The sequence below is a fragment of the Pagrus major genome, chromosome 1 (assembly GCF_040436345.1).
Source record: "Pagrus major chromosome 1, Pma_NU_1.0".
Classification (NCBI taxonomy): Eukaryota; Metazoa; Chordata; class Actinopteri; order Spariformes; family Sparidae; genus Pagrus; species Pagrus major.
Genome location: NC_133215.1, coordinates 24365479 through 24507373, shown reverse-complemented (window position 1 = coordinate 24507373; position 141895 = coordinate 24365479). Strand labels below are relative to the sequence as shown.

The 141895-nt window shown below is 40.5% G+C and overlaps 10 protein-coding genes, 2 long non-coding RNA genes, 19 other non-coding genes and 5 pseudogenes across 31 annotated transcripts in view; 16 read left to right on the top strand and 20 right to left on the bottom strand.

Moving 5' to 3' along the window:
- caly (calcyon neuron-specific vesicular protein) overlaps positions 1-4007 on the bottom strand; it is a 5079-nt gene extending 1072 nt beyond the window's left edge. The window contains exons 1-3 of the mRNA XM_073481094.1: positions 3879-4007; positions 3200-3319; positions 1402-1515 (exon numbers count right to left, since the gene is read on the bottom strand). Coding sequence (XP_073337195.1) covers positions 1402-1515; positions 3200-3319; positions 3879-4007 — 363 coding nt within the window. The remainder of the gene's footprint in view (positions 1-1401; positions 1516-3199; positions 3320-3878) is intronic.
- A 12141-nt stretch (positions 4008-16148) lies between these two features.
- Positions 16149-19264, top strand: LOC140998569 (uncharacterized; annotated as a pseudogene).
- Positions 19265-20920: 1656 nt separating this feature from the next.
- LOC141004216 (trace amine-associated receptor 13c-like) lies at positions 20921-21913 on the top strand. Its single transcript, XM_073475686.1, has one exon. The coding sequence runs from the start codon at positions 20921-20923 to the stop codon at positions 21911-21913; it is 993 nt and encodes a 330-aa protein (XP_073331787.1).
- Positions 21914-27537: 5624 nt separating this feature from the next.
- On the top strand, positions 27538-31403 carry LOC140998475 (uncharacterized; annotated as a pseudogene).
- Positions 31404-33509: 2106 nt separating this feature from the next.
- On the top strand, positions 33510-34499 carry LOC141005156 (trace amine-associated receptor 13c-like). The gene has a single exon (XM_073476934.1). It carries the CDS (start codon positions 33510-33512, stop codon positions 34497-34499), a length of 990 nt encoding a protein of 329 aa, XP_073333035.1.
- Positions 34500-35720: 1221 nt separating this feature from the next.
- On the bottom strand, positions 35721-36355 carry LOC140994169 (uncharacterized). The gene is made up of 2 exons (XR_012178736.1): positions 36240-36355; positions 35721-35895 (listed from the first exon to the last, which is right to left on the bottom strand). It is a non-coding gene; the product is annotated as an uncharacterized lncRNA (long non-coding RNA).
- Positions 36356-39710: 3355 nt separating this feature from the next.
- On the top strand, positions 39711-40703 carry LOC141005011 (trace amine-associated receptor 13c-like). The gene has a single exon (XM_073476743.1). The coding sequence runs from the start codon at positions 39711-39713 to the stop codon at positions 40701-40703; it is 993 nt and encodes a 330-aa protein (XP_073332844.1).
- A 4614-nt stretch (positions 40704-45317) lies between these two features.
- LOC140998302 (uncharacterized) lies at positions 45318-48440 on the top strand (annotated as a pseudogene).
- Positions 48441-50713: 2273 nt separating this feature from the next.
- LOC141005859 (trace amine-associated receptor 13c-like) lies at positions 50714-51706 on the top strand. The gene has a single exon (XM_073477911.1). It carries the CDS (start codon positions 50714-50716, stop codon positions 51704-51706), a length of 993 nt encoding a protein of 330 aa, XP_073334012.1.
- Positions 51707-53333: 1627 nt separating this feature from the next.
- Positions 53334-54758, bottom strand: LOC141002071 (uncharacterized). Its single transcript, XR_012179628.1, has 3 exons — positions 54585-54758; positions 53794-53920; positions 53334-53448 (listed from the first exon to the last, which is right to left on the bottom strand). It is a non-coding gene; the product is annotated as an uncharacterized lncRNA (long non-coding RNA).
- A 1698-nt stretch (positions 54759-56456) lies between these two features.
- Positions 56457-60638, top strand: LOC140998221 (uncharacterized; annotated as a pseudogene).
- A 1657-nt stretch (positions 60639-62295) lies between these two features.
- LOC141004665 (trace amine-associated receptor 13c-like) lies at positions 62296-63288 on the top strand. Its single transcript, XM_073476320.1, has one exon. The coding sequence runs from the start codon at positions 62296-62298 to the stop codon at positions 63286-63288; it is 993 nt and encodes a 330-aa protein (XP_073332421.1).
- A 1566-nt stretch (positions 63289-64854) lies between these two features.
- Positions 64855-71253, bottom strand: nsmce1 (NSE1 homolog, SMC5-SMC6 complex component). The gene is made up of 8 exons (XM_073465736.1): positions 71201-71253; positions 70325-70456; positions 69742-69863; positions 68756-68833; positions 67341-67487; positions 66167-66283; positions 65375-65501; positions 64855-65029 (listed from the first exon to the last, which is right to left on the bottom strand). The coding sequence occupies exons 2-8, from the start codon at positions 70440-70442 to the stop codon at positions 64995-64997; spliced, it is 744 nt and encodes a 247-aa protein (XP_073321837.1). The 5' UTR covers positions 70443-70456; positions 71201-71253; the 3' UTR covers positions 64855-64994.
- Positions 71254-72683: 1430 nt separating this feature from the next.
- Positions 72684-79382, bottom strand: vps37a (VPS37A subunit of ESCRT-I). Its single transcript, XM_073470979.1, has 12 exons — positions 78934-79382; positions 77536-77610; positions 77313-77430; positions 76334-76437; positions 75770-75986; positions 75505-75575; positions 75228-75355; positions 75057-75115; positions 74868-74936; positions 74465-74608; positions 74239-74327; positions 72684-74045 (listed from the first exon to the last, which is right to left on the bottom strand). The coding sequence occupies exons 1-11, from the start codon at positions 79041-79043 to the stop codon at positions 74247-74249; spliced, it is 1176 nt and encodes a 391-aa protein (XP_073327080.1). The 5' UTR covers positions 79044-79382; the 3' UTR covers positions 72684-74045; positions 74239-74246.
- A 1003-nt stretch (positions 79383-80385) lies between these two features.
- LOC141006865 (small nucleolar RNA U3) lies at positions 80386-80601 on the bottom strand. Its single transcript, XR_012179964.1, has one exon. It is a non-coding gene; the product is annotated as a small nucleolar RNA U3 (small nucleolar RNA).
- Positions 80602-81401: 800 nt separating this feature from the next.
- On the top strand, positions 81402-81528 carry LOC141006963 (small nucleolar RNA U3; annotated as a pseudogene).
- A 270-nt stretch (positions 81529-81798) lies between these two features.
- Positions 81799-82016, top strand: LOC141006956 (small nucleolar RNA U3). Its single transcript, XR_012179983.1, has one exon. It is a non-coding gene; the product is annotated as a small nucleolar RNA U3 (small nucleolar RNA).
- Positions 82017-82591: 575 nt separating this feature from the next.
- Positions 82592-82807, top strand: LOC141006859 (small nucleolar RNA U3). The gene has a single exon (XR_012179962.1). It is a non-coding gene; the product is annotated as a small nucleolar RNA U3 (small nucleolar RNA).
- Positions 82808-83469: 662 nt separating this feature from the next.
- LOC141006923 (small nucleolar RNA U3) lies at positions 83470-83683 on the bottom strand. Its single transcript, XR_012179977.1, has one exon. It is a non-coding gene; the product is annotated as a small nucleolar RNA U3 (small nucleolar RNA).
- Positions 83684-84068: 385 nt separating this feature from the next.
- On the bottom strand, positions 84069-84282 carry LOC141006950 (small nucleolar RNA U3). Its single transcript, XR_012179982.1, has one exon. It is a non-coding gene; the product is annotated as a small nucleolar RNA U3 (small nucleolar RNA).
- An 816-nt stretch (positions 84283-85098) lies between these two features.
- LOC141006883 (small nucleolar RNA U3) lies at positions 85099-85314 on the bottom strand. The gene has a single exon (XR_012179969.1). It is a non-coding gene; the product is annotated as a small nucleolar RNA U3 (small nucleolar RNA).
- Positions 85315-85699: 385 nt separating this feature from the next.
- On the bottom strand, positions 85700-85913 carry LOC141006944 (small nucleolar RNA U3). Its single transcript, XR_012179981.1, has one exon. It is a non-coding gene; the product is annotated as a small nucleolar RNA U3 (small nucleolar RNA).
- Positions 85914-86729: 816 nt separating this feature from the next.
- LOC141006893 (small nucleolar RNA U3) lies at positions 86730-86945 on the bottom strand. The gene has a single exon (XR_012179971.1). It is a non-coding gene; the product is annotated as a small nucleolar RNA U3 (small nucleolar RNA).
- Positions 86946-87518: 573 nt separating this feature from the next.
- Positions 87519-87734, bottom strand: LOC141006876 (small nucleolar RNA U3). Its single transcript, XR_012179968.1, has one exon. It is a non-coding gene; the product is annotated as a small nucleolar RNA U3 (small nucleolar RNA).
- Positions 87735-88119: 385 nt separating this feature from the next.
- LOC141006939 (small nucleolar RNA U3) lies at positions 88120-88333 on the bottom strand. Its single transcript, XR_012179980.1, has one exon. It is a non-coding gene; the product is annotated as a small nucleolar RNA U3 (small nucleolar RNA).
- An 816-nt stretch (positions 88334-89149) lies between these two features.
- On the bottom strand, positions 89150-89365 carry LOC141006887 (small nucleolar RNA U3). Its single transcript, XR_012179970.1, has one exon. It is a non-coding gene; the product is annotated as a small nucleolar RNA U3 (small nucleolar RNA).
- A 572-nt stretch (positions 89366-89937) lies between these two features.
- Positions 89938-90153, bottom strand: LOC141006870 (small nucleolar RNA U3). Its single transcript, XR_012179967.1, has one exon. It is a non-coding gene; the product is annotated as a small nucleolar RNA U3 (small nucleolar RNA).
- A 385-nt stretch (positions 90154-90538) lies between these two features.
- Positions 90539-90752, bottom strand: LOC141006934 (small nucleolar RNA U3). The gene has a single exon (XR_012179979.1). It is a non-coding gene; the product is annotated as a small nucleolar RNA U3 (small nucleolar RNA).
- An 818-nt stretch (positions 90753-91570) lies between these two features.
- On the bottom strand, positions 91571-91786 carry LOC141006864 (small nucleolar RNA U3). Its single transcript, XR_012179963.1, has one exon. It is a non-coding gene; the product is annotated as a small nucleolar RNA U3 (small nucleolar RNA).
- A 575-nt stretch (positions 91787-92361) lies between these two features.
- Positions 92362-92577, bottom strand: LOC141006900 (small nucleolar RNA U3). The gene has a single exon (XR_012179972.1). It is a non-coding gene; the product is annotated as a small nucleolar RNA U3 (small nucleolar RNA).
- Positions 92578-99996: 7419 nt separating this feature from the next.
- Positions 99997-100212, top strand: LOC141006911 (small nucleolar RNA U3). Its single transcript, XR_012179975.1, has one exon. It is a non-coding gene; the product is annotated as a small nucleolar RNA U3 (small nucleolar RNA).
- A 393-nt stretch (positions 100213-100605) lies between these two features.
- On the top strand, positions 100606-100821 carry LOC141006916 (small nucleolar RNA U3). The gene has a single exon (XR_012179976.1). It is a non-coding gene; the product is annotated as a small nucleolar RNA U3 (small nucleolar RNA).
- A 393-nt stretch (positions 100822-101214) lies between these two features.
- LOC141006928 (small nucleolar RNA U3) lies at positions 101215-101424 on the top strand. The gene has a single exon (XR_012179978.1). It is a non-coding gene; the product is annotated as a small nucleolar RNA U3 (small nucleolar RNA).
- Positions 101425-102462: 1038 nt separating this feature from the next.
- On the bottom strand, positions 102463-102678 carry LOC141006827 (small nucleolar RNA U3). Its single transcript, XR_012179956.1, has one exon. It is a non-coding gene; the product is annotated as a small nucleolar RNA U3 (small nucleolar RNA).
- A 2648-nt stretch (positions 102679-105326) lies between these two features.
- micu3a (mitochondrial calcium uptake family, member 3a) lies at positions 105327-134645 on the bottom strand. The gene is made up of 16 exons (XM_073470399.1): positions 134382-134645; positions 129890-130037; positions 128233-128264; positions 127171-127249; positions 123720-123767; positions 122497-122579; positions 121107-121178; positions 119199-119240; positions 116245-116340; positions 111899-111913; positions 110255-110349; positions 109957-110128; positions 108203-108311; positions 107922-108079; positions 106111-106175; positions 105327-105392 (listed from the first exon to the last, which is right to left on the bottom strand). The coding sequence occupies exons 1-16, from the start codon at positions 134643-134645 to the stop codon at positions 105386-105388; spliced, it is 1485 nt and encodes a 494-aa protein (XP_073326500.1). The 3' UTR covers positions 105327-105385.
- A 5626-nt stretch (positions 134646-140271) lies between these two features.
- The window catches only part of LOC141004029 (fibroblast growth factor 20-like), a 1978-nt gene continuing 354 nt past the window's right edge, over positions 140272-141895 (top strand). The window contains exons 1-2 of the mRNA XM_073475529.1: positions 140272-140605; positions 141696-141799. Coding sequence (XP_073331630.1) covers positions 140272-140605; positions 141696-141799 — 438 coding nt within the window. The remainder of the gene's footprint in view (positions 140606-141695; positions 141800-141895) is intronic.

Below are 141895 nucleotides of genomic sequence, written 5' to 3'. Positions count from 1 at the left end.
CAGTGGCACATGAAGCCAAAAAATCTTCCAAGGGGATAAAATTACCCAGATCTTCCATGTTGTGGGGCCCATAAAGACCATAGAGACACTAGAGACTTCCGCCAACTGAGCCGGCTAACTTCTGGTTCAGTGCTTGGCTAACTTGAATAGTGATACAATGATTTAATCCAAATTTTATTGGACCGAATGGCTCAAATTATGATAGTCAAATGAGTCATTTCTTGGGGGTTGTGACACTAAAAAAGATGAATTCACCGTTTTACAGCCACTTCTTTTACAATGTAAGCTTGCGTGAAAAAGAATTTTTGGGCCCCAGTGCATCATGTGATGTTGTTATTACACTATTTTGCCACTACCAAAGTTGGCTTCAAAGCCTGGCGCTCTTCCTGGGGGCTTGGTTAGCTCTGTTAGCTGATTCTGATCTGAGCACCACCGGGGAGTGTTGGTCATTCATCTGTGACAGCGGTGTAAGAAACAGTGTGGGTGAATTAAATCCAACCAACTGAACGTCCAGCCTGTTAATGTTATGTTTTAGAAAAGGCCCACTGAGTTGTGTTGATGACTTTCGAGTGTTTCCCTACGGAGGATCCACTACCTGACCCTCCCTCACAGTGAGGAGTCGAACCTCTCAAAAGCCCAGCAGTGACTACGTCTCCCTCCATCCTCCATCCTCCATCCTCTTTTTATGTCTCCAACAACGCATTAGCAGGAAAAAATGCTGAAAGCAACTGTAACCGGCAGAAACTTCAAAAGCCTTGCCGGAAGGTCCCCCCCTCCCCCTTCCCTTCCTCGCTTCCCCCCTCACTGTTAAGCCTTTAATCACAGTTTAGTCACGCTCAGCCCTAATTAAAGACCCCTCCGATTCACAGGCGGGCGTCCCAATCTCTGCCTGACCAGAAAGTGGGCTCGGTCGCTCCCTCCTTCTACCACTCTCTCCGTCTCTCTCACACTCCCTTATTTTCCTACGCGAGACAGACTCTTTAACTAACATGCGTGGCAGTGCCGGCTCGCTACACGATGCCTCCAAGGTGTCGTTGGGAGATAATGAGTTTGCGTTTCCAGCTCCAGTTTTCAGAGAATCCTACTCAAGTGACTGATGAGCGGGTGTGCCGAGAAACAAAGCACCAGCTGCATTGTAGACTGAGTAAGTTCCCTTTAAGTGGGTGTCGCACAGACTAATACAGCCTGAGTAATACAATAAGAAGTCTGTGATATCCAAGGACGAGACTCTGATATGAGCTGCTTCTGCTGGGCTTTGCTATACCGCAGGAAGATGATGGCCAAGATATTTAGCTGTTCTTTCTCTCTCTAAATGATGAAAATCCACTTTTGTGTGTGTGTGTGTGTGTGTGTGTGTGTGTGTGTGTGTGTGTGTGTGTGTGTGTGTGTGTGTGTGCCTACCTTAAGGATGAAGCCCTCTGGGCAGGTAAGTTGGTCATACCACATGGCTTTGTACATGAGCAGGAGGAGCAGGCTGGTCAGGAAGGCCAAAGTGATGAAGATCAGACCTGTGATCTGAGCAACAGACACACACACACACACACACACACACACACACACACACACAAACAAAAAATACATATTTGGTAGCACTTCAGCGACAAGCGTCATCAGCAGTTAAAGAAAAAGCCTGCTGATATATCTTTGTTATTGTCGACAAATTCCACGAAAAGACCAAAACCAGGATCCAGTGTTAGTCTGTCTCTCAATACTAACTTTCCTACCCAGCCACAGGTTCCTACTGAAGGAAACTTTAATGTTTAAAAAAGGCTAAATAATTTCCAAAAACAGCTGGGCACTGTAATTTTAAGCAAAAGTTACACAAACAGGAGAACACGGAGCGTTTGTTTTTTTTCAGGGGATTAATACACATTTGGTATTTGCAGTTTTTCCCAGTTGTTGGAACATATTTCCTGAAACTACAGCTCAATTTCTTAGAATTTCTCTAAACACAACACTGAGATCACTGTTTTGTCCAAACACCACATATCTCTTGCAAAAAGAAAACAAATGAATACATCTAAAACACGACCATTAAAATACTTCCAGCTTCATGACGCCATGACACTTATTCAACTGTATAAAACTGTGTAGAAATTGTTTCCTTTTTTACCCTTTTTATTGTAACATAATATTTATTTTCATTTTATATTTTTTCCCCACAATAGATTGTAGTTTGATGATACATACGGTATATGGTAGACTGCCATATTGTAAAGTACAGTACAGTACAGTACAGTACATAAGTGAGTATTTATGGCTGCGGGATGATTTGTGTGACAGAATGAAAAAAAAAGACCACGTTTGCACTCATGATAATGGAGGAATGTATCAGCCAGTGTAATGGTTTGGCTCGTTATGTTTTTAAAGTCCACTTGATCCAAATTCAATTACATTTTTTTGTGTGTGTATGCTACAGATCACAAATGACTGGTCCTGTGTTCACCTTTGAGAAAAAAAAAAATCATAAACCAAATGGGAGAAATGTACATTTTATATAATTGGTTTCATGATGGCATCCCAGAGTTTTGCATCGATTGCATGGAACACTGTTTGGTATCCGTGTTCGTATCTGTATCAAATCTTGAATAAAACAGTGACGTCGGCGTTCAGTCATCTGGTCACACTGAGCCAGACAGCAGCCTGCTACACAACACCACAGCCACAGACTTTGAACAATGACCAGCATTAGTTTTCCTGCTAAAGTCTCCTCATTATCTAACTTACAAACAAGGACCCACATCTTGTCCTGAGCTTACCACTAACAGCACACTGTCTGCCCATGACATGTAACTACAGCACATGTGTGTCTACTCTGTCTCTTGTTCTCTGTGGTGGTTTGCTGTCTCGCAAAATGCCAGCTGCTGTTGGTCCAGCACAGACATGGTCCTCCAGCCCGTTAAGACTTCTTTTTTAATTATACAAAACACTTAAGACTACATTTAAGAAATACATTGACATTATTCTAAGCTGCAATGAGGGATGAATAAATGTGATTTCACTTGGACTTTAATTGTTTTTGGACAACAAAGGAGCTCTACTGCACAGAGGAATACAGCTTTGGACACACAGTCAATACTTATAAATGTGATCAATCCATTGTTGTCTTTTCACAGGATTTGTTGACAACAAGAAAAATACAGAATATCGCCACACTTATCTGTTAATGAGAACTCGAGCAGAGTTGCTGTTGCTGTACCTTGGCTTTATCTGAAACATCACTGTAGAAGTTGATATTCAGCTTCTTGATGCTGGGCACATACAGCTTGTTCTTCTTCTGCTGCTGCAGCTGATATTGTGTCGACGTCTTCACAATGACCTGAAACACCAGAAACAACGCTCTGTCACTGTGACTCGCATCATGGTTGATGAATGATGTTGTCCTCTGTGTTCAGCTTAGGTTCAGCGATCCTGTCTCCACTGAAAAGTACTGTCCTTCATGTCTAAAAATACACGAGAGTCATTTGAAAAAGCAGCCAGTTTTAATTGATGCCTTTAAAAGACATCTGGGAGCTGCAAAGTGTTTTTTATGTTAATGTTTCAGCAACATCTAATCAGCCTGTGGAACATCCTGTGCTGAGTGCATCATCCGACCAGAATACGATTGTGTGTGGAGTATTATGCATTCAAAGAGGTACGTGCATTGTGTGGGCAGCAGGTAAGAGAAGGTACAACAGTCTCCTGAGCTCCTGTACCAACATTAATAATGTTTGTCCAGACGTGTAATCTGTTGGCTATTTCTGTAATACTGTAATGCACGGTATGTTGTGGTCGGCTGGCAACTTAGAAACGCAGTTTTTCAGAGAAAAACAAACAAACAAAAGAGGGCGGACATGTAAACAGACTCGCAAACACAGATCCTAATAGGCCGTACTTACCTTTTCTGCGAATGGCTGCTGGAGCTGGTTGACCTCCAGGGGTGTGATGAGGGGGATGTTATCAAAGCCGTCGTCCGCAGACGGCTGCTTCTCCAGCTTATCAGACAGATTACTTCCCAGCTTCACCATGGCTGCTCTGGTGCCTGAAAATGCCTGGACGGATCTGGAGAGCAGGGAGAGACAGCTCAGGTCAGACTGACTCAGACTGTTTGCTTTGTAACCAAATGTGACAGCACTGCTCGTAGCTCCTGCCAGGACCTGAAGGAACGTGGAGAAGATGAAAGTGTGATGAGGAAAAACACAACAGAACAAGTGTAATGTAGAAAAAAATTACCTGCGCTAAAAAAATGAGGCCATGGGGTTATGTTTTTTTTTTTTTTAACTGAAATTCTCTGGACATAACCCTGAGGATCTGTATGTGTTAACGCAAATGTCCAAATCAGTTAAACCGGACGTTAACCAGACTATAAACTGCCAGTTCACTTATACAAAGTCTTTGTAATGACCGATGGACCCCATGTGTGAATAGAGCAGGTCATCGTCAAGAGGATTCACAGTGAGCGTATTGATGACGTCGCACAAAGAGAAGCTGTTTCGTACTCTTTTTGCCTGCCTGTGTACTGCTTTCCATTCCTTTTTTGATATTGTGGATACATCCAAATACATTCAGCACATGCAGTCATGCGTCCGACAAGGACAATCTCCTGTTGTGTTCTGCATGTTTTCAAGAGCAACTCCGGACAATGTCCAGACCTGATCCTCCAGACATTATGTATATTGATTGCTTTGGTGTGAGTTGCTAAGTTTTTAAGATGTCTGCCTTCTCTTGAATATAATCGAACTATATGGCATTCGGCTTGTGGCGCTCAAAGTGCCAAAAAAAATACATTTGAAAAACTCAGCCGCTGTGTTTCTTTATAGATCACGACCCATGCACTCAACCTACAGACCAACACACAGAAGTAAGTGTGCATTAACTCATGGACGAGAAGCTAACTAAGCTAACCATGCTAGCTAATGTTACAGCTCAGCCGACGCCATTAATGTTTACATCCCACTCTGTCACGAGCACAAGCCTCTCGTCCATGAGTAGATGCACGCTTTCTTTCTGCTCGTGACACAGTAGAAAGAAAATATTTCCTCCATGAAACTGCTGACAACAAGGTCTGTGGACTATCTTCAGTGACTGGGTTATGATTTCTGGGAAGAGACATTTCTTTTGAGTTTCTCACATGTATTATTTTGGCACCCCAAACTAAGTACCCTCTAGTTCCATTATAACTGAGAGAAGGCAGACATCTCTGCAGCTGATATCTTAGCTTAGTTTTTATGAAAACGTCAAACTATTCCTTTAATAACTGACTAATTCAATGAGGTTAAAGTGGAATTATAACTATGTGGCTTTAATGGGGGATTATCTTAATGACTTCAGTCTTTTGTATTTGCAACCGTCCTCACAGGGAAGCTTTCCTGCGGCTTATCCAACCCAAGTAAACATGTTTCATAATTGTATGATTAATCTCATGTATCTCAGCACCATCTCTCCCTCCAAACTCTTATCTGTGGTGTTTGTAATCGAGATATAATTCTAACGCGCCATCAACACGGTGCTGAACACCTCTCGGCTCCGATAATGATTCTATTTTCTCTCCTCGATCAAATGATCATCTAAATGTGGAGGGAAGAGGTGAGGACCCACTTATCTCATTCACACGGTGCAACACAACACCTTCCCTCAGCCAAGGACCCCACGGGCCCCGCTGACGCCAGTGACTCACAATGATGATACACGCAGCAGGAGGCTAAGAGCTCCAGTATTTATGCTGCAGGAGAAATCCCTGATGCACAGGAAATGTGTTCCTGATAAAGGAAACACAGGATCATGAGGCCACCGGACACATCAGCTGTAAATAGACTGTCTGCTGAAGAAGAAAGTGGAAACATTGTGTGATATACTGATGAACTATATGTTTTCATTTCTGGCTTTTTATTAAACATTTTCAACAGCGTTGCAGGACTACTGGTGCAAAATAATCGCCTCTGAATTGAGTAAAAGAGCAGCAATCTGTTCATATTGTAACAGTTAAAGAGCAGCTTTTGTCATGGGGATCTTGAACGTTACTCAAGTCGTTGGTGTCCTTGGTGTGTGGGCGGCTAAAGTGGTCATCTGCGCTTCTGACCACCATGTTTCCTCCCCACAGTTGGAGCGAAGTGGGTACGATGAATCATCCTGAATCTGTGATTAACAAATGAGCCGGGTGTTGCTGTCAAACGCTCCCACACTGTGGCAGGAAACACATCCAGCAGCTCCACCATAGCTGCGAATGGCATCTCTTAAATACACACTCTAAATCCACTGTAAAGCCTTTTTGCACCAGAATTACGGCACGATCTGATATTACATTTATCCACTGTCAGGACAGGGAGGAGGCAGCTTTCTAGAGGTTAAGACATGCTGTGTTTTGCGAAAAAAAAAGGTATGAGTGGGCTGTTTATGCGTGTGCCTCTCAAGTTCTTCAGGGTTCACTGGTCATGCATATCCCAACTTGCTGCATTGAAGACAGCTGCGACAAGATGTACAGTACAGGGCAGTGTAACCAGAGAGACGTGAGATAGATAGATAGATAGATAGATAGATAGATAGATAGATAGATAGATAGATAGATAGATAGATAGATAGATAGATAGACGATAACCATTTCCAATCTAACTATAGATCTTAAAATAAGAATTAATACTTTTTTTTTGCATACTTGGATGATCTTAAATCTCACACTGCCCATTTTCTACATGGTGAGGCTTGTTTCTAATGACTTGCAGACTTCATTAAGGTAACCTAAAGCTACAAGGACAATCAGTAAATGCGTATTTTAGTGTAGCCTTTTATGTAATGTGGAGGTAGGGCACATTACCTACATAGCCTGCCACACGGACACACAGTCCCACATAGCATGCAAATACAGATGTGACGCCTGGCCATTCATTCCTTAAAGCGCATTAATGAATTACCTGCGCAAAATCACTTCATCGTGCGATAGAAACAGCTCGTGGATGGATGTACAGCCCATGTATTGACCGAAAACCCGCAGCGGTACAGGCTCTCCTTACCCGCAAACACATAACAGACAAATACACGGATATACTGGAGGTAGAAAAGAGGAGAAAAACTTACAGTGTTTTTCGGTGCTGTCCTGTCTCCTGTGTGTGTGTATGTGTGTGTATGTGTGTGTGTGTGTGTGGATGGGATCGGACCACACTGATGCTGACGGGGACTCGGTGTGAACGCCGGTTGCCGTGGTGATGTGTGATTCACGGCAGGACTGCGCATGTAATTCAGCCCGGAGCGGCTCCGTCCCTCAGTCCGTCCGTCCCTCGGTCCTCCGGAGGAAACTGGCAGCTCAGCAGCCTGAATGAATGCGCATCTGAACTGATCAGGAAATTCTGCTTGGGAAGAAAAAAAAAAAGAAAGTCAGAGTCATATCTCGGTTTATCTGAGTGTTTGTCATCAGTGCGGTGAGACAGCAGGGCCTCGAGGAGTCTTGGTCTGGAGTGGAAACACGCAGTGTGAATTATAAACCGCACAGTTATTCAATAGCTGCAAACGATTTGATTTGCATTTGAAACACATGACTAATCGATCGATGAAAGACAAGCAATTATAGAAGCAAACATCCATAAATAGCAGCAGCAGCAGCAAGCCATATATTATCATCAACTAAACTTGAAACACTTATTCTGCATTCATTCAATTATTTTGGGCTCTTAATGATGTTGCATTGTTTGTGAAAAGTTAACGCTTCATAATAACCAGAATTAATAAACGGTCAATTTAGTGATAATTCAAATTTAGTTTTGAGTTATTTCACTGCTAACAAACAGTAACAATGCTTCATTAACCATTTATTAAGGAGTTGTTTATAATAAAGTTGCAACTGATGATTATAATACTTTGTAAATGTTTAATAAACACTGTGTAGTTCATCTGTAAACATCATCTGAACGGCCATTTTGAAGTTGCAACTGATGTTTACAAATCTTTACAATTGCTTACTAAAGGTTTTCATTGTTTGTAAACAGTGAGATAACTATTACCTGAAGTTGAATTGACTATAATTTACCTTTTTATAAATGATGGTTGTTAAAACGTGTGACCTTGTTCTCTCAAAGTTAGACGAAACATTTTTCCACACTACAGGATAGCATCACGTGTGTGTGTGTTAAGTGTCTGCTGACCTCAGAGGTGGAAAGAAACTACAGTACATTTATCCCAGGGTAGTTTTGGTGTATTTTTACTAGACTGGAGTATTTCTGTTTACTCTTACTTTTACTCCACTACATTTGGTTTGTGCTTTTTACTGGACTACATTTATTCGACAGCTGTAACTGGCTCCGGAAACTCTGTAAATGTTGGGTCACTGTGAATTAATGAATTAATGAGTAGGTCTAAACCTGCTCCAACTGAAAAGTGATATGAGATAACTTTTGTTGTGAACTGACACTATGTAAACAAAATTGACTGGACTTGACTTCTCATGTATCAATGTATATATTATATATATAAACAATTATAACTTGAATTTATATTATTACAACTAATTAATCGTTGATTTGTTTGTTTATATAACAGCTGGTGCCCAGAAGAGGAGTTAGTTGTAGACAAACACATTAATAAACATATATATCTGCTTACAACATTAAAGTGTGTTTTAAACCATTCATGACATGTTAATACTGCTTATAAATCCTACATATGGCATCTTAATGTCAAGTGTTGCCCTGGCTACTTTGCAGATTAACATTTTACAAACACAACTTGTGATTGACTTGGTGCTGGACCCAAAAAAAAAATCCAGTGAGACAATTCCAAAAAAAGATGATGGGGCAGCACATTTCAAATTTCCCAGTCAAGGAGGACAAAATACTCACATTTCACTTGTTTATTCGGCTCACATCACATTAGATTATAAGATAAAAGAATGGATTATCTATTGTGATGTGAGCTAAATAAACAAGTGAAACATGAGTATTTTGTCCTCATTTTGTTTCCTTGACTTGGAAATGTTTCTGCTAAGAATCCCATTGTTGAAGCACAACCTTCTTTTTCAATTCAATATGATTAACTTATACAACAAAATGACACGACAGTTTATATAAAGTACTGTAGTTTAAATTCTGCTCACATATTCATCTGTCAGTAATACAGCTTTCATAAAAGTAACCATGCTACATGATAAGAACGTGTTGTTACTAGAACCTCTGTGCTTTTAAAGCAGAATTATGAACCGAGTACTTTAACTGGTGATGGAGTATTTTTACATTACAGTATAACTGTAATTAAAATATCTCAAAAGTTATTCCACCACTGGCTGAAGTGACGCTCCAGTTGTGTGAAATATTTAAACCAAAGCTGCTGTTAATTTGTAACTGTGTATGTATTTTATACATAAAGGTTTTGATCTCTACCAAATTTAAAAATGAAGTTCTCCAGCTCCCAAGGTTTGTAATGATGGACAGAGGGTCAGGCAGCAGCAGACATGGTGCAGCTCAGATACAGATATGTTGTGACCTGGATGACCTGAGGAATCTTCAAAGACATATAGAGCCATTTGTGTATCTCTGGCTTATTGACTCTTGAATCAAAGACGTCCTACTGTGAGGAGGAGTTAGGTGGAGCAGCTTCCTGAGGGGTGTTTTGATCCATGGTGATGTGGTTCACTTCTCTCAGCGAAGGTGAGGAGGAGGTGATATGCAGAGGTGTGTGTCAGAGAGAAAGACAGAGATACTTTTGAGTATTTATTCCTCTGTGAATGAGTGTGAGTGTGAAACAAGTGTATGTTTGAGAGCGAGCAGAGAGTGACGTGTTGGAGAATGAGTGGGAAGAAGGAGCCAGGCTTGTCTGCAGATTTAGATCAACCTTTTCATGGAAGAAGGACCCATGCTGTTTTCCTCTTTGGCCGTGGCTGACTGTATGAATTCATTATGCCTTTAGTGGAGCACTCGTCCAAAAATCAGCAGTGAAACCCCCCGCGCCCCCCTGCAGACCCATCAATTGGGCCTACATTTATTATTTTGACCTTTCCTTTGCGGGGGAGTGACATCAAAGTGGATCCTCCACTCGTTGCTCTGGAAGGAGACGGAGGTGTCATCCTCACAGTGTGAGAGGCAGACTGCCGGCCTGCGCTGGTTTTGTTGTGAGTGAAGCAGAGAGACAGAGTCTGGGTCAGCGTAATTAAAATGAGAATCAATTAGGCTGCAGTGAATGGAAGAAAAAGTGGGTGAAACCAGGCGTGATGAATGTTTGTTTGTGTTTGTACAAATGTGTTTACAAACCTTTGTGACAATCTGATGATTTGATCCTTTCACTTATACAAATTTGGTATTTTAAACATACATTACTCCTACTTTAGCTTGACACAAACATGATCAGTACTCTTTATATTTAAAAAATGTAAGTACAGGTTGGCATAACACTTGTAAATCATGTGGTAAATTTTTTATTTTTTTAGTTTTGTTTGTCTGTTTTACATCAAAATATGTTTTGTGTGATAATAATAATAATCATTTTTATTGTTTATATCTTGTGCTGAAAAAATCTACTAAACACAAGCTATTTGTCATATTTGTTTTCAAACAAAGCAAAAAAAATTAAAAAAAAAAAAAAAAATCAAACTACAATAGAAAAGCAGTTTCATTGTGGGCGAATCAGTTTTCTGTTGTTAATGGTCATTTTCTGGACAGAGAAATCTGCTATGGTTACCAGAGAGCACCAGAAACTATTTTTTGTATTAAATTGGTTCCATTTGGCAAAGTGAGTCTTGACATTTAAAGGTTGAGGGAGAGACCAAAATATAAAAACAAAAAGAGCAGCGTTTTCCTCAAAACCAAAAATAAAAGCAATAAAAACTATTTCAACTTTGCTATCTGGTGAAATTATAATTATTTAAATGGGTTTCTTTACCATGAGATCAGGTCATATAATATAACCAAACAGAAAACAGGTTCTTTCTAAAAGTTGTTGGATTTTCAGTCCTAAACATGGTGAATCCATAGACTCACACTGCACGTCCTTCTGGCTCAGAAAACTCTTCCACTGACTGTGGATTTGAAGCTTTGGTGTTTTCTTTATTTGAGGCAAAGCGATGACGATGTGGTTAAAGGAAAAAGAAGAAACAGACATTGGTGCTCGCCATAAAAAACAACAGAAGCACAGTGCTTCCTTCAGTCTCCAATGTTTTCACACAGCCACTAACTTTAACTACAAATTTGTATATTTCTTCAAGTTCAAACTGATGTTGTTTAGAATAAGTTTCTTTTGGTTAGACATTGTGGTAAAGGTTTGATCGTTATTTAGTTTGAATAAAACATTGTATTTATTTTTTTCACACAAGTAATTACAGATTTTCAGTGAGATCACAAAATGCTTGTGGTCCTTGAAGATACTCTGCAACACTTAATTTCACAGGAAAATAAAAAACCTCATCCTCAACCACATCTGTAGAGGCAGTGACTGACCTACGGTACAAGGTCTCCAACATTTATATAGGGATAAATAAGACTCACAGAGACCTGCAGAAGTATCTATGTAGTCCTTTACACAGTAGCTCCTGTTCTAACCGCTTTTGCTATCCACCTCCTCTCTGGCTCAGGGGGCCCCTGACTGTTTTCACTGCTCAACTGAGAACCCATCTTCTAAACAACATCGCCCTCTTCCAACTTTTAGAATTGAACCTATCCACACTCTCTAAAAAATACCCCATCTGTCTGTCTCCCAATTAAATTCTGTTTTCGTCCTCAGCATTCATTATACAGTATTGTTGCACCACTATTACACAGACAAGTCCATGGTGGTTGTCCCTTGTCAATGATTTCTGTACAATTGAGGCAGATTTTGTTGGTCTTAAAATTGTAAATACCTGTAAACACATAAGTGAAAGGCCTGAAATAAAGTAAATAAAAAAGGTAGGATGTATGGTAATAAAAAACAACACATATATGTATATGTAAACTGTGAAATAATGGGGATTATAGTTTAGTACTGCAGCAATTTTCTGCATATCTCATTATAATATAATTTGTTGTTGGCTTTTATTGTCTTAATAGAAACAAAAAGAGCACTTATGCAATAACAGAGAATCCTCTCTTTTTTGGAATTTATCTAATCTTCTTTTTTTGAAACTAATGTAACTATTTCAACATGACAAAACTCCATTTAATGTCTGCTGTCCATTTTGTAATTCACTTAACAATGTGAGTAGTGCTTATGGATTTTATTCTTTCGACTATGTTCGGGACAGGCTACTTAGTACAGTCAGCTGTTATAGTCTGGTTGACTTGGGTAGGGAGGTTAAAATCAAAATATTGCTAAACAAACAAACAAAAAAGTGACACAAAGTATTCAAAACATAAAACTGACGTTCATATGGCAGAAATGTCTTTTCAAGCAAGAATAAGATAAACTTGAGTAAGAGTGCAGTAAGTTGTCAAAGCCAACTGCTTTATCAACAGGGCCATCTAGTGTCTGATGAGCCGCATGACCTCTCCAGTACAGGCTGATTGTGTTGTTGCAGTTTTAGTTATCAGACAGGTGAACTCACAGCTCAACCACTGAACACGGTCACAGCGACACACCTCTGCATGAGGTGTTATTCATCAACAGATGGCAGCAGCACATCAGCGACAAGAGTTATCCAACATGGGACTGAATTTTCTTTTGATGATGAAAAAAAAGCCTATTGATGTGAAAATTAAACCTGACATTAACAAATGTTTTTGCATGCTGTGAAGGATTTTTAATGTAAACAAATTGATGAGAAGATGTTACCTCTGAGTGAATGTTTTGGTTGAAGATCATATCAGGTGTAATTGAGGGAAACATTTCAATCAAATATAATATAATAAATGTAATAAACTGTGTCTTATTTCAACATCCCTGCATCTAAAATAGATTAAAGATAAGACAAGATGCAAGTAATGAAATTATTATTAGTGATGCAAGCCAGCAATTTGATATAAATGTACCGCCTACACCAAGAATAAATTTGACAAACCAGATAGGGGCGGCTGTGACTCAGGAGGTCGAGTGGGTTGCCCAGAAATCAGAAGGTCGCTGGTACTGAACCTCAAATTGCACCTGATGAGCAGGTCGGCACCTTGCATGGCAGTCTCTGCCATCAGTGTGTGAATGTGTGTGTGAATGTGTGAATCTGATAAATATTGTAAAGGACATTGAGCGGTCAGTAGTCAAAGTCCTACTTAATATAACAAACTGCTCATTATTTTGTGTTCTTAATGCTTATAAACACTTTTAATTATTAAGTCTTACCAAATAATCACATAGAAACAGACCATGCTATTTTACCAGATTGTTTTAATTTCATTTCAAGTGATTTCAGCAAATGTAAATTAGTTTGTCCTGCAGGTGTGGGAAGTCTGAAAGGGATGCATGATGCATGAAACTGCTCGTTTGCCAATGTTTTCTAACTCATTTTGGCCGATCGCTGATACCAATATATGCACATATTTCTTTCCATCTAACTGCAGAGAACATCAAGTCTCTGTTGAAATACATGTAACGTATATTTATGCCTACTCTTACAATAATAGCCCATTGGTAGATGCAGACATATAGTGTTGTTCAAATGAACACAGTCATTGAGCAAGATAAAAAAACTACTTAGTCTTGGTGTTGTGTGCACAGTGAAAGAGACATCTGTCATATCTGCAGAAACGTTCATTTTCGGCAAGTGCCAATATTTCTTTTAAAGGTTTCTATCAGCCGATACTGAAGACGTGCCAATATTATTGTGCATCCCTCATATTAACAGTGCCAATTAAACAAGGAATCATTGTTAAAGGATAATTTCACTGATTTTCAACCCAGATCTTATTCAAAGGTTTAAAATAGTTGAACAAAGCATCTTACAGTAGACTTAAGAATCCTCCCAATGCAAAAAGTCAAATGAGGCAGGTTATTAGTCTTTACCAAACCAGGATAAATATTTTCCCTGAAAGCCTGAAATTCAAAATTTAAGTTGTGATAAAAATTCCCTCTTCCAGCAACACAGTAATAAAAACACAACCCACTACCACTAAGGGCCCTGCGTTCAAATTGTGCTCCAGCAGATTATTAGTAAATACACTGCTGAGCAGTTTAAAGAACAAATGTGTAAAATATTTCCTTTCTCGACATTTTGTGAGTTTATTTTTTTTTTACTTATTAGGCTATTAACAATGAACTCGCAGCTTTTACATCTCCCTGCTGAAACTACGGGGGCCGTCGGATTATCACCTCCTGCTGGTACAGAGAGTATTAGGAGACAGGGCAGGCCAGGGATAGTCCACTGGCACGCTAACTTCAGTAGACATCTCTACAACATCAATGTCTTTGACATCAACACTTTTGTTTCTTCACATTCAGTTCATAATTTTCATTCATTCTTTGAGTGTTTTAAACTGAAACATTTGGCTATATCACACAAATTGCCCCTTTAAGTTTTGTTTAGATATTATTTCAGACTGACACACACAGGAACTCATCAAACATGTCAGTACCTCAGAGGATACATTAGTTTCAACATAAAAAAACAGACCCTATTGCTGATACCTGTATTGTGCACCAGAGGGACACTTGTAATAATGTTTGACACATTAACCCACAACTGAATTCCACTCAAAGGTGTTAATAAGCACACTTTAACATCAACACATGATGCAACCATATCCCCTTGTCCCACATGTAGCTGGGGCAGAAAACATGGATGTAGTTGTTTGTGAAAAGTAAGTTACCACAGGCGAGCGAGAAGAAAAACTTACAACGATACAGCAGATAGAGAAGAGGGAAGTAAATCCAACTGTGCGTGGAACTGTTTTAGAGAGGATGCATATCAGAAAGAGCCATTCTGTATATCATTCAGCATTACAGTGAAGATATAAACAGATGTATTTAAACCATTGTGGACCTTACAGAAGTTCTTAAGTATTTTGGTATTTTGGTAGTTTTGCTAAATCAGCTTAATCAGCCCTTTTCACAGCAGACATTTTGGCTTGTCACAGTAGGGAATGCACATACAGGTATGTTACTAACAACATTAACGATGGTACTAATGTACTTAAGTGTCCCAGTAAGAGTGATCCGGCATGAACAATACCAGGCCTGAAACTGAAGCAGCTACACAGAAATCAGAAATCATTAATCTGATCATTCCTATTTGTGCTTTCATACTGTGACAACATGTACTCTGTGAAAAAGGCCTACACATACAGCTGCAGAGGCAAACACACAGGGATGATGGGATGGTACTCTGAACTCCACATCCTAACCGAAGCAGCAGTCTCAGGCACTTCAGGACTGATGGAAAGTTAGGTGGGATTGTTATAAACCTTGGGGACTGAAGAGAAATTTGGACAGTGACCATATCTGCTTTTAGCACTTTGTCAAACCCAATTTAAAACGAGCAAGCAGAGCTGGTCCAAGAGGTCCTGGATGAGTAAAAGCTCATCCCAGCTCTGGCTTGGGAGGTAGAATGTGTCATCTATTAATCGCAGGGTGGACAGTTCGGTCCTGTCCACAAAACAGCGAACAGTGAATCGCAACTGATGCTTCGATCAGTGTCTTGTGTAGCTGATCTGTTACCATCTGTGTGTCAGCATGTGTGAATAAGAGGCAAATCCAGGGCTTCAATTAACAATTATTTTCATTGTCAGTTGTCTTTTCGGTTCTATCGATTCATTTTATTTGTCTTTAAAATTTGATAATAAGGGATCAACCGTGTGATACTGATTATTAATAATCAAGGAGACCAATAACATATTTTACATATTTGGAACTGATAGCCATTTGCAGTAAAAGTAAAAATGTTAGTGTCAAAATTTAGAATAATCAAAGTTACATTTTGTCTAAGGGAAAGAAGCTGTGAAACTGCTGCTGGTAAGTCAGAAAGTAATTGTAGATCCAGTGTTTAAGCATTCTGTGAGGAGGGTTAGTTGTCATATTTAATCTTGTTAGATACCTTTTGTGTGAATTCTTGTGAAACTGCTGATGCTGAGTGGTTATTAGCCAGTTTTGGCCAACTCAGCTGTGATAAATAGGCTTGATTGCAGGGCGGAGCTAACCCTGCATGAGGTAAATCTAGCACAAATGCGCTAGTCACTACAGCGTCAGATGCAGCGTCAGGACAGCCAAACGAAGACTGTCAAACAAAGACTTAAGGAGTCTCGCTGCGGAAGTCCATCAAGGGAGTCCAAGTTACTCACTGTCCACCCATCGCAGCCATGATTCCTACCCAATCCCAGTCAGGACATCAAACGGGAGAAGATTTCACCGGAGACCCATTGCTAGAGGCTGTAACCCAGCCAATCTCTGTTACCCAACATTCAACACTGGTACTGATTGAACTTGAAGTACTAGGGGGGCTATGGAACTGCCAGTCTGCAGTCAAGAAGGCGAACACCATTTCAGCCTATGCCTCCCTGCAGACTCTCCACTTCCTGGCCCTTATGGAGGCCTGGATCACCCCAGAAAACACTGCCACTCCAGCTGCCCTCTCAACTGCCTACTCATTCTCACACTCCCCCAGACTAACAGGTCGCAAAGGGGGAACTGGACTCCTCATCACACCCATGTCGTCCTACCAGGTCCTTCCCTGGACCAACTACCCAGATCTGCACTTGAATTCCAAGCTGTCTCTGTCACCCTTCTTTCAAGCTCAACATTGTGGTGATCTACTGCACTCCCGGTCCTCTCCGTGACTTCTTTGATGAGATGGACATCCTCCTAAGCTGCTCCCCTGACGATGGCACACCACACGTTGTCCTGGGTGACTTCAACATCCACCCTGAGAAGCTGCACTCATCTGAATTCATTGACTTCTTCTTCACATTTGACCACACACTCTCCCCCTCTCCACCCACCCACCGGGCCGGGAACCAACTTGACCTTGCCTTCACAAGGTCCTGTAGTACCTCGGCACTCTCTGTTACCCCTCTCACTGTGTCCAACCACCACTTTGTATCTTTCTCTCTCCCCTTGAAGTCCACCACCTCCCTCGCCCTACACCTCACATGGTCACCACCCGCTGCAACCTGAAATCCCTCTCTCCCTCCACTTGCTCCTCAACTGTTCTTTCCTCACTACCATCCACAGAACAATTCTCTCTAATGTCCACCAAGAAAGCCTCTCCACTTTGTTATCCTCCTCCCCCTCCTCTTTAGAGGCTCTCTGTCCCCTCACCTCCCGACCAGCACGATCATCTCCCCCCAGCTGTCTGAATCTCTGCAAACCAATAGATCGACGCTACGAGCCGAAGAGAGAAAATGGAAAACATCACGTCATCCTGATGACCTTGCTCACTACCACAACCTCCTCTCTGACTTCACCTCAACTGTGTCAGCAGCCAAATCTGCCTTCTACCTGTCAAAGATAAACTCCGCTGCCTCCAACCCCAGGAAACTATTATCCATGTTCTATTCCCTCCTCACCCCTCCTACCCTTCCCCCTCCTTCCTCCCTCACTGTTGATGACTTTGCAAGAAAGTAAAAGACATCAGATCCTCATTTACTCCTATGCCCATCCAGAAAGCACCTCCCCAAACCCTCACCTCTGATGGCTTTACCTGCTTCAGCCCTCTCTCCTCTGAAGATGTTCACACACTAGTTACATCTACGTCTCTGCCACCACCTGTTCCCTTGACCCGATTCCCTCCTCCCTTCTCCAAGACATCTCTCACGACATCTTGCCATTCCTCACTACCCTGATCAACTCCTCCCTCACTTCAGGCCTTATTCCAGCTCCTTTAAAGACTGCTACAGTAAAGCCACTCCTAAAGAAACCCACCCTAGACTCAGCTGAGATCCGAAACTACAGATCTGTATCTCTTCTTTCATTCCTCTCTAAAACCCTAGAACGCGCGTCTACAACCAACTGTCCTCCTACCTTTCACAAAACAACTTCCTTGACCCCAATCAGTCAGGCTTCAGGACTGCCCATTCCACTGAGATGGCCCTCCTCACATCGACTGAGTCCCTCTGTGCCGCCAGAGCCTCGTCCCACTCATCCGTCCTTATTCTCCTCGACGTATCGTCTGCGTTTGACACAGTCAACCACCAAATCTTCCTCTCCACTATGGCTGAACTTGGCATTGCTGACTCTGCTCTAACTTGGTTCACATCATACCTGACAAATCACACCTTTCAGGTCATATGGAATGACTCCTTGTCCAAACCCTGCTTTCTGGAAACTGGTGTCCCTCAAGGCTCAGTACTAGGACTACTTCTATTTGCTCTGCACCCCCAACATCACTGCTGTGGCACAATCCTGCAGATTTGCCCTCTACAACATCCACAGGATCCAGTCTTTCCTCACAAAGGACGCAACACTACTCCTGTACCAAGCGCTGGTCATCTCCTGCCTGGACTACTGCAACTCGCTCTTGGCTGGACTCCCAGCCTCTGCGACTAACCCCTCGATTCCACCAGATACATGTCCGCTGCGTCACGGCTCCGCCACGGCAGCAGAGCTGATCAGTTTCACTCTAGTCTATGTGTTACCGCTGCGTGTCTGCTGCATCCCAGCTCCGGCAGTCCGCAGTCCTCCGGAGCAGATATGCAGGACTTCTATATGTGGCAGATGCCGGAGCACGACGCAGCAATTCAGCCGAATTCAGCACAGAGCAGACAGGAAGTCAGACACGAAACAACAACATGACATCCGGTTAATTTTCAAAATAAAACCTCAAAAAAGAGACAAATACAAGCTCTTCTTCTTATCCTTCACGCTTTGTGTTGTTGTGTTCATGACACATACCTATAACTGCGGCCACGGGTGATTATGTAATTATCACGGGAACTTCTTGGTCTTGTAACTCCAGCTGTTCGGCGGAGCTGTGCCGTGGTGGACTCAAAACGCAACTGGTGGGGGTTGCCGGACGACGGAGAAAGAGTGTACCAGAGCCGTAACGCAGCGGACATGCATCCACTGGAATCTTAGCATAAACCGTTGCAGCGTATCCAGAACGCTGCAATGCGCCTTGTTTTCAATTTACCCAAATTCTCCCATGTGACCTCCCTCCTCCGTGACCTCCACTGGCTTCCTGTTGCAGCCCCGATCAGAGAAGATGGTACTGCACCCATCTACCTCCAAACACTAGTCAGACCACACGCCCCAGCACAAGCACTTCCTTCAACTACATCAGCTGGCCGGCTGGTACTGCCATCCCTGAGAGCAAACAAAGGTCGCTCAGCAAAGTCACGACTCTTCACTGTTCTGGCGCCTCAGTAGTGGAACAAACTCCCGACCAATGACAGGACAGCAGAGTCACTCGCCATATTCCGCAAGACTCAAGACTCACTTGTTCAGACTTCAATTCGACCCTGCATTGCATGACTCGTGACTTCATTCTTACTTTATCGACAGTGATATGCTGTGGTTTCTTTCTTGTGACAAATATACTTATTGTAAGTCGCTTTGGACAAAAGCGTCTGCTAAAGGCCCTAAATGTAAATGTAAATGTATCAGTGATGGAATATAACGTCTTACAATTACCTACAACTACCAAAAGTAAAATTTTGAGGTATTTCACTTCTGTTTTTCTGCTTTCTGCTCCTTTATGCTACCTCTCCACTATTGACAAATTAAGTTAACAGTTACTTTTCAGATTCAGATTATTCAGTGCTGATAGGATATCACTTGTGATGTGTAACCAGATATGTTGTCGGGGCCACATTAAGTGATTTGAATTTACAGTTTCCCAGAACCAAAACTGACATCTTCTTTTTGTCAGTTTTGTCTGACGAGTAGTCGAGAAACCAAAGCTACATTCAAAATACAAGTGAGAAAAGCAGCAAATCCTGTTCAACAATCAATGACTAAAGCAATAAACCTAACAATCACAAAGTCGGCAGAGTTCGGAGCCCAAACCCAGGTATACTTTAATCACCCACAATTTATAATAGAAATAGATACTAGACCCAAAGATGGCACCTATTCAGTCCAATAAGAATTACTCATCTGGTGCACAAAACAAAAACCTTTTCCAGCTTCCAGGTTTACTTCCTGGTTATGAGACCCACTAAATATGTGCAGTAGTGTTTCTCCCACTGGCCCTGCCCATGAGTTCCCATTATGCCAGCAGACTTTGGTGATGATGTCACAGATTTTTAAATCCATTTTTCTCAGTTTTACAAATATAAAACCTCCATGAGTCAAAAACTCATAACATGTTTGACATTGTTTGCAGTTGGAGGTCTCCTGTCAACAGTTTTACAGACGTCTCTTTTATAATGGTGTTCTATGGGGAAAGGGAATTTTTTCACTGCAATGCTGCAAGTGGCCACTGGGCAAAATTGGAAGCAAGGCTGAGCGTCGCCGCCGTATCCAGGTCTAAAGGTCAGAAGAGACTTCAGTTCCACTGCTGCGGTTTTCTTCTTGTACTTGTGAAATATATGACAGCTGTTGTTTCAAGGTGCTGCTTGAGTTTAGTTATGCCCTTAGTCAGTCAACCATTGCAGTAATGTTGCCTTAGCTCGTGTCTGTTGATTACTGACATGCCCAGATAACAGACACTTATCCCCTCAAGGCTTCAAAGGTCCTGTGTGAAGGATTTAGTGGCATCTAGCAGTGAGGTTGCAGATCGCAACCAACTGAACACTGCTCCCCTAACTCTCCCAGTCAAAGCGTGTAGGTGAACCTACGGTGGCGGTAAAACATGGCGAATTCCCCAAAATCCTACAGCATGGACCTTTAAGGTAAGTTGCTATAACTCAAACAAAACTTACAGAAAAGTTATCCATCTGCTGCATGAAACAAATATGTTGCATCAAGTATCAGTGGGATTGAAAGGGAAGGGGGGAGGGTGGAATAAGTGAGGGAGGGGTGAGGGAGATGAAGAGAAATTAAAGAAACAAAGAACAGGCTGAGAGAAGACAGTGATGAAGAGGATGACTGGGGAGTTGTGGAGGAGATTACAGAGCTGCACCATGTCTGGTACGATCAGAGAGCTGCTGGAGCTCAGCAGGTTCAGGCCATCACCTCCCCTCAGTGGCAGACGATGGAGGGCCTGGAGCGAGCCGAGCTCTGCTACCCTGAGCTCCTGAACTCGTCCTGCAGGAGTTTAAAGCGTCCTCGCTCTGAGGCCGTCTTCCTCTACACTCTGTTGTCCTGTATCACCGTGCTCACTGTAGCTCTCAACCTGCTGGTTATCATCTCCATCTCCCACTTCGTACAGCTCCACACGCCCACCAACCTGCTCCTGCTCTCCCTGGCCATCTCCGACCTGCTGGTGGGGCTGCTGGTGATGCCGTGTGATATGTTGCGCTTCATAGAAACCTGCTGGCTGCTGGGCGATCTCATGTGCACTCTGTCTTACATTATCGGCTTCACCCTCAACTCAGCCTCTGTGGGGAACATGGTGCTCATATCCATTGACCGCTATGTAGCTATTTGTCATCCTCTGCAGTACCCCAACAAAATCACTCGCAGCAGAGTGGAGGTGTGTGTGTGTGTGTGCTGGGCCTGCTCACTCCTCTACAACGGGCTGATTGTAAAGGACCATCTCAGGTGGCCGGACAGACACAACTCCTGCCACGAGGAGTGTTTGGTAGTGATGAACTACGTCTCAGGAACCATCGACCTCGTGTTCATGTTCATCGGTCCGTGTTCAGTCATCATTGTTCTGTACATGAGGGTGTTTATTGTGGCAGTGTCTCAGGCTCGAGCCATGCAGTCTCATGTTACAGTCATTGCAGGCGGTACGGTTACAGTCACTGCAAAGAAATCAGAGAAAAAAGCAGCCAGGACTCTGGGTATTGTCATACTGGTGTTTCTGATGACCTTCTGTCCATTTTACTACCCCTCTCTGGCAGGACAGGACATTTCAAACAGTACTTCATACTGGGTCATCGTGTCCTGGCTGTTGTTTTTTAACTCTTGTTTGAACCCTCTCATATACGCATTTTTCTACCCGTGGTTTAGGAAAGCTATTAAGTTCATTGTCACCCTGAGGATACTAGAGCAGGATTCCTCTCAGGCAAATATACTTTAAAGTCACTTTCTCCAGTAACAATAATGAAACTGCTGTCTGTCATTTAAAAACCTATATGCAGCATGTGACATACGGTTGGGTGTTGATTTCACATTTTACATTTACCTCTTGAAACAGCATGCTAGTCTGTTGGACTGTTAGTACTCAGCAAAGATGTAAATCAGAGCTGAAAAATCAAAAAATATGAAGCAATAACACTTGGTAGTTTAAGCCTCATAAAAGTTAAAATTTTCTGCTTTCTTTTATGTTACATTATGGCATACTGAATATCTAAGACAGCTAATATCACAAATAATGGAAATTGAATGTCATTTTAGGTTTGAGGAAATTGTAATAAGCTCTTTTCCCGCTATTTTCTGTTAAACTATTAGTCAAACTATTAGTTGATTTAACCAAAGTAATCTTTTGAATATTCAAAACTGCACAAGTTTACAGCCATTTCCTTCAGCCTTTACGTAGATTATAACTTTATACCTTTAAAGGGGCACTATGTAGTTTTGGAGAAGTAATTCAAACTCAGAATTGAAATATTTACAATATTAATGAGGTAATAATACAAACTCAGAAATATATATCTTTTCCATAAGTGAATAAACAAGCTGTTCTCAGGAAAATAAGGTCCCCAGAACACTGTTTGAAGCTAGAAAGGTGGCAGGGTCAGCCAAATATAAACAAAGTAAAACAGTATGAAGTTGTCTTGTACTTTAAGGTCCGTTTGTTTATTCAGTTTATTCAGTCATGAAAACGAGGAGAGTTTGTTTAGGCATAAAAAAATCAATGATCTTTCTCTTCTGATTAAAATTTCTTTCCCCAAAACTACATAGTGCACCTTTAATTCTTAACCTGTGTGGACCACAACAGGCTGAACATGCTGAGCTCCTGAGAGGTCAAGTGACAAACACCGTCTTTAGATTATAAACAACACACATTAGAATTTAATGACAAAGACTCTACAAAAGTTATTTTTCTCTATATAGTTGAAGAAATAAACGCTGCCTAACTGCATTACCTCATGTCAAGTGTTTAGGGGGCAGAAAATGTGAAGCATTTCTGAAGTTGGATGTTTGATGATGTTCATTATTGTTGTCAGTGATTCCATGTACAAAGAAAACTGATCAAGGTGATGTGTAAATCATACACGAGGGTTCAGCAGAATTACAAAACTAATGTGGAAACCATATTCACTCTTGAGTGGAAATGAGAGCAAACTTCATGTCTCCCCTGGTTTGTAAAACTATTAATGCTCTTGTAATAATAAGACCTGCTTTCTGTCAGATCAAGAATCTAGAGAATAGAAGAGAGAATTCAGACAGATGAAACAAGCTGCGTCTTATGCAGAGATAAAACAAATGTCATCATGTATATTTTACTATTACATTTTGAGCTTCATGATGTTCTTGACAATTGAGCTCAAAGCAGCATACAGAAGGGAACAATCTAGAGGACAATTACTCTGCGTCTAAGTGTTTGTTTCTTTTCAGATAATGTTTAAAACACCACGATAAGAATCTGCATTGGCTTTGTTTGTTGAAGATTATTGCATGTGAATAAACATAATAAAAACATTTGAGTGGAACACATTCTCATTTATTTTTGTAAAAATAACAACAAAGACATTCATATTAACAATTTGGTTTATTACAAAGGTATGTTAAAATTAATAAACAGTTTTAAGAAAACAAAAACACATTTGGTGCTGAAGTCCTCATCTTCTGGACTGAGAGCGGGTTTGTCTGACTTCTGTAATGAACACAATAAATAATATGTAACACTAGCAGATTAATTCATTTTCATTATATTCATTCATTCAAACACCTAAAGCAAGCCTGATTTACTGTGTAGTTTTGAAAAGTAAAACAAAACAAAAAGACAACTGAACCCTTTCAGTTGTCTTTTTTTGTTTTTTGTCAACATATTTGTAATGGTGGAATGATCTTTTTCAAGCATTCATCTTAAACATAAAATACAAGCAGTATTTAAGTATGATGTATAAGAATAGTATCCTGGGAACAGATGCAGATGGTGAGTTTTGTAGCAACTATGCACTAAAAAGCAGGACTTCATCAGTAAATAAACAATAAATACCAGGAATTTCATGCGGCCAGAAGTCATCACAATCTGGACACCGCGGCTCTGATCTTCCTTTAAAGTATCTGGACACACATGGGTTGTGTATTTTTATCCCACATGAAGGATTCTCACAAATTTGGCACTGAAAATTAAAATAGATGTTTATCAAACTGATCAGATCAATACTGTGAGCAAACTCATTTAGAATAAATACGGTTTGACACATATTAGCTGCAACAACTCAACATGACACAGGAAGTAGAAACTAAACAGAACTGAAGCTGATAGAAAAAAATACCAACAAACATCCTGATTACATATGAAATGTATCTGTTTGTACTGCAGAAACACATCTAATCAGATAGGAAACAGGAATTCTTGCTCATTTATGTTAACGTAGTTGCTCAAGAGCAAGTCTGTGACGTCCAAAGTGATTTGATTCTTCTCACTAAAATTACTTTTGACCGTCTGATGCTAATCTCCAGACAGCTTCTAATAGTTTAGTTATTTAATTTAGTTTATTTTTTACATTAATAATCTGATTTCAGGCTTTTTACTCCCCTTTCTTTAAACCTCAAAATTGATGGTAAGGATAATTTTCTCGGTAACAATAATGAATGTACTCATGTAACCTTGTAGTTCAAACAAAACATAGTTCTCCACAGTAATAACACACAGCATTTTCTATTTTAAAGTGATTACATGAAACAAGCACCTAGAGGCTTCTATATGACAGAAGTGGTTGTAATGTATTTCATTCAGGTATTTATCACAGGGGATAAGGCTGAAAAGGCTCATGCAAATTTACCTGAAAAGCCATGTTGCGACAAATGTGACACATTTTCACCTGGTCCTGATACATTGCACAGATGTATGGCCCCATTTCGATAATACATCTGGTGGACAAAGTGTATTCACCCCGTTTCTAAATCAATGAGAAGAAGTCAATTATACAAAGTGGGAGCAAGACGGACAGAGATATTTCTTTCCATCTAACTGCAGAGAACATCAAGTCTCTGTTGAAATACATTTAACATATATTTATGCCTACTCTTACAATAATAGCCCATTGGTAGATGCAGACATATAGTGTTGTTCAAATGAACACAGTCATTGAGCAAGATAACAAACTACTTAGTCTTGGTGTTGTGTGCACAGTGAAAGAGACATCTGTCATATCTGCAGAAACGTTCATTTTCGGCAAGTGCCAATATTTCTTTTAAAGGTTTCTATCAGCCAATGCTGAAGACGTGCCAATATTATTGTGCATCCCTCGTATTAACAGTGCTAATTAAACAAGGAATCATTGTTAAAGGATAATTTCACTGATTTTCAACCCAGATCTTATTCAAAGGTTTAAAATAGTTGAACAAAGCATCTTACAGTAGACTTAAGAATCCTCTCGATGCAAAAAGTCAAATGAGGCAGGTTATTAGTCTTTAACAAACCAGGATAAATATTTTCCCTGAAAGCCTGAAATTCAAAATTTAAGTTGTGATAAAAATTCCCTCTTCCAGCAACACAGTAATAAAAACACAACCCACTACCACTAAGGGCCCTGCGTTCAAATTGTGCTCCAGCAGATTATTAGTAAATACACTGCTGAGCAGTTTAAAGAACAAATGTGTAAAATATTTCCTTTCTCGACATTTTGTGAGTTTATTTTTTTTTTTACTTTTTAGGCTATTAGCAACGAACTCGCAGCTTTTACATCTCCCTGCTGAAACTACGGGGGCCGTCGGACTATCACCTCCTGCTGGTACAGAGAGTATTAGGAGACAGGGCAGGCCGGGGATAGTCCACTGGCACGCTAACTTCAGTAGACATCTCTACAACATCAATGTCTTTGACATCAACACTTTTGTTTCTTCACATTCAGTTCATAATTTTCATTAATTCTTTAAGTGTTTTAAACTGAAACATTTGGCTATATCACACAAATTGCCCCTTTAAGTTTTGTTTAGATATTATTTCAGACTGACACACACAGGAACTCATCAAACATGTCAGTACCTCAGAGGATACATTAGTTTCAACATAAAAAAACAGACCCTATTGCTGATACCTGTGTTGTGCACCAGAGGGACACTTGTAATAATGTTTGACACATTAACCCACAACTGAATTCCACTCAAAGGTGTTAATAAGCACACTTTAACATCAACACATGATGCAACCATATCCCCTTGTCCCACATGTAGCTGGGGCAGAAAACATGGATGTACTCTTTGGGAAAAGTAAGTTACCACAGGCGAGCGAGAAGAAAAACTTACAACGATACAGCAGATAGAGAAGAGGGAAGTAAATCCAACTGTGCGTGGAACTGTTTTAGAGAGGATGCATATCAGAAAGAGCCGTTCTGTATATCATTCAGCATTACAGTGAAGATATAAACAGATGTATTTAAACCATTGTGGACCTTACAGAAGTTCTTAAGTATTTTGGTATTTTGGTAGGTTTGCTAAATCAGCTTAATCAGCCCTGTTCACAGCAGACATTTTGGCTTGTCACAGTAGGGAATGCACATACAGGTATGTTACTAACAACATTAACGATGGTACTAATGTACTTAAGTGTCCCAGTAAGAGTGATCCGGCATGAACAATACCAGGCCTGAAACTGAAGCAGCTACACAGAAATCAGAAATCATTAATCTGATCGTTCCTATTTGTGCTGTTCCTACTGTGACAACATGTACTCTGTGAAAAAGGCCTACACATACAGCTGCAGAGGCAAACACACAGGGATGATGGGATGGTACTCTGAACTCCACATCCTAACCGAAGCAGCAGTCTCAGGCACTTCAGGACTGATGGAAAGTTAGGTGGGATTGTTATAAACCTTGGGGATTGAAGAGAAATTTGGACTGTGACCATATCTGCTTTTAGCACTTTGTCAAACCCAATTTAAAACGAGCAAGCAGAGCTGGTCCAAGAGGTCCTGGATGAGTAAAAGCTCATCCCAGCTCTGGCTTGGGAGGCAGAATGTGTCATCCATTAATCGCAGGGTGGACAGTTCGGTCCTGTCCACAAAACGGCGAACAGTGAATCGCAACTGATGCTTCGACCAGTGTCTTGTGTAGCTGATCTGTTACCATCTGTGTGTGAGCATGTGTGAATAAGAGGCAAATCCAGGGCTTCAATTAACAATTATTTTCATTGTCAGTTGTCTTTTTGGTTCTATCGATTCTTTTTTTTGTCTTTAAAATGTCATAATGAGGGATCAACCAATGTGATACTGATTATTAAAAATCAAGGAGACCAATAACATATTTAACATATTTGGAACTGATAGCCATTTGCAGTAAAAGTAAAAATGTTAGTGTCAAAATTTAGAATTAGCAAAGTTACACTTTGTCTAAAGGTGCGTTCACACCGGACCTTTTATTTTTGTCGCTGTCGCTCGTGTCGCTCCAAAAAAATCGCTCTGTCGCTCAGCTGCAGTCGCTCGTCGGCACAATTCAACAGATCGCTCTGATAACGTCATTCAAGCGATTCCAGTGAATTTCACGTCGCTCGGAGGTGCTCATTTCTTCCTGTTTGTATTGGTCCAGCATGGCTGACATTGTACCTGTTGCCGCCGTTTACCTGTTGTGGAAGTCCCACAAGCGCTGTACAACCAAGCGTTGTCGGTTTTGGGTCCACAACATACTCAAGATGTGCACTGATCTCTGTGAATACCACCGGCTATTCCAGGAGCTGCGTCTGGACGCCAACCGTTTTCAACGGTATACGCTGCTGACAACGGCCCAGTTTGACGAGCTGTTGGTGAGAATCGGAGGCAGGATTGCCTGGTTGGACACCAACTACAGGCGCTCCATCCCAGCTGAGGAGCGCCTGGCCATTTGTCTCCGGTGAGTGGCTGTGTGTGCGTTTTTTTGTAATCATTGATTGTGTGGTCCCACAGGATTCTGTGGGAAGACACAAGGACAATAAGCCTGTCCACGTCCACTGTCATATCTCTGTATCCAGAAAATAGTCTTTATCCAGAAGTCAAAGTAAAGCCGGCTTTGCTCTTCCGGACCAGTGTAGTTACATTACGTTTCCATGGTTTCAGTAGTTGTCATAGTTACACATAGATTACGGCAGCCAATCAACGCTGAGCGACAAGCGACTGACGGCCAGAGACTTGGGATTTCTCATCTCGAGCGACAGAGCGATTGAGCGATTTTTCGCTCCGTCGCTCTGTCGCTGTCGCTCAGAGCCCCAGCGATTTTTCACCTGAGCGATTAATCGCTCAGTCGCTCGTTTGCGTTGACTTAATATGTAAACTTGTCGCCAGCGACAAAAATAAAAGTTCCACTGTGAACGCACCTTAAGGGAAAGAAACTGTGAAACTGCTGCTGGTAAGTCAGAAAGTAATTGTAGATCCAGTGTTTAGGCATTCTGTGAGGAGGGTTAGTTGTCATATTTAATCTTGTCTAGATACCTTTTGTGTGAATTCTTGTGAAACTGCTGATGCTGAGTGGTTCTTAGCCAGTTTTCGGCCAACTTAGTTGTGATGAATAGGCTTGATTGCAGGGCAGAGTTAACCCTGCATGAGGTAAATTTAGCACATATGGGCTAGTCACTCCAGCTTCAGATGCAGCGTCAGGCGAGCCGTACGAAGACTGTCGAACAAAGACTTAGGGAGTCTCTCAGCCTATGCCTCCCTGCAGACTCTCCACTTCCTGGCCCTTACGGAGACCTGGATCACCCCAGAAAACACTGCCACTCCAGCTGCCCTCTCAACTGCCTACTCATTCTCACACTCCTCCAGACTAACAGGTCGCAAAAGGGGAACTGGACTCCTCATCACACCCATGTGGTCCTACGGGGTCCTTCCCTGGACCAGCTACCCAGATCTGCACTTGAATTCCACGCTGTCTCTGTCACCCTTCTTTCAAGCTCAACATTGTGGTGATCTACTGCCCTCCCGGTCCTCTCCGTGACTTCTTTGATGAGATGGACGTCCTCCTAAGCTGCTCCCCTGACGATGGCACACCACGCGTTGTCCTGGGTGACTTCAACATCCACCCTGAGAAGCTACACTCATCTGAATTCATTGACTTCTTCTTCGCATTTGACCACACACTCTCCCCCTCTCCCCACCGGGCCGGGAACCAACTTGACCTTGTCTTCACAAGGTCCTGTAGTACCTCGGCACTCTCTGTTACCCCTCTCACTGTGTCCAACCACCACTTTGTATCTTTCTCTGTCCCCTTGAAGTCAACCACCTCCCTCGCCCCTACACCTCACACGGTCACCAACCACCGCAACCTGAAATCCCTCTCTCCCTCCACTCTCTCCTCAACTGTTCTTTCCTCACTACTATCAACAGAACACTTCTCTCTAATGTCCACCAAGAAAGCCTCTCCACTTTGTTATCCTCCTTCCCTTCCTCTTTAGACGCTCTCTGTCCCCTCACCTCCCGACCAGCACGATCACCCCCCCCCCCAGCTGTCTGAATCTCTGCGAACCAATAGATCGACGCTACGAGCCGAAGAGAGAAAATGAAAAAATCACGTCATCCTGATGACCTTGCTCACTACCACAACCTCCTCTCTGACTTCACCTCAACTGTGTCAGCAGCTAAATCTGCCCTCTACCTGTCAAAGATCAACTCCTCTGCCTTCAACCCCAGGAAACTATCATCCATGTTCTCTTCCCTTCTCACCCCTCCTACCCATCCCCCTCCTTCCTCCCTCACTGTTGATGACTTTGCAAGAAAGTAAAAGACATCAGATCCTCATTTACTCCTATGCCCATCCAGAAAGCACCTCCCCAAACCCTCACCTCTGATGGCTTTACCTGCTTCAGCCCTCTCTCCTCTGAAGATGTTCACACACTAGTTACATCTACGTCTCTGCCACCACCTGTGCCCTTGACCCGATTCCCTCCTCCCTTCTCCAAGACATCTCTCATGACATCTTGCCATTCCTCACTACCCTGATCAACTCCTCCCTCGCTTCAGGCCTTATTCCAGCTCCTTTCAAGACTGCTTCAGTAAAGCCACTCCTAAAGAAACCCACCCTAGACTCAGCTGACATCCGAAACTACAGATCTGTATCTCTTCTTTCATTCCTCTCTAAAACCCTAGAACGTGCGTCTACAACCAACTGTCCTCCTACCTTTCACAAAACAACTTCCTTGACCCCAATCAGTCAGGCTTCAGGACTGCCCATTCCACTGAGACGGCCCTCCTCACATCGACTGAGTCCCTCTGTGCCGCCAGAGCCTCGTCCCACTCATCCGTCCTCATTCTCCTCGACCTATCTTCTGCGTTTGACACAGTCAGCCACCAAATCCTCCTCTCCACTCTGGCTGAACTTGGCATTGCTGACTCTGCTCTAACTTGGTTCACATCATACCTGACAAATCGCACCCTTCAGGTCATATGGAATGACTCCTTGTCCAAACCCTGCTTTCTGGAAACTGGTGTCCCTCAAGGCTCAGTACTAGGACCACTTCTATTTGCTCTGCAATCACATCACATGTATTCTCTTACCACTGTTATACAGGCGACACCCAATTGTTCCTCTCTTTCCCTCCATCCTCACCAACGTTGCAACATGCATCTCGGAATGTCTGGCAGACATCTCCACTTGGACAACTGCGCACCACCTCAAGCTCAATCTTAATAAAACTGAACTCCTCTTCATCCCGGGGAAAAACTGCCCTCGCATGGACCTGTCAGTCACTGTCGAGGACGTCACAGTATCGCCTTTATCGACTGCGAGGAACCTGGGCGTAATCCTCAGTGACAGACTGTCCTGCACCCCAAACATCACTGCTGTGGCACAATCCTGCAGATTTGCCCTCTACAACATCCACAGGATCCAGTCTTTCCTCACAAAGGACGCAACACTACTCCTGTACCAAGCGCTGGTCATCTCCCGCCTGGACTACTGCAACTTGCTCTTGGCTGGACTCCCAGCCTCTGCGACTAACCCCTCGATTCCACCAGATACGTGTCCGCTGCGTCACGGCTCTGCCACGGCAGCAGAGCTGATCAGTTTCACTCTAGTCTATGTGTTACCGCTGCGTGTCTGCTGCATCCCAGCTCCGGCAGTCCGCAGTCCTCTGGAGCAGATATGCAGGACTTCTATATGTGGCAGATGCCGGAGCACGACGCAGCAATTCAGCCGAATTCAGCACAGAGCAGACAGGAAGTCAGACACGAAACAACAACATGACATCCGGTTAATTTTCAAAATAAAACCTCAAAAAAGAGACAAATACAAGCTCTTCTTCTTATCCTTCGGTCGGGAACACTTTGTGTTGTTGTGTTTATAACACATACCTATAACTGCAGCCACGGGTGATTATTATCGCGGGAACTCCTCGGTCTTGTAACTCCAGCTGTTCGGCGGTTGCCGGACGACGGAGCAAGACCGTACTGGAGCCGTAACGCAGCGGACATGCATCCAGTGGAATCTTAGCGTAAACCGTTGCAGAGTACCTTCTTTTCAATTTACCCAAATTCTCCCATGTGTCCCACCTCCTCCGTGACCTCCACTGGCTTCCTGTTGCAGCCCGGATCAGAGAAGATGGTACTGCACCCATCTACCTCCAAACACTAGTCAGACCACAAGCCCCAGCATAAGCACTTCCCTCAACTACATCAGCTGGCCGGCTGGTACATCAACGGAACTGCACCCATCTACCTCCAAACACTAGTCAGACCACACGCCCCAGCATAAGCACTTCCCTCAACTACATCAGCTGGCCGGCTGGTACTGCCATCACTGAGAGCAAACAAAGGTCGCTCAGCAAAGTCACGACTCTTCTCTGTTCTGGCGCCTCAGTAGTGGAACAAACTCCCGACCAATAACAGGACAGCAGAGTCACTCGCCATATTCCGCAAGACTCAAGACTCACTTGTTCAGACTTCAACTCGACCCTGCATCGCATGACTCGTGACTTCATTCTTACTTTATCGACAGTGATATGCTGTGGTTTCTTTCTTGTGACAAATATACTTATTGTAAGTCGCTTTGGACAAAAGCGTCTGCTAAAGGCCCTAAATGTAAATGTAAATGTATCAGTGATGGAATATAACGTCTTACAATTACCTACAACTACAAAAAGTAAAATTTTGAGGTACTTCACTTCTGTTTTTCCGTTTTCTGCTCCTTTATGCTAACTCTCCACTATTTACAAATTAAGTTAACAGTTACTTTGCAGATTCAGATTATTCAGTGCTGATAGGATATCACTTGTGACGTGTAACCAAATATGTTGTCGGGGCCACATTGAGTGATTTAATTCTACAATTTCCCAGAACCAAAACTCACATCTTCTTTTTGTCAGTTTTGTCTGACGAGTAGTCGAGAAACCAAAGCTACATTCAAAATACAAGTGAGAAAAGCAGCAAATCTTGCAATAAAGCAATAAACCTAACAATTACAAAGTCGGCAGAGTTCGGAGCCCAAATCCAGGTATACTTTAATCACCTATGATTTATAATAGAGCTAGATACTAGACCTAAAGATGGCGCCTATTCATTCCAATAAGAATTGCTCGTCTGGTGCACTTTTACTTCCTGGTTATGAGGCCCACTGAATATGTGCAGTAGTGTTTCTCCCACTGGCCCTGCCCATGAGTTCCCATTATGCCAGCAGACTTTGGTGATGATGTCACAGATTTTTAAATCCGTTTTTCTCAGTTTTAAAAATATAAAACCTCCATGAGTCAAAAACTCATAACAGAAAGAGTCATGATTGACCTTGTTTGCAGTTGGAGGTCTCCTGTCAACAGTTTTACAGACGCCTCTTTTATAATGGTGTTCTATGGGGAAAGGGAATTTTTTCACTGCAATACTGCAAGTGGCCACTGGGCAAAATTGGAAGCAAGGCTGAGTGTCGCCGCCGTATCCAGGTCTAAAGGTCAGAAAAGACTTCAGTTCCACTGCTGCGGTTTTGTTCTTGTACTTGTCAAATCTATAACAACTGTTGTTTCGAGGTGCTGCTTGAGTTTAGTTATGCCCTTAGTCAGTCAACCATTGCAGTAATGTTGCCTTAGCTCGTGTCTGTTGATTACTGACATGCCCAGATAACAGACACTGATCCCCTCAAGGCTTCAAAGGTCCTGTGTGAAGGATTAAGTGGCATCTAGCAGTGAGGTTGCAGATCGCAACCAACTGAACACTGCTCCCCTAACTCTCCCAGTCAAAGCGTGTAGATGAACCTACGGTGGCGGTAAAACATGGTGAATCCCCCAAAATCCTACAGCATGGACCTTTAAAGTAAGTTGCTATGACTCAATAAAACTTACAGAAAAGTTATCCATCTGTTGCATGAGACAAATGTGTTGCATCAAGTATCAGTGGGATTGAAAGGGAAGGAGGGAGGGTGGAATAAGTGAGGGAGGGGTGAGGGAGATGAGGAGAAATTAAAGAAACAAAGAACGGGCTGACAGAAGACAGTGATGAAGAGGATGACTGGGCAGTCGTGGAGGAGATAACAGAGCTGCACCATGTCTGGTACGATCAGAGAGCTGCTGGAGCTCAGCAAGTTCAGGTCATCACCTCCCCTCAGTAGCAGACGATGGAGGGCATGGAGCGAGCCGAGCTCTGCTTCCCTGAGCTCCTGAACTCGTCCTGCAGGGGTTTAAAGCGTCCTCGCTCTGAGACCGTCTTCCTCTACACTCTGTTCTCCTGCATCACAGTGCTCACTGTGGCTCTCAACCTGCTCGTTATCATCTCCATCTCCCACTTCAGACAGCTCCACACGCCCACCAACCTGCTCCTGCTCTCCCTGGCCATCTCCGACCTGCTGGTGGGGCTGCTGGTGATGCCGGTGGAGATGATGTGCTTCATAGAATCCTGCTGGCTGCTGGGCGATCTCATGTGTGCTCTATATTACATTATCAGCTTCATCCTCACCTCAGCCTCTGTGGGGAACATGGTGCTCATATCCATTGACCGCTATGTAGCTATTTGTCATCCTCTGCAGTACCCCAACGAAATCACTCGCAGCAGAGTGGAGGTGTGTGTGTGTGTGTGCTGGGCCTGCTCACTCCTCTACAACGGGCTGATTCTAAAGGACCAGCTCAGGCGGCCGGACAGACACAACTCCTGTCACGGGGAGTGTTTGGTAGTGATCAACTACGTCTCAGGAACTATCGACCTCGTGTTCACGTTCATCGGTCCGTGTTCAGTCATCATTGTTCTGTACATGAGGGTGTTTATTGTGGCAGTGTCTCAGGCTCGAGCCATGCAGTCTCATGTTACAGTCATTGCAGGCGGTACGGTTACAGTCACTGCAAAGAAATCAGAGAAAAAAGCAGCCAGGACTCTGGGTATTGTCATACTGGTGTTTCTGATGACCTTCTGTCCATATTACTACCCCTCTCTGGCAGGACAGGACATCTCAAACAGTACTTCATACTGGGTCATCGTGTCCTGGCTGTTGTTTAACTCTTGTTTGAACCCTCTCATATATGCATTTTTCTACCCGTGGTTTAGGAAAGCTATTAAGTTCATTGTCACCCTGAGGATACTAGAGCAGTATTCCTCTCAGGCAAATATACTTTAAAGTCACTTTCTCCAGTAACAATAATGAAACTGCTGTCTGTCATTTAAAAACCTATATGCAGCATGTGACATACGGTTGGGTGTTTGATTTCACATTTTACATTTCCCTCTTTAAACAGCCTGCTAGTCTGTTGGACTGTTAGTACTCAGCACAGATGTAAATCAGAGCTGAAAAATCAAAAAATATGAAGCAATAACACTTGGTAGTTTAAGCCTCATAAAAGTTAAAATTTTCTGCTTTCTTTTATGTTACATTATGGCATACTGAATATCTAAGACAGCTAATATCACAAATAATGGAAATTGAATGTCATTTTAGGTTTGAAGAAATTGTAAAAAGCTTTTTTCTCCCGCTATTTTCTGTTAAACTATTAGTCAAACTATTAGTTGACTTAACCAAAGTAATCTTTTGAATATTCAAAACTGTACAAGTTTACAGCCATTTCCTTCAGCTTTTACGTAGACTATAACTTTATACCTTTAAAGGGGCACTATGTAGCTTTGGAGAAGTAATTCAAACTCAGAATTAAATATTTACAATATTAATGAGGTAATAATACATCTATGTCTTTAGATTATAAACAACACACATTTAGGGACAAAGACTCTACAAAAGTTATTTTTCTCTATATAGTTGAAGAAATAAAAGCTGCCTAACTGCATTACCTCATGTCATCCAAGTGTTTAGGGGGCAGGAAATGTGAAGCATTTCTTAAGTTGGATGTTTGATGATGTTCATTATTGTTGTCAGTGATTCCATGTACAAAGAAAACTGATCAAGGTGATGTGTAAATCATACACGAGGGTTCAGCAGAATTACAAAACTAATGTGGAAACCATATTCACTCTTGAGAGGAAATGAGAGCAAACTTCATGTCTCCCCTGGTTTGTAAAACTATTAATGCTCTTGTGATAATAAGACCTGCTTTCTGTCAGATCAAGAATCTAGTTAAAGAGAGAATTCAGACAGATGAAACAAGCTGCGTCTTATGCAGAGATAAAACAAATGTCATCATGTATATTTTACTATTACATTTTGAGCTTCATGATGTTCTTGACAATTGAGCTCAAAGCAGTACACAGAAGGGAACAATCTAGAGGACAATTACTCTGCGTCTAAGTGTTTGTTTCTTTTCAGATAATGTTTAAAACACCACGATAAGAATCTGCATTGGCTTTGTTTGTTGAAGATTATTGCATGTGAATAAACATGATAAAGACATTTGAGTGGAACACATTCTCATTTATTTTTGTAAAAATAACAACAAAGACATTTATAATAACAATTTGGTTTATGACAAAGGTATGTTAAAATTAATAAACAGTTTTAAGAAAACAAAAACACATTTGGTGCTGAAGTCCTCATCTTCTGGACTGAGAGCGCGTTTGTCTGACTTCTGTAATGAACACAATAAATAATATGTAACACAAGCAGATTAATTCATTTTCATTATATTCATTCATTCAAACACCTAAAGCAAGCCTGATTTACTGTGTAGTTTTGAAAAGTAAAACAAAACAAAAAGACGACTGAACCCTTTCAGTTGTCTTTTTTGTTTTTTGTCAACATATTTGTAATGGTGGAATGATCTTTTTCAAGCATTCATCTTAAACATAAAATACAAGCAGTATTTAAGTATGATGTATAAGAATAGTATCCTGGGAACAGATGCAGATGGTGAGTTTTGTAGCAACTATGCACTAAAAAGCAGGACTTCATCAGTAAATAAACAATAAATACCAGGAATTTCATGCGGCCAGAAGTCATCACAATCTGGACACCGCGGCTCTGATCTTCCTTTAAAGTATCTGGACACACATGGGTTGTGTATTTTTATCCCACATGAAGGATTCTCACAAATTTGGCACTGAAAATTAAAATAGATGTTTATCAAACCGATCAGATCAATACTGTGAGCAAACTCATTTAGAATAAATACGGTTTGACACATATTAGCTGCAACAACTCAACATGACACAGGAAGTAGAAACTAAACAGAACTGAAGCTGATAGAAAAAAATACCAACAAACATCCTGATTACATATGAAACGTATCTGTTTGTACTGCAGAAACACATCTAATCAGATAGGAAACAGGAATTCTTGCTCATTTATGTTAACGTAGTTGCTCAAGAGCAAGTCTGTGACGTCCAAAGTGATTTGATTCTTCTCACTAAAATTACTTTTGACCGTCTGATGCTAATCTCCAGACAGCTTCTAATAGTTTAGTTATTTAATTTAGTTTATTTATTACATTAATATATCTGATTTCAGGCTTTTTACTCCCCTTTCTTTAAGCTACAAAATTGATGGTAAGGATAATTTTCTTGGTGACAATAATGAATGTACTCATGTAACTTGTAGTTCAAACAAAACATAGTTCTCCACAGTAATAACACACAGCATTTCTATTTTAAAGTGATTACATGAAACAAGCACCTAGAGGCTTCTATATGACAGAAGTGGTTGTAATGTATTTCATTCAGGTATTTATCACAGGGGATAAGGCTGAAAAGGCTCATGCAAATTTACCTGAAAAGCCATGTTGCGACAAATGTGACACATTTTCACCTGGTCCTGATACATTGCACAGATGTATGGCCCCATTTCGATAATACATCTGGTGGACAAAGTGTATTCACCCTGTTTCTAAATCAATGAGAAGAAGTCAATTATACAAACAAAGTGGGAGCAAGACGGACAGAGATATTTCTTTCCATCTAACTGCAGAGAACATCAAGTCTCTGTTGAAATACATTTAACATATATTTATGCCTACTCTTACAATAATAGCCCATTGGTTGATGCAGACATATAGTGTTGTTCAAATGAACACAGTCATTGAGCAAGATAACAAACTACTTAGTCTTGGCGTTGTGTGCACAGTGAAAGAGACATCTGTCATATCTGCAGAAACGTTCATTTTCGGCAAGTGCCAATATTTCTTTTAAAGGTTTCTATCAGCCGATACTGAAGACGTGCCAATATTATTGTGCATCCCTCGTATTAACAGTGCTAATTAAACAAGGAATCATTGTTAAAGGATAATTTCACTGATTTTCAACCCAGATCTTATTCAAAGGTTTAAAATAGTTGAACAAAGCATCTTACAGTAGACTTAAGAATCCTCTCGATGCAAAAAGTCAAATGAGGCAGGTTATTAGTCTTTAACAAACCAGGATAAATATTTTCCCTGAAAGCCTGAAATTCAAAATTTAAGTTGTGATAAAAATTCCCTCTTCCAGCAACACAGTAATAAAAACACAACCCACTACCACTAAGGGCCCTGCGTTCAAATTGTGCTCCAGCAGATTATTAGTAAATACACTGCTGAGCAGTTTAAAGAACAAATGTGTAAAATATTTCCTTTCTCGACATTTTGTGAGTTTATTTTTTTTTTACTTATTAGGCTATTAGCAACGAACTCGCAGCTTTTACATCTCCCTGCTGAAACTACGGGGGCCGTCGGACTATCACCTCCTGCTGGTACAGAGAGTATTAGGAGACAGGGCAGGCCGGGGATAGTCCACTGGCACGCTAACTTCAGTAGACATCTCTACAACATCAATGTCTTTGACATCAACACTTTTGTTTCTTCACATTCAGTTCATAATTTTCATTCATTCTTTGAGTGTTTTAAACTGAAACATTTGGCTATATCACACAAATTGCCCCTTTAAGTTTTGTTTAGATATTATTTCAGACTGACACACACAGGAACTCATCAAACATGTCAGTACCTCAGAGGATACATTAGTTTCAACATGAAAAAAACAGACCCTATTGCTGATACCTGTGTTGTGCACCAGAGGGACACTTGTAATAATGTTTGACACATTAACCCACAACTGAATTCCACTCAAAGGTGTTAATAAGCACACTTTAACATCAACACATGATGCAACCATATCCCCTTGTCCCACATGTAGCTGGGGCAGAAAACATGGATGTAGTTGTTTGTGAAAAGTAAGTTACCACAGGCGAGCGAGAAGAAAAACTTACAACGATACAGCAGATAGAGAAGAGGGAAGTAAATCCAACTGTGCGTGGAACTGTTTTAGAGAGGATGCATATCAGAAAGAGCCGTTCTGTATATCATTCAGCATTACAGTGAAGATATAAACAGATGTATTTAAACCATTGTGGACCTGACAGAAGTTCTTAAGTATTTTGGTATTTTGGTAGTTTTGCTAAATCAGCTTAATCAGCCCTTTTCACAGCAGACATTTTGGCTTGTCACAGTAGGGAGTGCACATACAGGTATGTTACTAACAACATTAACGATGGTACTAATGTACTTAAGTGTCCCAGTAAGAGTGATCCGGCATGAACAATACCAGGCCTGAAACTGAAGCAGCTACACAGAAATCAGAAATCATTAATCTGATCGTTCCTATTTGTGCTGTTCCTACTATTCTACAGACGTCTCTTTTATAATGGTGATCTACGGGGAAAGGGCTGCAAGGGAATTTTTTTACTACAATACTGCAAGTGGCCACTGGGCAAAATTGGAAGCAAGGCTGAGTGTCGCCGCCGTATCCAGGTCTAAAGGTCAGAAGAGACTTCAGTTCCACTGCTGCGGTTTTGTTCTTGTACTTGTCAAATATATAAAAACTGTTGTTTCGAGTTGCTGCTTGAGTCTAGTTATGCCCTTAGTCAGTCAACCATTGCAGTAATGTTGCCTTAGCTCGTGTCTGTTGATTACTGACATGCCCAGATAACAGACACTGATCCCCTCAAGGCTTCAAAGGTCCTGTGTGAAGGATTAAGTGGCATCTAGCAGTGAGGTTGCAGATCGCAACCAACTGAACACTGCTCCCCTAACTCTCCCGGTCGAACCGTGTAGGTGAACCTACTGTGGCACTAAACATGGCGAATCCCCCAAAATCCTACAGCATGGACCTTTAAGGTAAGTTGATGTGACTCAAACAAACTTTCCAGAAAAGTTATCCATCTGTTGCATGAGACAAATATGTTGCATCAAGTATCAGTGGGATTGAAAGGGAAGGAGGGAGGGTGGAATAAGTGAGGGAGGGGTGAGGGAGATGAGGAGAAATTAAAGGAACAAAGAACAGGCTGACAGAAGACAGTGATGAAGAGGAAGACTGGGCAGTTGTGGAGGAGATAACAGAGCTGCACCATGTCTGGTACGATCAGAGAGCTGCTGGAGCTCAGCAGGTTCAGGCCATCACCTCCCCTCAGTGGCAGACGATGGAGGGCCTGGAGCGAGCCGAGCTCTGCTTCCCTGAGCTCCTGAACTTGTCCTGCAGGGGTTTAAAGCGTCCTCGCTCTGAGGCCGTCTTCCTCTACACTCTGTTCTCCTACATCACAGTGCTCACTGTGGCTCTCAACCTGCTCGTTATCATCTCCATCTCCCACTTCAGACAGCTCCACACGCCCACCAACCTGCTCCTGCTCTCCCTGGCCATCTCCGACCTGCTGGTGGGGCTGCTGGTGATGCCGGTGGAGATGTCGCGCTTCATAGAAACCTGCTGGCTGCTGGGCGATCTTATGTGCACTCTGTCTTACATTTTCAGCTTCATCCTCACCTCAGCCTCTGTGGGGAACATGGTGCTCATATCCATCGACCGCTATGTAGCTATTTGTCATCCTCTGCACTACCCCAACAAAATCACTCGCAGCAGAGTGGAGGTGTGTGTGTGTGTGTGCTGGGCCTGCTCACTCCTCTACAACGGGCTGATTCTAAAGGACCAGCTCAGGCGGCCGGACAGACACAACTCCTGTCACGGGGAGTGTTTGGTGGTGATCAACTACGTCCCAGGAACCATCGACCTCGTGTTCACGTTCATCGGTCCGTGTTCAGTCATCATTGTTCTGTACATGAGGGTGTTTATTGTGGCAGTGTCTCAGGCTCGAGCCATGCAGTCTCATGTTACAGTCATTGCAGGCGGTACGGTTACAGTCACTGCAAAGAAATCAGAGAAAAAAGCAGCCAGGACTCTGGGTATTGTCATACTGGTGTTTCTGATGACCTTCTGTCCATATTACTACCCCTCTCTGGCAGGACAGGACATCTCAAATAGTACTTCATACTGGGCCATCGTGTCCTGGCTGCTTTATTTTAACTCTTGTTTGAACCCTCTCATATACGCATTTTTCTACCCGTGGTTTAGGAAAGCTATTAAGTTCATTGTCACCCTGAGGATACTAGAGCAGGATTCCTCTCAGGCAAATATACTTTAAAGTCACTTTCTCCAGTAACAATAATGAAACAGCCGTCTGTCATTTAAAAACCTATATGCAGCATGTGACATACGGTTGGGTGTTTGATTTCATATTTTACATTTCCCTCTTGAAACAGCATGCTAGTCTGTTGGACTGTTAGTACTCAGCACAGATGTAAATCAGAGCTGAAAAATCAAAAAATATGAAGCAATAACACTTGGTAGTTTAAGCCTCATAAAAGTTAAAATTTTCTGCTTTCTTTTATGTTACATTATGGCATACTGAATATCTAAGATAGCTAATATCACAAATAATGGAAATTGAATGTCATTTTAGGTTTGAGGAAATTGTAATAAGCTCTTTTCCCGCTATTTTCTGTTAAACTATTAGTCAAACTATTAGTTGATTTAACCAAAGTAATCTTTTGAATATTCAAAACTGCACAAGTTTACAGCCATTTCCTTCAGCCTTTACGTAGATTATAACTTTATACCTTTAAAGGGGCACTATGTAGTTTTGGAGAAGTAATTCAAACTCAGAATTGAAATATTTACAATATTAATGAGGTAATAATACAAACTCAGAAATATATATCTTTTCCATAAGTGAATAAACAAGCTGTTCTCAGGAAAATAAGGTCCCCAGAACACTGTTTGAAGCTAGAAAGGTGGCAGGGTCAGCCAAATATAAACAAAGTAAAACAGTATGAAATTGTGTTGTCCTTTAAGGTCCGTTTGTTTATTCAGTTTATTCAGTCATGAAAACGAGGAGAGTTTGTTTAGGCATAAAAAAATCAATGATCTTTCTCTTCTGATTAAAATTTCTTTCCCCAAAACTACATAGTGCACCTTTAATTCTTAACCTGTGTGGACCACAACAGGCTGAACATGCTGAGCTCCTGAGAGGTCAAGTGACAAACACCGTCTTTAGATTATAAACAACACACATTAGAATTTAATGACAAAGACTCTACAAAAGTTATTTTTCTCTATATAGTTGAAGAAATAAAGGCTGCCTAACTGCATTACCTCATGTCATCCAAGTGTTTAGGGGGCAGAAAATGTGAAGCATTTCTGAAGTTGGATGTTTGATGATGTTCATTATTGTTGTCAGTGATTCCATGTACAAAGAAAACTGATCAAGGTGATGTGTAAATCATACACGAGGGTTCAGCAGAATTACAAAACTAATGTGGAAACCATATTCACTCTTGAGAGGAAATGAGAGCAAACTTCATGTTTCCCCTGGTTTGTAAAACTATTAATGCTCTTGATAATAAGACCTGCTTTCTGTCAGATCAAGAATCTAGTTGAAGAGAGAATTCTGACAGATGAAACAAGCTGCGTCTTATGCAGAGATAAAACAAATGTCATCATGTATATTTTAATATTACATTTTGAGCTTCATGATGTTCTTGACAATTGAGCTCAAAGCAGTATACAGAAGGGAACAATCTGGTGGACAATTACTCTGCGTCTAAGTGTTTGTTTCTTTTCAGATAATGTTTAAAACACCACGATAAGAATCTGCATTGGCTTTGTTTGTTGAAGATGATTGCATGTGAATAAACATAATAAAGACATTTGAGTGGAACACATTCTCATTTATTTTTGTAAAAATAACAACAAAGACATTTATATTAACAATTTGGTTTATTACAAAGGTATGTTAAAGTTAAAATTAAAACAAAAACACATTTGGTGCTGAAGTCCTCATCTTCTGGACTGAGAGCGGGTTTGTCTGACTTCTGTAATGAACACAATAAATAATATGTAACACAAGCAGATTAATTTATTTTCATTATATTCATTCATTCATACATCTAAAGCAAGCCTGATTTACTGTGTAGTTTTGAAAAGTAAAACAAAAAAAGACAACTGAACCCTTTCAGTTGTCTTTTCATTCATTTTAAACATAAAATTCAAGCAGTATTTAAGTATGATGTATAAGAATAGTATCCTGGGAACAGATGCAGATGGTGAGTTTGTAGCAACTATGTACTAAAAAGCAGGACTTCATCAGTAAATAAACAATAATTACAGAACAATTCTCTCTAATGTCCACGAGGAAGCCTCCTCCACTCTGTTATCCTCCTTCTCCTCCTCTTTAGACGCTCTCTGTCCCCTCACCTCCCGACCAGCACGATCATCTCCGCCCCCTCCCTGACTGTCTGAATCTCTGCGAACCAATAGGCCGCTGTTACGAGCAGCAGAGAGACAATGGAAAAAAATCACATCATCCTGATGACCTTGCTCACTACCACCACCTCCTCTCTGACTTCACCTCAACTGTGTCAGCAGGCAAATCTGCCCTCTACCTGTCAAAGATCAACTCCTCTGTCTTCAACCCCAGGAAACAATTATCCATGTTTTCTTCCCTCCTCACCCCTCCTACCCTCCCTTCCTCCCTCACTGCTGATGACTTTGCAACTTACTTTACCAAGAAAGTAAAAGACATAAGCTCCTCATTTACTCATATGCCCATCCAGAAAGCACCTCCCCAAACTCTCACCTCTGATGGCCTTACCTGCTTCAGCCCTCTCTCCTCTGAAGATGTTCACACACTAGTTATGTCTAACTGTGCCACCACCTGTTCCCTTGACCCGATTCCCTCCTCCCTTCTCCAAGACATCTCGCACGATATCTTGCCATTCCTCACCACCCTGATCAACTCCTCCCTCACTTCAGGTCGTATTCCAGCTCCTTTAAAGACAGCTACAGTAAAGCCACTCCTAAAGAAACCCACCCTAATGTGGCTCAGCTGACATCCAAAACTACAGACCTGTATCTCTTCTTTCATTCCTCTCTAAAACCCTGGAACGCACCATCTACAACCAACTGTCCTCCTATCTTTCACAAAACGACCTCCTTGACCCCAGCCAGTCAGGCTTCAGGACTGCCCATTCCACTGAGACGGCCCTCCTCACAGTGACTGAGTCGCCAGAGCCTCGTCCCACTCATCTGTCCTCATTCTCCTCGACCTATCTTCTTCGTTTGACACAGTCAGCCACCAAATCCTCCTCTCCACTCTGGCTGAACTTGGCATTGCTGACTCTGCTCTAACTTTGTTCACATCATACCTGACAAATCGCACCTTTCAGGTCATATGGAATTACTCCTTGTCCAAACCCTGCTTTCTGGAAACTGGTGTCCCTCAAGGCTCATTACTAGGACCACTTCTATTTTCACTATACACTAGATCAGTGGTTCCTTTGTCTGCTCTGAGGTTGTGAGGTTACCAAAATTATATTTGTGCACGTTAAATTTATAAAATCCCAGTAACACACCCAACTGGATAATCGAAACTCTGTATAATCCAAATTGAAACATATTTTTGGTCCACATTTAAATTCATTTAAGCTATTAATTACCAACACCCCTGACCTCTGACCTCTGAACTTGCGTAAGCAACCTTATAGTCTCCCGGTAAGTTGGGCTAGGCTAGACCTGGGTAATTCATCCCCGATTGTTTTGCCAGTCATGTCTGAGAAACATAAAAGTACCGATGGTTCATCTGTATCAAAGAAGAAAACAAGGTAATATCTCGAGAGTTACCTTGGTTTGGTTTTTTGAAGGACAGGACAGTTTTTGGCCAGAATGCGTCATTTGTGGTGAGAAGCTAGCTAATGATAGCATGAAGCCAAGCAAACTGAAACGACACCAAGAGACCAAACACCACCAGACTATTGGTGAAAGTCGAGAATATTTTGAGAAGAAGCAATTGGCACTATCAAGAAGATCCACGGACATTAGAAAAGCTTTTGAAAGAGCAGGTAGTGATTTACAAAGAGCCACGGAGGCCTCATTTGACTGTTCGCTGTTAATTGCCAAGGCTAAAAAACCGCACAGTACTGGAGAGCAGCTAATCAAATCTGCCTGCCTGAAAATTGTGGAGAGGCTGTGTGGACCGCAGGTTATTGATAAAGTGAAAACTGTCCCACTCTCAGACAACACTGTGAAAGACAGAACTGATAAAATGGCTGCGAATTGCCAAAACTAGCTGCACGAGAAGCTGAGGAATGTTAACTTTGCCATTCAGCTGGACGAAACGACAACAGTGTCAGACGAGTCCGTCCTCAATGTTTATGTGCAGTATATTGATGGCGAGGACTTGAAACATTCTTATGTCTACAAATCTAGTAACAACAACAACCGGCCAGGATATATTTATGGCTGTGGACTCATATCTCTCATCCAACAATCTGCCCTATGAAAACCTGGTCGCATGTTGCACTGACGGGGCTGCAGCAATGATGGGCAAAAACAAGGGGTTTAACAGCCGCCTTAAGGAAAAAGCCCCAGGGTGCGTGATTTTCCACTGCATGCTACATCGGCAAGCACTGGCAAGTAAAAAACTTTCAGAAGACCTTAGTAACACCCTGTCAACTGTTGTTGTAAACTTTATTAAAGCTCGGCCATCAAACAAGAGACTTTTTGCCCAGCTGTGCGAGGAAGAAGCGCATCAAACACTGCTGCTACACACGGAGGTGCGGTGGTTGTCGCGTGGACAAGTGCTTGTGCGTTTTATGGAACTGCAAGAAAAAAAATCAAGGAATTCTTGCAAGATCACAATCGACCACTGTGTGAACAGCTGACTGATGCATTTTGGATCAAAACGGCATACCTGGCGGACATGTTCACACTCTACAATGAGACGAACAGGCGGATGCAGGGGCCTGAATCCAATGTTATCCAGTGCAAAGACGCCCTGGATGCTTTTGTGCGCAAACTGGATTACAGACTTGAAAAAATGTCGAACAGGGAATTACAGCATTTTCCACTGCTGCTGAAGCAGTCTGCTGGCACTGTGCGTGCGTCTTTACGCACCGAGTTTACCCGGCACCTGAACCTGCTCCGTGAGGAGATTAAGAGCCGCTTCGCTGACATCGGTGAGTACTTAGCGAAGGAAGTGTGGGTGCTGGACCCCTACATTTCCACCCTCAAGTACGTGGAATACCTCGGCTGTGAAGATGAGCTTTGTGACCTTCAAGCTGATTCTGTGTCAAAAAAATATTTCCAGGAGAACAGATACAAAAAGTTTTGGATTGTCAAAGGACAAACTGTTGCTCCCAGACTGGCCAAACACGTAGTGACCAGGGTTATTCTCCCATTCAGCACTACATACTTGTCTGAGACAGCATTCAGTGCCCTTGCGACAATAAAAAAGAAAGCCAGAAACAGACTTGATGTCCACCAGGACTTTAGACTGGCTGTCACAACCATCACACCTGACATTGCATCCCTGGTCAAAGGTATGCAAGCCCAAGGTGGCCATTAATTTGTGAATGAATAAACTGGCACAGAGTAAAAAATATAAGGAATAACTTGTTTATTGTTATTGTTGTTATTGATGTTAGTTGTAATTGTAATTATTACACATAAACGTGTATAGCTGTGTCCGAACCTGTGTTGACATGATGTGCATGTGAATATCAACAGACTTCCCCTGTTCTCTGTGACAGAGCGTGTGTGTGTGTGTGTGTGTGTGACCACTCTGTTCAGTTGTTAAAGGAAAACTGTTAAAGTTTAAAGGTCCCATATTATACTGTTTTTCATCAATTTCACACAGCTGTCAGAGGTCCAACAACACTGTATTCGAAATGTATTGCCCCAAACCCATCCATGGTCCTGAATTTCAGCTGTCTGAAAGTCGCTCAAGTGAGCTCTACTGAGAGCAGGCTGTTTCTGTGCCTGCACCTTTAATGCTAATGAGCTCCGTTTGTCAACGCCTGCCTTGCCTGCTACACGCCCCTCTCAGGGAGAGGATGCCGCTTACACTAGCGGTAGCATGCGCTAATGTTTACGGTGGATGTATCACTATGGCTCGCGGAGATGCTGTCGTTCAACCATACCAGTTTGACCCAGAATCGGACCCAGAAGGAGAGGCTCAGAAAAATACAGACTCTGCGGCTGCAGCAGGACTCCCCAACACAACCACCCGGCTCCCATCCCCCACTGACCTGCAACAGGTAACATCTAAAAACAGTTAGCGAAAGCTGTGTTTGTCTCCAACACAGTCTCCAAACTCTTGGACACTGTTCGCATAGTCTCTGTCTCCGGTCTGCACGTTTCCAGACTTTTTACTGTGACAACCAAGCTCCCTCGTAATATTATTAACATTAAACTCACTTCAAACGCCATTGCATAGCGGACTGAAGCGGAGCTAACTAGTTAGCCAATTTCAAGCTGACTTCACCATACTCGTAGGCAAGAGGGGGGCGTGTTTTCGCTCAGAGGAGCCCGGCCTATGCAAATCACTCCTGTCGTTACATAACGACAGGAGCTGAATCTGAACAGCCTGTAGGAGCCCCGTTTTACCAGTGAGTGGGCTGCAGAGACCATGCAGGACTCATTTGCTTTCCTCATTCTGGGAGTTGGTAGGCTCAGGGAGGACCAGTTTATATATGTAGAGACCAGGGAAAACATGTTTTTCATAATAAGGGACCTTTAATGTTTAGCTCTCATAGAAAGAGACATAGTTAAATGCCGTTCTGTTCGTGTTTTATACACCTGGTGACAAACAGAAGGAAAACTGTACAGATACTGATATATCTTAACAATGAATCATCTTTCTGTTGTAATGAGGTAGGCCTATTCTGTTCTGTGGTAGGCCTATTATGGTCAAAAATTAAACTGTGTGTGTGTAGTTGTGTTTGTGTGTGATACACCTGATGACACAAAAAGAAAGAAATGTATCTATATACATTGTAACACAAGGAGAATAAGAGCAAAAACCTACAACTGTTGTTTATTTTTTGCAAATAAAAGTTTGTAATTAATCACTTTATTCTTTTAGTGTGTTGGGGTTGGGGGGGCCTGGCTTGTTTTTCAAGGAAAAAAGGTTGGGAACCACTGCACTAGATCACTAGTCTCTGCAATCACATCACATGGATTCTCTTACCACTGTTTTTTATTGTTCCTCTCTTTCCCTCCATCCTCACCTACGTTGCAACGTGCATCTCGGAATGTCTGGCAGACATCTCCGCGTGGACAACTGCGCACCACCTCAAGCTCAACCTTAATAAAACTGAACTCCCCTTCATCCCGGGGAAAGACTGCCCTCGCATGGACCTGTCAGTCACTGTCGAAGACATCACAGTATCTCCTTCATCGACTGCGAGGAACCTCGGCGTAATCCTCGGTGACAGACTATCCTGTACCCCCAACATCACTGCTGTGGCCCAATCTGTGGCCAGATTTGCCCTTTACAACATCCGCAGGATCCAGTCTTTCTTCACAAAGGACGCAACACAACTCCTGGTCCAAGCGCTGGTCATCTCCCGCCTGGACTACTGCAACTCGCTCTTGGCTGGACTCCCAGCCTCTGTGACTAAACTGTTGCAGCGTATCCAGAATGCTGCAGCTTGTTTTTAATTTACCCAAATTCTCCCATGAGACCCCCCTCCTCCGTGACCTCCACTGGCTTCCTGTTGCAGCCCGGATCCGAGACGATGGTACTGGCCTTCAAGACTGTCAACGGAACTGCACCCATCTACCTCCAAACACTAGTCAGACCACACGCCCCAGTAACCTTTCCTCAACTACATCAGCTGGTCGGCTGGTACCACCATCGCTGAGAGCAAACAAAGGTCGCTCAGCGAAGTCACGACTCTTCTCTGTTCTGGCGCATCAGTGGTGGAACGAACTCCAGACCAATGCCAGGACAGCAGAGTCACTCGCCATCTTTCGCAAAAGACTCAAGACTCACTTGTTCAGACTTCACATCGACCCTGCATTGTGTGGCAATCTCAGTTGAACGAAAAAGAAAGAAAAACAAAAGAAAACATGCATAAGTTTGGCAGGTCCTCCACTATAACTGCTGTACTAACCCCCCACCAACGAGTCACGGTCTGATTGGGGCTAACCACACTTGAACTATAATACACTATGTTAAAAGAGCGTCTAAACGACGAAGGCAGAATGACAGAGCGGCTATTCACTGTAAGCCTGAATGAGCAAGGCAAAACGAAAGAGAAAAGAAAAGGAGGATAGAGGCAAACAGCAGCCTAACGCCAGGCAAGCTTTAAAAGAAACATAGCCAGCTGTTAGTGACGATACATAAACACTAGCAGACAAAATAGCACTAAGCTTGGGGCACTAGTTACCTGTGTGGTTAGCTGTAGCCTGCACACAATACTCTAACTGCTAGCAGCACGGCGGCAGCAGCGGCTAACCGGAAGGGGACACACACACACCATCTCGGCCCAACACGCCAACCTACAACAGAGGACTGTCAACACGGCACCTTATAACATCTTCACAACGTCATGAGACTGTGCTACATACCTGAGAATGAACACACGGCACATACCACGGCTCGGCGGAGCTGCACGCCGGCCAGCACTCGCTTCGGCAGAGGAGAGAGAGCGACTAAACAAACAGCGGGGGTATATGAACAGGTCCGCATTAGCAGCCAATGACGCGGCCGCACTACAGGTGCCGGTAAAGGGCGTGCCACACACCTGCTGCGATCGTCATGCCTGCTGCAAATTACACATAGACTGAGGGACACAGAAGAGAAATGAAATATATAGACAATATAAACAACCATCCGGTTACACTTGCACGACTTATGACTTCATTCTTACTTTATCGACAGTGATATGCTGTGGTTTCTTTCTTGTGACAAATGTACTTATTGTAAGTCGCTTTGGTCAAAAGCGTCTGCTAAAGGCCTTAAATGTAAATGTAAATGTAATCAGTGATGGAATATAACATCTTACAATTACCTACAACTACCAAAAGTAAAATTTTGAGGTATTTCACTTCTGTTTTTCTGCTTTCTGCTCCTTTATGCTACCTCTCCACTATTGACAAATTAAGTTAACAGTTACTTTTCAGATTCAGATTATTCAGTGCTGATAGGATATCACTTGTGACGTGTAACCAGATATGTTGTCGGGGCCACATTAAGTGATTTGATTCTACAGTTTCCCAGAACCAAAACTGACATCTTCTTTTTGTCAGTTTTGTCTGACGAGTAGTCGAGAAACCAAAGCTACATTCAAAATACAAGTGAGAAAAGCAGCAAATCCTGTTCAACAATCAATGACTAAAGCAATAAACCTAACAATCACAAAGTCGGCAGAGTTCGGAGCCCAAACCCAGGTATACTTTAATCACCCACGATTTATAATAGAACTAGATACTAGACCCAAAGATGGCACCTATTCAGTCCAATAAGAATTACTCGTCTGGCGCACAAAACAAAAACCTTTTCTTGCTTCCAGGTTTACTTCCTGGTTATGAGGCCGACTGAATATGTGCAGTAGTGTTTCTCCCACTGGCCCTGCCCATGAGTTCCCATTATGCCACCAGACTTTGGTGATGATGTTACAGACTTTTAAATCTGTTTTTCTCAGTTTTACAAATATAAAACCTCCATGAGTCAAAAACTCATAACATGATTGACATTGTTTGCAGTTGGAGGTCTCCTGTCAACAGTTTTACAGACGTCTCTTTTATAATGGTGTTCTATGGGGAAAGGGCCGCAAGGGAATTTTTTCACTGCAATACTGCAAGTGGCCACTGGGCAAAATTGGAAGCAAGGCTGAGTGTCGCCACCGTATCCAGGTCTAAAGATCAGAAGAGACTTCAGTTCCACTGCTGCGGTTTTGTTCTTGTACTTGTGAAATATATAACAGCTGTTGTTTCGAGGTGCTGCTTGAGTTTAGTTATGCCCTTAGTCAGTCAACCATGGCAGTAATGTTGCCTTAGCTCGTGTCTGTTGATTACTGACATGCCCAGATAAACTTACAGAAAAGTTATCCATCTGCTGCATGAAACAAATATGTTGCATCAAGTATCAGTGGGATTGAAAGGGAAGGAGGGAGGGTGGAATAAGTGAGGGAGGGGTGAGGGAGATGAGGAGAAATTAAAGAAACAAAGAACGGGCTGACAGAAGACAGTGATGAAGAGGATGACTGGGGAGTTGTGGAGGAGATAACAGAGCTGCACCATGTCTGGTACGATCAGAGAGCTGCTGGAGCTCAGCAGGTTCAGGCCATCACCTCCCCTCAGTGGCAGACGATGGAGGGCCTGGAGCGAGCCGAGCTCTGCTACCCTGAGCTCCTGAACTCGTCCTGCAGGGGTTTAAAGCGTCCTCGCTCTGAGGCCATCTTCCTCTACACTCTGTTCTCCTGCATCACCGTGCTCACTGTGGCTCTCAACCTGCTCGTTATAATCTCCATCTCCCACTTCATACAGCTCCACACGCCCACCAACCTGCTCCTGCTCTCCCTGGCCATCTCCGACCTGCTGGTGGGGCTGCTGGTGATGCCGGTGGAGATGGCGCGCTTCATAGAAACCTGCTGGCTGCTGGGCGATCTCATGTGCGCTCTGTCTTACATTATTGGCTTCACCCTCACCTCAGCCTCTGTGGGGAACATGGTGCTCATATCCATCGACCGCTATGTAGCTATTTGTCATCCTCTGCACTACCCCAACAAAATCACTCGCAGCAGAGTGGAGGTGTGTGTGTGTGTGTGCTGGGCCTGCTCACTCCTCTACAACGGGCTGATTCTAAAGGACCATCTCAGGCGGCCAGATAGACACAACTCCTGTCACGGGGAGTGTTTGGTAGTGATCAACTACGTCTCAGGAACTATCGACCTCGTGTTGACGTTCATCGGTCCGTGTTCAGTCATCATTGTTCTGTACATGAGGGTGTTTATTGTGGCAGTGTCTCAGGCTCGAGCCATGCAGTCTCATGTTACAGTCATTGCAGGCGGTACGGTTACAGTCACTGCAAAGAAATCAGAGAAAAAAGCAGCCAGGACTCTGGGTATTGTCATACTGGTGTTTCTGATGACCTTCTGTCCATATTACTACCCCTCTCTGGCAGGACAGGACATCTCAAACAGTACTTCATACTGGGCCATCGTGTCCTGGCTGCTTTATTTTAACTCTTGTTTGAACCCTCTCATATACGCATTTTTCTACCCGTGGTTTAGGAAAGCTATTAAGTTCATTGTCACCCTGAGGATACTAGAGCAGGATTCCTCTCAGGCAAATATACTTTAAAGTCACTTTCTCCAGTAACAATAATGAAACAGCCGTCTGTCATTTAAAAACCTATATGCAGCATGTGACATATGGTTGGGTGTTTGATTTCATATTTTACATTTCCCTCTTTAAACAGCCTGCTACTCTGTTGGACTGTTAGTACTCAGCACAGATGTAAATCAGAGCTGAAAAATCAAAAAAATATGAAGCAATAACACTTGGTAGTTTAAGCCTCATAAAAGTTAAAATTTTCTGCTTTCTTTTATGTTACATTATGGCATACTGAATATCTAAGACAGCTAATATCACAAATAATGGAAATTGAATGTCATTTTAGGTTTGAAGAAATTGTAAAAAGCTTTTTTTCCCGCTATTTTCTGTTAAACTATTAGTCAAACTATTAGTTGACTTAACCAAAGTAATCCTTTGAATATTCAAAACTGCACAAGTTTACAGCCATTTCCTTCAGCCTTTATGTAGATTATAACTTTATACCTTTAAAGGGGCACTATGTAGTTTTGGAGAAGTAATTCAAACTCAGAATTTAAATATTTACAATTTTAATGAGGTAATAATACAAACTCAGAAATATATATCTTTTCCATAAGTGAATAAACAAGCTGTTCTCAGGAAAATAAGGTCCCCAGAACACTGTTTGAAGCTAGAAAGGTGGCAGGGTCAGCCAAATATAAACAAAGTAAAACAGTATGAAATTGTGTTGTCCTTTAAGGTCTGTTTGTTTATTCAGTTTATTCAGTCATAAAAACGAGGAGAGTTTGTTTAGGCATAAAAAATCAATGATCTTTCTCTTCTGATTAAAATTTCTTTCCCCAAAACTACATAGTTCACCTTTAATTCTTAACCTGTGTGGACCACAACAGGCTGAACATGCTGAGCTCCTGAGAGGTCAAGTGACAAACACCGTCTTTAGATTATAAACAACACACATTAGAATTTAATGACAAAGACTCTACAAAAGTTATTTTTCTCTATATAGTTGAAGAAATAAAAGCTGCCTAACTGCATTACCTCATGTCATCCAAGTGTTTAGGGGGCAGAAAATGTGAAGCATTTCTGAAGTTGGATGTTTGATGATGTTCATTATTGTTGTCAGTGATTCCATGTACAAAGAAAACTGATCAAGATGATGTGTAAATCATACACGAGGGTTCAGCAGAATTACAAAACTAATGTGGAAACCATATTTACTCTTGAGAGGAAATGAGAGCAAACTTCATGTCTCCCCTGGTTTGTAAAACTATTAATGCTCTTGTGATAATAAGACCTGCTTTCTGTCAGATCAAGAATCTAGTTGAAGAGAGAATTCAGACAGATGAAACAAGCTGCGTCTTATGCAGAGATAAAACAAATGTCATCATGTATATTTTACTATTACATTTTGAGCTTTATGATGTTCTTGACAATTGAGCTCAAAGCAGTATACAGAAGGGAACAATCTAGAGGACAATTACTCTGCGTCTAAGTGTTTGTTTCTTTTCAGATAATGTTTAAAACACCACGATAAGAATCTGCATTGGCTTTGTTTGTTGAAGATTATTGCATGTGAATAAACATGATAAAGACATTTGAGTGGAACACATTCTCATTTATTTTTGTAAAAATAACAACAAAGACATTTATATTAACAATTTGATTTATGACAAAGGTATGTTAAAATTAATAAACAGTTTATAGAAAACAAAAACACATTTGGTGCTGAAGTCCTCATCTTCTGGACTGAGAGCGGGTTTGTCTGAATTCTGTAATGAACACAATAAATAATATGTAACACAAGCAGATTAATTCATTTTCATTATATTCATTCATTCAAACACCTAAAGCAAGCCTGATTTACTTCGTAGTTTTGAAAAGTAAAACAAAACAAAAAGACAACTGAACCCTTTCAGTTGTCTTTTTTTGTTTTTTGTCAACATATTTGTAATGGTGGAATGATCTTTTTCAAGCATTCATCTTAAACATAAAATACAAGCAGTATTTAAGTATGATGTATAAGAATAGTATCCTGGGAACAGATGCAGATGGTGAGTTTTGTAGCAACTATGCACTAAAAAGCAGGACTTCATCAGTAAATAAACAATAAATACCAGGAATTTCATGCGGCCAGAAGTCATCACAATCTGGACACTGCGGCTCTGATCTTCCTTTAAAGTATCTGGACACACATGGGTTGTGTATTTTTATCCCACATGTAGGATTCTCACAAATTTGGCACTGAAAATTAAAATAGATGTTTATCAAACTGATCAGATCAATACTGTGAGCAAACTCATTTAGAATAAATACGGTTTGACACATATTAGCTGCAACAACTCAACATGACACAGGAAGTAGAAACTAAACAGAACTGAAGCTGACAGAAAAAAATACCAACAAACATCCTGATTACATATGAAACGTATCTGTTTGTACTGCAGAAACACATCTAATCAGATAGGAAACAGGAATTCTTGCTCATTTATGTTAACGTAGTTGCTCAAGAGCAAGTCTGTGACGTCCAAAGTGATTTGATTCTTCTCACTAAAATTACTTTTGACCGTCTGATGCTAATCTCCAGACAGCTTCTAATAGTTAAGTTATTTAATTTAGTTTATTTTTTACATTAATAATCTGATTTCAGGCTTTTTACTCACCTTTCTTTAAGCTACAAAATTGATGGTAAGGATAATTTTCTCGGTAACAATAATGAATGTACTCATGTAACTTGTAGTTCAAACAAAACATAGTTCTCCACAGTAATAACACTCAGCATTTCTATTTTAAAGTGATTAAATGAAGCAAGCACCTAGAGGCTTCTATATGACAGAAGTGGTTGTAATGTATTTCATTCAGGTATTTATCACAGGGGATAAGGCTGAAAAGGCTCATGCAAATTTACCTGAAAAGCCATGTTGCGACAAATGTGACACATTTTCACCTGGTCCTGATACATTGCACGGATGTATGGCTCCATCTCGATAATACAATAAGTGTATTCACCCCGTTTCTAAATCAATGAGAAGAAGTCAATTATACAAATAAAGTGGGAGCAAGACGGACAGAGATATTTCTTTCCATCTAACTGCAGAGAACATCAAGTCTCTGTTGAAATACATTTAACATATATTTATGCCTACTCTTACGATAATAGCCCATTGGTAGATGCAGACATATAGTGTTGTTCAAATGAACACAGTCATTGAGCAAGATAAAAAAACTACTTAGTCTTGGCGTTGTGTGCACAGTGAAAGAGACATCTGTCATATCTGCAGAAACGTTCATTTTCGGCAAGTGCCAATATTTCTTTTAAAGGTTTCTATCAGCCGATACTGAAGACGTGCCAATATTATTGTGCATCCCTCATATTAACAGTGCTAATTAAAAAAGGAATCATTGTTAAAGGATAATTTCACTGATTTTCAACCCAGATCTTATTCAAAGGTTTAAAATAGTTGAACAAAGCATCTTACAGTAGACTTAAGAATCCTCCCAATGCAAAAAGTCAAATGAGGCAGGTTATTAGTCTTTAACAAACCAGGATAAATATTTTCCCTGAAAGCCTGAAATTCAAAATTTAAGTTGTGATAAAAATTCCCTCTTCCAGCAACACAGTAATAAAAACACAACCCACTACCACTAAGGGCCCTGCGTTCAAATTGTGCTCCAGCAGATCATTAGTAAATACACTGCTGAGCAGTTTAAAGAACAAATGTGTAAAATATTTCCTTTCTCAACATTTTGTGAGTTTATTTTTTTTTTACTTATTAGGCTATTAGCAACGAACTCGCAGCTTTTACATCTCCCTGCTGAAACTACGGGGGCCGTCAGACTATCACCTCCTGCTGGTACAAAGAGTATTAGGAGACAGGGCAGGCCGGGGATAGTCCACTGGCACGCTAACTTCAGTAGACATCTCTACAACATCAATGTCTTTGACATCAACACTTTTGTTTCTTCACATTCAGTTCATAATTTTCGTTCATTCTTTGAGTGTTTTAAACTGAAACATTTGGCTATATCACACAAATTGCCCCTTTAAGTTTTGTTTAGATATTATTTCAGACTGACACACAGGAACTCATCAAACATGTCAGTACCTCAGAGGATACATTAGTTTCAACATAAAAAAACAGACCCTATTGCTGATACCTGTGTTGTGCACCAGAGGGACCTAATAATGTTTGACACATTAACCCACAACTGAATTCCACTCAAAGGTGTTAATAAGCACACTTTAACATCAACACGTGATGCAACCATATCCCCTTGTCCCACATGTAGCTGGGGCAGAAAACATGGATGTACTCTTTGGGAAAAGTAAGTTACCACAGGCGAGCGAGAAGAAAAACTTACAACGATACAGCAGATAGAGAAGAGGGAAGTAAATCCAACTGTGCGTGGAACTGTTTTAGAGAGGATGCATATCAGAAAGAGCCATTCTGTATATCATTCAGCATTACAGTGAAGATATAAACAGATGTATTTAAACCATTGTGGACCTGACAGAAGTTCATAAGTATTTTGGTATTTTGGTAGTTTTGCTAAATCAGCTTAATCAGCCCTTTTCACAGCAGACATTTTGGCTTGTCACAGTAGGGAATGCACATACAGGTATGTTACTAACAACATTAATGATGGTACTAATGTACTTAAGTGTCCCAGTAAGAGTGATCCGGCATGAACAATACCAGGCCTGAAACTGAAGCAGCTACACAGAAATCAGAAATCATTAATCTGATCATTCCTATTTGTGCTTTCATACTGTGACAACATGTACTCTGTGAAAAAGGCCTACACATACAGCTGCAGAGGCAAACACACAGGGATGATGGGATGGTACTCTGAACTCCACATCCTAACCGAAGCAGCAGTCTCAGGCACTTCAGGACTGATGTAAAGTTAGGTGGGATTGTTATAAACCTTGGGGACTGAAGAGAAATTTGGACAGTGGCCAAATCTGCTTTTAGCACACCCAATTTAAAACGAGCAAGCAGAGCTGGTCCAAGAGGTCCTGGATGAGTAAAAGCTCATCCCAGCTCTGGCTTGGGAGGTAGAATGTGTCATCTATTAATCGCAGGGTGGACAGTTCGGTCCTGTCCACAAAACGGCGAACAGTGAATCGCAACTGATGCTTCGACCAGTGTCTTGTGTAGCTGATCTGTTACCATCTGTGTGTGAGCATGTGTGAATAAGAGGCAAATCCAGGGCTTCAATTAACAATTATTTTCATTGTCAGTTGTCTTTTTGGTTCTATCGATTCTTTTTATTTGTCTTCAAAATTTGATAATAAGGGATCAACCGATGTGATACTGATTATTAATAATCAAGGAGACCAATAACATATTTTACATATTTGGAACTGATAGCCATTTGCAGTAAAAGTAAAAATGTTAGTGTCAAAATTTAGAATAATCAAAGTTACATTTTGTCTAAGGGAAAGAAGCTGTGAAACTGCTGCTGGTAAGTCAGAAAGTAATCCAGTGTTTAAGCATTCTGTGAGGAGGGTTAGTTGTCATATTTAATCTTGTTAGATACCTTTTGTATGAATTCTTGTGAAACTGCTGATGCTGAGTGGTTATTAGCCAGTTTTGGCCAACTCAGCTGTGATAAATAGGTTTGATTGCAGGGCGGAGCTAACCCTGTATGAGGTAAATCTAGCACATATGGGCTAGTCACTACAGCGTCAGATGCAGCGTCAGGACAGCCAAACGAAGACTGTCAAACAAAGACTTAAGGAGTCTCTCTGCGGGAGTCCATCAAGGGAGTCCAAGTTACTCACTGTCCACCCATCGCAGCCATGATTCCTACCCAATCCCAGTCAGGACATCAAACGGGAGAAGATTTCAACGGAGACCCATTGCTAGAGGCTGTAACCCAGCCAATCTCTGTTACCCAACATTCACCACTGGTACTGAACTTGAAGTACTAGGGGGGCTATGGAACTGCCAGTCTGCAGTCAAGAAGGCGGACACCATTTCAGCCTATGCCTCCCTGCAGACTCTCCACTTCCTGGCCCTTACGGAGGCCTGGATCACCCCAGAAAACACTGCCACTCCAGCTGCCCTCTCAACTGCCTACTCATTCTCACACTCCCCCAGACTAACAGGTCGCAAAAGGGGAACTGGACTCCTCATCACACCCATGTGGTCCTACCAGGTCCTTCCCTGGACCAACTACCCAGATCTGCACTTGAATTCCACGCTGTCTCTGTCACCCTTCTTTCAAGCTCAACATTGTGGTGATCTACTGCACTCCCGGTCCTCTCCGTGACTTCTTTGATGAGATGGACGTCCTCCTAAGCTGCTCCCCTGACGATGGCACACCACACGTTGTCCTGGGTGACTTCAACATCCACCCTGAGAATCTACACTCATCTGAATTCATTGACTTCTTCTTCACATTTGACCACACACTCTCCCCCTCTCCACCCACCCACCGGGCCAGGAACCAACTTGACCTTGTCTTCACAAGGTCCTGTAGTACCTCGGCACTCTCTGTTACCCCTCTCCCTGTGTCCAACCACCACTTTGTATCTTTCTCTCTCCCCTTGAAGTCAACCACCTCCCTCGCCCTACACCTCACATGGTCACCACCCGCCGCAACCTGAAATCCCTCCCTCCCTCCACTCGCTCCTCAACTGTTCTTTCCTCACTACCATCCACAAAACAATTCTCTCTAATGTCCACCGAGGAAGCCTCCTCCACTCTGTTATCCTCCTTCCCCTCCTCTTTAGATGCTTTCTGTCCCCTCACCTCCCGACCAGCACGATCATCTCACCCCAGCTGTCTGAATCTCTGCGAACCAATAGATCGACTCTACGAGCCAAAGAGAGAAAATGGAAAAAATCACGTCATCCTGATGACCTTGCTCACTACCACAACCTCCTCTCTGACTTCACCTCAACTGTGTCAGCAGCCAAATCTGCCTTCTACCTGTCAAAGATCAACTCCTCTGCCTCCAACCCCAGGAAACTATTATCCATGTTCTATTCTCTCCTCACCCCTCCTACCCTTCCCCCTCCTTCCTCCCTCACTGTTGATGACTTTGCAAGAAAGTAAAAGACATCAGATCCTCATTTACTCCTATGCCCATCCAGAAAGCACCTCCCCAAACCCTCACCTCTGATGGCCTTACCTGCTTCAGCCCTCTCTCCTCTGAAGATGTTCACACACTAGTTACATCTACGTCTCTGCCACCACCTGTTCCCTTGACCCGATTCCCTCCTCCCTTCTCCAAGACATCTCTCACGACATCTTGCCATTCCTCACTACCCTGATCAACTCCTCCCTCACTTCAGGCCTTATTCCAGCTCCCTTCAAGACTGCTACAGTAAAGCCACTCCTAAAGAAACCCACCCTAGACTCAGCTGACATCCGAAACTACAGATATGTAGCTCTTCTTTCATTCCTCTCTAAAACCCTAGAACGCGCGTCTACAACCAACTGTCCTCCTACCTTTCACAAAACAACTTCCTTGACCCCAATCAGTCAGGCTTCAGGACTGCCCATTCCACTGAGACGGCCCTCCTCACATCGACTGAGTCCCTCTGTGCCGCCAGAGCCTCGTCCCACTCATCCGTCCTTATTCTCCTCGACCTATCTTCTGCATTTGACACAGTCAACCACCAAATCCTCCTCTCCACTCTGGCTGAACTTGGCATTGCTGACTCTGCTCTAACTTGGTTCACATCATACCTGACAAATCGCACCTTTCAGGTCATATGGAATGACTCCTTGTCCGAACCCTGCTTTCTGGAAACTGGTGTCCCTCAAGGCTCAGTACTAGGACCACTTCTATTTGCTCTGCACCCCCAACATCACTACTGTGGCACAATCCTGCAGATTTGCCCTCTACAACATCCACAGGATCCAGTCTTTACTCACAAAGGATGCAACACTACTTCTGTACCAAGCGCTGGTCATCTCCCGCCTGGACTACTGCAACTCGCTCTTGGCTGGACTCCCAGCCTCTGCGACTAACCCCTCGATTCCACCAGATACATGTCCGCTGCGTCATGGCTCCGCCACGGCAGCAGAGCTGATCAGTTTCACTCTAGTCTATGTGTTACCTTCCACCAGGTCCGCTGCGCTGCGTGTCTGCTGCATCCCAGCTCCGGCAGTCCGCAGTCCCCCGGAGCAGATACACAGGACTTCTATATGTGGCGGATGCCAGAGCACGATGCAGCAATTCAGCCGAATTCAGCACAGAGCAGACAGGAAGTCAGACATGAAACAACAACATGACATCCGGTTAATTTTCAAAATAAAACCTCAAAAAAGAGACAAATACAAGCTCTTCTTCTTATCCTTCACACTTTGTGTTGTTGTGTTTATGACACATACCTATAACTGCGGCCACGGGTGATTATGTAATTATTGCGGGAACTCCTCGGTCTTGTAACTCCAGCTGATCGGCGGAGCTGCGCCGTGGTGGACTCAAAACGCAACTGGTGGGGGTTGCCGGACGACGGAGCAAGACTGTACCAGAGCCGTAACGTAGCGGACATGCATCCACTGGAATCTTAGCGTAAACCGTTGCAGCGTATCCAGAACGCTGCAACGCGCCTTGTTTTCAATTTACCCAAATTCTCCCATGTGACCTCCCTCCTCCGTGACCTCCACTGGCTTCCTGTTGCAGCCCGGATCAGAGAAGATGGTACTGGCCTTCAAGGCCATCAACGGAACTGCACCCATCTACCTCCAAACACTAGTCAGACCACACGCCCCAGCACAAGCACTTCCTTCAACTACATCAGCTGGCCGGCTGGTACTGCCATCACTGAGAGCAAACAAAGGTCGCTCAGCAAAGTCACGACTCTTCTCTGTTCTGGCGCCTCAGTAGTGGAACAAACTCCCGACCAATGACAGGACAGCAGAGTCACTCGCCATATTCCGCAAGACTCAAGATTCACTTGTTCAGACTTCAACTCGACCCTGCATTGCATGACTTGTGACTTCATTCTTACTTTTTCGACAGTGATATGCTGTGGTTTCTTTCTTGTGACAAATGTACTTATTGTAAGTAGATTTGGACAAAAGCGTCTGCTAAAGGCCCTAAATGTAAATGTAAATGTAATCAGTGATGGAATATAACGTCTTACAATTGCCTAAAACTACCAAAAGTAAAATTTTGAGGTATTTCACTTCTGTTTTTCCGTTTTCTGCTCCTTTATGCTAACTCTCTGCTATTGACAAATTAAGTTACCAGTTACTTTGCAGATTCAGATTATTCAGTGCTGATAGGATATCACTTGTGACGTGTAACCAGATATGTTGTCGGGGCCACATTGAGTGATTTAATTCTACAGTTTCCCAGAACCAAAACTGACATCTTCTTATTGTCAGTTTTGTCTGACGAGTAGTCGAGAAACCAAAGCTACATTCAAAATACAAGTGAGAAAAGCAGCAAATCCTGTTCAACAATCAATGACTAAAGCAATAAACCTAACAATCACAAAGTCGGCAGAGTTCGGAGCCCAAACCCAGGTATACTTTAATCACCCACAATTTATAATAGAAATAGATACTAGACCCAAAGATGGCACCTATTCAGTCCAATAAGAATTACTCGTCTGGCGCACAAAACAAAAACCTTTTCCAGCTTCCAGGTTTACTTTCTGGTTATGAGGCCCACTGAATATGTGCAGTAGTGTTTCTCCCACTAGCCCTGCCCATGAGTTCCCATTATGCCAGCAGACTTTGGTGTTGATGTCACAGATTTTTAAATCCATTTTTCTCAGTTTTACAAATATAAAACCTCCATGAGTCAAAAACTCATAACATGATTGACATTGTTTGCAGTTGGAGGTCTCCTGTCAACAGTTTTACAGACGTCTCTTTTATAATGGTGTTCTATGGGGAAAGGGAATTTTTTCACTGCAATACTGCAAGTGGCCACTGGGCAAAATTGGAAGCAAGGCTGAGTGTCGCCGCCGTATCCAGGTCTAAAGGTCAGAAGAGACTTCAGTTCCACTGCTGCGGTTTTGTTCTTGTACTTGTCAAATCTATAACAACTGTTGTTTCGAGGTGCTGCTTGAGTTTAGTTATGCCCTTAGTCAGTCAACCATTGCAGTAATGTTGCCTTAGCTCATGTCTGTTGATTACTGACATGCCCAGATAACAGACACTGATCCCCTCAAGGCTTCAAAGGTCCTGTGTGAAGGATTAAGTGGCATCTAGCAGTGAGGTTGCAGATCGCAACCAACTGAACACTGCTCCCCTAACTCTCCCAGTCAAAGCGTGTAGATGAACCTACGGTGGCGGTAAAACATGGTGAATCCCCCAAAATCCTACAGCATGGACCTTTAAAGTAAGTTGCTATGACTCAACCAAAACTTACAGAAAAGTTATCCATCTGTTGCATGAAACAAATATGTTGCATCAACTATCAGTGGGATTGAAAGGGAAGGAGGGAGGGTGGAATAAGTGAGGGAGGGGTGAGGGAGATGAGGAGAAATTAAAGAAACAAAGAACAGGCTGAGAGAAGACAGTGATGAAGAGGATGACTGGGGAGTTGTGGAGGAGATAACAGAGCTGCACCATGTCTGGTACGATCAGAGAGCTGCTTGAGCTCAGCAAGTTCAGGTCATCACCTCCCCTCAGTGGCAGACGATGGAGGGCCTGGAGCGAGCCGAGCTCTGCTACCCTGAGCTCCTGAACTCGTCCTGCAGGGGTTTAAAGCGTCCTCGCTCTGAAGCCGTCTTCCTCTACACTCTGTTCTCCTGCATCACAGTGCTCACTGTGGCTCTCAACCTGCTTGTTATCATCTCCATCTCCCACTTCAGACAGCTCCACACGCCCACCAACCTGCTCCTGCTCTCCCTGGCCATCTCCGACCTGCTGGTGGGGCTGCTGGTGATGCCGGTGGAGATGGTGTGCTTCATAGAACCCTGCTGGCTGCTGGGCGATCTCATGTGCGCTCTATATTACATTATCAGCTTCATCCTCACCTCAGCCTCTGTGGGGAACATGGTGCTCATATCCATTGACCGCTATGTAGCTATTTGTCATCCTCTGCAGTACCCCAACAAAATCACTCGCAGCAGAGTGGAGGTGTGTGTGTGTGTGTGCTGGGCCTGCTCACTCCTCTACAACGGGCTGATTCTAAAGGACCATCTCAGGCGGCCGGACAGACACAACTCCTGCCACGGGGAGTGTTTGGTAGTGATCAACTACGTCTCAGGAACTATCGACCTCGTGTTCACGTTCATCGGTCCGTGTTCAGTCATCATTGTTCTGTACATGAGGGTGTTTATTGTGGCAGTGTCTCAGGCTCGAGCCATGCAGTCTCATGTTACAGTCATTGCAGGTGGTACGGTTACAGTCACTGCAAAGAAATCAGAGAAAAAAGCAGCCAGGACTCTGGGTATTGTCATACTGGTGTTTCTGATGACCTTCTGTCCATATTACTACCCCTCTCTGGCAGGACAGGACATCTCAAACAGTACTTCATACTGGGCCATCGTGTCCTGGCTGTTGTTTTTTAACTCTTGTTTGAACCCTCTCATATATGCATTTTTCTACCCGTGGTTTAGGAAAGCTATTAAGTTCATTGTCACCCTGAGGATACTAGAGCAGGATTCCTCTCAGGCAAATATACTTTAAAGTCACTTTCTCCAGTAACAATAATGAAACTGCTGTCTGTCATTTAAAAACCTATATGCAGCATGTGACATACGGTTGGGTGTTTGATTTCACATTTTACATTTCCCTCTTTAAACAGCCTGCTAGTCTGTTGGACTGTTAGTGCTCAGCAAAGATGTAAATCAGAGCTGAAAAATCAAAAAATATGAAGCAATAACGCTTGGTAGTTTAAGCCTCATAAAAGTTAAAATTTTCTGCTTTCTTTTATGTTACATTATGGCATACTGAATATCTAAGACAGCTAATATCACAAATAATGGAAATTGAATGTCATTTTAGGTTTGAAGAAATTGTAAAAAGCTTTTTTTCCCGCTATTTTCTGTTAAACTATTAGTCAAACTATTAGTTGACTTAACCAAAGTAATCCTTTGAATATTCAAAACTGCACAAGTTTACAGCCATTTCCTTCATCCTTTACGTAGATTATAACTTTATACCTTTAAAGGGGCACTATTTAGCTTTGGAGAAGTAATTCAAACTCAGAATTTAAATATTTACAATTTTAATGAGGTAATAATACAAACTCAGAAATATATATCTTTTCCATAAGTGAATAAACAAGCTGTTCTCAGGAAAATAAGGTCCCCAGAACACTGTTTGAAGCTAGAAAGGTGGCAGGGTCAGCCAAATATAAACAAAGTAAAACAGTATGAAGTTGTGTTGTCCTTTAAGGTCTGTTTGTTTATTCAGTTTATTCAGTCATGAAAACGAGGAGAGTTTGTTTAGGCATAAAAAATCAATGATCTTTCTCTTCTGATTAAAATTTCTTTCCCCAAAACTACATAGTGCACCTTTAATTCTTAACCTGTGTGGACCACAACAGGCTGAACATGCTGAGCTCCTGAGAGGTCAAGTGACAAACACCGTCTTTAGATTATAAACAACACACATTAGAATTTAATGACAAAGACTCTACAAAAGTTATTTTTCTCTATATAGTTGAAGAAATAAAAGCTGCCTAACTGCATTACCTCATGTCATCCAAGTGTTTAGGGGGCAGAAAATGTGAAGCATTTCTGAAGTTGGATGTTTGATGATGTTCATTATTGTTGTCAGTGATTCCATGTACAAAGAAAACTGATCAAGGTGATGTGTAAATCATACACGAGGGTTCAGCAGAATTACAAAACTAATGTGGAAACCATATTCACTCTTGAGAGGAAATGAGAGCAAACTTCATGTCTCCCCTGGTTTGTAAAACTATTAATGCTCTTGTAATAATAAGACCTGCTTTCTGTCAGATCAAGAATCTAGTTGAAGAGAGAATTCAGACAGATGAAACAAGCTGCGTCTTATGCAGAGATAAAACAAATGTCATCATGTATATTTTACTATTACATTTTGAGCTTTATGATGTTCTTGACAATTGAGCTCAAAGCAGTATACAGAAGGGAACAATCTAGAGGACAATTACTCTGCGTCTAAGTGTTTGTTTCTTTTCAGATAATGTTTAAAACACCACGATAAGAATCTGCATTGGCTTTGTTTGTTGAAGATTATTGCATGTGAATAAACATGATAAAGACATTTGAGTGGAACACATTCTCATTTATTTTTGTAAAAATAACAACAAAGACATTCATATTAACAATTTGGTTTATGACAAAGGTATGTTAAAATTAATAAACAGTTTTAAGAAAACAAAAACACATTTGGTGCTGAAGTCCTCATCTTCTGGACTGAGAGCGGGTTTGTCTGACTTCTGTAATGAACACAATAAATAATATGTAACACAAGCAGATTAATTCATTTTCATTATATTCATTCATTCAAACACCTAAAGCAAGCCTGATTTACTTCGTAGTTTTGAAAAGTAAAACAAAACAAAAAGACAACTGAACCCTTTCAGTTGTCTTTTTTTGTTTTTTGTCAACATATTTGTAATGGTGGAATGATCTTTTTCAAGCATTCATCTTAAACATAAAATACAAGCAGTATTTAAGTATGATGTATAAGAATAGTATCCTGGGAACAGATGCAGATGGTGAGTTTTGTAGCAACTATGCACTAAAAAGCAGGACTTCATCAGTAAATAAACAATAAATACCAGGAATTTCATGCGGCCAGAAGTCATCACAAGCTGGACACCGCGGCTCTGATCTTCCTTTAAAGTATCTGGCCACACATGGGTTGTGTATTTTTATCCCACATGTAGGATTCTCACAAATTTGGCACTGAAAATTAAAACAGATGTTTATCAAACTGATCAGATCAATACTGTGAGCAAACTCATTTAGAATAAATACGGTTTGACACATATTAACTGTAACAACTCAACATGACACAGGAAGTAGAAACTAAACAGAACTGAAGCTGACAGAAAAAAATACCAACAAACATCCTGATTACATATGAAACGTATCTGTTTGTACTGCAGAAACACATCTAATCAGATAGGAAACAGGAATTCTTGCTCATTTATGTTAACGTAGTTGCTCAAGAGCAAGTCTGTGACGTCCAAAGTGATTTGATTCTTCTCACTAAAATTACTTTTGACCGTCTGATGCTAATCTCCAGACAGCTTCTAATAGTTTAGTTATTTAATTTAGTTTATTTTTTACATTAATATATCTGATTTCAGGCTTTTTACTCCCCTTTCTTTAAGCTACAAAATTGATGGTAAGGATAATTTTCTTGGTGACAATAATGAATGTACTCATGTAACTTGTAGTTCAAACAAAACATAGTTCTCCACAGTAATAACACACAGCATTTCTATTTTAAAGTGATTACATGAAACAAGCACCTAGAGGCTTCTATATGACAGAAGTGGTTGTAATGTATTTCATTCAGGTATTTATCACAGGGGATAAGGCTGAAAAGGCTCATGCAAATTTACCTGAAAAGCCATGTTGCGACAAATGTGACACATTTTCACCTGGTCCTGATACATTGCACGGATGTATGGCTCCATCTCGATAATACATCTGGTGGACAAAGTGTATTCACCCCGTTTCTAAATCAATGAGAAGAAGTCAATTATACAAACAAAGTGGGAGCAAGCAATTCTCAATTTATTTTTGTTTGTTGACGAGGTTAGCTCGTTGTGGTAGCTAACCTCGTCAACAAACAAAAATAAATTGAGAATTAAAACTGTAGTATGATTACTTGTATTGACCTGTTTTTCTTATTATTTTTTCTGTGTTTTGAACAGCAAAGTCTGGAATTGGGACTATGAAGAAACACTATTATTTGACTTTATTCACCTCACAAAATTACAAAACTATTTTACACATCAGCCATCTACTTTCATCCTCCACTAAAAACATTTGAACTGTTGATGTTGCCTGTGAGATTTTTTTTCACCCCTCTTAAATGGTACTGTGCACTCGGGCCAAGCGATATGCCTTAAAATATTATCTCAATATTTTAGGAGATATTGTGATACAGGATATATATCTCCTCAAAACACTTCATATATTCTAGGAATGGGCAACAAAATCAAAATCCATCATCACAATATTTTTTGACCAAATAACTCAATATCGACAATGCAAGAATATTGTAGGGATGACTGTTGGTACTGTACTATACTACAAAACATTAACATAATGAGTTTTTTGATAAATAACCATCAGTAATGTGGACATAATGAAGTTGTTAAAGGCAAGTATCAGAACAAGTAGAACACTCTGGTAAGTTCAGATAATTACATACCTTTACTGTAATTTAGCCTTTAAAACCAGGAAAAGACGACACTTACGACATATCATGATATAAAGCTATATTTAACACATCCAGTTGATAATTGGTATCACCAATGTTAAGGGACTTGTTGGACATTTCGAGAAATATGCTTCAGGAGATGAAAAAGTAAACTGATACCACTTATATATCTGTACAGCACTGGTTGGCTTTGCATAGTATAGATGATAGTCCAACTCATATAAAAAGGCTACAGAAGTGTCTCTCAAAAGTTTTGTGTCCACATTAAAAGTGCTTGAAGTTTGTAAAAAAGAAAAGAAAACAAAAAAACAAACAAAAGGTAAAATTAATTTTGATATTTGTTTTACCTCATTCAGCCATTTGTCATGCACAAGTCGGTTCAAGACGTGCTCTGTCTCACTCTTCTTCAGTTTCTTGGTGGTCAGGGTGTCGGCACTGTTCAGGATGTCAGTGGAGGAGGCTTTGCCATTCTCAGAGCCCACGATCAGCTCAATCTGAATATCAACAGCTCAAGTTCAGGAATAACAAATAACAGGTTTTGAAGAAGCTCAGCACTACAATTACTGCTGAAACACGTCCCATTGCAATAAATTACATTTAGATTTAGAATTGTCTCCAAAATGTTACTCAGCAGGATTCATGGATTAAAGCAAAAAAAAATCTTTTGACTGAAATATTTTTTCGAGCTGTAGCCAAGTCATATTCCCAATTTGTAATTTGTGAAACATGTTACAGGGCACGTTACTTGACACGTGCTAAAAAAACAAGATAAGATTTACAGCCTCACCCCACACCATGTTCTCTAATGCAGACATCAAGTTTAAATATTTGACCAACAGTGTTTTACAGGAGGATGATCTGAACAGCTGTTCTATTCACACTTAAAATGTTTTTTGTCTTTTCAATGTAATTTTCAAATCAAACTGTGTCTTTATTTTTGCCAAGTTTCTCTCAAGTTTTACTCTTTCAAATAATCAACCATCTACAGAACTTTTCAGTACGCTATTTTTCTACTTCTTCTCATCATCATTAATTATTATTATTAATAATATTGTTTAAAGTGAGCCTCTTATCGTTTAACAGAAAAATACATCATACAAGCAGCAACTTTTGCAGCCTTGTCAGTCTGATGGCGAGTTATCACCTTTCTGTCATCACTAACATACTGTTAGTAATCAAAGAAGCTCTGAGGCTTTGTTCTATATGTTATAATACAAGATTTCAGCACATCAGGCTACATTCATGATTTTGTACAGTCAAACTAACCAAAAGCTTCTTATTGATCATCATTATGAAGTTTCAGGGCGTTCCTGTAACCATGGTAACTCACGGTGCCAGAGGGGAGGGAGAGACGCTGAATGAAGCCGTTTACACAGATACACTGCAGACAAAGTCCAGACTATAGCTGTTATTTCACACATGTAGCACACAACAGGAGACTCTCCGTGTCAGACGAGTTCTCACGTGCTGACTAAACTCAATTGATAACGTAGCAGCGCGACGAGTCCTTGCTAGCTAAGCAGCTAAACTTTAGTGCCGCTCTGTGTTGCGATCCCACCCTGTGTGGGTCACTGCACTGCAATTGGTCAGGCGCGCACACGCTGTTAACGATATAATTGGCTGTAGAGTGTGACAATCTGTCAATAAACATCAGCCAACAGTTCTCCTCCGATCTACGTTGATCTCACAGGTCGCCTCTGTTAAGTTTGTAGCGACGGAGAACTTTAATCCATGAGGATTTCTTTCTGCAAAATTCACTCACCGTTTTCCCGAACAGCTCCAGCTCATTGTCAGCATAATCTGAGGACATCCTGGTGACATCAGTCTCAGCCATGTTTACCTGGACAGGATTTCAGTGAAACTGTGATTAATAAAGCCTCCTGCTGACTCAACATGCTTTAGATGCAGACAAAGGTTTAGCAACCCATTTTTAATTTGCAGCTGTTTTCACATTTCACACATCTTTCACCACCTACTGAGCAACTAATCACACTGATAAATACAAAGGAGGCAAAACAGCCCCAGATGTGAATATTCCCACCACTGTAGGTTTGAAACACTGTGGTATCATCCTCTCTCCTGTTCGTCTCCGTATATACACCCTTCTGTCACTGCCATACATCTGTAACTTGGATTCACCAGTAAATAGGACTTTTTCCAGTCATCCACTGTGAAATTCTGGTATTCCAAGTGTTTGGCTTTGTTTCACCTACTGAGATGTGGTTTAGAAACTCTGAGACCACCACAAGACAGCTTAATTTGTGACATTACCTTTCCTGTATCTTCGATAAATTAACTTTTCTAACTCTTAGGGAACTCACCTTAATGTATTGATCCTCTGATGGTGTGGTCATTTTGGGTCTGCCTGATCTGATCTAGTTTCTGAAAAACATTTTAGAGTTCTGTGCACTGCCCACTAAGAAACCTTTAGTCTGGTCATGAGGCTGAGAAAGGCCTTCTTGGCTTAGAATATCAATTTAACTTTCATTTATCTTTTGAATCTTCAAACTTTCTGATTATTTCCATGTTTATTCGATAATATTAGAGATTTTCAATGTGATCACAGACTATTGGACCCGACTTATTAAAATGTTTACCTGAGTCTGTGTGCATGTTGGACTTTGCAGAACATACAGACCAAAGAAAGCTACTTTTTGTTTAACTGTGTAACTTTGACTCCCTCAATTCACCAACCAACCTGTGACTTCAAAAGAGTCAATTTTTAAAAATTCAGTTAAAGCCACTAACCAAGGCGTAGTACTGCTGACCGTTGTCTTCAGACATCCCTTTTCTAATCTGCATGAACATGGGCTGCAGCTTTGAGTTGATGGGCTCAATGAAATCATCCAGTTTGTCAGGGGCGTGCTGTGCTGCAAAAAAAAACAAACACAAGAAAGACAAAGTTTGTTAGTTTCAAAGATAGACTTAAAGAAGCAGTAAGATGAATACATTGGAAACTGACTGAATCTTTATAGTTTCAACACAGGTTTTAAATTCCTTTATTAGGAAGATTTCAATTTCTGTCTAGTTTATCATTTTCTGAATCAAATGTAAGGGAACTCATTGACTGAAAATGTTACTATTCCCAACAGAAAAAGTTGTGTTCATGAAATGTACATACTTGAAATAGTTCATGTAAAAGGCAATTCAAATATTCACTTGAACTTCAAAGATTAAATAAAAAATACTTTCGAGGCATATTTCTATTCTTGCCGTTAAAGGATCTGCACAGGCCTCGACCTGCTGTATGAGAGCCTGTCTTCTGCTACAGAGATGAACCCTTGAGTTACTCTGGTATCAACATCAGTGACTATTATATAAAATGACTCACTGTTGTGGGTTTCACAACAATACTGATAGAGTGCCTTTGCCCCTTGTTGATCGATGATGCCACTGCCCATCATGGTCTGTAGGAACCTCCGATGGCTGTCTCCCATCTGTCGCGACATGTTTCTGGACTGACCTAGACACACAGAACACAGATACCTAAACAATCTGCAACTCACAATGTGTGGCTGTAAAAGTAAACGATTCAACCCAGAAAGACAAAGGAAACAACTACGGCTGCAACTAACGATTCTTATCCTTATCGATTAATCTGCCAGTTATTTTCACAATTAAACAATTAATAGTTTAGTCTTAAATTGTGAAAAATTGTCATTATAATATCCCAGAGCCCAAAGAGACATTTTCAAATTGCTTCTTCTGTCCAACCAACAGTCAAAAACCCAAAGACTATTTATTTAGTATCATAAATGACAACGAAGAGCAGCAAATCCTCAAATTTAAGAAACTGGAACCAGCAAAGGTTGATTATGAAAATCAAGTAATTTTCTTTTTAATCGATTAATGGATTATTTGTTGCAGATCTAGAGACAACAGACTCCCACAGGAGGTCTATCTGACCCCATCAGTGGCTCATCATTTTTGGTAACAGCTATTTAAAAATGTGACCAAAGCAAAAAGATCAACTACAAGTTAAATGTGGCGCTGCAAGCATGCATCTGACAACATTTATCTACTGAGTGTACAGTGATAACTTAGCTAGCTAACGTCCATAGCAACATTAACGTCAGCTAACTGTGAACTTCTTGCTAAGTGAGGTCAGTAAACCACAGACCTCGGTTATTTTCGGTTTAGCTTCATGACTTCATTTTTATATCCTTTGCAGAGTCGACTTTCTTCACTTAAAATAAGTTTTATTTACCTGCTGCTTCCTGTAATGCGCGCCTCCTCGGTTGTTTTTCCTCCTCCTTCTTCTTCTCCCCCTCCTTGTCTATTTCCGGTTGCTTGCTGAAGCCTGTGTGGTGAATTACCGCCACCTGCTGCTCAAGAGAGATTATCACCTTCACCATGCCATACAACACAAATAAATCAGTATCTCTGCCAACACTGAACAACATATACGTCCTGGAAATGTAATTTCACCCACTTTTATACAGAAAGTAATGTAAACTCAACTTTTACATAATTCTCACAGAAATGTACGGTGGCCCTGAAGTGCAAATCATTGAAAACACAACAACAAAAAGGAAACAAAACAACAGTTTATAGTAAATAGTTTAACAAAATGTTACAACAAATTTATCATTGGAAAATGTAAAGGCAAGATAAACATCAAACTATAGAATAGAATAGGTTGTTTTTGTTTTGTTCATTCATTTTTTAAGATGCTGTTTTCCTCTTGTAAATTAATACAAAAATTTACAGAACACAACAACTAATCTTTTGCCGGTATAAGTTATGTCCTTGTCTTTTCTGCTTTGTGGTTGTGCTTACTGGTGTTTGTTGTGTTTTCTCTTTTGTTAAATTGATTTCCTATTTGCCTTTGTGTTTTGTGATTTATTGTCGCATTTTGTTTGATGTTGTATGTTCCTACTTGTTGTCGTGTTTTATTTGCCGATTTGTTGTTTTATGTTTTCCTATGTGCTGCTCTGATTTGCACTTCAGGGCCACCGTAAAACTGACATGGTTGGAGGAGCGGTGACATGAATTGTGGGGCTCTTGATGAAGCATTAGCCCCAAAGCTTTAATTTAGAGACGTGTACTCGGGACACACACTGTATCTGTTTAACTCACAGGTTTGTAAAGAAATGCTGTGACCTGCAAAGTTTAGCACCCATCTGTTGGTTTGGTTGTTGGGTTCAGGCTTAGTGGCATCCTTTGTGATGGCTTGACTTTCACATACAATAAAACCTGCTGAGTATGAGTATTTCCCCATCAGTCCTGTGTGTATGTGTGCATCTGCAGCTCCAGTCTGTATTATAAAAACCTCACACAGCTGTGTGCTGAGCAGGTTTCATGGATCTGTGTTTTAAAGAGAAGATACTTAAGGACTCATATTAGAGGCATGTTCTTTTGTCAAACTGTTCTTACTGTGTTTGACCTTTTAGCCGCATATTGGATTCATGTATTCATTGCAGTGGATCCATTGACAATGGCTCCCTGTGAAGCCAATAATAAATTGATGTCAACTGTATATTCCTTAAGCAGTCATTGCAATCTACGTGAATACCATTTTTAAAAGAGCTCTTTGGTGCTACTGAGAGGCTATGAATGTAACTTAAAGGCAATACTATTGAATTTGTGCCACTTGTTTTTTGTTGTTATGCGATTAACAAGCAAGCGAGTGGTCTGGGTAAGCATGCAAGACAATGCACTCAGTGTTGCAGCAAGTAAAGGAAACATGATTTATTCTAAATGCTTTATTACTCTAACAAATTAAATAAGAACATATAATACAAGGTGTCTGAGTCTTTGATTACAATATAGCCTATTATTAACATTATTTAAATACAGTATCCAATGTCATCGAGCTTTACTGTAGCATTTAACCTAATATCCCCCAACAGTATCCCAAACCTGCATCAAAAATTGTCCAGTTCAAATGGTGTCAGAAAACAGCCAGGTGCTGATGGTGATCAGTATGTTTCCATGAACACAAACAACTCAATTCATGTAAAAAGCATTTAGGTAAGAGTGTGATTAAACCGTTTACCTGGTTTACGGCATTCTGATGTCACCAGTTTACATCATTTGTTTGTAAACTGGTCAACTTTGTAATTTGGATTGTGTTGACTGATTTTGATGTACAGTACATATCAGAATTCTGTTATGGTATCAACACTGTGAAAAAAGTCAGAGTATTACCCTGGGAAGCTTATCGAATTATGAGTGCTTGTGCGAACACACTGATATTGAGGTTCTGTTCAAGATATTACTTAAAAGGGGACATCCACCAACTTGATGAAGGACCAACCACTGCCTGCAAAGAGTGACACTTTTAACACCCCGAGCTTAACGTCTCCTGACAACACTGCCCCGTCCTTGCCTCTTGTTGGAGAGATTATCTTGACTTGTTAACGTAACACTATTCTTACTGAGTTTCATGAAAATGTCTAGACCAACCTTTCCAATGTAAACAGGAGATTTGCAGTGCAAATGTATTTCCTCTCTCTGTCCAGTAGGCAGTAGGACCTTTCTGGAATAATAAAGGAAGGACGTGACAGTGATCTCAGAGACAGCAAATATAGACGCCAACGTCAGCATTTTAACAGTTATTTCATAGTGACATTTTCTTGCTCACTGCTTTGAAAAGATTGGGAATAATGTCCTAAACAATTTCTACTATCTTCCAAATGTGTTCAAATCACCAACCACTCGCGTTTCTCTTAGTGAGCAACATAAATTCGAGAAAGAAAAAAAATTTTTTCTGTCAAGTCAAAACTGGACAAACAGCATGTGCAATGGAAATTATCCACTGTGTAATCAATCCTTAGTAATGTGGTAGTAAAGGCCAGGCAAATGTCTCCTTCTCCCAGTTTTGGCCTCTTGTGGTGACTTGACAGCTTCTCCATCCAACTTCACCAGGCTTTTTTAGCTCAAATCTGGGCACAGCAGGCTTCTTCGTCTTTCTTTTTTTTAAGCCCAGCATTGCCATTCCCGTCCTCGTGTTTCTCCAAAGTGCCCATTGTTGACTCAGTGTGCTTTTTGTCCCCTCAAATGTCTTTATCCTTTTTAGTTGGCAGCAGTTGGCTGAGAAAACATCAAACCTGAGGAACAAATGTAAGAAAATAAGAGTAATAGAGGGAAGTATAGTCGTAAACGAAAACCACCAGTGCAGTTGTGAAACAGTCAGCTGAGAACCACCAGTTTCCCTCCACAGAGACAGATGACTGACTGAGAGTTACAGTCTTGTGAGTTTTGTTTAGAAATTACACTTGTAATCTGTTGTGTGTGCTGTACCTTGTGTTCTAGTGGCTGGTAGGAAACGGTCCATGTGTGTTGATGGACTGTTGCAACTTTTCCTCTTTGGCTCTTCTGCTGTGGCAAAGCTGTGGAATAACACAAAAATGGTCAACACACCTTTCTTCTTCTAATGTTACATACTGAACATTTGATTACATCGACACTAAAAACAACAATATATCAAAGTAATAGTTACACAAACACTGCACTCCTAGTTACTCACCGTTCTTTTCTCCATGAAGCTGGTCAGGAATTCGTCGATATCTGTGCGTCCCTCCAGGAAGTTTTCCGCCGTCTCCTCTGACTCCTCCTCGGCCTGGTGGGCTGCAACTTTTAACCGAGCCTGTAAGGTACTAAGACTGCAACTCTAGTGAGGGAGGAAAGACATCAAAGTCAGAAACAGAGACAGAAATTTTCTGAAGCGTGTTTACAGACATTTTCCAGCAGGCTGGGGTTGGCTTCTTTAAACCGCTCAACATTTCCTCCTTTAATTTCCTTCACCTGACAAAGTAAAAACTATGTGGCCTTTAACTTAAGGACATTAAACAGGCAGCTTGAATCCACAAAAGCGCATCTGTACTCAAAACCCAATTATCAATAAAACCACAACGCAATGAGTCTCTCACCTCGCTGAGGTCGTGCTGTCGCTGCATCCTTGTCTCAAAGGCCGATTTCATCTGGGTCAGCTGTTCGTACTGTCAACAGACAAAAACCAACATCAGAAGCTGCGAGATATAACAGCATGAATGTGTTTTTTATGTGTCCATGGGACAGACACAATGAGAGAGCACAAGATATGAGATGTAATATCTGACCTTGTAGAGCATTTCTTGTCTTTTTCCTTCCAGCTGTGGCTCCATCTGAAGGTTTTTCTCTGTAAATGACAAACAGAGGCACAAATATCAGGAAAGCTTAACTCAATTTTACTTCCCTTTCATAGTTATAACCATCAAAACCTTCAGATCAGGGGTTGAAGAGCAACTTACTCGCCATGTCCACTATACTGGTGACAAGTTCTTCTTTATCATTGGTGATCTGTTTGAGTTGTGGCAAACTCACAAAGAACTCCAGTAACACGTCCTCGTTTTCAGACATGTTCGACAACTGCATTAGACTGGGAAGTGGCGCAGCAGAAGGTGGTAGATGTGTTGCAGAAGGTAAGAGAAGAAAGGAACAAAGACATTAATGTAATGGAACCAAGAGAACGTTTTCGGATCTCAATCAAAATGCATTTTAAGTCAAGAATATTTTGGGATACTGTACTTCATGTCACAGAGCTCAGGAAAAGACTCGGGAATCTCAGGCATCTTGTACATGTGTCCGTTCAGTCCAGCCTGAAAAAGACAGCGGTAGTATAAGTAACTCACACTAGAATTATCTGAACACGACCAATCAGTTGAAGGGAAAGATATTTTAAACTGAAAGCCAGCCTCATACCTCCCTCTGCTGTGAGAGTTTTAATGTTTGAGATGCTATCACCACTTCCTTCTACCAACCCACTTGTGTATATTAGGCATTGTGAGTGTACCTGGGAGTCTCCGGTGGGAACAGGCAGTGGCAGGTCAGAAATCAGTCCATATGGGGCTGGAGCTCGAGGGTGTCCATGGGCATTTTCGACCCCTGGGTGAGGCATGGGAGCTGGAGATGGAGCTGGGCCTGGACCAGCAGGCGGCGTGTGACTGGGACCCATGTGGCGAGAGCCATAGTGGAAAGCCTGAGTGGGGTAAGGAGGCTTGTACATATTGCTGCGTGAACATGGGAGGAGAAAAAGATTATTTTACAAGCTACTTTAATAATTTTCTTGAAGCCACTAGACAGAGCTTTTCAACCGTGACTATTCAGGAAAAGGCACACAGGTTCCAGTTTAACACAATATGTTTGATAGTAAAAAAACATGACAAGGTTACATAATGTTGCCCCAAATTTCCATTATAATAATGAACTGGGTTTTAGGGCTACTAATTTACTGCAATGCCCATATAAAAGCATTACTGCAAAAATACTTAAACTTAGGTTACACAACACTTGAACTTCCTGTTATAATGAGAAAGTACTTAGAGACAAATGTCTATGAATGAAAGAGCAGACTCACTATGGAAAGCCACCAGGGCCACTGGACATCAAGGCAGGGGGACTCTTCCAGAACTCATCCAGCAGACTCTGAATGACCTTACCCAGATCTGAGTGCATCCCAAACTACAACATACACAACAACAAAAACTAAAAATACTTGGAGGAAACTAAGAACATCATCACTTATGAAACTAAAGTTTGACCTAACAAAAGTTACATTAAATATCAAACAACCAGGAAAGACAAATAGAAGTTGATACTGCGAGTTGAACACTACGTTTGCATGTTATTATAAGAATCAGGAGAAGATTCACTTGATTAGGGGAAACCCATGTTTACATGTAGCTGGGCAGTAATCAGCTTTCTCCCCCTATCTCTATTCAAACTACAGCTATTTGTGTGTAAACATCACAGCCTTGATTCAGATATCTGGATAAGCCCTTATCCTGGCTTTGGTACGGAAATGAGACATAGTGACTGGGAGGGATATCAAGGGGTCAAACAAATGCTCCACAAACAAAGATGATCATAAACCTGCATAATGATGGAATCACGGAAACAAGACAGAGCATTTGAACTGAGGACGCAGTAAGAGCACGGACTCTGTGCTGAAAGAAGCACTACTCACATGTGACTGTATCTTGAAATGATCTACTGTTCAGCTACAGAAAGCGTTTTACTGTGACTAACCATTTCAGTTTCAGTTTTGGTCAGATGTGACATTTATTCATTATGGATACAGCTGTGAGTAATGATCTACCCCTTTTCAACCTGCCCTTGTAGGAAACCATGAGATAAGGTTATTTTAACAGTGGAGAAAACAGCAAGAACATTCATGTCACTGAGTGTGTTGACAGTTTCAAAACCAGGTAACAAATTAGCCGCTGGTGGTTTTCTTGAATGATCTCAGATCACAGATTTGTAAGAACCCCTTTATCCCATCGAACCCCTTCAACAAACCAAGATTAGGAATCACACAAAACAAAACAACTACTTACATTAGTGATGAGGGGGCTGGTGATCATGGTGCCATTATTGCTGTCTACTAAGTGATGACCAACAGGGGGGTAGACACTAACCACCGGCTTCTCCTGGGGGAACTGAGGAGGCAGCAGACTAAAGGAAAATACAACAAAAAATATGATATGTGACTGTGAATCCAGCACACAGCCTGCATTTGATACTGTGACACTGTGACCATGTGTGAGAAACTGTACTTACACATTAACACTAATGGTGGAGTTGTTGACTGTGAATGGTATTCTGTACTCAACATCTTTCTGGATCTCTGCGAGGCTGTTGGGAAACAGTAATACAAGAAGGTCATGATCTGTAATCTTTCATCAGTAGTCTTGATCAGCACATTTCGAAACTGTCGTATACATCCTTTATCAATGTTAATGAAACTCCTGCTAGTTTGGAGAAAGAAAGACTCACAAAGAGAGACCTTCAATGATTAATCTCGCTCAATGACTCTATATGCTTAATCCCTTACCCACCGAATTTGCTAAGACGTAGACACAGTTTTCCAGGCAAACTGGACCGACCACAGAGTAAACTGTACAATCTAAAAGTTTTACTACAATCCTATTTTTTTCTTTTATCTGAACTTGTAAGAAAACCTGAATTGAAGACATTTAACTAACAAGAAAACATGTATCTGTACTAACTACTTTGCCCAATGCTGATCCACTTACTTATTTGCCTCATTGCATTACCAACACATGACTACGCTCCACCAGTCATATCTGCCTACTATTACTGCATGCAATAACTGTAAAACCATACTGTTTACTGCAGTCATGATGACTTCAGAAAGTCAACACATTATGCCTGATATAATCCTTTACCCCTACAGAAGTTTGCTATGGCCTGTTGAGGGGCTCTGTCTGCTCACAATCTTTAAACAGTATGAAACTTGTTTTCCCATTCACCCACGCTTAGACATCATCGCCACGCCATGAGCAGCATTCACCACAGTACATTGTGGCCCGTGCAATTCTATTATAGTAAACAAAGGCTAATACTTTAATCTCCACATCTAATTAGCTAGCTCCTCCTAAAACTACAGGCGTGACAAGTTCGAGTTAACACTGGAATGATCACAAGATGTATCAGGCCAGCTACAACTTGTGTCATCAGTCCTAAATATAGATACTGTAACTGTCACCGGCTCACTTGATTAGCTAGACGGCTAACACAGCGCCCTGCCAAATCATTCCTAACTAGCTAGTTAGCTACGAGGAAAGGTTAGCAAACATTAGCTATTCGGTGTCCACAGAGGAGCACATAAAAGCAGTGGTTGTTGCTTCACGTAATATCGTGACTTTGGTATTTTGACATATATTTTAAGTATAGCAGCGACAAACGTGTGCGAGGATAAAGGCAATGAGTTATATGTTAGCCTGACGTACTTCTTGTGACTTAACTGTCAGCCAAGTGGCTAGCTATGCTAAGTAAACACACCGTGTGTGTGCGTGCTCTCCGACAACATGTTCTCGTTATCGACACCAGTAGCCAGAAACTGACCAAGCTCTGTTTTAAAAAATAAAATAAAATAACGTTACTGTTAACAAGCTAATCGGCAGCACCAGGTGACCGGTTGCCATTCACGGTTACCTCGGATGAGCAGCTTTGAGTGACTCGATCTGCCGCTGTCTTTGTTGCTGTAGGCTGTTCAGAGGAGGGAGAGGTCCGGAGCCTTTGGACAGGGGGAAAAGCCAGTTCATCCTCTCCTGGCAAAACCACGGACTGAACCTGGCGACAGAATCTAAAGGCCGACAACACACGCAGACGAAATGGAAGAGAAAGTGAGAGCTCTGCGGTGCTAACGCCTGTTAGCTTGTTGACTAACGACGGGTTGTTGTCCTCACGAGGCTTTACTTGAGCTACGTTACAAAGTCAGAGGGCATGTCCTGATGCGTCCGATAAAATGTCAATTCCGTTTAATCTCGGAGTAAGTCTATGATTTCATCACTGTCGTTAATATTACCAAGGCGAGAGATAATTCAATCTTAAGAAGACAACCTTTCGAGTGAGCAAGCTTGATCAACTTATTTACGTATTACGTCACGGAGCGAGTTGCGTCAAGAGCCACTTCCTGTTTTTATAACGTTTTCATGATAAAAGCAATTAAAGCTCAACAAAAAAACATTTTATTTTTTAGACCTCAAATTTAAAACTCATTGTCAGCATCTATTCAAAACAAAAAGAAAAGGACGTTTTATGATTATTACCATATGAAGACCATCTTTGTGGCCCTCAAGGAGACAACTCACTCTATTGAGTATTAATTGAATCCATATTATAATTAAAGTAGATTTTTGGTGGTTTAATGCATTTCTATTATGTTTCATATTTTTTGTGTTGTATTAAGATCATTGTCATAATAGATGCCTGTTTTGTTTGTTTTGATTGCAAAAACTAAATTCATGAATGACACACATATATTAATTTGGGATCACCAGGAGCATTGACTTCCAAAATCTTAAAATCGCATTGTAAAACTAGCGAGTTTTCCCTTAGGTTCATTTTGTGACAAACGACAGCAGAGTTGTACAGTTTGTCAGACATCGGCAGGAATAATCTCCTCTGTCGCTCACAAACTACTTGGCAGTGTAACTCTTTAGCTGAAGATGCAGAGCCAATCACTGCAGAACTCTGACAGCACACAGCTGAGTCACAATTGTCAATGATTACTAGACATCAAGTCCTTCCCTTCCGCATTATAACTGGTATTTTTAAAAAACACAATGATCACATTCTCTTTCTCATACTTACGAAATTAAAATGTGTTGATTATCTTTTTAGTTTACACTATAGAATTTCAGAAAACAGAGAAATTTCTACAGTTGATTTGCCAGAACCTGAACATTAAGAATAACTTGCATTTTTACAAGGTTCCTGTCTTTTAATCAACAAGTGCACTATTCAATTCTTTGAATGAGAACTAACCCTTCATCAGCAATGTAATTGACTACCAACATTCTCACCATTGTCATGAGTCTCTTGCAACCAATCTGTTTTTATATCATTCTCAATAAGAGCTTTTTTTTTGTAAAATTGCTTGCAACCACTCTGATCATATTCCTTTCCTCAATACTCAATGGAGAAGTACAGAACAATCATCAACGACAGAGAGCATATGAACTGAATCATTACTCTCTGTCAGCTTCACGCTCAGAAGGGAATATCACGACTCATCATCGTGGTTTGCGAGACCAAACACTTTAGAAACACATTTCTCAAGTCAGAAACTACAGAAATGATCCCTGAAAGTATAGTCTTAGTTTGAATGATGGTGAAAACTGAAGGTGTTTCACAGGACGATCATTCTCACTCAGGGTTCGTCTCTGCCGTCATAAACCTCCTCCAGTTGTTGAACCACCATAGCACAGCCAATCACTGCAAGCCACTGACAACAAAGCTGTAACAGGACTGGAATTTTTATGTTTGAAATTACATATTATTAAAGTCACTCTTTCTTTCACTCATTTATTATTTAATTCCTCAAATAAACACTAAACTTTAACCACCATCTTAACTTAATTCCTAGCTATCAATACTCTTAGTTGTAAAATAAATTCCTTCACACTTTACAAAATCACAACAGATTTTCTCAGTGAGTAAAAGTTTGTTCTTTTAGACACATCTTTGTAACCACTCTGATCATATTCCCTTCCTCAGTACTCTGTGAGAAAGTACACTGGAGGAGGTTTACGATGTACATGTTAGTGTTCTTGAAAACAGATTTCTTCATAATTCATCCATTTTGTTTCCTGTCTGATCACCTCTGGAGGACTTGTTGTCTAGTAATGATTGAAAATTGGGACTTAAACAACTTTGTTCTGCTAATCATGGAGAGAAAAACTTTTCATACTTTGACACAAGCTTTTTCTTTATCACCACTCAGTGCAGCTTTTCTCTGCTATGTGTGTGCTGTCGGTCCTGCAGTGATTGGCTGTGCTATGGTGGTTCAACAACTGGAGGAGGTTTATGACGGCAGAGACGAACCCTGAGTGAGAATGATCGTCCTGTGAAACACCTTCAGTTTTCACCATCATTCAGACTAAGACTATACTTTCAGGGATCATTTCTATAGTTTCCCTTCTGAGCATGAAGCTGATAGAGCGTAATGATTCAGTTCATATGCTCTGTTGTTGATGATTGTTCTGTACTTCCTCACAGAGTACTGAGGAAGGGAATATGATCAGAGTGGTTGTAAAGACTTGTCTAAAAGAACAAACTTTTACTCACTAAGAAAATCTGATGTGACTGCAATTGAGAAAGGAATTTAGTTTACAAGTATAGCATGTCAGTTACAAGAATACTGATAGCTAACAAGATTGCAGATAAGACGGTGGTAAAGTTTAGTGTTTATTTGAGGAATTAAATAATTAGTGAGTGAAAGACAGAGAAACTTTGATAATTTGTCATTTCAAACATAAAAATTCCAGTCCTGTTACAACTTTGTTGTCAGCCCTGCAGTGATTGGCTGTGCATTGTTGTGGTTCAACAACTGGAGGAGGTTTATGATGGCAGAGACGAACCCTGAGTGAGTAACCACGATGATGAGTCATGATATTCCCTTCTGAGCGTGAAGCTGACCGCGAGTAATGATTCAGTTCATATGCTCTCTGTCATTGATGATCACTCTATACTTCATTGTGAAGTATTGAGGAAGAGAATATGATCAGAGTGGTAGAAGTACAGCTGTGAAAAGAAAACAAACAGTATGAATCTAGTAATATTGAGGCATCAAACTGTTGTTTCAGCTATCGACCGTCATACAACATGGATTGAGAGTTTTAAAAACAGTTCAAGACTTTGCTTAAGTTTCAAGTAACAAGTACATGATCAATAGGTTAGTGGGCCAAAATCACCAAATTGAATCTTAATCTTTACAGGAAGATAAACAGTGTACTGTTAGTGGCCATGTTAGTCTTCTTGAAAACAGATTTCCTCATAATTCCTCCATTTTGTTTGCTGTCTGATCACTTCTGGAAGACTTGTTGTCTAGTAATGATTGAAAATTGGGACTTAAACAACTTTGTTCTGCTAATCATGGAGAGAAAAACTTTTCATACTTTGACACAAGCTTTTTCTTTATCACCACTCAGTGCAGCTTTTCTCTGCTATGTGTGTGCTGTCGGTCCTGCAGTGATTGGCTGTGCTATGGTGGTTCAACAACTGGAGGAGGTTTATGACGGCAGAGACGAACCCTGAGTGAGAATGATCGTCCTGTGAAACACCTTCAGTTTTCACCATCATTCAGACTAAGACTATACTTTCAGGGATCATTTCTGTAGTTTCTGACTTGAGAAATGTGTTTCTAAAGTGTTTGGTCTCGCTAACCACGATGATGAGTCGTGATATTCTCTTCTGAGTGTGACGCTGATAGAGAGTAATGATTCAGTTCATATGCTCTCTGTCATTGATGATCATTCTGTATTTCTCCATGGAGTACTGAGGAAGAGAATATGATCAGAGTGGTTACAAAGAACAAACTTTTACTCATCAAGAAAATCTGTTATATGACTGCTATTGAGAAAGGAATTTAGTTTACAAGTATAGCATGTCAGTTGCAAGAACACTGAAGCTAACAACATTGCAGATAAGACAGTGGTAAAGTTTAGTGTTTATTTGAGGAATTAAATAATTAGTGAGTGAAAGACAGAGCAACTTTGATAATATGTAATTTCAAACATAAAAATGCCAGTCCTGTGACAGCTTTGCTGTCAGTGGCTTGCAGTGATTGGTTGTGATATGCTGTGGTTCAACAGCTGGAGGAGGTTTACGATGTACATGTTAGTGTTCTTGAAAACAGATTTCTTCATAATTCATCCATTTTGTTTCCTGTCTGATCACCTCTGGAGGACTTGTTGTCTAGTAATGATTGAAAATTGGGAATTTAACACAACTTTGTTCTGCTAATCATGGAGAGAAAAACTTTTCATTCAGCGCTGAGTGAGAATGATTGTCCTGTGAAACACCTTCAGTACACGTTGCTGAAATGTAATTCCTCAGATGAGCACTAAACCTTAACCATCAACTTATTTGCAATCTTGTTATCAGTATCCTTAGTTATAAACTAAATTCCTTTCACAACTGCAGTTATAACAGATTTTCCTGATGAGTAAAAGTTTGTTATTTGTAACCACTCTGATCATATTCCCTTCCTCAGTACTCTGTGAGGAAGTACAGAACAATCATCAACAACAGAGTATATGAACTGAATCATTACACTCTATCAGCTTCACGCTCAGAAGGGAATATCACGACTCATCATCATGGTTAGCAAGACCAAACACTTTAGAAACACATTTCTCAAGTCAGAAACTATAGAAATGATCCCTGAAAGTATAGTCTTAGTTTGAATGATGGTGAAAACTGAAGGTGTTTCACAGGACGATCATTCTCACTCAGGGTTCGTCTCTGCCATCATAAACCTCCTCCAGTTGTTGAACCACAACAATGCACAGCCAATCACTGCAGGGCTGACAACAAAGTTGTAACAGGACTGGAATTTTTATGTTTGAAATGACAAATTATCAAAGTTTCTCTGTCTTTCACTCACTAATTATTTAATTCCTCAAATAAACACTAAACTTTAACCGTCTTATCTGCAATCTTGTTAGCTATCAGTATTCTTGTAACTGACATGCTATACTTGTAAACTAAATTCCTTTCTCAATTGCAGTCACATCAGATTTTCTCAATAAGTAGAAGTTTGTTCTTTTAGACACATCTTTGTAACCACTCTGATCATATTCCCTTCCTCAGTACTCTGTGAGAAAGTACAGAATGATCATCAACAACAGAGAATATGAACTGAATCATTACGCTCTATTAGCTTCACGCTCAGAAGGGAATATCACGACTCATCATCATGGTTAGCGAGACCAAACACTTTAGAAACACATTTCTCAAGTCAGAAACTATAGAAATGATCCCTGAAAGTATAGTCTTAGTTTGAACAGAGGTGAAAACTGAAGGTGTTTCACAAGACGATGATTCTCACTCAGGGTTCCTCCCTGTTGAAACCCTCCTCCAGTTGCTGCATCTCGACCTGCCATGTGGTTTTATGTAAATGACACAACATAACACAGCCAATCGCTGTATGCCACTGACAGTACAGCTCTAACATGGCGTACAGACAGGAGATTAAGGCAGTGATGAGATAAAGAAAAAACATGTGTATAAAAAGTCTTAAGTAACAAAGTAAGAAAAGTTACAAAAATTACAGTGACTACATTTCCCCAAATCTCAAAGTACTGATGTGTTTTTATTCCTCATGAGAGACTGAATGTGTGGACTGTGACGTTCAAACACTAACTTGTCCTCAACTCTGATTCAGCCTATTTTCTCTAATAAAAGCTGTAAAAAGCTGCTATGAGGGCATAAAGACCAGTTCTTATGAAGGGTGTAGGCTGCATTATTATAGTTACAGTAACTGTTACTAGTTACATTGGTTAATATTTGCCATAGCATATTTTTACAATGGTATTTTTTAAATAACTGTGATCATGTTCCCTTTCTCATGTTTATTAAAAGGAGTTCAGTCACTTACATTTTTAATTCAGTTATTCCAAATACTTGCTGCAATCAATTAACATTGAACTCGCACTATAACTTTAGCCAGCCATGATCTGCTATTGTGTTGACATAAGAGACATTCTCAAATTAACAAACTGCACTAAACAAAGTTCTTTATCCCTACATTGTTATCACATCACAGGGGCATTTTTTGTCTTTCAGGCTGATTTTATTTTAGACACATCTGTAACCACTCTGATCATATTCCCTTCCTCAGTACTCTGTGAGGAAGTACAGAACAATCATCAACGACAGAGAGCATATGAACTGAATCAGTACTCTCTATCAGCTTCACGCTCAGAAGAGAATATCACAACTCATCATCGTGGTTAGCGAGACCAAACATTTTAGAAACACATTTCTCAAGTCAGAAACTACAGAAATGATCCCTGAAAGTATAGTCTTAGTCTGAATGATGGTGAAAACTGAAGGTGTTTCACAGGACGATCATTCTCACTCAGGGTTCCTCTCTGCCATCATAAACCTCCTCCAGTTGTTGAACCACAACAATGCACAGCCAATCACTGCAGGGCTGACAACAAAGTTGTAACAGGACTGGAATTTTTATGTTTGAAATGACAAATTATCAAAGTTTCTCTGTCTTTCACTCACTAATTATTTAATTCCTCAAATAAACACTAAACTTTAACCGTCTTATCTGCAATCTTGTTAGCTATCAGTATTCTTGTAACTGACATGCTATACTTGTAAACTAAATTCCTTTCTCAATTGCAGTCACATCAGATTTTCTCAATAAGTAGAAGTTTGTTCTTTTAGACACAGCTTTGTAACCACTCTGATCATATTCCCTTCCTCAGTACTCTGTGAGAAAGTACAGAATGATCATCAACAACAGAGAATATGAACTGAATCATTACGCTCTATCAGCTTCACGCTCAGAAGGGAATATCACGACTCATCATCGTGGTTAGCGAGACCAAACACTTTAGAAACACATTTCTCAAGTCAGAAACTATAGAAATGATCCCTGAAAGTATAGTCTTAGTTTGAACAGAGGTGAAAACTGAAGGTGTTTCACAAGACGATGATTCTCACTCAGGGTTCCTCCCTGTTGAAACCCTACTCCAGTTGCTGCATCTCGACCTGCCATGTGGTTTTATGTAAATGACACAACATAACACAGCCAATCGCTGTATGCCACTGACAGTACAGCTCTAACATGGCGTACAGACAGGAGATTAAGGCAGTGATGAGATAAAGAAAAAACATGTGTATAAAAAGTCTTAAGTAACAAAGTAAGAAAAGTTACAAAAATTACAGTGACTACATTTCCCCAAATCTCAAAGTACTGATGTGTTTTTATTCCTCATGAGAGACTGAATGTGTGGACTGTGACGTTCAAACACTAACTTGTCCTCAACTCTGATTCAGCCTATTTTCTCTAATAAAAGCTGTAAAAAGCTGCTATGAGGGCATAAAGACCAGTTCTTATGAAGGGTGTAGGCTGCATTATTATAGTTACAGTAACTGTTACTAGTTACATTGGTTAATATTTGCCATAGCATATTTTTACAATGGTATTTTTTAAATAACTGTGATCATGTTCCCTTTCTCATGTTTATTAAAAGGAGTTCAGTCACTTACATTTTTAACTCAGTTATTCCAAATACTTGCTGCAATCAATTAACATTGAACTCGCACTATAACTTTAGCCAGCCATGATCTGCTATTGTGTTGACATAAGAGACATTCTCAAATTAACAAACTGCACTAAACAAAGTTCTTTATCCCTACATTGTTATCACATCACAGGGGCATTTTTTGTCTTTCAGGCTGATTTTATTTTAGACACATCTGTAACCACTCTGATCATATTCCCTTCCTCAGTACTCTGTGAGGAAGTACAGAACAATCATCAACGACAGAGAGCATATGAACTGAATCAGTACTCTCTATCAGCTTCACGCTCAGAAGAGAATATCACAACTCATCATCGTGGTTAGCGAGACCAAACACTTTAGAAACACATTTCTCAAGTCAGAAACTACAGAAATGATCCCTGAAAGTATAGTCTTAGTCTGAATGATGGTGAAAACTGAAGGTGTTTCACAGGACGATCATTCTCACTCAGGGTTCGTCTCTGCCGTCATAAACCTCCTCCAGTTGTTGAACCACCATAGCACAGCCAATCACTGCAGGACCGACAGCACACATAGCAGAGAAAAGCTGCACTGAGTGGTGATAAAGAAAAAGCTTGTGTCAAAGTATGAAAAGTTTTTCTCTCCATGATTAGCAGAACAAAGTTGTTTAAGTCCCAATTTTCAATCATTACTAGACAACAAGTCTTCCAGAAGTGATCAGACAGCAAACAAAATGGAGGAATTATGAAGAAATCTGTTTTCAAGAAGACTAACATGGCCACTAACAGTACACTGTTTATCTTCCTGTAAAGATTAAGATTCAATTTGGTGATTTTGGCCCACTAACCTATTGATCATGTACTTGTTACTAGAAACTTAAGCAAAGTCTTGAACTGTTTTTAAAACTCTCAATCCATGTTGTATGACGGTCGATAGCTGAAACAACAGTTTGATGCCTCAATATTACTAGATTCATACTGTTTGTTTTCTTTTCACAGCTGTACTTCTACCACTCTGATCATATTCTCTTCCTCAATACTTCACAATGAAGTATAGAGTGATCATCAATGACAGAGAGCATATGAACTGAATCATTACTCTCTGTCAGCTTCACGCTCAGAAGAGAATATCACAACTCATCATCATGGTTAGCAAGACCAAACACTTTAGAAACACATTTCTCAAGTCAGAAACTATAGAAATGATCCCTGAAAGTATAGTCCTAGTCTGAATGATGGTGAAAACTGAAGGTGTTTCACAGGACGATCATTCTCACTCAGGGTTCCTCTCTGCCATCATAAACCTCCTCCAGTTGTTGAACCACAACAATGCACAGCCAATCACTGCAGGGCTGACAACAAAGTTGTAACAGGACTGGAATTTTTATGTTTGAAATGACAAATTATCAAAGTTTCTCTGTCTTTCACTCACTAATTATTTAATTCCTCAAATAAACACTAAACTTTAACCGTCTTATCTGCAATCTTGTTAGCTATCAGTATTCTTGTAACTGACATGCTATACTTGTAAACTAAATTCCTTTCTCAATTGCAGTCACATCAGATTTTCTCAATAAGTAGAAGTTTGTTCTTTTAGACACAGCTTTGTAACCACTCTGATCATATTCCCTTCCTCAGTACTCTGTGAGAAAGTACAGAATGATCATCAACAACAGAGAATATGAACTGAATCATTACGCTCTATCAGCTTCACGCTCAGAAGGGAATATCACGACTCATCATCGTGGTTAGCGAGACCAAACACTTTAGAAACACATTTCTCAAGTCAGAAACTATAGAAATGATCCCTGAAAGTATAGTCTTAGTTTGAACAGAGGTGAAAACTGAAGGTGTTTCACAAGACGATGATTCTCACTCAGGGTTCCTCCCTGTTGAAACCCTCCTCCAGTTGCTGCATCTCGACCTGCCATGTGGTTTTATGTAAATGACACAACATAACACAGCCAATCGCTGTATGCCACTGACAGTACAGCTCTAACATGGCGTACAGACAGGAGATTAAGGCAGTGATGAGATAAAGAAAAAACATGTGTATAAAAAGTCTTAAGTAACAAAGTAAGAAAAGTTACAAAAATTACAGTGACTACATTTCCCCAAATCTCAAAGTACTGATGTGTTTTTATTCCTCATGAGAGACTGAATGTGTGGACTGTGACGTTCAAACACTAACTTGTCCTCAACTCTGATTCAGCCTATTTTCTCTAATAAAAGCTGTAAAAAGCTGCTATGAGGGCATAAAGACCAGTTCTTATGAAGGGTGTAGGCTGCATTATTATAGTTACAGTAACTGTTACTAGTTACATTGGTTAATATTTGCCATAGCATATTTTTACAATGGTATTTTTTAAATAACTGTGATCATGTTCCCTTTCTCATGTTTATTAAAAGGAGTTCAGTCACTTACATTTTTAACTCAGTTATTCCAAATACTTGCTGCAATCAATTAACATTGAACTCGCACTATAACTTTAGCCAGCCATGATCTGCTATTGTGTTGACATAAGAGACATTCTCAAATTAACAAACTGCACTAAACAAAGTTCTTTATCCCTACATTGTTATCACATCACAGGGGCATTTTTTGTCTTTCAGGCTGATTTTATTTTAGACACATCTGTAACCACTCTGATCATATTCCCTTCCTCAGTACTCTGTGAGGAAGTACAGAACAATCATCAACGACAGAGAGCATATGAACTGAATCAGTACTCTCTATCAGCTTCACGCTCAGAAGAGAATATCACAACTCATCATCGTGGTTAGCGAGACCAAACACTTTAGAAACACATTTCTCAAGTCAGAAACTACAGAAATGATCCCTGAAAGTATAGTCTTAGTCTGAATGATGGTGAAAACTGAAGGTGTTTCACAGGACGATCATTCTCACTCAGGGTTCGTCTCTGCCGTCATAAACCTCCTCCAGTTGTTGAACCACCATAGCACAGCCAATCACTGCAGGACCGACAGCACACATAGCAGAGAAAAGCTGCACTGAGTGGTGATAAAGAAAAAGCTTGTGTCAAAGTATGAAAAGTTTTTCTCTCCATGATTAGCAGAACAAAGTTGTTTAAGTCCCAATTTTCAATCATTACTAGACAACAAGTCTTCCAGAAGTGATCAGACAGCAAACAAAATGGAGGAATTATGAAGAAATCTGTTTTCAAGAAGACTAACATGGCCACTAACAGTACACTGTTTATCTTCCTGTAAAGATTAAGATTCAATTTGGTGATTTTGGCCCACTAACCTATTGATCATGTACTTGTTACTAGAAACTTAAGCAAAGTCTTGAACTGTTTTTAAAACTCTCAATCCATGTTGTATGACGGTCGATAGCTGAAACAACAGTTTGATGCCTCAATATTACTAGATTCATACTGTTTGTTTCTTTTCACAGCTGTACTTCTACCACTCTGATCATATTCTCTTCCTCAATACTTCACAATGAAGTATAGAGTGATCATCAATGACAGAGAGCATATGAACTGAATCATTACTCTCTGTCAGCTTCACGCTCAGAAGAGAATATCACAACTCATCATCATGGTTAGCAAGACCAAACACTTTAGAAACACATTTCTCAAGTCAGAAACTATAGAAATGATCCCTGAAAGTATAGTCCTAGTCTGAATGATGGTGAAAACTGAAGGTGTTTCACAGGACGATCATTCTCACTCAGGGTTCGTCTCTGCCATCATAAACCTCCTCCAGTTGTTGAACCACAACAATGCACAGCCAATCACTGCAGGGCTGACAACAAAGTTGTAACAGGACTGGAATTTTTATGTTTGAAATGACAAATTATCAAAGTTTCTCTGTCTTTCACTCACTAATTATTTAATTCCTCAAATAAACACTAAACTTTAACCGTCTTATCTGCAATCTTGTTAGCTATCAGTATTCTTGTAACTGACATGCTATACTTGTAAACTAAATTCCTTTCTCAATTGCAGTCACATCAGATTTTCTCAATAAGTAGAAGTTTGTTCTTTTAGACACAGCTTTGTAACCACTCTGATCATATTCCCTTCCTCAGTACTCTGTGAGAAAGTACAGAATGATCATCAACAACAGAGAATATGAACTGAATCATTACGCTCTATCAGCTTCACGCTCAGAAGGGAATATCACGACTCATCATCGTGGTTAGCGAGACCAAACACTTTAGAAACACATTTCTCAAGTCAGAAACTATAGAAATGATCCCTGAAAGTATAGTCTTAGTTTGAACAGAGGTGAAAACTGAAGGTGTTTCACAAGACGATGATTCTCACTCAGGGTTCCTCCCTGTTGAAACCCTCCTCCAGTTGCTGCATCTCGACCTGCCATGTGGTTTTATGTAAATGACACAACATAACACAGCCAATCGCTGTATGCCACTGACAGTACAGCTCTAACATGGCGTACAGACAGGAGATTAAGGCAGTGATGAGATAAAGAAAAAACATGTGTATAAAAAGTCTTAAGTAACAAAGTAAGAAAAGTTACAAAAATTACAGTGACTACATTTCCCCAAATCTCAAAGTACTGATGTGTTTTTATTCCTCATGAGAGACTGAATGTGTGGACTGTGACGTTCAAACACTAACTTGTCCTCAACTCTGATTCAGCCTATTTTCTCTAATAAAAGCTGTAAAAAGCTGCTATGAGGGCATAAAGACCAGTTCTTATGAAGGGTGTAGGCTGCATTATTATAGTTACAGTAACTGTTACTAGTTACATTGGTTAATATTTGCCATAGCATATTTTTACAATGGTATTTTTTAAATAACTGTGATCATGTTCCCTTTCTCATGTTTATTAAAAGGAGTTCAGTCACTTACATTTTTAATTCAGTTATTCCAAATACTTGCTGCAATCAATTAACATTGAACTCGCACTATAACTTTAGCCAGCCATGATCTGCTATTGTGTTGACATAAGAGACATTCTCAAATTAACAAACTGCACTAAACAAAGTTCTTTATCCCTACATTGTTATCACATCACAGGGGCATTTTTTGTCTTTCAGGCTGATTTTATTTTAGACATATCTTTGTAACCACTCTGATCATATTCTCTTCCTCAGTACTCTATGAAAAAGTATAGAACGATCATCAACAACAGAGAGCATATGAACTGAATCAGTACTCTCTATCAGCTTCACGCTCAGAAGAGAATATCACAACTCATCATCGTGGTTAGCGAGACCAAACATTTTAGAAACACATTTCTCAAGTCAGAAACTATAGAAATGATCCCTGAAAGTATAGTCTTAGTTTGAATGATGGTGAAAACTGAAGGTGTTTCACAGGACGATCATTCTCACTCAGGGTTTCTGTCTGTTATCAAAAACCTCCTCCAGTTGTTGAACCACCATAGCACAGCCAATCACTGCAGGACCGACAGCACACACATAGCAGAGAAAAGCTGCACTGAGTGGTGATAAAGAAAAAGCTTGTGTCAAAGTATGAAAAGTTTTTCTCTCCATGATTAGCAGAACAAAGTTGTTTAAGTCCCAATTTTCAATCATTACTAGACAACAAGTCTTCCAGAAGTGATCAGACAGCAAACAAAATGGAGGAATTATGAGGAAATCTGTTTTCAAGAAGACTAACATGGCCACTAACAGTACACTGTTTATCTTCCTGTAAAGATTAAGATTCAATTTGGTGATTTTGGCCCACTAACCTATTGATCATGTACTTGTTACTTGAAACTTAAGCAAAGTCTTGAACTGTTTTTAAAACTCTCAATCCATGTTGTATGACGGTCGATAGCTGAAACAACAGTTTGATGCCTCAATATTACTAGATTCATACTGTTTGTTTTCTTTTCACAGCTGTACTTCTACCACTCTGATCATATTCTCTTCCTCAATACTTCACAATGAAGTATAGAGTGATCATCAATGACAGAGAGCATATGAACTGAATCAGTACTCTCTGTCAGCTTCACGCTCAGAAGAGAATATCACAACTCATCATCATGGTTAGCGAGACCAAACACTTTAGAAACACATTTCTCAAGTCAGAAACTATAGAAATAATCCCTGAAAGTATAGTCTTAGTTTGAATGATGGTGAAAACTGAAGGTGTTTCACAGGACGATCATTCTCACTCAGGGTTCCTCTCTATGCTGTCAAAACCCTCCTCCAGTTGCTGCATCTCGTCCTGCCATGTAGTTTTATGTAAATAGGCTCGTTCAAATGAACTGCGCCTCGCCTGGAAGGTGGACGAGACCAGGCAGCAGCAGCAGGGGGCGGTGACAAAAAGCTGCAGTCAAGTCGGACAGTTTCCAGCTGCCGTCAAAGAATATACAGGAAGTCACAGAAATATTTACATCCTATTAGATCCATCTGTAGGCTACCTGTAGTTTGCAGAACACATTCGGATAGCTATGGCTGAACACATTGCGTATGCGTTCTTGATCACTGATGAAATTGAAGCAGAAGAGATCCCCCTACTTTTCCATGAAGATGGACTGGAACGGAGAAGGTGATATGTGTTATGTAAATATTGAAAATGAACCAGAGCATATGGCCACTTTTACAGTCCATTTAGTCCAGTGCTTTGAATTGTTCTCTGATCGCCATCCAGTGAAAACCACGTATCTTCATGTGTGATGATTCTCAAGTTATCAGTCAATAATGGGTTTAGAAATTCTCCTACATCTTAGGCAAATTAAAACACTCTAACAAACATTTGAATAACCTAGGAATTTTACTCTCACGAAGTTTAAAACAAGGTTGTATTTTTATTATCCCATATAAAGATGACATTGTGGAGATACGTGGTTTTCAACAGTCAGCAATGATATTAATTCAATAACTGCGCCCTACAAGCCCAATGAGTCCTTCAGAATCCTGTATAGAATCAACTTCAACTACTATTTTCCTAGGCTGGTTCCAAAAATACCGCATTTTGTCGAGGAGGTTGTACCCTTGTACAGTGTCACTGAATTCAAAAGTCACTTCAGACTTTCAAGAGGACAAGTGGAGGTAGGCTTATCTAAAGCATTTCAAGTATTATCACTGATATTTGCATGTTAGCGTGATCATTTTCTCTTATTTGCTAACTAGGACCTTATGACCACTTTGGGACCGTTCTACATGAACAAACAACAAACCAAGTTGCCAGTCTCAAACAGTGTTTTCGCCTGTCTGTGGTCTCTGTCTAACCAGGAGTCATACAGGGGTGTAGCAGACAGATTCAACATATCAAAATCCACAATGTCAACACATCTCCATCACTTTTGCTCCCTGGTCAACACATCTGTCCCATCACATTTCATAGCCTACAGTAGAAGCACTTCACACATCACAGTTACGGTTTCAAACAGCTGGATTTCCAAATACAATCTGTGCTGTCGATGGATGTCACATTCCCATTGTAAAACCACATTGCAACAATCCCATAGCCTATTATAACAGAAAGCAATTCTATTCCATCATCCTCACCGGATTCTGTGACAGTGAACCGCGCTTCTGTCACGTTAATGTAGGTCACCCTGGTAGTTGGCATGATGCTAGAGCATTTCGCAACACAGATGTTGCATGACTATTGGAAGAAGATCCCCAGACCCTGGTCCCAGAGGGAATGCACATCATTGGCGATTCAGCCTATCCTCTGTTGCAACAACTGATGAAGCCCTACAGGGATAATGGGCACCTAACCGCCAGGCAGAGGCACTTTAACCAAAAGCTGAATGCAGCTCATGTGGCTATTGAGCATGCTTTTGGCATCATGAAAGCCAAGTTCAGGAGGCTCAAGTGTCTGCACATGAAAGATGTGGCAAATGTCAGTGCAACAGTCACAGCATGTTGCATCCTTCACAACATTTGTTTAGATCCAGGTGACCAGTTTGATGAAGATGAGCAGGGTCTTCATCAACTTGGAGAGGATCCACATCCACCACAGCCCAACAGCCAAGACGCATCTCATTACAGAGACATGATTTGTGCCCACATTTAGGGATAGGATACACCTTCACACTCATACCCTTTTTGTTACATTTTTCCTCTTTTCTTTACACATTTTGTGAGCTGGTGTGCAGTATGCCAAAGGGTGATGTGAGGCACCTCAGGTCAAATGTCAGGTTTTTCCATTGAAATCAAATACTACTACCTTGTAATACTTGTTAAGTCTGTAAGGCATGAAGTTAATTACCATTTGATTGAAGTGCCTCTACATCATCAAGACTTCTGCTGTGCCTCCAAGTGGCAGTTCATGGCAACTGGGTGGTAAGAACCCAGGCGAAATCAGCAGGGGATCTCAGAGTATCAGCGGTCCCCAGAGGCAGTCATTTCACAGTTGTGAATGTGAACCAGCCAACCACTGCTCCTTTTGTGGAGTTATTCAGTTTCTTGATGAGATGTATCAAAAAGACAGACACAAATATCGTTTTAACATTTTTATTTTGTGTTGCTTTCTTTAAGTAACTCAATCATTTTTTGTTGCTGCTTCCCAATCTCCTTTAATTGGGTTAATATTTCACCCATGCATGTAAGCATTTTCTTTTCAAATCCTCTTCTTCTTCTCTCCTTCAGTCTCCTCCACCTTGCCTATTCCGGCCTCGTCAGGGATTGCAGAGCAGCTGTCCTCCGCTCAGCATGGGACTGATAAGTGTCGTGGAATGATGGTTGGCTGTTGCCCTTTTTTGTGCAGTTGCTCTTTTTTGTCCAGTTGCTTGTGTGATGTGAGTGGCAGTTGAGGGACCAGGCTGCTGATCTTCAATGTAACATGGTTGGTCCACAGATGGAGATTGGGGAGTTTGCCTGGGGAAGAGTGGTGGGGAAATAATGGTACCCGGTGGTGCACTCCCCACCCCAGAGCCACCACATATTTCATTCATTTGCTGTAAGGACACAAAAGAATTTCAGTCAAAATCAGACAGGTACAAAGGGGTATTTTCACACTAGTTCGCTGTGATAATTTCCCCCCCTTCACCAACGTTGCAACTATGAGGCACTGATGAAGCCCCATAGTTAAATTGTGGATGGCAAAATACTGAACAGGACAAATGGGAGATTGATACTCTTCAGAAAGTCTCACTAAAATGTAAGATGTACATACAGAGCAAGCACTTACCAAGTAATATTCCCAGGTAATCTTGCCTTCTCCCGTTGCCTGAGATCGGTCTTTGGCCCTTTTGTATGTAGTTAGCATGTTACCCAGTTTTTTTTTTCCTTATTTTGTCATTTGTGAATGTGTATCCTTTCGCAAGAAATGCTTGTTCCAATTTCTTGTAAAAGGCTATTTTGTTCCAGTAGTATAGGTGTTTGTATGTCCTGGTCAGCTCAAGTAGTAATAATGTGGTCCTGTGTTTGAATTCTGTAAAAACACTGTAGTATTGTTAAAAACATTCATATTGTATTCTAATCCATAGATTACAAACAGACAACCACTGTACTTGTCTGGGATTCGTGGCATTCTGGCTGGAAGGATGGAAATGGGACCAAGTTGTCTGAAGAGGATGACTGCTGTGGTAACGTGTGTTTCAGGAGTGGGGCACCGGGTGAATGTAGCTGCAGGCTGGGTCCGAACCTGAGTGGGGGTGGTGGAAACTGTAGGCTGGGGAATAGGAGTGGGGCACTGGGTGAATGTTGGAGGTTGAGGAGTGGGACAGACAGGAGGTTGGGTGACAACACTGCTTGGGTTTACTGCAGAGAAAGAAAGCCAGAAAATTGAAAAGACTCATCCATATGTATTTAAATATTCATGCTTGGCATAATAAAAAAGAAAACTTACCTTGATTGTGTTCTGCAGCTCTTATTTGCTTCAGTATGTCAGTGGCATACTTGTTATCTGGAAAAACAGATCTCATTTAATAAATGCCATCCAATTTCTAATGGTATTGGTATGGTATTATAATTGTGAACAGATTGTGCCCATCACAGTGATTGCTGTTGTGTGTTTTGATGATTTTGCTAATGATGTCATTCAAGAATGTATTTCTTATGCTTTACTGCATTTGTCCAATAAATAACCAATATATTTATCAGAACTGAAGTTTGACTCAGTGTGAATATTTTTTCTTTAGCAGTTACTGTTACGTGATATGTAGCCAGAGAATGACGGTCACTTTGCACATAAATTCCACTGTGTTAATCATCTTAATGGGCATATGGGATGTGGTGTGATTTTTACTATTTAATCTCACAATGGTAACAAATAGAAATACAAACTTTGTACCAATTAATTGATCATACTTTTTAGGTTCACGGTTTTGAAGTCATACAAAGTGGATTTTTCTAAAATGAAAACTACTTTTCACTGTGGTCTAAATTTGTCAATCATAATTGATTGCATAACTGATTGCTCGTTTTGATAAGTGTTATATAAATAACCTTTATTATTATTATTATTATTATTATCAACCACACAAAATATGTTTGTTAACAGATTAAACCTTCATTGCACAAAGTGAAATTTATATAATCTAGCATTAAATATAACAATTACACAGAAAATTAAGATTTTCGACAAAACGTAGTGTTTGTAGTCCTAACTAAGAGCCAATCAGCTCTTTGATCAGGCGACAGACAGGCATTTCCCATCATGCCCTGAGGTCTTGCAGTCGGTGGAGAGCAACTGCGGCGCCTGGCTCTAAAAACTACGGCCACCCTGATCTTGTGACGTTATCGTTGCTGGCGCGTGCATGACGTCAGAGCAAGTCGGGATCAAGTCGGACACAAATCTAACCGGAATGCATTGTGCGGTGGTCGCCGGTGATCGATTCTGCGCAGGCCTGGCTCATCTCGAATGAGCCTACTGACACAACATAACACAGCCAATCACTGCAGCTGTGACATAGTGTACAAACAGGAGACTTTGAGATAATGAAAATCATTTGTATTTGTCATTCATTTTAACGGATGTGTTTTTAATCATCAATAGAGAGACTGTTTTTGAGAAGATTTTATGTCTGTATCTGATGTTCAAACACTAACTTGTCCTCAACTCTGTTTCAGACTATTTTCTACTATAAAAGCTGCAACAGGCAATATTTGCCTTCTCGGAGCATAAGGCATAAAGAGTGGTTCTTATGGAGACTAAAGTTAAGGCTGCATTATTTCAAATGTTTTTTTAAAACTGGTATTTTTAAACAACACAATGACCACATTCTCTTGTTCTCTGTTGATTATCTTTTTAGTTTACTCTTCAGACTTTCAGAAAACAGAAAAATGTCTACAGTAAATTTACCAAATCCTGAACATAAAGAATAACTTGCATTTTTAGGTTTGAAATGACAAATCATAGATTATCAAGGTTCCTGTCTTTTAATCAATTCATTATCATATTCTTTGAATGAGCACAAAACTTTAGTAACCCTTAATGAGCAATGTTACTACACACATTCTCACCATTGTAATGGATCACTTGCAACCAAACTGTTCTTATAGATACTACATTAAGATCATTCTCAATAGGAGTATTTCTTTCTTGCACAAGTTCTTGCCACCACTCTGATCATATTCCCTTTCTCAATACTTCATGAAGAAATACAGAATGATCATCAATGACAGATCACATGAACTCAAAGGGCAGTGTGAATGGGGCTACTGACTGTGCTAACATGTGCATCCTTTGGATTGTCACAGAAAATCTGACCAGAGTCCCTAACAAAGAAATCCACAGTTCAGTATAGGGCTGAACGATTTTAGGAAAAGATCTAATTGCGATTTTTTTGGCAGATATTGCGATTTCGATTTGATTCACGATTTCCTTCAAATCAAGCTCCAGTGCAATATTCACAATGTACAGTAACATTAAAACATTAAATGCTATTACTCTAATGCAAGGATGAAAACTAAAGTTAAAAATTGCTTCCAAATGTATTTATTAACAAGAAGCATGCACGGCTGATGGCTGCAGTTACCCTAACGGCCGCAACGGCTGTCGTGTCACTATTGAGTCTTATTTCTTGATCCTGCCCCAAGTTCCCAAGTTGGCAAAAGATGCTGTAATTGTAGTCTGTTTGCTACAGTGGCCTGAGTATCATTTTCACCGGACTTTTTCGTTATGCACTCGTCATGCAAATGCCTGTGGTGATTTTTCAAGTGCCGGTATAAATTGGTTGTGTTTCCGCTGGATGTTGCAACTTTAGCGCGACAGGTTTTGCACAGTACCTGGTGCACGTCTGCAGGCTCAAACTCGAAATACTCCCAAATGACCAACGTGCTGTTTTTCTTGGGGATTAAATCCCCTAACTCCGCTTCTGGTCCAGCTGAAGCCATTTCAGAACACGTTAAGGAGCAGGTTAATACTGATTGGTTAGCGTGACCTGTCCAGAGTAGCATGCCGCTTCTGATCGGTGAGCTTGGCAGGATGGTAAAGAGACGGCATGTATGTGTAAAATAGTTGACACAACAGATCCTGGGTCAGTCAGGAGCGCTGCAAAAACCGCAGCTTTGGCGATCACATGATCACGTTGTCTGAAATCGCAATTTCGATCAGAAAACGATAAATCGTTCAGCCCTAGTTCAGTAGCATTAAAAAAAATTAAAGAATTGTCCTCAGGCTTCTATAGGCAATGAGAGAGAGATGGGGAAGGTTTCTTTTTTTTTGCGTCGTGTCAAATCCACTCAAACATGGCCAATAAAATGTGATTAATACATGTAAATTGCTCCAAAGGATTACATAGAAAGTAAAGCTGAAGCTGGTGGGAATGAAATTGGCTTTAAGAATATCTAGTCTTAAATTTAAGTATTGAACAACATGAAATTTTGACTAAATGATGCCACTAGAAGAAAAGTGACGGGGAGGTAACTGTTACTACACTTGATTTTGAGGAGTATTTGAATTTGTGTAGCAAATTTCATGGTAATCCATCCAGAATATTTGTTGAAACATTTCTCTCAAACATCATAGTGGTGTCAAATGAACAACATTTTCAAGGCATCCAGAGGATGTTTTGGTGGATAATTGGAAACTTTGATCAGCTGGTAGAGCTAGAGGATCACCAAATCGCATAGTCATTGAGACATTTAATTAAAAGATTATTTTTTTTAAAAAGGCAACTTGCTGAGGGCATAGGGGGAAAAGTCAAAGGGTCACCATGGTCTGTAGGAGTCATCCTCTGGGGACCATGAATGTCTGAAATTTCATGGCACCTCATCATTGTTTGAGATATTTCAGTCAGGACCAAAGTAGTACACAGAAAGGCCGACGTATATGCATACTCACTTTTACGTAGACACATACTCTTACGTACATACATACTCACTTTTACATACATATAAACTTAACTTGCACATATATGCATTCTCACACGATATACACTACTGAGCGTATGCAAGTGTAGTATGTATGTATGTACAAGTGAAGTATCTAGTTTTGGCCTAAATGGTTTCTCATTGTCCTGCAGTGATTGGCTGTGCTATGCAGTGGTTCAACAACTGGAGGAGGTTTATGATGGCTGAGATGAACCCTGAGTGAGAATGATCGTCCTGTGAAACACCTTCAGTTTTCACCATCGTTCAAACTAAGACTATACTTTCAGGGATCATTTCTATAGTTTCTGACTTGAAAAATGTGTTTCTAAAGTGTTTGGTCTCGCTAACCACGATGATGAGTCATGATATTCTCTTCTGAGCGTGAAGCTGATAGAGAGTAATGATTCAGTTCATATGCTCTCTGTCGTTGATGATTGTTCTATACTTCCTCACAGAGTACTGAGGAAGGGAATATGATCAGAGTGGTTACAAAGATGTGTCTAAAAGAACAAACTTCTACTTATTGAGAAAATCTGTTATATGACTGCAATTGTGAGATGAATTTAGTTTACAAGTATAGCATGTCAATAGCAAGAACACTGAGAGCTAACAAGATTGCAGATAAAATGGTGGTTAAAGTTTAGTGCTCTTTTGAGGAATTAAATAATTAATGATTGAAAGACAGAGTAACTTTGATCATGTGTCATTTCAAAAAATAAAAATTCCAGTCCTGTTACAGCTTTGCTGTCAGTGGCTTGCAGTGATTGGCTGTGCTATGCTGTGGTTCAACAGCTGGTGGAGGTTTATGATGGCTGAGATGAACCCTGAGTGAGAATGATCGTCCTGTGAAACACCTTCAGTTTTCACCATCGTTCAAACTAAGACTATACTTTCAGGGATCATTTCTATAGTTTCTGACTTGAAAAATGTGTTTCTAAAGTGTTTGGTCTCGCTAACCATGATGATGAGTCATGATATTCCCTTCTGAGCGTGAAGCTGATAGAGAGTAATGATTCAGTTCATATGCTCTCTGTCGTTGATGATTGTTCTATACTTCCTCACAGAGTACTGAGGAAGGGAATATGATCAGAGTGGTTACAAAGATGTGTCTAAAAGAACAAACTTCTACTTATTGAGAAAATCTGTTATATGACTGCAATTGTGAGATGAATTTAGTTTACAAGTATAGCATGTCAATAGCAAGAACACTGAGAGCTAACAAGATTGCAGATAAAATGGTGGTTAAAGTTTAGTGCTCTTTTGAGGAATTAAATAATTAATGATTGAAAGACAGAGTAACTTTGATCATGTGTCATTTCAAAAAATAAAAATTCCAGTCCTGTTACAGCTTTGCTGTCAGTGGCTTGCAGTGATTGGCTGTGCTATGCTGTGGTTCAACAGCTGGTGGAGGTTTATGATGGCAGAGACGAACCCTGAGTGAGAATGATCGTCCTGTGAAACACCTTCAGTTTTCACCATCATTCAAACTAAGACTATACTTTCAGGGATCATTTCTATAGTTTCTGACTTGAGAAATGTGTTTCTAAAGTGTTTGGTCTCGCTAACCACGATGATGAGTTGTGATATTCCCTTCTGAGCATGAAGCGGCTAGAGAGTAATGATAATATGCTCTCTGTCATTGATGTTTGTTCTGTACTTTCTCATAGAGTACTGAGGAAGGGAATATGATCAGAGTGGTTACAAAGATGTGTCCAAAAGAACAAATAATCACAAACTATAATAGCATTCCTGAAAGTATAGTCTTAGTTTGAACTCAGGTGAAACATTCTCACTCAGGGTTCCTCCCTGTTGAAACCCTCCTCCATTTTGCTGCATCTTGTCCTGCCATGTGGTTTTATGTAAATGATACAGCATAGCACAGCCAATCATAGCATGCCATTGACAGCACAGCTGTGACACTGTACAGACAGAAGATTAAGGCTGTACTGAGATAAAGAAAAACATCTGTATAAGTCTTAGGTAAGCGGCAAAGTGAAAAAAGTAAAAAGTTACAATGAATACATTTAATCAAAGTTCAAAGTACTGGAAAGACAAGAGGTTAATTTCTCTCACTGACTGGAAGAAGTAAGACAGGCTTACACAGTCCCAGTATTCATGACTATACACAATTTGACATTTATCCCATTTATTTTAACTGATGTGTTTTTATTCATCATTAGGGAGGACTATGTGTGTGGACTGTGATGTTTAGGCACTTATTTGTCCTCAACTCTGTTTCAGCCTATTTTTTACAATAAAAGTAGCATTAAGCAATTTTTGGCTGCTATGAGGCATAAGCCGGTTCTTATGAAGACTATAATATACACTTGACATACATTTGTAGGCTGCATTATTTCGTAAGGCACAATTTCTAACTATCAGACCTGCTACTGGATTATTTATTTAATTTGTATATCTCATATATCATGTTAAGTTACTATTTACCATAGCATATTTGAAATAACTGTGATCAAGTTCGGTCACTTATGTTTTTAACTCAGTGTATAAAATTTCAAAATGCCAGTTAGATGTTTGAAATTAAAAATTAAAAATCGAAGTTGGTATCTTTCAATTTGTTTTTTTAAAACAAATCCAGCCACCTGATCTACCACAATGTTGATGAAAGAGACATGATTATTCTCATGCCACACTAACTTTAATTTTACTTCGCAGAATGTCATCAATAAGGGATGATGACAAACACCGTAACTATAATTTATTTTTTGACACATTTGTAACCACTCTGATCATATTCCCTACCTCAGTACTCCATGAAGAAATACAGAACGATCATCAATGACAGAGAGCATATGAACTGAATCATTACTCTCTGTCCGCTTCACGCTCAGAAGGGAATATCACGACTCTTCATCGTGGTTAGCGAGACCAAACACTTTAGAAACACATTTCTCAAGTTAGATACTATAGAAATGATCCCTGAAAGTATAGTCTTAGTTTGAAAGCGGGTGAAAGCAGGGGGTCATTCACACAACGTTCATTCTCGCTCAGGGTTCATCGTTGCTGCCACACACATGGCCAAAATAACTGATTAATGAGCAGTAAACAAACTACAATCGTAGCACAACCACGAAATGCGACTTTAGTCTGAACTGCTACTAAAGCTGATGTTTTACTGTTAGCGTTCCATTTCAAAACACCCACAATGCTTTGCGAAGTGAGCCACACACGCCCATGCATTTTATATATTTGTTGACGTTTTTTATAAATAATTTAACCAGCCCAAACTTTGATAATAGATTGGACTGCTTGCTCAAGAAACAATAAGAGAGAAGGGAAGACGCATTAAGTTATTAAGTGTGGATTTACATCGTTTACACGAGATACATGCTCAACGGTGCGTCGGTATTTATGTTCCTGACAGACACCTGGCAAAGAAAAGCCGTTCCGTTTCCAATGACAACCCTACATCCGGCTCGTTTTGCGGACATTAACTTAGCGATATATAATCTAAACTTAGACAACATACACGCTTAAAGAAGAGTTATATGAAAGCTTACAGCTGCCGTCACCTTGCGCTGAAAATCACGCAAACCCGTCGGTCACTTTTGCCGTAACATAGCGGCCCAGTGTTTAGTAACACAGTTTAACCAGCAGTGTGTTCGGTACGACACATGGGGGCGGTGTTTAGGCGACATTACGTCAACTTCAGCTCAAACTTGTCAAGAGCTATTAACATTCACAATAGAAAATACCCCACCACCAAAATGGGCTTCCAGTTATATTGGTGTTTTTATAACTAAAAATACTACTGCACAATTTGCTGGCAAAACCTACAGTTTTTTCTAATATTAGCCAGCTAACGTTACCTACCACAGGTGTCTCACTCACAGTGGCGGCCAGGTAACCGCGTAAACTTCGCTTCGGTAACAACACTTCGACTAATTTACCTAAACATAGATAAATGTTAATTAAATGCTGAGAACAGGACAGGAAAAACAGTTCTGGTGATAGTAACCCCATACTCTGCGTGCCTAATGCCGCGAAGTTAGCTTTAGCGCTAGCGTGTTTATCAAGTCAGTGGGCATTTTCACCCACAGCGCTGTGGTGTCAACTACATGAACATTTTCTCGACACTTCAATGCTGCCAACATTTACTAATCCAACTCACCAATGTTGGAGCCGTGGCCCTGAGGCACCTTCTCTTAGCTCGCAGGAATGTTCAGTTTTATCGCCTAAAGCTGCTGCAACATGTCTCCCTCCGTCAATTTAGACAGCGGTTGCGTAAAGGACTTCGTTGCGCATGCGCAATAAATACCACGGACTTCGTAGGTCTTCCTAAAATAGTTTATTCATGCAAGAACAGTCGTTCACCAGGTCCACTGATGAGACAAATACATGAATTATTGGGAAGACAATGACAATAATTTACATTATGTGAAATAACTCCACACCCCACCATTCTTTACTCATCTAGACTTCTTCCTCCATTTCAATATATTGAAAATATATTCCATATTTCACACACAAGACATTCAAAAATTATATTCAGTAACTCATGATATATTACACCATTATGATGAACATATTCTATGTTCTGTTGCTGTTAAAAGCAGCACGGTGATGAATTATTTGCGACAAAGTCTGATTTTCCTATGTTACATGATGATCATGAGATGAGAAAGGGAATAGATAGAAGGCACCTACACACACAAACATCACACACACGCACACACACACTCACACACACACACATATGATACTCTGCAACACAAATGGGTCAAGACAATAAGGATTCAGGCTCTTCAACGAAATATTAGAATGACAAAATAAAAATAATCATAATGGTCCCTTGTCTTTTATGTTCTATGCTGTCACTACCAGGTCAAATATATCCTGCTTTACTTATATTATGATAATAAAGCATTCCTAACTGTAGCAATAGCATTTATATATTCACTCCGTGCAATAAAAAAGCAGTATACAACTTTACTAGTTAAATGAGATCAAACAAAATTTAAGTTCAAAAAGACTGACATGATTAAACCGAGGTGAGGACAATACTATATTCACAATACCTTCATTTAATTTTTCAATTTAAGTGTTCTGTATGTTAATATAATATATTAAAGTATAATTTATTTAAATTTTAAATGGATAATGTCATCATCATCAAATAGATTTTGTAATTACTTAATTATTGTTGTGCTCTTTCAGGTGTTACAGTTTGTAATGCCACAGTTCAACAACTGCTAAGTAGTTGTGAAAATAGATTTCTGTTTATGACACGTTCATTAGTTATAAAACAAATACTGTACTTTGCACTTTTTGGCTGGATCAGAATAAGTAAAATCATTAAAATATTCTTTAACAGCTTAATTTAAAAGAAATTGACATATTTATCCAAAACAGAAATAAGTATACAGAGCGTCAGTCAGCTGTGTGTGGTCATGCTTAGTTATCACAAGTCCATTGGAGATCTGCCCTTGGAAATGCAATGTTATTAACTCAGGTCACTGACTAGAAAAGCCAGAACCCAAATGCCATTTATTCCATCCTCAGACTTCTTCCTCCTTGTGTTTTTTTGCCTTCTTTGACTCTCCTCCTCTACGGCTGGTCCTTAAACCTCCTCAAGAGCTGGTGCACCTGTCGTCTGGCTCCAGAGCGAACACAGCTGGAGAAAGAGGTGTGTTGTTGGCGCTTCACCTGGTAAACACACAGCAGAAGGAGGCACAGTCATTCTGGGAGCCAGATGCCAGTTCTCTTGGCTATGAGTTATAATACAGCTACAGAGACAACAACATTTCCCAGTCATAAGAAAATACACTTTCGGGGATGTTTTTTTCCTTCATTTCATCCAGTGAGGGAAAATGTTCGCAAAAGTTCAAAAATACTTTGAGCGGTCTGCACACTCTGGAGTCTCCAAAATGAAGACATTCAGGAACCCGCTGTTGCAACTTGGTGCACATACAGGCACACTGTATAGTGACCTTGGAAATTTTTACAGTTTTCAGGAAGTATAAGTAATTGCTACTGTGGTTGTAAAACCTGATGAATCTACGCATGACATGTATTTCTGAATAAGGGGTGTATTGTATAAGAGACACTGAGCTAGCAACATGAAAAATTAATTCATCAGGTAACTGTCAATTTATCTAAAAAGTTTAATTTAGGACCAAATACTGAGTCAAGACACCGTGATTAAGGTAGGACAGGTGAGTGACAGATCATATAAGCCCCTGGCTATTACACCCTAGTGCTATATTTTCCTAATACAAGTTGTAGATCATAGGTCACATTTAATGACTGGACTTAAAAGATCATTTAAACCCCATTATGATGCTACTGATAGAAGTCATAATCCAGGTCAGATGGTTGAATGAATATCTTGCATTTAATCCAACTTTCTGTTGTTGGTGGTACTTATCTGCTTGCCAGCTCCTTCTTCAGACAGGATCTAAAAGAGGTGGCACGCTCCACAGATTTATAGCCCTGAGAGGTCAGTGGATAGACATTGTGAAGAAGAGGAAGGAGGAAAGCAGGGAAAGGTGTAAGAAAAACAAAAAGAGGGGGGTGATGAATGGAGCAGAAGAAGAAAAAGTTATTGGTGTTGTAGCACAGGAGAGATTGGGTTGAAGGCAGCATAGATGAGTATGGCAGAAAGAGATCAAGGATGCAAGAAAAGCAAGGAGAGAAAGAGAGACAAGACATCGTCAATAAGCCAAGACTGTGAGGCCAAGACAGCATCTAAAGAAACCCACAGGTTCATAAAAAAACAACTTCCAGTTTCACTGCTGTGCAATGTTTGTAGCACTGCAGGCAAATTTTAAGCTTGAATCCACTCTAAGTCAGGAGGCTCTTGATAGTGGTATTGTATCATAACACACCACCAGAGGGCAGCATCCCTCCTTGGGAACAACACTTGAAGTTGCTCAAGGTGATTTCCAGTTCAGTCACAGTTTTTCATCACTTCAAGTAATTTATTACAGTTGTTACCAGCTTCTTCCTAAAAGCTGTTACCCTTCATGGCAAAGTTTAAACCCCCTGAAATTAATCACAACATTCTCAATATTGTGCCACTTGGAGTTTTTTGTTGTTTTTTTAAATCAGCCTCACATTTAATAAATGCTCAGTTTAAATTGAATGTATGGATTGTAATTCTATTCAGTTCAGTCTTTGCATCAGATGCCTGTGTATTAGTTACCTATGTATCTTCTTGTCTGGACTCTAGTTTGGCCACATTATTCATTTCCTTTAATTACTTAAGTTTGTTGAAGGACAATAACAGCCTGTGCTGTTTTGAACCCATTTACAATAAATGGAAACAAACTTTTAAACAGCAGGGCGGTCCAATTGTTATTGAGGCTGTTCTTTAACTGGCTCACACGGATTCTAACCAACAAAGCCCCTTTTACAAAATGACTGTAAGATTACTGTGTTCAATGCAAGTAATATACTATTCTGTTAGTTAGCCACATCATATCTTTTGAAAATGTGCCAACCCATGACTACACATTTAGCACAGGTTAAGGGAGGGCTAGGCTTGTAATCTGGGTAACGTTCATTCATTTATTCATTTAATTTACTTAGCAAAAAACTAGACTAGGACCTCCTGTGTCTCAGTTTTCAGCTCTTCTGTTCCAAAGAAATTCTACCATTTCCTCAGAATAAAATATGCCACCCAAGTGTCGGATTGCTCATTTCAAATGAAAGAGTAGATCTCGAGATCATTGTAACCTTTTGGATGTTTGACCTGGAAATCGTGGATTTTGATCATGCTTCACAAAAGAAGAAGCCTTTAATTGTGAATTTCACCAAGACATGAAGGTGATATTATTGGATCATCTCTATCAGAATAACAACTTCAGCTCTTTTTATACTTGACCTTAATGCTAAAAATTTCTCTGTAACGATGCATGTCTCAGCATTTTCACCGCCTTCTGTAAATGTATACAGTAAACTCCAACCATCTTCTGCAGCAGATCTTAACCTCTTACCTCCATGTGGAGGGAGGTACTAAAACAAATCAATAAAGATCAATAAAATCTCACTAATCTTCATGTCCTGCTTGCTGTGACTGGCTGTTATTTAGTCTCCTCTTAGTCATTTTCAAACGCAGGTCTTTTATTTGGACCACAGATCCACCCCCAGTCACTTTTATGTTTCATTTTATCAAAGCCTGACACTTCAAAGTTTTTCCAAGCTAAGATAACTTCTCTGTTTCACACAGTTCCTCACCCTGGCTCCCCTGTGTAGTCGGTCCTTCATTATTCCAATGAACTCCTTGTAAGAGAGCTGGTCGTCGTGATCTACATCAAAGATCTTGAAGATGGTGTGTACAAGGTGACGTGTCAGCTTCAGCCCAGTGGCCACATAGACAGCTCTCGCAAACTCATCTAGTAGAAGAGAGAGTAAAAACTATTTTGATCATTTCACACCAAACTAGAGGGGCAAACGCATCATCTGTGTGCAGAGACCCTCAGCACCTGCAGCCCCAGCTGCCACTGCTCTCCACCTACCTTGTCCAATGGAGCGAGAAGCAAAATTGTACATCTGCATGGCAATGGCAAAGTCCTCGAGGTTGTTAAGGAACTGGAAGAAGGATCTGAACTCATCAAAGGTGATTCCCTGAAATTCCAGAAAAAAGCACATGTAAGGGAACAAATTAAAATCAGCCCCAGAAAGAGGTACTGATGGAAATGATGTTCTCTGGAGAAAAAGAAGCTTGAAAATGAGAGTAATGAGTGTTTCAGCACAGGCTGCCATCCAAAGGGACCTTGACAGACGTGACATTCCAGGAGGCACATCACTTCAGTTGTCTGAAAAATGAAGATACTAAAATAAAAAAAGCAACTGACCACATCTCATAGTATCAATCAATAACCAATTTATTCCATGAAATAGTCCCATTAATGACATAGAATGTCATTAATGTATGGTCAGGATTATGTGTTGATGATAAGAAACATTTCAACAGCAGCCTTCTTGCAGTGGTTCATAACCCTAAAGCCATTCAACAGGTAGCTGTAACCGCCACATGCTCTTTGTTGTGAATCAAGGTCAAACCTATGACGACTCGATTAATAAGAAAAACATTACAAATAAAAATGAAGTGAATCAAATGAGGCAGTCTTTGCAGGTCTACATGAAAAGATGCAGGACACAATACAAAAAAAATACAAAAAGAACTATTCAGCCGTGGTTCTTAACCTAGACATGTCATATATGGAGAAACAAAGAAGACAGTGACATAACAAAATAGCAGGATAGACTGATGTGTTTCGATGGACAGGTTGCGTGTTGTACGAGGCAGAGACCAACCTGCTTCTTTAACAGCATGAAAAGGAAAGAAGGAAGGAACAGAAATAGAGTTGGGTTGCATAAGAACTTGCCGGTGTAGGAAGGTACATAGGTAGGTAGGTAGATAGATAGATAGATAGATAGATAGATAGATAGATAGATAGATAGATAGATAGATAGATAGACATAGATAGTGTGTGTGTGTGTGTGTGTGTGTGTGTGTGTGTGTGTATGTGTATGTGTGTGTGTGTGTGTGTGTGTGTGTGTGTGTGTGTGTGTGTGTGTGTGTGTATGTGTGTGTGTGTGTATGTGTGTGTGTGTGTGTGTGTGTGTGTGTGTGTGTGAATGTGGTCAAGTGAAGCAGTGGGGCGCTGAAGTGTGGAGAGCCACAACAGCCTCAGGCAGAAACAGTGGTGGGAAATTATGGTGACTCTAGATGGCTCGAAGGCAGGAGTACCCATAAAGCAGGAAGAAGAAATGAAACAGATAAAAGGATAGATAAAGTTAGAAGATAAAGGATTAGGTAACGTATCCGGTGTTATATAAAGATAAATCGACAATCCAAAGTCCTAGTCAAAACTGTACTGTTGTAGCATTCTGTAATTTCACAGTTTATTCATATATTTTTACTTCAGTTAACCGAAACATTACATGATACTGCGCAGATACATCCACGAACAAATGGCTGAAGTTTACTCAATTACATGTGGTTTGAAAGGATTTTTGTTGTTGTTTTTTTTACCGATGTGTCGATTTGTTGATGTGTTCCTCAAGAACTCTGTGCATGTATGATGCATCTGACTCTGTTGTAGGGCTGGGCAATATATACGATATATATCATTATGGGGATATGAGACTTATCATCTTAGATATTGAATATCATTATATCGTGATATGGTATACGTGTTGTCTTTTCCTGGCTTTTCCTGGCTATCTACACAGCAATATCAGATCGTGCTTAATTGGACTGTACCTTCTCGTCGGGTATACACTGGCGAACATTCTCCAGGTAGGCGCTTATATTCTCCACGTTGGTGAAGCGCAGCAGGATTTTTGCAAAGTCCTCTTCACTGATAGTGGTCATCCCTTTAGAGTAGGTCAGAAATTCAATTTCCAACACCTCTGTCTGAAGGTTATCCATAAACCTGAACACATCAGGGAAGGGAACTCAAAGATTTCAAAAAGAAGCATTTTACTATATGGTGATTTGTTTCATATTTTCTAGAGCATTAGCACACATTTCATGCCATCCACTATAGATTGTTCAGTACCTGTAGAAGTCATCAAAAGTAAGCTCTGCCTTCCCTTTCTTCCCAAAGAAATGGACCAATAGGGTGGTGTCAATGGTGATACTCTCATCTGCCCGCTACGAATCATCAGAGATGAACAAGAGAGAGGATCAATGAGTGACTAATCAATAAATATCAAGCGTTGTGGATGGACGAGAAGCAGTGAGCGAGTCCATCATCAATCCAACATGGCCAGCAGGAAGCAGGGATCTGCTGCACGTGTGCACAACAAACTGTCAATCAAACGGATCAGCTCAGACAAACAGTCAGCGGCCATCGTGACATCAAACATAGCAGTCTAGGCAGCAATAATGTTCACGTTAAACCTCAATAAAAAATAATTTAATTAAAAATATAAGTTGGATAAATAATTGGCAGATTCAGTGCATTGCCGCTATGATAACACAAACAAAAATGTTAACAGAAACATTGTTCAAGCTTTCAGCAAGATTAATTGTTTGCAGAAAAAACATGTAAAATGGAGTAATGAGGTCAAATGGACAAATATTTCTGTCCACTCTAATTCTAACAATCAAAGAAAGGACATAAAATAAAAAGGTATATGAAGCTAGTTTTTCCATGCTGCCTAGACTGTCGAGGAGTATTACTGTAGCAGCATGAAATATAGACAACATTGGTCTGGTGAAGAAACAGGAAGTGTTCAGGTAGCAGCACACGTTAAGATACAAAGACAAACGGAAATAAGAAACAGAGTCATGCAAATATTCATTTAGCCGGGGGTGGGAGGGTGGGGGATGTAGGAGGACAAAGTGTTGACCAGCAAGAGAGAGGAAGAGGAGACACGTGGAAGAACAACTAAGGGTGAGACAGACAAATACACAACACTAAACTGCCAAACACACAGACACATTAAAGCCACCACATCCCATGCATTTCTCTGCAAATGCCACATTGACACAATCGGACAGGATCTTACATCACACACAGCAGCACAGAAAACAAAACCCACATAAGCACAAGTACGATAATGTGAGCTGATTCCACCTTTTTCCGTCAACGAGCGAGAATCATAGTGTCATATTTGTACAACTTTGAGCTGTTTATTTATTTTTCTCTTTTTATATCTTTACTCTGTTTACATATTCTTCAATCTTAGCCCCTCAGTCCTCCCTCCACAGTTTGCAAGCGTGTGGTTACTGACTGATTCTGGTCATCTGAAACTCATTTGAAACCATCAACAGGCTTTGGGATGTTTGTTCTATTTGCTCATACTTTAATCTGTTTTTAATCTTAATCCCTAGGTGACATGTGTACATTTTATGATCCTTAAAGAAAGCTGCCTTAGTGTTTATTTAACTACTTGCCTCTGTTCATGTTCTCAGAAAAAGGTGACTGTGCTTTGGGCAGTTTCAGAAAAGACTCAGCCAGCATCAGGGCAGAAAGAGAGGTTGTCAATAGCCCAATCTTCAGTCTCTCTCCCTGCCATGCCCCACCCAGCCAACCCCCCTGTCCAGTCCATGGCCATGCTGAGGAATATGCAGACATCAGATTGGGTGGAATCTCATGTCTTTTCAAGGAGGAAGAGCATTTATGCCATTTCCATCATCATCATCATCATCATCATCATCATTATCATCATCACCACGATGCCATTCGTGGTTCTACCTCAAGAGTAAAATCCTAAAATCCAAAGTGGGACAAGAAGGAAATGTCAAACAAGATGACACAGGTTTACAAAAGTAAAAAGGAAAAAAAAGATGTTTGATCAAGTTGTCAAAATACAGATTCACATCTTCGACAGATGTGGCAGTCGTTGTGTTGTTTATTGTGGCATAATGTGTATTTATTCTATCAAAAAAGAGCAAATGACTGCGATAATGTGTGTTGAGATGCGAAACCCTCCATTAGTTTCTAAAATGTAAAGTATATGATTGACCAGTGGTCCCATTTTTTTGTCTAGTTACCCCTAAAAATGAACTAAAGACTTGCAACATATAAGCACTACAGGTAAAATGTGGTATTTATGTTCAGGTTGTTTCATATTAATACTTTTAAGAGGCCTGAAGAGATCAATCAGTCTGGTATTTCACAAGAATTAATACAATTTTATAGGATAGAAACATTTTTTTGTCTTTCTTTTCTGACTCATATCTTACCAGGTTGGTAACCATCGGGATAAATAATTTGTAAACTAAAAACATCACTGGTATGAGTCCATTATGTAATCATTCACAGTCAAACCAGATTATGGGTCTCACTTCTGGGTACACTAGTTATATCCCTTTACAGTGATATGTTGTAGATTAACCAAATTTGAAACAAAAAGTAGATCTCTCTGTAATGGATGCCAATTGTTCACTCAAAGGATAAAAATGTCTTCTGGGAAACAAACATTAAAAGTAAACCTGTTTTTAGGACCACCAACAATAGTGTGACTCCCAACGTTCAGTCTGTTTCTGATTCACTTTGCAGTCTGGTCTCTCAGTCTTTGATTAGGGACTTCGTATAAACATAGACAAACTGAAACAATTACAGACGTATCATTCCAGTGTCTTTTCTGCGACTCACTGATTTGAGGGGGTCTTATCATTAAGCCTCTGATTACGGACAAACAGGACAAAAATACTTCTGCTCTTTTATCTTGTAATTGACGCATTGCTGATGTCTTTATGACACATGGGCTGTTCATAGATTCATAATGAATCTAATTATTGCTGAATCACAGTTGCAGTGATTTATCAGTTGTGTCCCAAAGTGGTTTAAACTCCCTATGTATAACTAGGTGTAAATATATGTTTTACTTATTACATTAAAACAATGTAAAAAATGATTATTAAAGTTGTTTTTACCATTTGGGAGCAGCTAAACAAGCTGTAAAGACAACATTGATGTATTATCAGCTCATAAAGCTGTTTAGGTGAACGTGCTATCATACGTTTGGACTTATTGCGTGTGGCAACTAATATTAATTCTCTTTTCAGCTCTGTTTTGTTCTCCAGTTACTCCTGAGGGAAATATCTGTCTCTCTGTTCACTAGCTGTCTGCTGTTTGGTGCTGGGCAAGTCGTGTACAGTAAGTTATCAGAGCCTTTTCATTGGAAAAAGCTGCCTGCTGCTGAAAGCAAGGCTGATAAGACAATAAAGCTATGAGCCATCAAATCAAAACAATAAGCTGAATGACGCTAAAACACTTGGACTGCAATGGAAACTGCAGAGTCAAGTGATGATTCTCTGTGGGTTCATCACCATGAGACACCTCAACAGTCATTTGATCCATTCTTTATATATAAATATTGATTAGTTTTGTCTAATTTAAAGCCATTATATAACATAAGAAACTGTCAGCGTATCGTATGGTTCAATAAAAATTGTGTTTTTCCACTTTAAGAACCCATATCGGTCTAACCTTGGGTAGACGTAATGCCAAACTGATCATAACAAGCTCATCATTCCTGGAAGTGTGGCTGCACTGGTGTGAGCTCATCATCTCCATAAAGACGTCATGGTTACCACGCCCACAAGGCACGAGCCGACACCTGGTGCATGCATGTGTCTATTTGTCCATCTGTGTGTGTGTGTGTGTGTGTGTGTGTAAGCTTCAACAGACTTTGATCATGAAGCTGAAGGTAAAAACAGTAATTATTGATGTAAACACTAAATGGTCTTCCTCACCCTCCCTATCTGTGAGTAATAGCTCTGAGCAAGAGCTCATTGTCGCTCTTTAGTCAAGTAAGTCAGACTGTCAGTCAGTCAGTCATACCTTCCACGGTACAAACAGCTAACCCCCTTTCCCTTCTCACGACCTGTTTCGTCATTCTCCCTCCTAACTTTGTCTCCCGCCTTCTTTCTCTTCCTTTTTCTTTCCCTCTCCTATCATTTCCAACTGCTCTGATTACTCTGATTTCCTTTCTCCTCATACTACCCGTCAGTACCTCCTTCACCTGACATAGGGGTGATTCGCTCTTTCCTTCCCCCCCTCTTTCTCAGCCTGTCAGTCAGTCCCTCCTTCTCCAGACAAAACCAAAGAGATATAATGGTGACTAATCTGTTGAGTAAACACATCTTTCTCTAAAAACAACCTGTTCCTTTCTTTTCCCCTAAATGTGCTTCCCGAACTTCTTCTCTCCACACCCACTTTGTTCCTCAACATTTGTTCTCACTGCTGACCTGTGTCATCCTCTTTGAGCCTCTCTCACCTGTTTGTTGTCTCTCTGATTTTATCTCTTCCTCTTTCCCCCTCAGCCATTAGTTTTTCTACTTATCTGATGGTGTTACAGATTTGTTACAATTACAATGATTTATCCTTTCTTCTTTTTTTCATGCTGCTAAGTCTCACCTCTTTTTTTCAATTTACTTAATTGTATATTTTAATCCCTCACAGTTTTAATGTCCTTGTTTTTCTTCCTTTTATTTCCCTCACCCCTTCCTCCCCCCTCTGTCTGATTTGTCTGTTCTGTCCGTCTGACATCCCTGCAGATGAAAGGCTGCTCAGTGTAAATACAAGGTCAGCCCCATTATGCTCCACTGTCATTACCTCCACCTCAGTTTCCGCTGCCACCACAGCACACAGCCTGTCATTAGTCAGCTAGCCTGCTAACACTGTTAGCTGTTATTAATCATTACCAGCAGTTTCACCTTGTGTCAGACATATTGGAAAGACAATTTGAGCTCCACATGAACAAGCAAATGAAAAGGTAAAAATGAAATGGATTTTAGTCCTGTTAGTCTGTATGTTTTGAACTTATTTATTGAGATGTCTATTCTTGTAAATAAAAGCATTTCAGGGGTTGTTCAAAGTTATCAATGCCCTGCTAGCCGCAGGAAGTTTAGGTTACTGTTTAATCATATAAAATCACTCCTAACTTCCACGTGATTCAGTTTAAGTGTGTGGTGTGTTTTTGCATTTGCTCTGCAGTCATCATTTTACGAGTGTCATTAAACATGTTGTGGTGTAACACCGAGAATGATTTGACACCAAAGCTACAACACTAGCCACGACACAGCACAGATACACATAGAAAAGCTTAATGAGGAGACCAAATGACAGAAGGCAGGTGAGAAACAGATCAGGTTATTAGAATACGGACATTACAATATCTATCAGCTAACTTATCGGATCAATACGGCCAGTACAATATAGAAAATTCCTCTGAAACATTAATACATAAGAACAAATATGAAAGAAGCTCTTGTCATATTTGTTCATTAGAAATAAGTGAGTGACATGGTGAAATGGGGAGGACAGTTCAAACATTTGGAGGAGCCTCAAGTTATATTTTTAGAAGAAATCAATTTGATTTCTTGATATGATGTGTTTGGTGCAAGGAAGTCTTTTAGAGCTCATCCAAACATAAATGATTTCACATGAGAGGGACTGGAGGAATGGATTAGCATTAGTTTCTGTACCTGACTTGAGTGTATAAAACAGTGAGATAAAATGATGGGAGATACCACGTAATCTAAATTATATAAGAAGTAATGTTTAGGAAAGGTATGAAGGAAGAAAGGTGACAAGTCATGTTACGTGAATTATCCGTATCAAGCCAAACCAGAATAAGTGATCAGAACTTTTTATAATGAGCCCATATTAGCAAATATTTTTCTTTCTACATCTCAACACCTTTGTAAATGAGGATATCTTCTCAAAGGGTCTTCGAGGTAAAAAAAATAAAATTGAAAAATTTAATTTCCTCATTCCTTTTAGCTATGAAAAATATTAAATACAAAATACATAAAAAAACAAAAAAAAAACAATCTTCGGTCCATATGACTGTTGACCAGCTAAGCATAATATCTCCAGAAATCAGAGATTAAGGCCTTACTCTGTGTAAAAGCTTTTATTTTGAAGGTAAATATCTCTGGTCTTATTCTGGCTGAGCTTGATGCAGCTACATTACTCCGAATCTATGGGGCAAGTTGGAGGATAAACACTAACTACAGGGAGCTGAGGGGGAAGAGTGAAGGATGAAAAATGGAGGGATGTAGGAACAGAGGACAGTTGGATCTGTGTACCTCCGCCAGGTCAGAAAAGAGGACTTGACTGGCGCTTCGCCTCAGAACGTCCCAGTAACTCCTCGCCACAAACTCCTGACTGTCTTTTTTTAGCACCTGTAGGAGCGGTCAAGCAGGCCCAGGGTCAGTTCACCTCCAACTCAACCACTTCAGGAAGAAGACTTCCAATATTCACTCTATTAATTCTCAATATATACAAACACATTCAGTAAGTTGTTGTTTTGTTTGTTGTTACAGTATATACTGTATAGTCATGTACAGAGTATCATATAGCAATCATAAATAGTAAATCAAAGTTCAAGATTCTGATCTGGTATCTTGCATTCATTGAACTAACCCTACAGTGATGAACCGCTGTTTTTTAGAAAAACAACTACAGAGAAACAAAATGAAAATGTTTAGAATTCATGTTCTGTCATCAAAACAATTTATAATGTTTAATTTAACTTTAAATTCACCCCATCCACTGATAAGCACCAAGCATAAAACCCATTAGTGTCAAACAAACAGGAATGAAGGGGGGAGGGGTCACATTCAGACAAAAGCTCTTATTGTCGCTACAAGTGGAGTTACACTACATCACAGCAAAATATATTATCGAGAGAAATTAATCTTCCAGTGGTTTTGGTTTAACAATAAGAAGAAACAATAAAGACATCCGCTTTAAGTTCTTTCTATTAAAACACTTTAACACAGAGTGCCATTTGTTACTTTCCCTTTGTGCAGACTCTACTGAAAACAAGCCAAAGACAAATTTCCACTCAGGGGGACAATGGAGTCAAATAATCAAACCAGCATAACAATCTAACATTTCTAATTGATATCTGAAGCAAATACACAATTATTTTACCCAAATTATCACTCCAGCTGAGCATACTAATGTCGCAAGCAGCACAAAAGAGAGCTGGTTCTTTAAGCGTGTATTCTGCTTTGATAAAAGACAACCATGGTACTGAGGTCCTGACCACCCACCTAGTCTCTCTCTCTCCAGGGAGAACGAAGCAGCAGCAGCCATTTTAACATGACCCTGCACAGCTCTCAACTTCACAGTGACAATGCAGCTATCCATCACAACACTGACAGGACAGGGAGTGTCTGAGTGTGTGCGTGTCTATGTGAGACAGAAATAGAGAGAGAGGGGGAGAAAGATCCTGACATTTCTGCTGCACTTTACGCCATCTCCACAAGAAAATATTCCTTGCTGCACACTTCTACAGTTGTTATCATTGTATCTTAAGGTGAAAAAAAGGCATTTGAGAATTGAAAATGTCCACATCTCCTTATTATGATGTTGACTATGTTAAATACTTATTTACAGCCTTATATTTGATCAATAAGTATATAACAAGATGGCATTTGTTGTATGTAAGAGAATAAATTCTTCCCTCTTTTCAGGAGACATATGTAACCTCTATGCTTTCTTAACAATACAAATGTAAATGTGCTCAAATAATAGAAGCAACTTTCTGTCTGTAGCTTTCAATAAAAATCACCTGCTCCCTAACAGGAACACACACACGCTACCAAAAAAACAGCACACGTCCTAAAACAGTCTCAAATGGACAGTGTCTGATTGTGTTTAGAGCTTTAGAGTGTCTCCAGTAATTCTAAATCACATCATTCTCCTTTTGAAAGAGTTCATCTCTCCTGACCCCTTAAATCTATTACTCCTCTCCTGCCATCCCTCTCTCCATTCATCCCACCCTCTGCCATCATACCTCGATCAATCGCTCAGCCGACCTGACAGATGGACACCCTGTCTTTCTCTGTCCCTCTCATTCTTTCTGTCCATCCATCCTTTCAAGCAGTCTACTGTGTATATCTTACTGACAACAGAGGATCAGGTGGACATGGTCAGGGTTAGGGCTTTTTCAAAGACCAGGTCAGGACACAAAAGTGGGTGACAGGGGCATTAAACAGAGTCCTCTAAGTATCCCAGTATAATTTACATTTACACACAACAAACCTACCAGAGTCACCAGAGTGAGGGAAAACAGATACGAGCAAGAGTGGAAACTGGATCATGAGATTCATTATTTGTAGTACGTGAGCAGCAATATCTTTTTGTGCAATGGCAAGATTTCAAATTTTCAAGGGAGGTTAAACAGTTTAACAATTTCAGAAATATTCCCAATCAAGAGGGTTGACTCATGTCTGTGCCCTTAATATTAAGGTAAAACCATGTTATGGTTTGTTTAGGATAAAGACTGGAGGCAATGGGAAACAGCTAGCCTGTCTCTGACTAAAGTCAAAAATTCTGTCACTTCTTGGAGTCCTGTCGTCACTGTGAGGTTGCCAGGTAACCAGTAGAGACTTTAGAAAGTCACTGCGTCTGGCCAAGACCCCCCCACCCCACCCTAATAAAAATATAAAAACAAGTAGAGATGGTGAAAGTCTTTTTTTTTCCATTGAACAGCGCAGAGCTAACTGTTTGCCGCTGTTTCCTGTCTTTAGGCTAAGCTAAGCTACCAGGCTACTGGTTGTGGCCTTTTATTTAATGAACAGAGTGGTATTAATCTTCTGACGTAACTGTTGGCAAAGCGAATAATAATACTTGAAAAATTGGAACATTTATGAAATTATATTTCCCAATATTGAAAAACGCACACTGACTATAAAATGTTGTCAACTGAGATTTTTCACCACAAAACATTTGGGTAAAAAATGACATTGACTTTTAATCTGTTCAACACAGAGTTCAGAAAAGTTCTAGATATTCAAAAATAAAATAAAATATGTCTATAGAGACTGCTTAACCTATCTACACCACGTTTGAGTCCCTGTGATTTTACTATTACCTAAAAAAAAAGTCAACTGAAACCACATGGCATTTAGTAACCAAGCTGACAGAAACACCTAGCCATCTGTTCCTCTGTTCATCTTTACACCCATTTCTCTAAGCAGCTAAACAAGAGTAGAAAGGAAACTATTGGGTTATGGTTTCGGATACATACGCTGTTCATGGGCGCAACCTGATATCCATAGAGCTGCATACTCTAACACACAGAGAGAGACATGGGGAAGAGAGAGAGGAGGCCAGAGCATGCAGTCAGAGAGGAGGAAGAGAGAAGGTAAAAGACATGTTAGTACATGCAAGGAGAGGCTGTGGATACACTCTGCAGAGGGATGTGTCATTTTCAACACATCTATGATTAAATTTTAGAACACACACTTCCCATTACAACACTGTGTACTGCACTTCCCAGAGATGTTTAGTGAAACTGTGTGCATTTTAGGGATTGTGTAACATTTTACTTTGTCAGATTTATCTTTCCGTTATTTCAGACTTACTGTTAATGATATTGAGGTCTTTTCCTGTGAGGTGAAAGCATTACTACAACAGATACAAGATGGAACAAATGTACAAACACTTTAGGATGTAACTGTACAGTTATGACTATAAAATCAGTAGTCATGTTCTATAGTGGGTCGTCAGCATTTCATTTTTTATCAAGTGCAGTGTGTCCTCTGCTAAGAACTCATAATGAGTGATGTGGAAGGACCACTTTATGAACTGTCACCTGCAGACAGAAGGTGGTAAACAGCTGAGCCAACTGCTTTAGTACCCTAGTGGGCTTTGCAGGTACTGCAGCATGAAGTTTTTTAATGTTTAATTGTGCAATTTAGTTTAAAATTACCATGAAATATTGATGTTTAAATATTCAAAATAAAAAAGAACAACAACTAATACTAATACTAACTGATAAAAAAAGGGAGTTAAATTGATACGCATGCCAATTACCTTAATCTGCACCCAACGGTGGAGATTACGGTCACTGGGTGGCATTACAGAAAATGTTGGCACGTATCACTTATCGCATCATTCATTTATAAGTTTGGGAATGGCTGATCTACTTATACTTGAGAGTATGAAAAATCTGATAATGATATATCTGACCATAATCATTTTTTTAGATCAACACATTAGTTTGTTAGAATTGTTGATTTCTGATGCAAGGGACAGTTTACAGTTGTAAAAATAAAGTCTCACTGGTGGACAGAACTTAGTAATGGCATTAATGAATTACCTCTATAAATCTGTGGCATTTCTGTACTGATATGTCTTATTCCTTTAAAGCCAACATATACTGTATGCTAGCACTGAAATATGTAAACAGCTAATATTCACCTAATTAATCATTTGGCTCTAATTCTGCCTGCAGACTTTATACATTATTAAGTTTAAACCTTCACTTTACGATAAGACATAAACCCGGCAATTATAAACTATAAAATGCATAAATGAACCATACAGAGTAGTTAAGCAAGATGACCTGCGTTGTTCCTAAACTTCAACCCCAGAAGTGTTGAAAAGGACAAATTATTTTAAGAGTGTATCCAGTTTAACAAGTACACAGTAGGGATAACTGTCTCAGTAAACAGAGAGAAGATACCACACTGTCAAAAACAGTTTCTATAAGGCAGCATGCACTCATACATGGTTACATGAAGGGTTTAGCTAACTTTAGTGCCTACTTGAATACAGATGACAATTAACTTGGATGATGATGTGTGGTTTTTAATACATCCACGCGCACAGTTTGACGGCATTCAATTCGCACCTTCTGTAACATTAAAGAGGAAACAGCAGAGGTGCTGTGCCACGTTACATGCATGGATGTATTAAAATTAGTAATGTTTAGTTTGTGCTATTATATAAAAGCAAGATATTTTCGATATTTGTATTACAAGTTTATCTCACTGATGATAGCAGCATTACTGCAGTCCATGTCCCTAAAGACTTCTATGTCCATTTCACTGTTGGCTCTGCTAAGGTAATTAGCAACATAATTTTCATGCATAAAACTGTAGCTGTCCTCACACACAAACACTCCCTTGTCCTTCGTTACCAACTTTCTTACCAACTGTGCTGACTTCTCAGCATCTCCTTTCCTCCCTTTCTTCTCATTTTTCTTCCGGAAGATCTCCTGAAGCTGTAATAAGAGACAGAATGAGGATCTCATTGACAATTCAAAGCTCTGTTTGAAGCTTAAATGTTCTTACGTGCAAACACAACATTCACTGAGTTCACAAAGTCACTCTCACAAGTTCACTCTTTCATGCTGGCCTATGATGTGATTTTGGCCTTTTGACAACACCATTAAGAGAGTATTGGTTTTCTGGTTTGGCTTTCAAAGGGACTTCTGGTCACATATATTAAAGGGTAAATCAATGCTGAATCGCATCTGGCAGAAAATCGCAGCTGCAGGGTAACCAGTATGAGAATTTTAGCATTAACTGCCAGAATATAGAGGGAGCTCCAAAACTATATTGGGCAGCATAACTGGTTACTGCTCCGCACTATAATCTTTGCTTTAGCTTTGTCTGTAGCGACCAGCAGCCATTAGCAAGTAGCTCAGTTAGCCATGAAGCTAACTGGCCCTTTTAGCTGAACTGGGAGTGTGTTCACGCCACAAAGTTGGATGAGGGGGGGAGTCAACACGGTCTACGGGGCTCAGCTCAATCAGGCTTATCAGTGAATATGGCTGGACACCAGACTGGAACTCAACATAGCCCTTGAGACCAAGAATGCCAGTTTGCATCAGAGGATAAATTACAGAGTGATTTACATTACATCTTTGACATCAACAATGTTGTGTCTTCACACACTGTTGGAAACTGGAGTTTTTTTATTTTATTTTACTAGAATGTTTTGAACTGGGCATATATTACAAATTCACCCTTTAAATATTAACTTCATTTGACTACAGATGTCATTTTTTGGCTAATGAATTCAAGCAGAAAAAGCAATGTCTATTGCCACACCCTCGGTGTGGGAATTCTTTTGTCGGTCTTGCACCTGCCCACTCCCACAGGATCTTCAACCATTACCACCCACTCCCTCTGATGTGCCATCCCACTCCCACCATCCTCCACAGAGAGTCTGACCACTTCCTGCCTGCAGCAGTGTTTTCAACTGAAAATGTATCGGTCCCATCCCACAGAGCTAGTGAGGCACATGTAGCCCTTGCAGGTTTTTAATCTTAAGAATTATTGCTTATCCAGCTATCTTTGAAAAGGGGAAATGAAACATTCAGCTTTTAAATGCTTCAAACGTTAAAAAAAAAAAAAAAAAAAAAAATAGGCATCAGCTTAAAGCGATGGGAAGTTTTTATCTTATCTACCCAGTTTTATTTTCCATAATAACCCACTTCACACTCATTGTCAATAACTAATTTTCGTATTTTGTGATTAACAATAACATGTGAATTCAGTCATGAGATGGTTTTCCTCTCAGTATCAGAGACTCACCACCAAGAACTCCCTCTTGTCCACCATCTGGTTGCCGTCTGCATCAAACATATTGAAAGCAATCTTAAAGCCAGCGTGGGGCTCTGGAGAACAGAGAGAAGAGCACATAGGGTGAACGGTGCATGTGTGTGTGTGTGTGTGTGTGTGTGTGTGTGTGTGTGTGTTAAAGGCAATTTTAAATCCAGAAATAGCATGGGTTCAAATGGCCTATAGGTGAGACAGGAGGGAGACAGGGCAGGTGGATAAATCTATATGGACCACAGTTTACATTTAAATTCTTCTACACTACTATAGACATTTCTTAGTGACCAGGTATCGCTGCTGTTCTACCAAATCAGATAAAGCTTGAGTCACTTTATTTGTTTGTATTAGCTATACCAGAGCAGGCATATTTGCTACAGATTAACCACGAAAAATGTGAAAAAACACATTTTTGAAAAAACAAGAATTGTTTTTACTCTTCCTTTGCTGGTTCTTCAATTTGAGTAAGAAAGTCCAATAATACACATTAATTTTGTGTTATTATTGAAGTTCACGCTGGTACTAGGAACACATGACTAGTCTGAACTGACTTTCAGTTATCAAAAACAGTTCTTGTCAGAAATGAAGTCATTGCTTTTCTTTATCCTCCAATCAGAATTTCAAAGAAACATTTATCCAATTGATAAAACAGCAATAAGACAACCCTTTCCTGGTTAATGTGACAACTTCTGATTAATGGCTGCCTTTGATGTAGACACACACTGAGCTACACTAGATACAAAACTACTACAAGTTTCTCTAGGAGGAAATATTGAAAGTTAATAAAAAGGATATGCACATTTAGGGACACTGTTGACACTGTTTGGTTTCCTGATCATTTACAGAAGAGAAAAAGATTGAAAAATTGCTATAGTCAGTTTTGAAGGGGAGAGATTATAATACCCAGTGCAGCACGCTCCTGTTCCAAATAACTTTTTTGCCTTTTGCCTTTTTAAAAAACTTTTATTTTATTTAGGTTATGAGTGGAAGTATTTGTTATCTTCTTCTCTCTGTCTTTCCCTCAATTTCTGTCTTACCCCAAGGGGAAGGGAAAAACCACCAGAGTTGCGTCATAATTGGCTCTTGTTAGTTCTGGGTGGGCCTAAGCATAGTTCATATCATGTATCTTGGCTAAATATAGAAGAAGAAAGTAGAAAATGAGATGAAGTCAAAGAGGATGTGTAGAGACTGAAGTGACTCACTTGTAAGGATGCAGAGCAGGAACAGGTACTCTGTGTATGAGATGATGCCTAAGAACGAGACCAAGACAGAGAGAGTTAAAGAAAAGGTCACATTCAACACACACACACACACATACACACAGTGTTTACAGATGTTCAAAGACCATGGGCCTCCTGACACACACACACACACACTAACATAATCCTTCCTTTCATGAAGATAGCATCTTAAAATGTGTCTTGTGGAGCTGAGCTGCCAACAGCCATTTGGCCACACACCGTTTCTTTTTCTACACCCCAAGTGTCCAAAGTGAAGACACTGGCTGGCAGGGGTGTGTGCGTGTGTATGTGTCTGTGTTTGGATAAGCAAGTGAAAAATGTTTCAGGAGATGATCCTTTCTTGCCTCGGGCCCATTTAGGAATCTTTGTAGCTCCGTCTGTGCTCTCTCGCCCTCTTTTTCGCTTTCTGTCTTGATCGTTCAGATAGTTCAGGGTGACTCGCTTGAGTGTTACGGGAGACTGCTTTCCCATGTGTGTGTGTATGTGTGTAGGTGAACATGACACCAGCTGAAGACCAGTGTGAGCCTTGTGTTTTCCTGATGCTCGGCTGCTTTGTGTAGAGGAGCTGGTTTGGAACTGAATTCTCTTTTCCCCCCATGTAGCCTGAGCTGTGCAAAGACCAGGCGATACACTGTGAAACTTCTCAGGTTTCTAAAATACATTCTGCATGTTTGCATTCAAATACTCTCAGTGATATAATGCTAAGGTGGGTTAACATTGATCCCGAGGTAGTAATTATCATTAGGGGAACAACTTTTAGTCAATAATCTGTTTTAATTAAATGAGATGTGGTTTAATACAATCATATTTTCCAGAATGTCTATGAGTTTTTACATATTCAAAGGTTTGTATTTATTTTACCTTCCACTGAATAGCATAGAATAGAATTACCGAAGACATTAAACAGAGAGAGTAACAAGATCAATTTCCCTAAAGTTTTGACATAAAGTGTAAACTTGTAATATAAAAGTGTTGTTGGTAAATCTGATCTCACTGAGAATCAACACCACAGTCTCCTGCAGCTTTCAGCCACATGTTTTGATCAGCAGGTCTCCATCAGTCCTGACAACTCCCCACACAAAACAGCAAGCCACAAGTTCACTGCGAACGACCTGTCGAACAAGAAAATGTCAAAGATGCAAAGTATAAACAACAGCTAGTGAAGAGAATCTGTAAAAAAAAAAAAAAACACACACACACATTTTTCCTCAAGAGTTGTTGGAGCAAAAGAAACCTAAATTGCAAATGAACACATTAACCACAACTTGATAAGCCGATAGTGTGTTAAAACCAGTAATTTCAGGTTTATTTGTGTAAGCCAATATCACATACAATGTCTCAATGGACTTCAAGACCCATATCAATACATGTTCCTGACCGAAATAAAGACCTTTATTAAAGCTGCAGTTACTTAATAATACTTTAGTAAAAAAGAAATAAAGCCATGGCAGGCACATGAACGAATCTCAAATGAGATACTTCCAAAAGCAGTCAACTTTTGGGTTTGTAAAAAAAAAAAAAGAAGAAACTATGACACTTCATTGAGGATTTGAAATCACCAAGATTTGTCAAAGTGCTGGAATACATCTGATCTTTCTCAATCAAAGTAATAATATTACTGTGCCAGGTTACTGTATAACACAAGAAACCAGTTTGGACATATTTTACAGCCCACCACACACACACACAAACACACGCACGCACGGACGCCAAAACACGTAGTCAACACTATGCATTCCTTTGTCTGACACATAGCTCTGTCAAGTCATCCCAAGGATTTTAACAGTCCTCGCTCATCGTGGTATGAAGAGGAGAGCATGTCCTGACACACACACACACACACACGCACGCCATTCGCACACACACACACACACAGACACACACAGACACAGACACACACATTGCTTATTCATGTCTCATGCAAGGGGTGGCAAAGAAAACTGAATTAAATAAATGTGTGAATAAACGAATGAGTTGTTTTAAGGTAATACAAACACATGGAGTACACATAGAGAGGTATTGAGGTGTGTGTGTGTGTGTGTGGTCTTGGCAATATGCCACCAGCAACATGCATTACTAGTATGTATGAGTATTCCTCTTTAAGACCTAGGATTGCTTTACACAATTTCTCTCTCTTTCTACTTTTTTTGTGCCCTCTTTCATTTCTCCCTCTCTCCCTCAGTTTTTCAGATTGTTTAAATTCCTTGACACTTCATCTACTTCTTCCTCATGACTCTGTTTTCTCTGCTTTCCTTTCTCCTTCTCTCAAACTCTTTTTTGTTTTTTGTCTCTTCTTTTCCTCTTACTGATTTTTCACACACCAGTTACAATGTGACGAACATTATCATGGTAGAGAAAGACAGGGTGCATTATATTTAGCATCTCCCAGTGTGTGAGTGTGTGTGTGTGTGTGTGTGTGTGTGTGTGTGTGTGTGTGTGTGTGTGTGTGTGTGTGTGTGTGTGTGTGTGTGTAATTATCACTACAGGGACTCATTCCCAGACTGTGTGATTCCTATGTTACACTCTCCTAAAGAAAATGCTTTAATCGGGGGAGCTTCTCTCTTTCTCTCTTTGTCTTAGTAGGAGGAGAGGAGAGGAGAGGAGAGGAGAGGAGAGGAGAGGAGAGGAGAGGAGAGGAGAGGAGAGGAGAGGAGAGGAGAGGAGAGGAAGGGGGGTGAGAGTTAGGAGAGGAGAGGAGAGGAGAGGAGAGGAGAGGAGAGGAGAGGAGAGGAGAGGAGAGGAGAGGAGAGGAGAGGAGAGGAGAGGAGAGGAGAGGAGAGGAAGGGGGGTGAGAGTTAGGAGAGGAGAAGAGAGGAGAGGAGAGGAAAGGAGGTTTATTTTTAGTTTTTTCAGCAGGTTGTTTGGCTGAAGGAGGGACAGCATGGCTCCAACCCCGGATTAGAGACACCTACAGTGACACACACACATACACACAGACACACACACACACACACACACACACACACACACACACACACACACAAACTCACAAGTGCTACTTAGTCACACATCAGCAGGTCAGCCCTGGTATACATACATACACACAAGCAAGTGTACTGAAAAGCTGCAAAAATGCATTAAAATGTACCAAATGTTCCTCACTTACTCCTCGTTTTAACAGAAATTAAGCTAAAGTGAAATATGAATTATACATTAAGTATATCTATAAGCAAATTAAAGTGTAATGGCTTAAAAACTCCAAATTTGAATCCACTGACATTTGCTGACCTTGATATTATCTGACTGGGACTTATTTGCTGAGTGCGTGTATATCAGTGAGTGCAAAGGTACTCAAGGTGCCTTTGCTCCTTTTTTTGTTTGTTTGTGTGTGTGTGTGTGTGTGTGTGTGTGTGTGTGTGTGTGTGTGTGTGTGTGTGTGTGTGTGTGTGTGTGTGTGTGTACTCTCTCCGACCTCGTTCTCTCAAGTTGCGGAACAGTTTGGAGGATCCTCTCCACACCGGGGGAGTATCTGTCAAAATCTTCTCCAGCTCCTGACACACACACATAAAAGCGCACAATTTACAAGAGAGTGGTCAGTCACGCACCATAGAAGTACAAACGTTCACCGTCAATCCGTGACTTTTACTCAGACAGAAACAGAGAGAAAGAGAGGGTAGCATGCAATGTAAAAGAGGAAAGGATTCACTATAAATCATTCATCTTGATATTCCATTTATTCTGGTATTGCTGACAGCAGTACTGCTTGTGGAGGCAACACATGGGGTAAAAGGATGTAAGTAAGGGTGAGTGCAGTTGCCAGGAGGGGGTGTGCTTGGTCTGCAGCGATGTTTAGATGGGTCGTGTGTTTCAATGAGCATACAAATGAATGCCTGGACCCAAGATTTCCCAGCAGAACAATGCATCGTGAGGAGATGATCACCGTTATTCACTTTACCTGTCATGGTTTTAATGTTGTGGCTGATCAGTGTATATCTGGTCTATTTTTATTGTCTATCTATCTTTAATAAATCTCAAATTACAATTAGAACACAACATAGTCTTTTAAAGAAAGTGGTAATACTTCCTGGAGCCACTGTTTGTCAGACACACACCATAAACTGGACTGTTCTGCGTAGTCTAATGCAACAGCAACATTTTGTCAAAGTATTTAAAATGTTGACTGTATCTCTTTGTACAGTATCAGTCTTTGTGCTGTACAGGACCCATTTCTTGTTTTGTGCACTAATGCAATCTAAAATATTTCAAAATGTCTCAGCATCTAGTGTTAAATTCAGTATGGATACCAACAAGTCTTGCAATTGACTTGTTTTCCAAACATATTTCAACAATTATCCGCAATCATGCACAAATGCTAAGACAATTTACATTTACATTAAGAAACTCCTCAACAATCCCGGCAAAATCAGGATTTTAACTTTGCAGAACACACAAAGCCTGCAACAGATGTAACATGCAACAGATGCCTGCAACATGGCGGAGCAGAAGAGAGAAGCATTAAGTGTGTGTCTCCCACCTGTTTGGTCAGGGACCTCCAGGGCCTCTTGCCTGCCAGGGAACGAGACAAAAGAGGAGAGAAGAAGGGAAAGAGGAGAAGAGAGTTTGGGTGGGCTTGATCAGATAGCATCTGTATGATCTAGAAATGGGTCTTAATGTGCCGGGTACAGTCACAACACACACACGCACACACACAGACGCACACTGTATATACACTGTCATCATCACAGGCCCATTTGTACCATCTAAAGTGCCCCGTGCTTGTCTTTGTAGTATGCGGAATGTCTTCGTAAAAGCACATACTACTTTTGTTCTGTTTTATACAACAAAGTTCATCTAATTCAACTTCAAAGGGGGCATTAGAGGATGTCAGCTGCTGAGAGGGCTGGGGCGGCTGTATCATATGTCAGTGAGCCGGGGTAGATGTAAACACACACATACAGGTGCACAGTTTGCACGCAATACAATCAGATGGCTCTGAAGAGAGGAACGGTTGCTTTTTCTTGTAGGGCCGTTTTATGATAACCTCAACTCACCAATGTCATGACGGGAAAAAAAGTGTCTGGTTTAGATATTTACTGGTTAAGAGGAAGGGTAAATGTGAGCAAAAGGAATGTGGACAAGTCGAGGAGTGTGTGGGTGTGTGCGTGTTTGTGTGTGCGTGTGTGCTAGTGTCTGACTAACATTAACCTCAGACTAAACAATAGCTGTAAAGCCATCTGCTTTAGGCTGGCTGGCCAGGAGTAATCTGTTACGACTGGCAGCAGGCTGACAGAAACAGCAAGGACGTGTTTAAACCCTGAATTTTAATGTGTTTTCAGAGTTGGTTTCCGTAAAAATAAAAAAAGAGAAAGAATCTATTTCACACCTGGCATTGACATCCATGTTAGGTGATCAATTCATAACAAGGTGACTACAGGTATCAGACACAAATGTATTGCTTTTTAAGATCTGTTTTAAGACAAATCATCTTTTTCTTAGTTAAGCATTGTCGGTAAGTACAAAGGTAGTAAATAAGAAATAGTAAAAAGTAGTACATATCTGGTCCTATGCAGCAATAAGTATGATGTAGAAATATGTTTTTTAGACTGAGGTTTATCTACATTTTGCAAAAAAGGTAAGCGCAAGTATAAAGTAAACACACAGTAAAGAAAAAACAGAAAGATGGCTACTTAATAATAAGATGATTAGTTAATTGCAAAAAATTAAGACTTCCATTCAAATTTAAGACTACTAAGTGACTTTTAAGGCCTAATATTAATGAAATACTTCTTAAGAACAATGAAATGTCTAAAAACAAACTCTAAACTAAACTAAAAACAAAAAAACTTCAATTTTAATATTTGGATCTAACCAGCACAAAAAAGAGTACAGTACGATGAACATTGTAAGATTGTGAGACAATAGGATTAATTTAATGCATGATGCCAAATATTTTAATGCAACGTGTGAATATAATCAATTAGAATATAGATGCAGCCCAGATATAAACCACATTTTATGCCAGGTCAAAATGGGACCAAAGTAATAAAAATAACTGCACATCTAGTGCATGCCCAATTGAAATGGCTTGATAAAGAGTGTCATTTCCCCAAAAATAAACAATCTTCAGATGTTTTCTCTTAAGTTCAACACAAAGCCCAATCATTTCAATTGTAAAAGGTGTGTGAACGTACTTCTCGGTTCGCTCATGGTGACCGACTCGATGAAGTTCTGTGGAGTCATGTACAGCTGCCCCTCATACTCCACAGAGCTGAACATGCGGAAGCGATGCTCGTGGGATGACATGTACACGTCACCGTCCTCAAAGTCAAACGGACGACCCTGCAGATATAAGACCAAAATACAAAACAAAACACACTGTTATTGACTGTTAATTACACTACACTATACTTCACTATAATTTGCAGGTTTTTTAAAATATTTTTCAGGATATTTCTTCCAACCAATATATTTTAAGGTTACAGACATTTGAAAAGAGATTGCAACAACCAAACAATCTATCAGCAAGGAGCTGGATCCAAAGCAATCAAAGGAGTGCATTTTGGTTATCTCGATATTATTACATTACTTACAATATGAACATTGTATTTAGTGATGAGAAGGGAGGTTTCATGTCATCAAAAAAAGGTACTTTTACTATTTAACCAGCATATTTAAATAATCTTCATAGTGATAGGTGTTGATTTGTCCCAAAGAATATAGTTTGAATGTGACTTTCCCTGCTGTGATAGCTTCTGTGAAGAGAAAACTCTCTGGCAGAATCTAAACTATATCTGCCTCTTCACTTCTTTTGAACCTCTATAATGAGGAGATCCATCTATTCTTGGCAACATCTCTCTCCATTTAGCTCTCTGAGATTATAAACAGTCAGCACCTCTGGCGCAGTAAGATAACAGGAGAACAGGGGCACACACACACACACACACACACACACAAATACTTTGTCACTACTTTCTACTTGATTAGCATCTCTCTCTCTCTCTCTCTCAGTGAGGAGCCAGGGCTTCAACCTGATTAGCTGCAGTGTAGGAGAGCTGCTACGCCAACAGATTGTGCTGCATGAAGCTGTGTAATTAGCAGAGAGGTTTCCAAATTTAAACCTGTTTGGCTGCAGGGCCCTGCGCACCGAGGTTCCTGCTCAGCTCAGCTAACATGCTAATGAGCACACAGATTCATTCATAAAGCTTTGATGCTGCCTTCACCAAGGGGGCGTTTGAAGGCATGAATAGGATATGAGTGCTCGGCTTCATAGGAATGCACTGTAATAAAGTGTAAGAGCATAGACGCCCATGGCTTTGACTCTCACTAATGAATGAAGTTTATAAAGTTCAGCAAAGGCAGCTAGGTTCATATGCCATGCTGCACAACATGATGTAAAAAGTATAGTGAAAAATAACAGCAATTGGAAATTAGATTCAGTGTGGTACACTGTGTACTTGTGTAGTCACAAAGTCATGTAGCCGCAACTAAACCTGTTCCTGTTGCCTGGTCTTGTTCTCCTGACTGCAGAGCAGATGCTCCAGGTGTTTTCCCCTCAGGCAACCCGGTTTTCTCCATTCACAGCTGCAGTTCTTAGTCCATCTCATCTTTCTCAGAGCTAAACTATCCCAACCCTCTCCATCCAGTGTTCAGACATCAAATTTAGTTATTTAAATATAATTAATGTACAATCCAGCCAGCAAAGGTCAAAGCAGATATCGACCAGTTCTTGTACCCGAGATGTCAGAAATTGCTGACACTCCAGTTTTCTCTGATGTACAACAAGCCTCTGGCTTAACTGGTGTATTAAGACTACCGATGACAAAGCAAGAGACCAAAAGTCTATTTCAATGAAAGCTGGTGAGATGAAGCTACAAACTAACCCCTGTGTGATGAGTGTTCTGCTACAAATCAGTTTAGCAGGTCTCGACCTTCAACGATGACTTGGAGATGATTAAGCTGGCCGCACTTGGCTGTTTTATAACTTTGTTGCTCATTGTGTGAGCATAACATTAGTCTATGGCAGTATACAAGCTGCTTGACTTTCCACAGAAATGAGAACACAGCTGCCAGACATTCCCAAGAGGTCTTGTGTCCCTCCAAGCCCAGCTTCACCCAATCAAGCCCAGCTTCACTCTGGTGGGTCCATTGTCTCTTCATGTGATTCTACATGCAGTCTCTATTATCCAGACTGCAAATCAGTTATCAAGTCACTGTGTATGCCAGTCATACAGAATCTTGACAGGATGTTACTGCCCATCTCATGGTTATGGACATTTTTAGGCAGTTTTTCCAAAACAAGTAGTTCTTGCTAGCAAGTTCCCTAAATCCATGTCTCTGGAGCCACTACTGACCCACTCTTCTGTTTCCTGAGAGTATGGTGTTCGGTGTTTCCTTTTAGAGTCACTGTATTTTTTTCGAGCAAGTAAGAACTTAAGTTTCCCTGCAGCTTTGTTCTCTTTCCCTGCAGGTGAGTTCTCCCAATTTCTTTAAACCTAATTATTCTGAATCCTTATAGACTACCTTTACTGACGAACAGATGGCTGTTTATCCCTTTCCCCACTGGAGCTATCCTGTTCCCAAGCTGGGTGGCCATCTAGCCAACTTGTTCCCCAGTCAGGTAATCTGCCTGTCCTCTTATGGGCTAGCTTTTTTTGCTTTTAAACTGGCTACCCCTCCTTCAGTCTAGTGTGTTGGGGTTAGGGGGTTCCATCAAGCAGCTTTGCAGTTATTTCAAAGTGCCAGTTATTCAATCAATCAGCATTGCAAATCTGGAAATTAAGTTCCATTTTTTTTCATTTAGGTAACACAAGCATCAGACTCTCTATCAGCAGGAACCCAATATTAAAGGACTCTTATCTGGATAAGGGACAAAATGAATTGATCAGGATGTCTCAACTCATCATAAAGCAGCTGATATGTAGATTCACTAGTTAGCTGTCTAACATCTGGTGTTAATTTAGTAGTCTTTTGGTGTGAATATTCCTGTAAATATGCTCTAAATTAGTATTCCGTTGCCTTCGGCATGTGCCACTTATAGTTCAGTGGGGTGATGCTCTTCTTCACTTGATGGACCACAAAAATGGCAGTTAGGTAATAAGTCATGGTGCATTGTGCATATGATGCACCATCAACTTACTGTAGTAATTAATACGTACATAACAAAAAAAAGTCATGATTAGAATCTGATTTGTGCCAACCTGATTGAGGTATGACTCGTTAACAATCAATCTTCATTTCATTATAATTATATTGTAATAAATGTGCTTGAGTGCAAACTCAGCCAAAAAAAAGGGACGATGTCAAAAAAGTGTTAACAGTGACAACATTTACAACATTTCTGCATGAACCAGACAGTCCAGGCATTATGCATGATGCAGGCACATCATGAATACACTAATTAAGGTCGTATACAGATTTACACATATCTAGTAATTAGGGCTGCAACTAATAAAACTGAATTGAATTGAATTGAATTGAATTAATAAATTGGACTAATGGTTTGGTCTATAAAATGTAGAAAAATAGTGAAAAATGACCATCATAGGTTTCTACATTCACACCCCTGCTTACATTTGAATGCTTCAATAACATGTATGTGTTATGTGTGTGTGTGTGTGTGTGTGTGTGTGTGTGTGTGTGTGTGTGTGTGTGTGTGTCATCATGACAAAATGTGTTCCTGGTGACACCTTCTGTAGCGGGAACTAACACAGAAGTGATTTTGAGAATTTTCCAGGTGTTTATATGTCTTTTTGTCTGTCTATGCACAGATTATTGTCACTGCGATAGCACCACAACCGTGCAAGATACAGGCCCCAAACTTTACAGGTGTGTAGTTGAGATACAAAGGAAGGCTGAGTTTGAAGATGGGCTTACTCTGAGCAAGAGGGCCTGAACTTGAGAGGTAGGAAGTAAGAAATGCGCTACTGACTCTCTACTTTACGACATTGGCCAAAACTGGTTTTAAGTTGTGGATCACTGTAGCAAGTTCCAATCATTACAGTACAAGTTTTCACCTTGTCTGTCTGTCTGTCTGTCTGTCTATGGACATATTATGGTCATCATGATAGTGTCACAACAGTGTACCATGCAGTGAGGAAACACGTGTACAGTTGAGATCAAAATGAAGGCAAGGCTCAGTCCTTATTTGTAAGTGTTTCTCTTGAATTCATAATGTTGCTGTTCAAAGCATCCTTAGATGCTTTGCCTGTATACAGCTGTGAGCACACAGCTGGCTGGCTGTCAGTCACATCCTCAACGTGTTGTCATTTCAGCACCAGCTCGAGCGGAGAGCGCCATCCCAGCAGCATCTGCGCGCGCACATCGTCCTGCAGCCAAACCGTGAGCGAAGTGTTTCCACTGGGCGTGATGGGAATGAATGACACAGTTTATCCGCCTGAGAGGAAAACATAAAGTGCCAGCAAATACCATGGATACAAAAAAGAAGTAGGCCCCTCTGAGTGAGCCGTGTGGCTCTAACCTCAGCGGAAGGAGACCAGTCGGCGCTCTCTGCCCTTTCGCTCAGTGGTCTGTCGTTTTTATCCCACGGTCCTCCACACCGAGGCCCCTGTGTCAACACTGAGGACGAAACAGTTTCTGCCAACAGCCCAGCAAGTCGCTACGTGTCACTCAGCCCGTGTTGTTAGCACACAGCTAGCATGAAGCGCAGTTTAGGTCAAGTCCTACCTTCTCCTTGGCCTCAACGCTCGGGATGGACGGCAGCAGACCGCTGATGCTGTGAGTCCCCATCCTCTTCCTGCCTCTAACGCTCGTCATATCACTGTAGAAGTAAAGTGCCACCGCACCTCCCGTTGCCAGACACATACCGACAGCCATACACCTCCGTGCCCGTCCTCCACTGGCCGTCTGACCACCGACGAGCTCGTTTCTCGCCGCGGACCAGAGGTTTAGCTTGCCGGCCAGCGCTGCCACTCTGCGGAAAGCGGCCATAGCTGCTGCTGCTGCCGCTGTGCTGCTGTGATTATAACTTTGCGGGCAGCACAAAAATATCGCGTTTCTTGGCTTTCATCGCGAGATGTGCGGGCACTGTGTTGATGCTGAGGCTGAGGGCAAAGTCTCAGTGGAGAGAGGAGAAGATTTGCTCTACTGAGTGACGGATTCATTTGATCGGCGTCAATTATATACAAGAATGTGGCTGAAGATAAACACACAACTCACCCAGTTAACACGATTATTCTTTAAACAATTCACTTCTCAGTAGGCTACACATAAGATTCAGTGACATCAAATCAAAATTATTGAGAAATGCATCAAATCTAAAAGTGTGAGTCATCGATTTGAGATCATATTTTATTGCCAGTGGTGGAAGAAGTAATCACACATTTGTGCTTAATTAAACAGGAATAGCATATCACAATTATAAAGCAGTGTACTCGAAAGTCATACTTGAGTAATTAAAGGGGCACTATGTAGTTTTGGAGAAGAAATTCAGACTCAGAATTTTAACATTTCCAACAATAATGAGATTATAATACAAACTCAGAAATATTTTTTTTCCTTAACGAAACAAACAAGCTGCTCTCATACTAGCACATTTTTAAATTCATTTATTTTATCAGCAATCATATTTAAAAAACAACAACAACAACAAAAATACAATCAGATCCAAAAATTAGTTGACCCACAGTATGCATACATGTAAATATATGTACTGCAGAAATTTACTTTTACTTGTACTTTTGATACTTAATTATATTTTTTGCCAGAAAATTACTTCTGATACTTAAGTGCATTTAATATCAGTTGATTTTACTCAAGTACTTTTCTCAAGGTGACTTCCACTTTACCAAAGTAATGTTTTTTATAACGATATCTTTATTTTTACGCAAATATGTATGACTTTTGGATACAACACTGTGTAAAAGTCTTTAAGTATCTGCTATTGAATGTACCTAAGTATCAAAAGTAGTTTTCTGGCAGTAAATGCACTTAAGTATTAAAAGTATGAGTAAATGTAAATTATCTATCTATCTATCTATCTATCTATCTATCTACATATATATATATATATATATATATATATATGTATATATATATATATATATATATATATATATATATATATATATATATATATATATATATATATATATGTATACACATATATACACACGCACATGTGTGTAGAATCTATACACTAGTGGTCCACCGATCATCGGCCTGGCCAACTATCAAACTAGATTTTCCGATTAAATTTTTATCAGATTGATGATAAAATAAAATAATTTAAAAACGTGCTACTTTGGCTGATGCAGTATGCAATCTGCAAAGTTACTAGTAACTAAATTTATCAAATAAATATAGTGACTAAAAAGAACAATATTTTCCGCTAAAATGTAGTGGAGTGGAAGTATAAAGCGGACATAGTCAAGTATGGTACAAATACCTCAGAATTGTCCATAAGTGCAGTACTTAAGTAAATGTACTTAGTTACATTCCATCCCTGGTTATATAAAAGTCCTGTGTTTTAAGTCTTACTTAAGTAAAAGTATCTAAATATTATCAGCAAAGTATACTTAAAATATAAAAAGGTAAATACTCTCATTAAGCAGTAAAATGTCCCTATCAAAGTAATTATGTTATTAGCCTACACAGTACATAATTGAAATATTACCATTGATGCTTCCTGTGTAAGGTACAGTTCCATGTTGTCACTCATCAAAGTGAAGCATAGTTTTATATGCTGCTGTTGGGTAGTTTAATCTATAACAATGCATTATATTTCATAAATGCAATATTAGATGTTCCACATTTCTCTCTCAAATGTGGTAAAAACATCAAATGAAAAACATGAAATGGATTTATACACAAGTAAAGACCCACTGCAGCATGTTTGTAATGTAATTGTATTTTCCACAGCTGCATAGACCTACTCCCAACCTGGCCAACTGACTGCACGCTTTGACACACATGCAAAATCTTGCAAATCACATTCAAAACCAGAGAAGCCACATTTGTGAAAAGTCTCTTCGCTCAAGCATCTCACGACAAGTGAGGATTCATCCTGGACTGAACTTGAAAGACTTCTCCATTTACATGGGGGAAATTTTAAGTGACCGATGACATCAACATTTGTCAGTCGTCTTCTTTTCATTGAGGGTCAGTGTGGTATCATGTTTCCAGTGGGAAATGCAGGATCAAAGGAGCCGATGGAGAGCAGATATCAAACGAATATCAAAGATGAACTCTTCATTTAAGTCTTTACATGTAGGACTAATATTAACCTGATGGGGCTTTTCTTGTGACTTTGATGCTGAGAGAATAAAGGAGAGACGTCTAATAGATGGGCCTGTCACCTGTTCACACATGAAGCATGGTGGATCACCCTGACCTGTAAGCTCAGATCAAACAATGACTTTAAAAAAAACCTCTTGATAAAATTAAAACCTTTAAGAGGTTAATTAAAGCTACTGAGCCCTTAATTTGTTGCTTTGATTTTTATTTCGTTTGCAACACTAACAAGATTAGCCCATTATCGTGACTAATCACAGCAATGCATTCCCCAATTGGTTGACTGATGTAGAAAGAAATGTTTAATAATACATGCAAATCTGACATGTAAAACAAACCCTCAGATGTTGGAGGCCAACATTTTTTACATCTAATTTAACACACTTGACCATTCTGTATTGACTGTAGCTTCAAATCTGGCCATTTTAATTATTTACATAAAGGCTAACAGAGCTCCAAGCAGAAGCACAAAGGTCCTGCACTGCCTCATTTGTCCGATAACGAACAAAAGCTTTCTTTGTGGTTGGTTTTTGAACTCAGGAACGCCAAAGTGGTGAGCGTAAAATCTCAGATGCATTTTCTAACTGGCATTTAGCCGATTAAATTATGATCAAGTCAAAAATGTGATATTGGGCCTTCTGAATGCTGCTTTCAAGGACCCCTGGAGTTCCCTGGTTTGGAAAGCACTTGCATTAATAACCTCTAGGCTACTTATTCAGTTATTCCATTACCCGGGCATTCGATTAGGTTGTAATTTCTTTGTGTGTGTGTGTGTGTGTGTGTGTGTGGGTGGGTGAGGGGTGGGGGGTATAACCCTGGGGGCCTCCTCCTCCTCCTCCATGACTGCTATGGTTGGCTTCACACTGTCACACAAACAGGGCAGTAAACCTATAGAAAATATACTTTAAAGCAAACCATGTGATCCTGGGAACTGGTTACTACTTGTACCTCGTAAGCCTGCCTGGAAATGTGGCAGTGTGGTTGACATCTTCCCTGTGGCCCGGTCGATATCGAGTGTATCAGGATCTGATCAGCCTGGAGGCAGTTCAGATCGATCTCGTTTCCTTTAAAAAAAAAAAAAAAAAAGTTCCTTTTTTTAGTCGCTGGTCATAAATACTAATGAAGCGAGGGAAAGAGGCAGAAGGACGTACATGGATGCACGTTTATCTGCCACACACACATACACACAATATATATACAGTATATACATAGAAATAAAATAGAAAATACACACATGATGTCCCACAATGCCTCTGTCTTCCCTTCATGCTGGACACGACTACAAAACGACCTGACGTGCAGCGACCACACACAAACACCTCTGCACCTTCAACTCATTTATCAACGCAGCTCCCAAGGGAAGGGCCAGCTGTGTGCGCGCGTGCGTGTCATGTGTGCGAGCGCGTGTCTGCAGCTATAGCTGCCAAAATCAATGCCATATAGGCTGAACATGGACCCCTGTGCGTGCCACTGTTTAGATGAAACCCCAGTCTGAATCACGCGTGTGCTCTGCGGTTTGACCCCATGGTCAACACACGCAGATCTGGACTTATTATATTGATGTTAATAAAGAGAAACAGGATATTAAACTGTGTCAATGTGTGAGCCAACAACCATCTTTTTTATCATATTCAGATTTGTCATTATTTTTATACGGAATACCCCATAAAGATTCAAAAATGAGGCAATCGATTTGTTTCTGTATTCAGGAGGGTTTTTCTTATCTGCATATAAAAGACAATAGAATACGTTCAAAAAGATGTATATGCATAACAAACTCGGCGCATTTACATAAAGAATTAACAGCTGCTCATTTTTTTTCATGAAGCCCTTCAAGTGTCAAGTGTCGGGGTATTATCTGAGCTTGCAGTTCAAACAGGTATATTCCCTTCTTCTGGCTGTTATTGCCTGATCCCCTTACAAGATCCCCGCACTTTGAAGCATCTGCGTCTTTGATTCGTCTTTTAAGACCACAATTAAGGAGTATATGGGCTCCTGCGCTGTTCAAAGCCTCGTGGGAAGATCAATGAAGGGATTGACAGTCAAGTGATGCCGTTTGCACAGGTGTGTGTGGGTGCGTGTGTGTGTGCGCTCGTGTGTGTCTGTGTTTGTGTCTGCGCGGCCGCTGTAAACGTGCGGCTGGCTTACATAAAACAGGGGCAATAAATCAGCAGCCGAGTGCGAAAATTACGCAAATGGGGGCTTTCCTCTCTCTCTCTCTCTCCCGCCGCACCTGAGTCATTTGGAAACGGGGGGCGTGGGGTTGTAAAGCGTTTAGGGTAATGGCAATATCACTTTCATGCTGTTTGACACATAAACACTCACTCTCTCTCCCTGTCTCTTTCCCTCTCTGTGTCCATTTCACACACAAGTTGTCACCGAGTGCGCTCCACTCCCCCTGCGACTCTTTAACGCGCACAGTTCAGTCCGGAGCCAGCCACTCCTGAAGTGCCCACAAGCAAATGTGACATTGCGTCTATGCAAGAGCTCCAGTTAAACCACTGCTGCAAGGGGAAACAGGGGAACATAAGCCTGTCAGGCACATTTTTATTAGTAGTTTTTTTTTTTTTTTAATTTCCTTTACAAATCCCTGCGCTCCCTGCACTGAAACCGAACATCAAAGATGAGGCAGAGGAGAGCGATGAGCGGAGGGATGAAGGGCCACCGTTTCAAACGGGAACAGAAATGAGCCGTGCAGGGAGGAGATCGGGCCGCATTTGCATAAAAAGGCAACCCGGGGTTAATTTCCATTGGGAGTATTGCGTTATATAGATGTGGAGCGCAGCGTACTAGTCTCACTGCGTTACAAGCTGCTGCTGCTGCTGCTGCTGCTGCTGGAGGAGCGGAGGGTACCGCAGAAATAAAAAGGCTGAAGTGAATTGAGGAGAGAGAGAGAGAGAGAGAGAGAGAGAGAGAGAGAGAGAGAGAGAGAGAGAGAGAGAGAGGAAAACCCTGAAGTGCTCCGGAGCAAAGGGGAGTATCCCGAGGTGAAGAGGAGAGAGAGGGAGCGGGCAGAGGACAGGAGAGGGGGATAAATAGCAGAAGAGAGGAGAGGAGAAGGGACACGGGCTGCTGCAACCGGGGATACCTGCATGCATCAAGATAACGCGGGAGTTCAATCTCAATTAGCTGACAGTCTAATTAACGGTGCTGGTGACTGCGCCAAAACGCGCACTCATTGGGGATTTTCTGCGCCCTGCACGTCCAACTTTTCCCTTTCTCCGCTCCACGGGCTGACCCTCGCCACCGAGGCTCCCTCTGCTCATCACTCGGACCTCGACTTGGATCTCCCGTGCTGTAAACCGGATCGGGTGTCTTTTCTGTGATGGGGGCAGCGACGGAGGTTGGGAGCTTCGTCAACGGGTTTCTGGACAGCTTTGGCCCCGCGGGTGCAGCTCCGGCTCCCGTCGGCTCTCATTTCGTGCTCACCCCAGCCGGGGCGGTGGACTACAACTCGGTAACCGGACTGATGATGGGGGGACAGGGACAGCAGCAGGAGCACCTGGTGTCCGCGGAGAGGCTGTCCCGGAGCCTGGCGAGCCTCAGCCATCTGAAGGGGATTCTGAGGCGGCGGCAGCTCTACTGCAGGACCGGCTTCCACCTGGAGATCCGTCCCGACGGCACCGTGCAGGGCACCAGGAAGGACCACAGCAGATTCGGTACTATATTCATTTTATTATTATTATTAGAATTATTATTATTATTATTATTATTATTATTATTATTATTATTATTATTATTATAGGTAGTAATATCTATCTATCTATTTTCAATTATGTGCTACACTAAGCAGAAATAAAATAATAAAAGATAGCAGAAGGACTGACAGGTATCCTTGTGTTCGAGGCACTGACACACACACACATATATACACACTGAGTGAGAGGGATTAAAAACAGGACAAAGTCAAATATAATGTCTGAATTTTAATTTCCTTAATTCTCACTGGTATAATGAACAGTATAGATAGAATTAGATTCAGATGGGAAATAAATGAGAGCTAAGTGCGGGTGTAATCATGAAAACTGTTAACATCACTCCAGTCATACAGGTTACTGTGATCAAATACTAATCATAGGCTCATGTAGTAGCCCACTGTGATGGCAGCTGCTGCTGCCTTAGTAACACTGAACTGCAGTCTGTGGTGCTGCCAGTAGATGTTCCAATGCATGAAAAAGAAACATCCCTTATTTCAAGATAAATAAGCTTTCCAGGTGTGACACAGAGTATTTTCTGTTTGCACATTTCCAACACATTTCCTTTGTGAGATTAGATTGGAAGCTTTTCTTTACTTTTACCAGCTTATCTCCAGTTATAAAGATAAACAGCCGCAGCTTACGGCAGATCAAAAGTAGATCTCTGAGAGATTTCTCTGAGTGCTGCGAGGCTGTGGAGCTTCTGGCACTTGATTCATTCCATTTGAGACTTGGATGCAACTTTGTGCCAGAGGCCATTCCAGACTCCCAGCCTTGCTTGTCAGAGTCAGCTGGTGTGGATAGACATAGAGTTATTAACTGTACTTTTAGTCTGACTGCTGACCACCTTCAGATACGTTTCATTTTGCTTGTAAATTATTTCCCATACGTTATATAATAGGATGTTGTAGTGGAACAAACCATAGAAACTCTGCCATATTATCCTATGTAATCTCAAATCATATTTATAAGTGTTAAATGTACTTTAAATAATTTTTGTACAAAAGTGTCTGTCAACTGAATGTAATGTAATGAAATGTGTTTGTATGTGCAGGTATTTTGGAGTTCATCAGTCTGGCTGTGGGACTGGTTAGCATCAGAGGTGTGGACAGTGGCCTTTACCTCGCCATGAACAGCAAGGGAGAACTGTACGGATCGGTGAGTACACACCATACTGAGTAGACACTAAACACCACAGATTTATATTTCAACTCGCATCATATCTGATGTGTAAGCCATGGCCACCAGATGGCA

Excerpts from the sequence above, each read along its gene's own strand:
- LOC141004216 (XM_073475686.1), top strand. The coding sequence starts at position 20,921 with ATGGAGGGCCTGGAGCGAGCCGAGCTCTGCTACCCTGAGCTCCTGAAC.
- nsmce1 (XM_073465736.1), bottom strand. The coding sequence starts at position 70,442 with ATGTCGCGACAGATGGGAGACAGCCATCGGAGGTTCCTACAGACCATG. Across the intron at positions 67,488-68,755 it reads TGGAGCTGTTCGGGAAAACG|ATTGAGCTGATCGTGGGCTC; the intron begins GTGAGTGAATTT and ends GTTGATATTCAG. Across the intron at positions 65,502-66,166 it reads GTCGCAACATGGCTTTTCAG|TGCCAAATTTGTGAGAATCC; the intron begins GTAAATTTGCAT and ends TTTAATTTTCAG.
- LOC141005156 (XM_073476934.1), top strand. The coding sequence starts at position 33,510 with ATGGAGGGCATGGAGCGAGCCGAGCTCTGCTTCCCTGAGCTCCTGAAC.
- LOC141004665 (XM_073476320.1), top strand. The coding sequence starts at position 62,296 with ATGGAGGGCCTGGAGCGAGCCGAGCTCTGCTACCCTGAGCTCCTGAAC.
- LOC141005011 (XM_073476743.1), top strand. The coding sequence starts at position 39,711 with ATGGAGGGCCTGGAGCGAGCCGAGCTCTGCTTCCCTGAGCTCCTGAAC.
- vps37a (XM_073470979.1), bottom strand. The coding sequence starts at position 79,043 with ATGAACTGGCTTTTCCCCCTGTCCAAAGGCTCCGGACCTCTCCCTCCT. Across the intron at positions 75,987-76,333 it reads GGCCCTGGTGGCTTTCCATA|CAATATGTACAAGCCTCCTT; the intron begins GTGAGTCTGCTC and ends ATGTTCACGCAG. Across the intron at positions 74,937-75,056 it reads GACAAGAAATGCTCTACAAG|TACGAACAGCTGACCCAGAT; the intron begins GTCAGATATTAC and ends GTCTGTTGACAG.
- LOC141005859 (XM_073477911.1), top strand. The coding sequence starts at position 50,714 with ATGGAGGGCCTGGAGCGAGCCGAGCTCTGCTACCCTGAGCTCCTGAAC.
- micu3a (XM_073470399.1), bottom strand. The coding sequence starts at position 134,645 with ATGGCCGCTTTCCGCAGAGTGGCAGCGCTGGCCGGCAAGCTAAACCTC. Across the intron at positions 127,250-128,232 it reads GGAGGTCCCTGACCAAACAG|GAGCTGGAGAAGATTTTGAC; the intron begins GTGGGAGACACA and ends TGTGTGTGTCAG. Across the intron at positions 108,312-109,956 it reads AGTGTATACCCGACGAGAAG|GGAATCACCTTTGATGAGTT; the intron begins GTACAGTCCAAT and ends CTGGAATTTCAG.